The sequence below is a fragment of the Leptosomus discolor genome, chromosome 1 (assembly GCF_034619465.1).
Source record: "Leptosomus discolor isolate bLepDis1 chromosome 1, bLepDis1.hap2, whole genome shotgun sequence".
Taxonomy (NCBI): domain Eukaryota; kingdom Metazoa; phylum Chordata; class Aves; order Leptosomiformes; family Leptosomidae; genus Leptosomus; species Leptosomus discolor.
This window is the reverse complement of record NC_141391.1, coordinates 155912511-156034406: the sequence shown is the minus strand read 5'-3', so window position 1 is coordinate 156034406 and position 121896 is coordinate 155912511. Positions and strand designations below refer to the sequence as shown.

Genomic DNA, 121896 nt, shown 5'->3' with positions numbered 1-121896 from the left:
CCAAAAACTCAGTTTTCATTTAAGATGACATAAACGAAGAGTATAAACCAATAGCTGGAGCAACCATAGACAAGTACTTCTGTAACTCTGCAATCTCTTGAGGGCAGAAACAACAATATGGTTGTCAATGCTTCTGGAAAGCAGACAGAACAAAAAAAAAGTAATTTGTCCTCACCTTCTGGTGATTTTAACAGGGACAGATGAAAGGTTGAAAAGCAGTATCTTTTTTCTCCACCTCTTCAAACTTCTGTACTTCCAAGTGAATAACAATGCTGGTTGCATTCTGACAACATCATATTTAGAAATTTGGAAAATCGACAAGAGCTTGTGGACAAGAGAAAGGATGCTCTGTAAACACACACAAAGACTGACTGATAGTTGCAAGCAAACTTTTTTTTTTTTTTTTTCCTCTTGAGACTTTGTCATCAACTCCATCAAACAGAGGTACATCAAACTTGAGACACCTTTCAAAAATAGTACAGGAATACCATTGTTTCTTGCTGGTGGTGAGAAAAATGGCACAAAACAAAGTATTCTGTCCTTAAATTCCTCCATTAAAAACTCTCAAACAAATTCCTTTTTTTTTTTTTTTTTTTTTAAAGTTATTTTTAATACACTCTCCCTTACATTTTAAAATTACCAATAACTCCTCTGGGGGCAACTACACTTTCATTGTACCAGTCAGTATTGCAGGACAATAATATTACACCATCTGTTTTCATGGCTTGTGTTAAATACAGTACAAAGAAATCAAATTATGGCCAGCCACATGCCTTTGGTAAAATTAAAAGTCTGGTGAGATCACATTTTCTTCAAACTCAGAAAGCCACATGTTGAACCCCTGCAATGTTTTAAAGTTCAATTCTATACGAACTCCTTTTCTTCCTCAAAGTAACGTTAAACAGCTGTCACACCACGCAAATGGCAATTTCTGTGCTGCTCCAGAAGTACGATGAATGTTTGGAACTTGACATGCCTTGATCTCCATTAGATTTGCGTTTCAGGGAAGGGGTAGAAAGTCTAGTAAATATCCACAAACCTACAAGTCAAAGCAGTCGTGTTTTTTCCCCTTTTCACAATTAACAGTGATAAATATTCTTAGTTTTTAAAAAATGTTCCATAGTAACACATGCGGCTCATTTAAGCAACTGACGCTCTTCTCCTTTGAGGCGTTTTTTCCGGGGCTGTACAAAGTCATCATCCGAGTCATCAGTAAGTTCTGGATTATCCTTTTCACTCTGGCAGTTGGTTTGTACAGGGAACTTTCTCTCAGGATAAAGGTTCCTTAGAAGTTCTTCAAAGTACTCTTCAAGTTTCATGCCAGCATCAGCCACCTCTGAATCAGGCTGTTGGGTGAATTAACAACATCAATGCATCACGAAATGGCTTTATATTTAGATCACATTCGGTCTTTTAGGTGCTCTTACAAACTACAAAAAAACCCAATCAGCACTAAGAATGGCACCTGTGGAACACATGGTCCCAAAAAGCACAAGCCTGCAAAACAGTGGGGGACGAGGGTAGATCTTTTGGCCATCAACTTTTTTCTCTGATGGATTATCGCAGAAGCCAATTACAAAAGCCATACTGCCTGGGTTCTGAAAGCTAGATAAAGAGATTCTAAAAACTCTTAGATCCTGACTCAAAAGAAAAGAAAAGAAAAAAGACGTTGGGTCATGCTGCAAAATAGATAGGTACACCTTCAGGGGGTGAAAAGTGTTTTGGAACAACTGCTTGAAATGATAGAATTTTTCTAGCTTACAGACCTTTTTTAATTATGGTGAAAATATTATTGTGATAGATGACGATTTTAACCTGGAAGACTAGGCAATCCTAAAGTCATTCATAGCCACCATGGCTGACCAGTTTCCTGAAGCAGAGGTCACCATGTCAGGAAGTATCTTCAGCTATCAAGGGACCGGATGAGAACCCTATTGAAGCCACTTAGAGAAGACTTTATTCCCACTGTCATTCTCTCCACTCAGTACCTGCATCCCTTTTTCACCACATGTTCCCTTATGTGCAGCAAAGGATAACAACAATCACTCAACGTGCCACTAGAAATCATAAGGGTGAGTACAGACCTCCCAGAATGAAAATTCCACTGAATTTAAGATTTGAGGCAAGGAGGATTAAACCAATCTTTAAATCGAATGCTCACCATTAACCTCTGTGGTAAACTATTGTCTTATTCTTTACCTGCCATTCAGCTAGCATGTTTGTTAAAATCCTCCTTCCTTCTATGGAAGGATCTACACTGCATAGTCATCTAACACCACAGTAGTTTCAAATGTGATCTATGTTTTCACTGCAGTCTCATCATCAAAATAAGTTTAATACAATAAATTCCTGTGTTTTAAGTTCTATTCCACTACAGTTTTCCTGAAAGCAACTAAATTACAAAACCAGATAAAGTATCTACTTTTCTAACCTCATTAAATTCAGCACAGTTTTGGAAAATCAGTCTGAAATCAGCCACAAAATCTTCTGGCTTTGTGTAGAATGAATTGGTCACTTCAAGTCTTCTCTTGATGGTTGACAAGTCCATAGGCTTTTTGATTATTTTGTAGTAATCAGGAACCTAAATGGAGAATAAGACTTTTTACTGAATGCAGTCATGATCATTATCTACTGTTTTATAAACCTTTAGCTCTGAGGGAGAGGACAAGAGTTAGTCTCATCTTCAAAGTACAATTCTAAGATAGACGAATTGTACTTTTAACATATACGCATACAGTTTCTGGAGTAACAATGATGTATGGTCATTTTGCTGGCTAAAATATACTCCTGCTGCTGCCTATTTTAAAAGAAAAACAAATAAAATATCCACCGACTTTGACTGCATTTGATAGAACAAATTATTTGGACATTACTTTTGAATGTAGCTGAATGAGCCATCAAGTTTCATTCTCAAGATCATCATGTTGTAACTTGGCCAACGCACTCAAACAGAGACGGTACATGGGTTGTTCAAAATGAATTTTGGTCATGAAGTGTGTCCTTGGAAACGGTGGAAAATTTCAGAGATATCAATGATTTTAGCCTCTCAAACTATGGTCGTAGGATTAAGATTTATTATTTTTTTAGAAACAATTAGAAATCGATAAATAAGATATGAAATTCAATGATAACATTTTCATTCTTTTTTCCTAACTAGATTCACATTTTAAGAAAAATGTTATAAAACCAGAATTTAGTAATACACAACCATCATGTGATTACTCAATTAATTTCTTGTGTCATTTCTTATTATTAAACTCTATGGAATGTTATTCCGAATAAGGGTGCATAACAGCATATTACTTATTGATGAATTCTTTTCACATTGACTTGTCTTGAATAACATAAACGAGGTACTTTTCATCTGATCATGTTGGTAACTCTTCTGTGTATCCCTGGACTTCTAATGCACCCAGGTATTGTTTACCATTTTAAACTAATAAATGTCAATAATAATAATAATAATAATAATAATAATAATAATAATAATAATAATAATAATAATAATAATAATAATAATAAATTCAATGTCATATTAGTTCTACAGAGTATTCTAGTTTTCAAAACCAGGTATTTTTTAAACAAATAAACATCCCAATTCACCTTTTTACTGGTATCGCTCAGCATTGTGAACTCATTAATGTTAGACCTTACTTTTTATGTCTATTTTTGAAGTATTAAGTAAAATCAGTTCTTGGGGAATTTTACTAGTAAATCCTCTTCCAACCCAACGCGTCACCTTTTAACTCCCCTTCAGACAGTTTTAATGAAATGAAACTTGTTTAATATACTCAATGTCTGGGAAACCTGACCTCTGATAACGGACCGTGATGGAACACAAAAATGCCATTAGAGACATGTCAATCATACTGCTAACACAAAACGGAAATAGTGAGGTACATACTGTGGGAGGAACTGGATCTTGAAAAGCCAGGCTCATTTCATGACAGTAGAGGTATAGCAGCAGTCTTTCACACTTCTGAGAAAAATAGATACACGAGTAATTAGAAAATCCTACATGATCCATTCTAAAACAACAAACTACAGAAAATACCAAACAGATGCTCAGTACTCCCCCGGCCCCTAAGCAGAAAAGTGAGCACAGAAACTGTATTTGGAAGCAAGATTAACTGTCCTAACTAGTGACCTACAATATTCCTTCTCTGCAACAGATATACTGTTATCAACTCTCAAATGCATGCTATGAAACCTCATACAGTTACTAACAGTGTTATTCAGCATTTGCTTAGCCCTGGAGATATTTCAGGGAATACAAAAAGCATGTGTGCTTTACGAATATTCAGAGACAGCAGTAATATTTTTTGTGATCTGGATATAACTGGCCTGTAACTGCAAAGCCTACAGTGCTTTTTGTTAGCAGTGGGAAGGAATATCTTTTCTTTGTGTATCCAAATATATTAAACTGGATCTTGAGCGTTGAAAGAGATTCTAAAAATAGTTTTGTGTGATTTTATGCTTGCTGATTCTTTATCAGAATGTTTACAGGACTCATAACTTAGATTTTTATAACTTACATTTAAAGCAAAATACAGTTAGCTTTTTCCTTTTAGATAGCAGCACATGTAAATAATGGTTCTACAGGTAGTCTAAGACCTCAACTAAAATACAAATTTCAGTGTGTTTACACAAGTTTCCAACTGACACCAAGCAAAACCCCGCTTAAAGTTTCCAATACAGCTCAAAATTGCTTTAAAAAAGGTTTTAAATAATAATAAAACAACTACAAAGAAAGAAGAAAAATCTAAAGACGCAGAAAGACCCCAAAACCCCAAGAATCCAAAAAATTCTGTCAAGTAGTTCAACTGGCTGCTCAAAGGCACATTTTTTTTTCTTTTAACTCTGAGGTTTACAGGAAAAACAAAAGTTGGAGACCCACTGCTTGCTTTGTAACTTTTCCACCAGAACATTCAAAACTGCAGAAGGATAGCAGTTATTCCCACACTTGTGTTAATCTCTGCAGGATCAGTACTGCATCTCTGCGTATCTTCACTGTGAAAGAGCCACCCTAACTTTTAGAAGGATGTTGACAAAGTGCTTTAAAGACTAAAACCATTAGTTGATAACATCAATCTACGCCAAATTTGGAAAGCACAAAGAAAAAAAAAAATCTCAATGCAAGGTCACTGTGTACGAGAGCTCTGTTAGAAACAGCACTTGGTAATTTCTAGAACACAGTCCCAGTTCAGAGCACCAGATCACAAGCACTTCTCAGACATTCAGCATGTGTTGTTCAGCATGTTTACATGAAGGCTGCTATGATCTCAGAGCTTATTTAAGATGATAGTTCTTTTTTACCATCACTTTTTAAAAGATGCATACATTTCAGAACACAAGAAGCAGCAAGACAGTATTCATTTCATCCTTACCCTACGGTCTATTGGTGCTAAACCCACAGTGTCTTCCAATTTTCTTTTTTCAGAGTTGTGAGCGGGTTTATCACAGTCATATTCAACTTCTGGCTTGGACAAATCCCGACAGAATGTACAAATCCACTCTCCACTAAAGACGACAAATAGACACATTGACCTCAGTGATGTAGCCCACCCTTGACAAAAGGCTTTCCACATATTTCTGGCCAAGTTCCTCATTTGTGGGGTGTTTTTCTGTCCGTTGTGTGTTGTTTTGTCAATGGTGGTTTTTTAAACACTACAAAAGGCAGAGACTACTGGCAAAAATGCTTTATTAGAACTTTGTTTCCTTTTTAATGGCACTGGTGTCATTAGTGGTGTCATAACAGAAAAATAGTTTGTCATAATAGACAAATGGTGTCTACCTTTGTTAGTACTGAAATTTTTCACTTGAGCTTATACGATTCAAGCAAAGCACTATTAAGAGTTCCATTTCCTAATTACAGAGAGACTGAAGGAATCGTACAGGCCGAACAGAAGGAAAAGTGTTTGTGTTACATAGCAAGAATGGCATATTCTTTCTACAGGCTTAATCTACAACATATTACTTCTCTATAGAGTTCACCCTAGACAAGATTTTTGGAAAACTGGAAATTCTTCACTCCCTGAAACTTTCAGATGTTCCCGATCTTAGCAGTTAGTCTAGGAAAACTCTATAGATTCAAATGACAGTGTAAGATTATGGCAAAATTAGATCTGCAAGTAATGTTCACTAATTCTCCAATACAATTTGTGAACCTCAAAGTTTTAAAAAACCTATGAAAAGTCTGTATTTTTAATATAGTTCTCCACAAATGAAGAAACTTGCATGCTTGCACATAACCACAAGAGGGCTGAATTGTACTTCTCACATAGTAGACCGAATTCAGCAATAACCAGTTATGAGATCTGTATTCACTCAGAGGTATGTTATAATAATAAGATCTTCGTAAATGAGAAAGTTTCTTTCTAGTTCATTTCAATACTAAGGCAGAAGACTTCCTAAGTTAAAAAAGAAATCTTACTGGTTTTTATTCAGAGTAATCAAAAAATTTCCACCATCTGCTAGTTGTAGTGTACAGTAGTGAATAGTGGGCATTTTCCTTCAACGAGACTTTTACCTTCTTAACTTGAAAGAGTTATTTACATGACAATGCCACCTCTGGGACCAGACTAGTATCAGAGAAATGATGTGGTAGATACACAAAAATAGATACAGGCTATGATCCAAGAAAACAGGAAACACATGAAAGATGGAGGAATGATGCATTTAAATATCTAAGAATCAGGAAGAGTGTGGTGCATTGGAGTGAAGGAAAAAAAAGATGCTGTGACCTCATGAATCTACAGGGGAAATTGTTCTACCCACCTGAAGCAAGAACAAAAAGCAATCATAAAAGAAGTGGACTGACACTGATGACATAATAATAGAGGAATTATTCTGTGTGTTTGAAGGAACTAAGGCTAAGAGACCAAAGTTTGTTAAGTAGATTGTTACGGCCAAAAAAAAAAAAAAAATCCACAAAGATAAGAACGAAGAGTTGATACATCTATCTGAAGCCAGGAGGAAAATGAAGCAAACTGTGGTTCTGAAGTCCAGGAACACAGCACGCTTATATTAATATGCACCTTGACAGATTTGAACACTTGTCAGAAAAGTTCTTTTTGCTCCCTTGCTCCCAGACATCATCATCTCTGTTTCCACAGAATGATACAGTAAAAAAGAGAAATTCTAAGACTTATTCTTGATGCTTTAATTTTAATAGAAACAAAGTCGTGTAAATACTACCTGCTTCAAGGTATTTTTTTTCTTGTCATAAAGGCACAAATGTTTGTTAAAGTGCTTCCTGTAACTTTACTGAGTTTTGCTTATGGCACAAAGCTGTAACATAGCATCATTTTAGTAAAAAAACCCTCAAACTGTAATTTGAAGTTTCAAAAGGTAAAAGAACATTTTAATGTGCCACTTCTAGTTTCATTTAAAAAAGTAGATAAGCTTGCAGAAGTATGCTTGTTCAGAGTAGCACAGATTGCTATCCAAATGTTTTACACCAGCAAACTATGCTGATATTTAATAAGAAAACCTAATATTTATAAAAGCATTAAACCACGAACATGTTATGACAGATGTTTTTATCCTTTAATACTAATAAGCTTATTGCATGGCATTTCCAAGTTGGAACATTGCAAAATGTCATTTGTTTTAATCAAAGACACTAATTCCAGAAGCAAAAGCCAGTAATGCTTATAACAACCTATTTAAGACTGTATTTCGAAACTCAAGAAACTAAGTAGTTGTTTTGTAACAGCCAACCAAGAAAGCCTACTGCTTGTTTCAACACTGAATGAGATGTTACTAGATGTCAGTCACTACAACTGACGCTTGGAGCATAGCCATGTTTAGCACTATAGTAAAGTAATATATTTAACACTATATTAGCTTAGATTTTTCTTTAAGTTTCTTGTTGTTGTTACTATTAAAGAAATGTAAATCTTTTCTGTCATCCTTAAAACACTTTATGACAGACTGGCAATTCTGTGGCCCACTTGTAATAACACATGCTCTAGATGTGAGCGATCTTGTTTGATTGCCAAACAAATGAAGAGTTTTAGTACTGGGGCTGTAAAGTTAAACTGGAGTTTCAATGAAAATTCCAATTTTCACCTATTAATAAAATTCCTGAATTCAAGACTTTAAAGAAGACACTGCTTCCTTTGAGGCTGAAACTTCTTGTACTGGGTTTCGTAATACAAAGCTTATGTCTTTTAATGCAAGTTTAGATGGAATTGAAAGGGTCATAATTACCTTGGAAAGCTCATCAATGTAGGGACATGACAAGAAAGATGGAATACTTTGGGACACTTCTCACAGCAAAGGAGCTCCCCTCCATTTTGACAGACAGCACACCAATCTTCATTGGGATCATCCTCTTTTCTGCCCTCCCCACTGTGGGAGGAGCCAGTCCATCCTGTCTTCCCACTGGATGTCTTCTCCTGCGGTTTCCCTGGTTGATCATCTGTGCTGTCTGGTGCAGCTGTTCTTAAGACAGCTTCATCTGAAGTGGAATTATGATTGCTATCTAACAGCAGTGAAGTAAGTATGCTTCTTGAAAATGTGGCCTGTAAGAAGAAACAAATTAAGCCAGATTATAATATTTATGTGAATTTACATGAACCTAACAACAACTAAACTGACCAGAAAAACAAATTTATATGCAAGCAGCCATACAACTTGCAACATGCATGCAAAAATTGGTATCATACTATAGCATCAGGCAACTAAATACAAGAAATTATCTATGAAAGGCTATTAACTGCTCACTGTTCCACTATTAAAACATAAAACTAATCTTTGATGCTTCAAAAGTCTAGCAACCTTATTTATTGTATTACTGCACTCTGATCAGAAACACTTCCTAGCACACTGAAAATTTTATGTTTGCAAGCTATTTCCTGACTTCCCAAGTTTTCAATGGATAAAAGCAGTCTGATGGCACCAATTAAGTAACTGAAATCGCAGTAGAGCTACTTTGATTTTGAATTTCACCTCTTCCTCTTATTTAGCATTTTAGTTTTCCCCTCAAAAAGTTCCCAACAGACTATTAGTAAATTTATTCCACATAAATGCAAAATACCCTCCACCAAAGAGAAAGGAGATCTTTGTTAATATTACATTTCGAGGCTGTGATTCCTCATCCGTTTCTTGCTTCACTATGACAGTTGGGAAATCAAAGTTCTCATTGGGTGCACTTGACTCCTGTTTAATTCTGATCGGCTCCAACATCACAACTGGGACTTTGTGTGTAGAATCAGCTCCTGGTGGCCTGCTGGAGGAGCCAGAACTGTAAATGACAGAAAGAGGCAGGAAAAAAGGAAATGAAGAGTCAGAACTGGACGCTTTCTGAGACCTCAGGATGCAAGTCCATTTTGCTTCTTTGAATCCCGAGTACTGCAGTTATTATTTTTACAGAATACAACATCCAAGTTTATTTCCTTTCATGTATATTGAAAAGGCACTACAAAAAGGGAAATTTTTTGAGAGAATTATTCATGGTTTGACTTCGCATTAGTGCTAGATTTGCAAATAATCTCTGTTTCTTTTAGGTCATACATAGAAAAGCACTTCCGCTGAACATTATCCCACTTTGGAGGAGATGCAGTTGTATTTTGGGGAAGGCCAGTGTTTTTCCAGAGCTGAACTGATCATTGTAAACCACACAAGTGAATAAGGTGGATAAAACATATATTTATTTTATCTTGGAGGAGTCTCTTACAGCCTTGCAGCTCTACCAAAACTTACTTTTAGAACTAGATCTGCCTTTTTTCAGGTCTTTAGTCATAATACAAAGAGAATGGACAACCAAACTCAAAAATACCAGCTTATTATTTTTTTACATCATAATGGAGAATTTTAAATATAACAAAATGAATTCAAGCAGCAGCAGATAGAATCACATTTTTAAATGCAAGTAAAAAACTCTTCAGACATTCAAACAGTTCATAAGAGTCCTTCACAGAATTTACCACGTAAATGGAATAGAGTAAAAGGTATTCTATATTAAAAAGCATCTGCATTTCCAATTCAAGTAGGATGAATGTCATCTGATTTTGCTCTGCATGAAAAATTAATTTCATGTCAGATGCATGCTCTAATTTATTGGAACACATTAATGGATCTGCACTCTTCAAACAACGTTGTGTAAATCTATTTGTTCATTAATATTCCATCACTAAGAGATAAAAACATTTGTGTAGACTCTCAGTAGATACCTAGTGCTCACTTAACTAACTGTATTATGGCAGAAAACTATTAATAACCCTCTTTGTAACATCAGTTCCTTAAATCTGAAGTCATTTATAGTTTCACGAGGACTTTCAATATGCAACTTTTCCCTTTAGCTGATTTTTCTGAATTTAAAACCTGATTTAGAATTGGCCTGATTTTAATAACACCAACCTAGCCATCATTTACAGAGTTAAGATGTTTTTAGACGTGCTATTAATACATTACAAATGAAATTATTACTTTTAGAATGCAAACAGTGCTGTAATAACCATCAGGCCTGGCCTGTTAACACAGAAGGTGAGGCAAATTGACTTCTATATGCGTTACTGGGAAAAGAGACTTAAGGCGTCTTCTAGGAGGTGGAAGTTACATTTTCTTCTCTCCCACTCTTTCCTTACCTCTCTCTGCTCCCAACACTGGAGGCACTGGGTGAACGAATTGGAGGGTGTATGTTTGTCACACTGACTCCTCCTAGGATAGAATAATCAGATTAGAACAAAACACAGTCCTGTGCCAAGTTTGAGATGTGACTCAGAGATGTACACAGGTTTTGGGGAAAATTTCTCCTGCAGTGTGATTTATCTAACCTGTATCTCATTTAATACAAATTCATGAGATGATGAGAAGCACAGGATAACAGAGGGAGGGAAACAACTAAAAAGGGGCCTGCTGCATGCAAGCAGGTTGATGGGTCAGCACCTTTGTCTGTCTGACCCCTGTGCTTGATCACTGCAGTTTGTTTTGCCTCACCTGATTAAATTCTAGCAGATTTCTCAGGAGATCTGCTAGTAAACTTCAAGCCAGATGAGCTGCTGAGCAGGAAGAGGTCTGAGGGCCAGATATGAGAGAGACCAAAGGTCTGTGTACCAGACAAGCCAAAAGACTTGTGAAGGACAGTTTTGCTGAGCATTGGTCATGAGAAACCAGAGTGGGCTGTTTGTGCTGTCTGTGAATGCATTATCCACCTGTATCAGCTAACTTGCCTAAATGCCTGAACGCCATGCAAGTGCACGAACGTTGCACGAGTGCTTATAGGGAATTCACACTCACATAGAATCACAGAATGGTTTGGGTTGGAAGGGATCTCAAAGACCATCGAGTTCCAACCCCCCTGACAGGGCAGGGACACCTCCCACTTGACCGGGTTGCTCAAGGCTCCATCCAATCTGGTCTTGAACACTTCCAAGGATGGAGCATCCACAACTTCCTCAGGCAACCTGTTCCAGTGTCTGGCCACCCTCAGGGTAAAGAGCTTCTTCCTTTTATCCAGTCTAAACCTGTCCTCTCCCAGCTTTCAACCAATACCCCTCGTCCTATCACTGCAGGCGCTTGTAAAAAGTCCCTCCTCAGCCTTCTTGTAGGCCCCCTCCAGGTACTGGAAGGTCGCTATCAGGTCTCCCTGGAGCCTTCTCTTCTCCAGGCTGAATAACCCCAACTCTCAGCCTGTCCTCATAGGAAAGGTGTTCCAACTCTCTGGCCATCTTGGTAGCCCTCCTCTGGGCTTGCTCCAACAGCTCCATGTCTTTCTTGTGCTGGGGGCTCCAGAGCTGGACACAGTATTCCAGGTGGGTCTCATGATGACAGAATCACCTCCCTCTACCTACTGGCCACACATCTTTTGATGCAGCCGGGGACACAGCTGGCTTTTGGGCTGCAAGCGCACACTGTTGGCTCATGTCCATCCTATCATCCACCAGCATGCCCAAGTCCTTCTCCCCAGGACTACTCTCAATCCACTCATTGCCCAGCCTGTATCTGTGCTTGGGGTTGCCCCAACCCATGTGCAGGACCTTGCACTTGGCCTTGTTAAACTTCATGAGGTTGGCCTGAGCCCACCTCTCCAGCCTGTCAAGGTCCTTCTGGATGGCCTCCCTTCCCTCCAGCATGTCCACCACACCACACAGCTTGGTGTCATCAGCAAACTTGCTGAGGGTGCGCTCGATGATACTGTCCACGTCGTCGACAAAGACATTTAATAGCGCCAATCCCAGTCCCTGAGGAACATCACTTGTCACTGGTCTCAGACATTGAGCCATTGACAGCAACTCTCCGAGTGTGACTTTCCAGCCAATTTCTTATCCAACGAGTGGTCCATCTGTCAAATCCATGTCTTTCCAATTTGGAGACAACATAGCCTCACTACAGGCCAGACTGGGAAATGGGAGTAAAAAGTAGCTGCTGATTGCCACCAGGCAAGGTGACAGGAATCCCCTGCGTCCCTCAAGTCCACCACATTTAGCTAACCATAATAGTAACTTCTCTGGCCAACCTGTGTCAGTGCTGCACTACCCTTCTAGTGAAAAAGATTTTCTAAGATCCAAATTGAACTTCTGAGGTCACCATTTGTAGTCACTGTCTCCTGTTACATCCTATCTTGCTTTTTCAAATACTTCTCTCTTATCACAGCTTCTAGGTTTTAATTTGGTGCAGCCCTAAAAGTGCCATTTTCCTACAGGTTTCTATGAAATTTGCTAAAATCTATTAAGTTTTTCCCTCCATGTTTTTACGATCTGGCCACTTTTGTTCACAACGCTAAAATATTGTTTCAACTTTACCTCCTGCTAGGGTTTCTACACCTTTGCCTTCATTTTCATATTTTTCATCTTTGATATAAAATAGAAGTAACTAATTCCAGTATCACTGTTAACATTGCCACATTAGATTTTTTTTCAATTACATCACTTAAACAGAAAACGGCATCACATTCCAGTTACCTGAGAGGCCTGGTGATGGTACCGATGAATTTGGTGACTGCACAGTTCTGTTTGAAGGGGGTTTTGGCTGATTCTGCTCTGCAGTGCCATCCTTCTGTACAACATTATCCAATGTGATGTTTCCTGAACAATCAATCTAAAAGGTGAGGAAGAGAGGGGAAGCAGTTAGTGTTAGCAGGGGAACAAAAACGCACAACACCCCCCCCCCCCCTCCCCCCCCCAAAAAGCCTCAACAACAAAAACCAACACATTCCTCTGCCATACTCTTATTTTGAAGGTGAAGACCCAAATGCATTTCACCTAACTTTAGCCATCCAAAAAGTGAGGTTGTTACTTTAAAACAGGTCATCTTGCTTTCTCTAGAAATAAAAGAAATGGCCAAATCCAAAAAGTGCTTCATTTTAAGATCAGACGATTCTGTAAATGCCAATTTTTCTACATCAGCTACAGAGAAGGCTTACATCAGACAGGTAGCTTTCACACATTGAAGTAAGAGATGAATTTTTATCTCCACACCTTCTTTTGATATGCTCATGTTATATACTCTAGAAAAGATAATAAGCAATACACAAACTACCCATTAATCCGCTAATGTTTAACAGGACTGGAAGAACCTCAAAGGACACTCAATTCCATCTGTCCCACATACCTTCCAGGCCATGAATATTGACTCAAAATGCAAACAGCAAACAAACACTTGTCCTTTCCACCCACGGCCTAGGCCAGACAACTGAACTCTGTTTTAGGGGCTCCCAATTTACCATTCTAACTTTCTGTAAAAATTACACACTCTGGTTTGATAAAGGGAAATGACCTTTTGAAATGTTAGGGTTTTTGCAATACATAAGATCACGTTTGATAAGAAAACAGGTCACCTTCATATCAGTTTTCTCCATTATCCAGACACCTCGCAAATCTACTGGTATCAACTGCATTGACCACTGAAATTTCTATTTATAAGCTACACTTAACCGAAGTGGATGCAGAAGCCTCTGCTAGGCCAGCATATTTACAGTGATTTGGGCCATACATCTTAATAGCGCAAACTTAAACACATACAAATAGAAGAGTTCATAATACCGTGCACAAAAATCAGTATGCTAAATCATCTCATAGTCTTAGTAGTTTTACGACTGTGTTGTGTAGTTCACCTTTTAAGCCTGATAGATACTGTGATTCCCTACTCTATGTACTCTATTTAAAAAATTGAACACTTTTATCTAAGAGTTTCTTGGTGAGAACAAAAGATAGAAGTCAAAGAAACACGGAGTAACAGTGAGTTATGACTGGAAAACCACGACATTTCAGGTATCTACAAACCTTAGACCACAAAAATAGGCTTGGCAGTTATTCAAAAGAATAAAGTCAACTGACTAAAACTCAACACCTCAGACAAACACATACCAATCAGAAGAAACTATGAAAGAGAAGTTTAGAAGCTTTAGAAAAGATGATCTTATGATGCTCCATCTGCCACCTGCTCACAGACATGTTAGAGGATATGAAGAAAAGTACCAAAACAAAAAGATACAAGGAATACATCCAGTATACCAACAATTAATACCTACCTAAGATAGTCCTTTCAATGAGTTAAAAATCTATTTAAAAAGTGTTAAAAATTTACCAGAAATACAATCAGCAAACCAGTGTTATATATGGTCAACACAAGCTAAGCTAACTCATTTTCTTTAGTATTTTTATGAGGGGTGAGGGAAAAGTATGCAGCACCCAAATGAACAAATCTAATTACAATTACAACCTGCAATGTTATTTTTCTTAGTTGTCCTAACAGCTGTCTCCCAGAGCAGTTCTGAATATTGCCAGCAACATGCAGGCAATCCTGCACTGCTGTTTTCTAGAACTGTCTCGGTTTGACAAACAGAGCAAGAATTTCAGTCTAAAAGGTTTCCACTTCTCACAGACACTGAGACTTACTTCAAAATACAATCCATTAAACATTGCTCTTACGTTACACTTACATCAGGAAGAGATGGTAGATTGTAGGAGCTACCCACTGGAGAACTCAAATCTGCCACAGGGGGACCGTATGTCTTCCCATCACATCCTACAGCACTAGTGACTGTGGGGCTGGATGGAGTAGATGTTGTGCTGCTTGCAGTTGAAAGGGCAGTTGAAGTTTGCCCACTTCCGATCTGCCACTTAAGAGAAAAGACGATAATCCACAATTCAGCATTATTTTTTTTCAACCAATCACATCTACTGCATATACTGATTCTAACTCAGCAGTTAAACAAGCAGCTTAGTTCAGGAAGCTGAATTAAAACATAAAATCCTGATTTACTCTGAATTTATCTAATTTCGAGAACCAATCTTAGAAGACAAGGGAAGATGACAAGTAGTTGAAAACTATGAATAGAAGAAATTAATATGAATTCTTAAACTCAAAGCTATATCTTGATGTTAAGTATCTATTAATATTTCATGCTGCATTGACAGTGTTGTGGGAGAAATTTAACAGTTTTAGTGAAATAAAAGCATTACAGAAGATAGGCTGGATGTACAACTGCTCCAGTGCTTTATTAAGTAAACAGCTATAGTGTCACTTGGACACCATCAAGAATTTGATGATGTGCTTCCCTTAACAACTTAAAGTGATTAAGAATTCGAAAGCTGACTGGATCTCCACCCACATACACGTTTAACACCATGATATGAAGTGCACAGTCAAGTCAGACTAAATTTCTTTCTTATTTAGACACATTCAGTTTTCAATTACTTTAATGGAATTTCACAGCATCTGTAGGTGAAATCTGACTCTGCTCAATTCCTTTTCAGTCAGTCATTCTATTTACTGGTTTCTAGTTTCAGAAAGACATTACTAGATAATGAAAATACTTGAAAGGCTTGCAGACAGGCCAATCTTCTTTTCAGAGGCACAGAACAGACTACAGGTTCTCTTAGATATTGTACAGCTTTCTTCAATTTAGTTGGAATTAGTTCTCTGACATCATAACCACTACAAACATGAATGGTATTGGTCACAGATCAGAGTCATTCGATTCTTCCCTGTTTACCCCTAGTGACATGATTTTCTCTTCCCTTTCACATACCTAACAACTCATGTGTTAATATGCTTTTTAATAAAGATTTGCCTTCCTGAACATATGACGCGGTTTCTTCTGCCCCAGTTCAACTGCGAGTCGCCGGGTATTGATCAGTCTCTCAGCAGAGGTCCCACAATTGTGGATTTTCTCTTCTCTCCTCATCTGTAAAAGCTCAGATTTGGCATACTCTGGAGGATGGTGGCAGCTATAGCTTTTTAGTCAAGCTTTTATCTGGTTCTTGGTGAAGTCATTAACATCAAGCTAAATAGTGGGATTTTCTATTTTATCTATTCACTGATTGCAGAGTGCAGACCATGGCCATATTAAGTTTTGCGTAAGTGGCCAGAAATCACAGTAATAGCAAACAAGAGAGTGAAACACCTACATAGCATACACAGTGGCTCACTTCCGTAATGCTTCAGCTACTTAGAACTGTCAAAATGAAAGAAGTTTGACAGTTACCTCATTAAGAAAACTGTGGGTATCTTGTCACAGAGAAAAATGCAGTCTCTGTTCTAATTGAAAAGCACTCTAGAAACATAATATGAATGTAAGAGGATATAATGCACATTCAATGTTTTATTTCTACATGGCGAGTCAAAATGGAAAGAAACTCCTACCTGTTTCATAGCTTGCTGTGCCAGGAATGCCATTTGCAATGGGTTGGGCTTTATTGCTTGCCTTGGTAGGTTCTGGTTTTGGGGAAATCTCATCTGTTGTGCAGGAAGAGCTGAACCATTGGACTTGGCGTTATGATTCTGAAAATGAATTAAGCGTGGAGGTGCCTGCATGAAAACAGACAAACAATTCTGCAAGTTAGCTGATTTCTATTCAATGTTCCAGAAATTTTTACCAAGTGGCCTTTTTAAACTTCTGAAACTCTTAAATTAAGATGTGAACAAATAGGATCACACCATTTATCTGAATGATCACACAACACGTTGATTTTCAATGTTAAAACCAAAACCTAGTAGACTGTTTTGAATTATTCTGATATAATAAACGCAGATACATCACAAGAACCAGGGAGAGTATTTCCAACTTTGAAAGTTATATGGGAGAATCACAGAGTTTTATGCAAAAAGCCTTGGAAAAAATTAATGACATTAACTTCATATTCCTTTGACAAAAAATACAAAGTATGTAGCCAGCACTATATATGGTTGGATACCATACGATTTTTTTTTTCTTATGAATAAAAATAGGCTAAGTGCTACCACACATTTTGCCAGACAAGTTTAAAATGCCCATTCAGTTCTCAGTAAAGAAAGTATTCCCTAACCCACTTACATAGCCATGTGCTAAAGATGAAGCTATCTGAAGTTACATACCTAGACTTAATCTCCTCCTTTTTTCTTATGTTTCTTTACTTTCTCTTTCAGTGCCATGGGAAAAAAAAGAGTCTTCTCTGGAAACAGTCATTACTTACCTGATGAGGAGCAGGAGGTTGCTGCATGGCTCCTGGCATTCTTGGATGCGGTAAACTTACTGGACCTGCTCTGCGTTGAGCTTGCTGTCTCTGAGCCATGACCTGTTGCTGCATGTGCTGGAGTCGGAGCTGAGCTAAGCTTATCTGCGTTGGGAACTTAGATAGTTGGTTTGCAGGTAAGTTGCCTGGTGGCTGTAAGTTTGTTTCAGTCACTGGGCTCTTGGGCATATGTGGTGGGGATTCTTTATCTTCAATTACCAAAGAACCTAGTTTAAACAAAATAAATAAAATTAATACCAAAATACTGCCATTAGCAGAAATGCTATTTTTCACAATTAGTTCCTTTTATACCATACGGTCGTCGTTCATTACTGTAATATAAAAAATGGATAAACACGAGAGAGAACTCAATTTATTTTGTTTTCCTGAAAAAAAAAAATGGTTGCATTTTATAGCAAACTGTGTTATGCTGCAGGCCCCTCTGTATGGTCAATTCTCCTAGGAAGGTGTCTTGGCCTCTCCAGAAGAGCAAGGAAGCAAAGTGTCAATGGGAAAGAGTATGCTGATCCAATCATCTGATAAAAATATTTAACTGTATCACAAAACCTAAAGGTATTGCGATACTTTCTGGCCTCTGAGTCAACATCATGGAACACACAAATGATACTCTCAATTGCTACACACCATCAATTCTAGGATGTGATGGGCACCTCCAGGAGATGTTTTATCTCTCTCCATTGACTTAGAAGGAAATTTGACTTTTAGATTTATTTTTTTTTAGATTTAGATTACTTTAGGTAACTTTTAGAGCTTAATGCTGGGTGTGAGATTTTATCTGAAGAGATACATAGTGTGCTTACATGAAACTCATGTAAAATTCTGTCTACCTCATCCAAGAAACATGAATTCCAACTAGAACAGAGTTTAATTTGATTCAAGGGACTAGCACACTTTGTACAGGAAAGACACTTTCTCTGTTTAAAACAGAGTGAAGCAGGGAAAGCTATGGTCCAAGTTTAGAGTTAAAAAATTCCAATGAACTGTGGAAAGTTGTGCAACAGCTTTTCAATACAAGTGGGAGATAGACACCTCATACTCCTTTCTCTCCCAGAGATTTAGGGCTGCTTCCCAGGAGAGCTCACCTCATCAGGTGGGTATACACCACATTACAGTCTGACAACCTCTGTTACAGCAGGACTTGAAATCACTCTCTCCCACTTTTCTCCTCATATCCATCAGTCTCTGTGGATCCTGTGCAGTCTAGCCTGGCTCATTTTGGGGTAGATTACCTGAAGGAGGAAGAAACTTCTTGCATTTCATATCCCTCTTTTTCATCTGAAGAGCTGAGAAGCTGTGCAAGTAGCACCATTCTAGTCCCCTATCTAGACAGAGGCAGAGAGGGAGTCTAGGCAGGCCAACATACTGCAGTGCAGAGCAGGGCAGAAAGCTAACATCAATGATACTATTTTTGTATTGACCCTTGGTAATTTCCATGTTGCGTACATTTTAATTATGATTCTACCCATCAGTCATTAACAAAAATATTAAATACCTCAAACAAAATGGAAAAAACCTTACCAACCTATTGCCTAATACTCTTTATTAAGCCTGTAACAGGTCTATTCAATGTTTCCCATAAAGTGATAAAAATGAAAATGAATAATACTGTTTCCAATATATGGCTGTATGAAATATTTCACAACAGTCAAAACAGATCTGTTTTTTTTTCTTTCTCTAGGAAAGGAATTGCCTTGAGAAAGAATGGTATTGACTGTACTACAATCAACTGCCAAACCTATATCACGCTTTCATTCTGTTCTCTCCCAAGTCTAATTAACATCTTCAAAAGTCTTTCCAGACTTAACATCTGTGGTATAGCTACTAACCTGAAGGTACTACAGATAATGATTCCCCTCCATTATTCTAGAAAACCATGGTTTATCATACAATTTGTGGAATTAAAGCACTTCAAATGTGGTATTTTTTCTTAAATACATTCTGAAATCCGTAAGAGAGCTATGCTATTAGTGTACAGATGCTACCACACTATCAGCAACATGCTGCCTCACTACAATTCAAGCCATTCCCAAAGTAACTTGTTTCTTTACTCAGACTTTATTTTATTTCTCCTTCAGTGGTTCTTACACCTGGTTTATCTACAGTAACTGGACATGTCTGATCATAAATGTAACAGCTTAAAGGTTGTGATTTCTGAAACCAGACAGATAAACGTGACCTGGTTTTACTGCTTAAATAGATAAACCATTACAAGAACTCCTATGCTGATCTATACAGGTGCCATTTCTATTGTAGCACTTTTCAGAATTTAAGGGAACACATTTCAGCAGCTCATTAAATAAACAAATTAAATAAAAAAGAGCCCCAAAACCAAACACAAGAAAAAGCCCCTCTCAGTTTAGCAGCAGTTCACAGTTATCACCACACAGCTTGACAGTTGATTTCTGGAAACAAGAGATTAATTTTTGATTCCCTTCTCAAAGAAAATTATTTACTTAATAAACTTTGAGAATTTCTCTGCTACCATCCAGTGTTCTGGTGTGTGAGGAAAGCCAGATAGTGTCAAAAAGTAGTGTTCTCTTCCCTGTTCTTGGCATTCTCCCCTTCTCTTCATCTCAGTTCTCCAAGGCTTATTGTTCAGCACAACAAAGCAGCAAATGGGGGTTCTTGAACATATAATGCTGCTGCTACAGGTTTCAGCTTGGGAAGATGCGACTGAAGCAGAAGAAAGGGCTTGAAGATGCAGAATGAGACCGACTTCTGGAATCCTTTCTTGGGATGTGAAGTAGAATTATAGATTGTGTTCCTTGTTTCAGAAGACAGAAGGCATGTGTTTTGCCCAGAAAACTGAAAGCTGCTATTTTCACTATCACACATACCATTCAAGCAAGGTAAGTTTGTTAATACTTTATCATAAGCATTCATAAATAATATTTTTTCCCCATACAACACACTTTAAATGTCTTCTACAGGTAAAGAAATAAATGTAACAAAGTAAACCAAGAAATTAATAGTGCAGAGACTATATTCACAAAAAGAAAGCTGCTTTCGAAATAGGATCAAGCCGCCAAAGGACTAATAAAACTTTATCATACCTAGATTGAAAATATTTTGAGCCCAGAAGCTAGGATCACAGTGAAACTGGATGGTATTGTTAGTCACTGGTGAAGGATCACACCTTGCTCGGAGAAGATACCGTAGTCGAAATGTAATCTAGAACAGGAACAAAACACAGATTTTTTTCTCTGGGGCCAGATCCATGTACCAGAACAGCATAAAAAGTCTTTAAAACAAAACACCCCAAACAATGACAACACAAAACCCACCACACCTAAACAAGGCCCTTGAGAATTGAGGTGAAAGATATAGAAATTTGTCCAAGCTACAGATAAAAGGTGTATTCTTAACTTTCCCTTATTCCTAAAGTAGTTTTAAAAGCAAGCAAATACAGCCTAAAAACATTAATTCTCCCCTGTAGAAATATACATTCTTCCACAAACTTGGTCATTACATTCAATGACTTGAACTACTTGTAAGCAAAGTACAAATTCATATAACCATTGTTGGGGTTTTTCCACCCAAACCTGTGTTAGCCCATTCATTTTTCTTTCAAAGAAAAGTATCCATTCCTTTCGGCAACAAGTATTGTCACAGAGAGTTTTCCTTTGTAATAAATTTAAGTTTTCTTTAGAGATCCAAAGAACAGATTTTATAAACTCTGTCTTTGAAGACTTTCAGATTCACAGATATTTTCAGACTCTTCCAGCTCCTTGGGTTCCAAAGGACTGGACTATAATTACATTCCACAAGCAGAATACTCTAGCAAATGCTCAGTATCTAACTAGTTCCTAGAAAGAAAATATTTTCTTGCAGTTGTTTCACTAGAAATATTTAACACAGGCACTAACTTTAGAATAATACACAACAGATACAGAAAAAAAACCTTAAAAGAGTTCAACACTTATTTTTCTCAAACAGTAGATTATTTCCTGGAAAAGTTCAAAAGACATACTTGGCAAAACCATCTTACACGTTTAAAATTATACTAGTTATCTTTCACACAGGAACCTTACAAGAGCTTCCAGTTTATAAGTTTTTTCTTTCAATTTTAGGCAGGTCGGTTTTAGACCAGATATTAAAAAAAAAACAAAAAAACAAATGTTTAGCAAGACTTAAGTTTTTTTTTAATGACTGTGGAAAATTTTAAGTGTACTACTATTTTGAATATACATTTCCTAGGATTTCTGCATACACTACCAGAACCAAGTATACTACACTACAGAAATTCTAATCTTTTGTCCTGTCACCAATACTGGTTGCACACAGTTGTTGTCATAGTTCACTCCACATATTCCTCCTATCGTGCACACACATATGTCGTAGATAAACTCATGACTAGACAGATTAGTTACCTCCTGTCAGTAACAGTGGTAGCTACCAGTGCTTTGTTCGTGCTAGAGGACTAGGCTGGGAAACTGATGTCTTCCTGCAAACTGTTCAGTGTACTATTTCCCTGAAGTACAGACATTGCCTCCTAGCTGTAACTCTGCATTTAGGTCTGCTGGGCATTCCTCCCTCCTAGTTTCAAGTGGTTGGATATGCCAGAGCAGAAGTCTCACATGCTCCTCTACTCATCACTCATAACACCAACTTTCAGAAAAAAAAAAAAAAAATCAAGAGCCTAAAGCTCCCCTGTTCTTTTGAAAAATATTTCGTATTTCTTGGGGCTTTATGGGCTAGATGGTCTTAATCTTATAAACACACAGTTGAAGAAAAAGATGCCTGCAACATAACTTGTTTTCTTACTCACATAGCAGAAGTATTTGTGGCAATGCTAAGCAACTATAAACACCATGACTCAGTTTGATGCCCTTTTTCTCTACTCAATTAAAAAATATGACTTGCTGAGGCAGTACAAGGCAGGCCAAATAAATTTAACTACTTGAAGTTGATAAAACCAAGTAATATTCCACTATCTGCTATAGCCTGCAGCATTTTAATGGGTATCAAAAAAAAAAAAAACAACCCACAAAAAACCCACAAAAAACAAAAAAAAAACCCCACCAAAACCCAACACCACCTCCCCCCCACAAAAAATCAACCAAAAAAAGCCACAACCCCCCTGCAGGTTCTCAACTAAGCAATGAGAAAATAAAGAAAACACTTTGTGATCCAGTTACAGGAATTGGAAAAAAGGATCTAGCATCTTTCCCCAACACTGCCACAGGTTTCTGTCATCAGGCTAGTACAATCTAGTAACCCCTAGAAAATCATGGTTAGCCTTTTTTTTTATTTCAAGTCTTATTTCTGTTCATTGTGAGCAGTCAGCTTCGTGAGATCACATGCACTCAGATCTTTCAGATCTTAAGTGTCACTATAGCATTGAAATATTTAGCTTCATAGCTGTTTGCACGGACAAGCGAAACCATCAGCTTCATTTTTACCAATTTTTGAAGACTTAGTGGAAGATGAGTCTGCCAGAACAAAGCAATACATTAATTTTTATATTAAAATGCTGGATATCAGACTCTACAGTATATAAATACTATCTTTCACTGAACTCAGAAGCTGTAACAAGTACCGAAAAGAACCTCAACAATGATGTAAGACATGCAACATTTTTCCCTGTGTTTCATAACTTCATGGTTTTCACTCCAGAGAAAAGGAGTTGTTCCTACCTTTCTGCACATCTACAAGAATTCTGTGGAAGTGTAACAGGAGAGAATCATGACCAGAGACACAAATTATTAGAAACATTCTGTATTTCTGTTTAAGAGAAAACCATGAAAAATTCTATGCAACTATTCCAATTAGTAGAAAGTAATTAAAAAGTCTAATTCCCTAGTATTACTGGACAAGTGCCTGAGTGTCTGCCTTAACTATAGTCTCTAAGTAAACAGAGAGAGCTATCTTCCTAACCTTACCAAGCGTTTACTGTACAGTAATGCTGTGCTGCTCCCACTGGAAACGGCCCATTTGGAAAAATTCATGACATGTTCCAGCTGTCTAGCGAGACCTGCCATTTCCTGTTGTTGCTGCAGAAGTTTCAACCGATGCTCTTTTGCCAGAGTCTGCAAGTAGAAAAGCAGTTCCAGTCAAAGGGTTCAATTTACAGCTAAGAGGCATTAGCTCTCATATTTGTAATTCACAATGATCAAGTGGTTTCACTCAGCACTTCTAAAAAGCACTCCTGCCCCCTGACTGCAGCTATCAGACAGAAAATTCAGTATAAATTTACTCAAGATATCAGGACTTTCTGTGCAGATTCCCATTGTCTCTTATGACACATTTTCAGATATATGTGTGCCCCTCTATACACACACAGAGGCTTTTTAATTCGGAAGGAATATTTTTCCAGCTATTCATTCTAGACAATTCTCTCCTTTGATTTGTTATTGGATTGCTGAATTCATGAAAATTTCTGATGGAAAGATTTTTCATGCATGATGCATAGAATTACGACTTGCAAAAGGACGGAGGAAGAAACGGGGCTCAGAGACAGCCCTGATTCACAAAACAGGGAACACAGATAATAATTACAAACAAAACAACAACAACCCCCCCCCCCAAACCAAACCCTCCTCTCCCTGCCCCCAACCAAAACCCTACATGCTCAAGTGGCTTGTGTGGGACACATTCCCTTTGGAATGGTGATAGGACATGCACAGGTGGCTAATGCTAGGAATGGATTTTAGTTTAATGTGAATCCACACAAAAAAATATTGATTGACACTTTTGTTTCTTATGACAGAAATGAAATTACCTGCAGCTGATGCAGCAGAGCTTTTCCCTTTTTGTTTATTTCTACCATCAGTGTAAATATGGCAACTTTAATATCCTGTTCCACTTGTTTTTGATTCTGATTCACTTCAAGAATTCTGTAAGTAGATAGCACAGAAAAGCATGTTTTTAGCTCACAAACCCACCTCCAAACAGTATAAAAAAAGCCCTCCATCGCTGAGACTACAATATTTCTCGATCATATAAACCAATTAATACATATATCACCAGATACTTATAGTCAGGAAAATTACTGGGAGAAATAGAAAGAGTAAGTACCAGTGACCCATGATAAAATTAATTAACTTATGGCAAATTCTAATGCCGTAAGTCTGTACAATTACTGACATCTGCCACTGATAAAAATTAAATGCTCATTGTAATTGAAATTCTTGATTTTTAATTGTCCAGCACATTTCTGGAATGGTCCATGGCAATCAAAACTGTTTAAGTCTAATTTCCATCTAAGGTAGAATGGCACTCCAGAAACAAAAACAATAAATAGATTTTCTAATTTAGCTATTTCAACAATAGTGCTCCAACTTGTAATAGCAAAGCATAATCTTATATTTTGAAAGCATACTGCTAAGATGCAAGAGAGAATAACCACTTAGATGTAGCAAAAGAAGAGAAGGGTGTCTGCTGGGTCTTTTCCATCTCCACCATCCTCAAAGACAGGCAAAGGGAGAGGAAGAGTTCAGGTTGCACTCAGCATCCCAGACTGCGTTGAATCTTCCTGGGTACTGCCTTTGACCTCTGCTGAAGGAGCAGTTACAAAGGCCTACTGCAGCACGCATTTTACAGATTTATTTTTCTCCTACGTTTGTAGTGCCGAGTGAATAAAGCCCCAAGCATAAAATATTACATAAATCTTCAAATATGTGTCACATTATGAAAACATGAGTCATAACCTTTCACTTTCTAAGACGGATCTACACTGAGAAAGTAAGCGTGTGGATGGTGCGGAAGAATGTAAGACTGCCTTCTACAGCCTTTATTGTGCAAGTTGTTCTGTTGCACTCAAGTTACTGCTGCCCATTAAGTCCACAGGCTGAGCAGAAAAGTTACATAACGCAACCAAGCACACTAAACAGGCAACAGTCACTATGGCAAGCTGAAGATTTTAGAATTTCTCTTTCTGGAAGGATAAAGGGAGAAAGGTACAAAATGCACTAATTTAAACACTTCAAGAAATTACAGCATATATAAAACTGTCCTCTGTGTCAGTTTTAACCTCAAAATCTGATACATACCTGTTTTGGATCTGCTTCCCTGTATATTTTATGTACTTAGTCTTCTCCATCAGTTTGGTGATTAGTGTCTCAATGATCACTTTGTGGTTCTGAAAAGCCTCTTCTATAAACTGGTACCTGTAGTAAAAAACAGTGAGTATTTACACATGCAAAAAGGCGTGATATACTCGCTAAAAAGCAGAGTGCCTTACAAAAGACTTCTTTAATTGAAGAAAGATGCTGTCCAAGTCCAAAATTTAACTGTCATCATGGAAGCATATGTCAGCAAATGCTGATATATTTTATTTACAGTATATTTCCTGGAAATTTTTTTGAGAATTTATTGTTTTCATAAATATGAAGGGAAATTGCATGACTTAGCCCAATTTTAGCAAAAGGAAAATTAATGCTGTGCTGTAGTCACCACTCTGCAAGTGAAAGTGCATGTAAGCTATTACTTCATGCAAGATAAGGATGTAGAAACAGAAGAAAGAAGAATCATTGCTGAGTCATTAGAAGTCAGCAGTATTTTAAATCAAGGAACTGAAATCATTAACAATCTGAAGAAAAAAAAAAAAAAAAAAAGAGGTGGCACATTCTGAAAGGGATATAAAACCTAAGAAAAGGAGAATTGAAGAGGATGGTTGCAACTCTGCAAAAGCAAGGTTTAGCTTGTTCCAAGGAGCAACAGTGGCCAACATTTCTCCACCTACTGATGTTTGCCTGGTCAGGCAAGGAAGTTCTTTGGGTGGTTGCCTCAGGTATAGCGAGCATATTAGTATTTAACCTAGGAGTACGTCTGTCCCAGACTACTACTCTATGTGTTAGCCAGCAAGATTATTGTCTTGTACTCAGAAGTTATATATAATCCTGCTTTTCAGCTTCTGTGGTCAGTAAGAGATGATGAAAGAACAGCAACCCAAAGATCTGAGTGTTATAAATAGTGTTGTCAAAGTACAGTATAGACAAACTGCAGGTTTACTCTTCCTTTTAAAGGGCTCTTCACAGAAAAAATGCCCATTTGCTCCATTCTGATATTGTTTGGTAACGTTCCGTTATATAATCATCTTGTTGAAGGACAAATGGAGAAATTACACATAAGTGTACAGTTGCATAACACAGCCCCTGTGCTTTCTAAGGACTCTCTGAAGAGCTGCATAGCAACAAATTCTATCCAAATAACTTGACAGTAAAGAAAGGTCTTGTGCTGAAGTCACCAGATAAACAACCAGAAGAATTAGGTTTTTATTCTACACTATCACACAGTCTTTTGGATGCATGCTCTGTTTATTTGTGGGCTTCATTTCTGAGCAGAAAATTTTACTTTGCACTTTTTTCACCTGACTATTCCATACAGCTAGAGCTACAATCAACCTGAAGCTATCTTCCTGTAAGCGAGTTGCATAAAACATGTACTTTGTTTTGATACCTGTGCTCTTTGTGCTCTAGTAACTGACAGTCTCGGCAGGTCAACTTGTCACAGGTTTCACAATACAACTTCAACTGCTCCTTTTTGTGGTAAGGGCAAAACACAGGTCGCTGACTGGTCACACCAACTGCCTCTGTTGAATAAAGGAAGATGTCAGTCCAGTCTCCTGAAATTATTAAAGATTTGTATTCTGTTTTTCTTTACCGTACTCCTCACCTAGATGCCAGAAGCATGTATCAGGCCATCTAATCAAGACTGTAACAGCTGTAAAATCAACCTACAGTGTCTCACTCTTGATCAAGCATAGAGCTAACACCCCCTCTCATGGAAAATGTCTAGGACCTATATTATCATCATTTAGTATGGCCTCACAAAACTAATTACAAAAGAGTAGCCAGTACTGTTGCAGCTGCAAAAGATATTGCACAACCAGCAAGTTCCTTTCTTGAATAGAAATGAGGAGATTGCTGACTTAATTTATTGCTCTGCCTTCGTTCTCAATCAAGTGGGTGAAAGAGGGTTTGAGGACACAAAGACCCAGGCATTCAAAAGCATAAAACATAGAAAATAATAACCAGAAGTTACTAGTGTCCCACCATAACAGGTGAGAAGTCTCACTCAGTGTCTAGTAAGCAAATACCACAGAGCATAGGAAACATCACTGGATGATAGAAATGAAATCTGCTCTTTAAACAATTTGACTGACAAAGCCTAATTTCTTATGAGTTAGGTTGGACACTGAATTCATGAGGATTGTACGGCCTGTAATGACTGGCTTCACACTGCAGCCCATCCTTCACTGCAGATCAATAAGGTCTCTTTTCCATACCCATTAATTTACTTATTTTCATGAAACCTGGAAGAAGTTATTTCCTTCAGTCAAAATTCTTTGAAAATGACCAGAAGACTCAGAGAGGGGCTGAATGCACAGAAAGCATTCCTACCACCAAGTCATGTTCAGCGTAAGTCAGACACTTTTATCTACTGCTTTTGTCCTCTCCTGGAAGTACGTACACTCAGTACTCACTTTCAATTAACGACATATGAAAGTGGGATACAGAATATAGTGTCTGTCTCCAAAGTATCATACTGGAAGCTGCCCTTGGAGCCATAAAGATTACAAAACTGAAAGCCCACATTATGTGTAAAATTCACAGGACTAGACATGGTGGAATGAAAACAAATATATATTATAATACACATATTTATTATAATATATAACAGTTCAGAAAAATAATTTCTATATTTACAAGATAAATCATGCAAGTCCAATGGACTTACTAGAACTGGTAGAATGTTTGTCAGTATTCTATTATGCTTATAATTGTCCTACAATGTCACTAAAGGACAAGATACAATGGGCATAAACTGAAACGGAAGAGGTTCTCAATGAATAAAAGTACAACCTTTTTTACCATGAGAACAGTCAAACTGTTCAGAGAGGCTGTACTGTACACCACGCCCATCCTTGTTGGTTCTCAAGGCCCAAATGGATAAAGCCCTGAACAACTTGATCTGATCTCACAGCTGACTGCGTTAAGCAAGAGTCTGGACTAGTTGATCTCCTGAGGTCCCTTCCAACCTGAATTATCAATAGATCCTACTGAGGAAAAACACCCCAATTCATAACATATTTCCCTTTAATTTCTAAGGCAAAACATTTCAAACTTAAAATATACTTACCTAAATTGTGAATTCTGGCATGCTTTATTACTAACAGAGCATGCTTTATTATCAGAGTGCTGAAAAAATATAATCTTTTAGTGCTCCTTTTGCTGCAGTATACAACAACAGAGTTCATATAAACCATTTGGTAGACATCTAGAAAAGCTAGAGAATCCAAATGCATAAGTATTTTCTGCTGCTGATCTCTAAACTCTAGACAACAATTTGCAATCATTCCAGGTGAAAGATAAAATCTATGTGTATTTATTGGTTTGAAATATTTTGCATAAAAATCATATGAAATACCAATCTGCAGGGTTTCTTACCACTGTGCAGCATATCCGACATAAAAAACTGACAGGAAAACAGCTGTCATACCCCCAGCCATGACAAAGTCTCCCTTCTCAGTAGCTACGTTCTAATGCATCTAATGCTTATAATAGTTTTCTCTTCTGTTAGCTGGATCATTTAAGAGATCCACTTAGACGGACAGCAGCCAAAGAAACACCAGAATTCATTCAAACAGTTGCAGCCTTCAGCAACGAAATTGAAATAAGTGACTGGGAGGCAGGAAATTATTAAAATGTATCCATTATCAAGCAGAAAAATAACATGGCTCCATTAATTCATATGCACCATATGTAACGAATCTGTCCTTTTACATTTATTAGGATTAAGGAATACAATTTTTGAAAGTTAGCACTTTAAAAAGGAATGTGGCGGTCTAATACAGTTTTGGACACACATTCTTTGTGAAATTATAAATCAAGTGTGTTACCTGGAGATACCTCCTCTTTCTGTCTCACAGTATGATCCTTTGTGAATTTAACCCTCTGGTGAGCTCTGATGCAGGTCTTGCACAACCATTCTACACATTCCACACAAAAACCATTAGCTTCTGCATTGTCTTCACAGCTTGTGCAGACCTGACATGAGGAAGAAGGTAGCTATTAAGATAAATAAATATCAAATATATATACAAGCTATTGTTCATATATCATCAGTGCACTTTCACAGTTTTCTGGAAACAGTGAAATGAGAACAGAAAACTGCCTGAGGTACAGAACACTATAAATAACCACATAAAAGTAATTGAACAAAGGCAGTGGTCATTTTGCCAGTGTTACTCTAAAACATTTACCTGACATGATAAAAGTCAAACCACTACTTTCTGCATGACACTGTACACTTAGAAGCCATATAATGTTTACTATATACAATATGCTCTTGTGAAACACTCACTAAAGACGTAAGACGATCAGCACTGCTCTGATTTTAGAAGCCTCCCTCAGTTCACACAGAAGCTTTAATTTTAGTTTCTGATCACCTGCTTAGAGTTTCAGGAAGCACACACAGTACTGAACAGCAGGGCTCTTCTCAAGGATCTCTGCATCACCACTTAAAAGATGGCATTCCAGTTAAGCTTATCAGTAAAGCTACCCTAGAGCAGATATGCAACCAATGCATACTAATTTTCAAACCTTGGCCTGTTCATTCTTGGGGCTCTTTGGACTATACCCAAGAGATCCAGAAAAAAAAAAAAATTTAAGGAAAACAAACCTGACAGCAGACCAAAACCTCTTTGCACAGAGTCAATATACACAAAAGAAAAAAAACTTCTGTGGATCCACAATTTGAACAACCGGTTGAAAACTATGAATGATGGACAGCACTACTTCATGTGTTTGTAACATTATTTCATTTTTAACTCCTCCGTTACAATGCCTCTGTAGTCATACCTTCAAGGGGTTTTTGGTGGCAAAAATAGTGAACATGCTTATGTAGATACTTGTTCAGGTAACTACCATCCATCTCTATCAACGTTTAGCACCGCTGCAAACAAAAGCCTCAAGATGTCTGAAGATTGCCATATCCTACAGATCACAGTGATAGAATTGTGCTAGCAGGAGCAACAAGGAGAACATTTCAGATTTTAGTTTAGTTTTCAGTTCGATTAAAAAAAAAAAATCCAACTTCTGCACCAACACAAGATAAATATAGATTTAAGCTAAAGAAGCAGCAAATATTTGCATCCTATGCAGATAGATAATATATATGTAGAACTATGTCCCAGTTTCCTCTTCAAGAAAAAAAGGAAAATTAGCACAAAACTTGCCTTAGGCCACATAGAAGTTACTGACAGAACTAAAATTTGAACATAGGAGTTCCAGATTCCCAATGCTGTGCTTACTCTTCTGGATCATGCTCCCTCTCAAAGTAAGTATCTTCTGAGAAACAAAGTAACAACACAAGGGTGTTGACCCCTCTTGTCACTTGGGAGTTTGAAGCAGTTCCTTTTCATTAAAGGTGACCTGCAAAGGAGAAAAAATTGGGCTTGTGCCCGTTTTTCTGTTTCTTTACAAAATGAAGGCCTGAAAGTTTTGTTTTTAAAATCCTAAAAATTTTCTATTTTCTCCTTGGTTTTCTTTTTCTTCTCCCTCTTAACAATAAAAATTCTAGTCCTATCGAGGCTAGTTGACTTAAGGAGAAATATCAACATCAGGACATCATAAAAAAGTCAAGAATATGGAAGTAAAGCAATTAAAGTAAGTGAATTACAATCGGGAAATAGAAAAATTTTACTTGCTCTTAACCCTTAATTTCAATAACATTTTGCGGGAAAAAAAAAAAAAGTATTCTTCTCAGCACAGCTTCTTGGAAAAAAATTTAGAACCAGTAAGCATCACTGACGCATTACTTTAACGTTACATTTTCTTTGCCAGAAGCTTCCATGAAACAAATTCCCTCCCTTCTCCTTTGTCAGTTGTGTCCTCCTCAGGTATGCCAAAGCAACCCTCTGCAAGACTGTGGTTTAAAACCGGATTGATTACAACATTGTAGCCCAAGGATTAGTTACATCAGCACTGCTGACTGGGCAGTGAACTACTGCAGGACAAGAAAGAAGTTTTAAAATCAGTCTTGTTGTCAGAGAGGCAAGATTGTGCTATGTGCCCTGATACCCAGGGGTGTTTTTGCAAGTTAAGAGTGGAGAATAAGAGATTGGATATTTGTTTTTCTAGTTAAAACAAAATCAGCAAAGGAAAAAACAACAAAAAAGTCTTTCAGGCATTCTTTAAGTCAAAGAAGCAAAACAAAAAAAAAAAAAAAAAGGGGGCAAAAGGCAGGAGAACCCAATTAAAAAAAAAATAAAAAAAACCCCAACTCGTAGAACAGAAAAAAACCCAACCCCACAACAGCCTTTCCAGGTCACCTTTAGCAAATTTAGGCAGATAAACTTGCTACGTGCCAGGGCATTTAAGTTCAAAGGATTTCTGAAGTTACTCATTCCTCCTAGATTCCAAGATCTTTGTATATTTTCTTTTTTCAATACGCTTTAGGTTTTTGTTCAACTGGTTTGACCTGCTATAGTTGGAATGAGATGAAGACTCTGATTCAATATCCAATAATCAGGTGCTGCCAAATGAACTCAAACTCCTCCTTTGTAGTCCCAAAAATATACATTCCAACTTTATACTTTTCAAAGCCACCAAGTGGAAGAGAGACAGATTTCTAAAATTTTTCATAGACATCATAACTCAAGCTGTCAAAATAGCTATGCCTTCTAGGTGATTTGCTTCTACCCACTTCTTACTTGAAATATGCATTTTCAGATATAGCTTGGATTTTGCTAGAACTTATAGTTATTAGAGTAAGTCATATAGCTAAAGTACATGGAAGTACAATTACTGCAAATATTTGCCATACTCTTACAAAACCTAAAACTGATTTCACTCTCATTTTTTGTGACTCATACAAGCAGCGCTTCAGTGATTTCAAAGAAAACACTCCTTAGTTAACCTGTAAGCCTTTATTCTGGTTAGACAGATATTTATTTTTAATTGAATTTTCCTTGTAATTATATTTAATTCAGTTACTAGTTTTAGTATTTATAACCCTGGGAAGTGTTCATTCAGCCTTCATTCGAATTTAATGAAAGCTGAAATTACTCAGCATGTTGCAGGTAAGTACTATTTTTTCTGTTGTAAAAGCTTGTATATTTACTTAGAAACAGATTTACAAGCAAGATTCAAATAACAGAACTGTCTTCTCAGCTACTGTAGTAACTAACCACTCTTTCAATTAAATATGCTTTGAGTATTAAAGAGATTAAATAAGCAAGCAAAGGTTTCCGAGTTTCAAAGGAAGAGGGCAAAGTAGTCCAGAGGAATATACAGTGAACATTCCAAACTTCACCAGTGTAAATTAGATGCAATGGATTGCCCTCTTGGATCCAAAAAAACATTGACAGTGTTACATAACTATCTCTTGGCGCATACAAAATCACCAAAGACAGCACCTGTCTTTTGGGCCATTCTCACCTATTTGTAACTCTAAACATGAACCACATACTCATATCTCGAGATGCATGAACCCTGATCAACATATCCTCTTTTCCGCAACATCCCATCAACAGCTGCCGCTCATCATAGCACAACAAAACCATATTGTGATTCTTCTTGGGTCTATTACCCACTGCCCTAAACCAGTAGCTTCCAAAGACATTTTAGCCATGGGAACAGCTTTGATAAGCCATCTAGCATACTAGTTCTTCTTTGGAAGAATACATAGTGGCTACTCTGGCACATATAAAACTAGAGAAACTTCTTGTTCTAAATTGTCCTCATTAATCCTCTATTATGCCAGTCAGACTTGTTGTCTTAGTATCCTGATCCAGTATCAGATCTAAACTCTTACCTTGTTTTGTAACTACATTCCAAATATCTCACAAAGTCCAACAGTTCTTCATTCCTATTACAACACTTAAAACTCCCAGATGAGTAACTGGTAAAGGTACAGAAAATGTTCTTCCTATAAAAAAAATATTTCATGTTCTCTTTTGGACACAGAAACTACGAGATTTAGGATCTAGACTAAAATGCACTATGGGCTCGATATGCTGTGGCAACATCAATGTTATCACTATGATCTTCTCTTCTGCATCAATCCCACACTTCTCATTTTCACTTTCACGGCTTTGCACACGTGTTAAACAATTTTCTTCCGTGAAGTTCCTAAATTTCCCTCACTTGTCTACCCTTTAGTCTTAAATTTAGCATTTGCTTCAGTAACATCTCTTGAGTTTGAAGCTCCTTTCCGCTCACTCTTATGAATCAAGTATAATTAATTTTTATTTTCAAACTTCTCTTTAGCATTCAATAATTTTTCCAAGTCTTTCAATAAACCATAACGTGAAAAAATTATAAAGGATCTGCACTTTCAAAGTATTTATGTCCTAGTTGCCCACCACCTACAATGATTACTTTCAGGAAGATCACAACTGCATTTCCCATTAGTCTCTTTTCTTCTGGAAAGCTTCCTAGGCTAATAGCCAGCACAAAATCCTTAGTGTTCTCTCTAATGCTAGCCAGGAAAGCCCTTGTGGAACATATACTAGGGAGTTTTATACTTTCTTTACGCTTACCTATTTTGCTCCTGAAGCTTTCAGTAGTCATTGCTAGAAAGCACAGCTATGTAAGTAAGGTACTGAACTGCCAAAATCTGTCTCAGACAAAGTAAACATGATTTTAAGTAGATGGACAGCACTTGAATGGGTTCCAGTTATTTTTCTCACCCCACAATGCCAGGCTGCCATTCACTCCTAGTATTTAATACAATATGCTAAAAACTATTTTAGCATTATTACCATTTTAAATCTGAAACAACCAAACATGAATTCAAAAGGGTTTTCTTTCAGTCTCTCTCGATTTGAAACAAACCAGTCCTTCCTGACAACACACATATACAGGCTAGTCATAGATACGGACCAGTGGTTCTAAGACACATCATCACTTGCACAGAATCCATGGCTTGCCTCTAATTCTAATTTCTTAAACATCCTGCTAAAGCTGCCAAACTAATCATCTCAACAGAAAATTTCTATAAAATAGCCAAAGTTTTTCACAGAATTTGGATCATCTCTGATCCAATATTTCCTTCAAGTCTTGGTATCTTTTCCACGTTAATCCCTCTGACCTGTTGCCTGGCTTATACTGGCAAATTTTCTTTCTTTTCTCCTTCAAAGGCAAAACAAAACAGATTATGTGGATGTACCATCCTTAAACCTCATAATATTCCCCCTTGAACAGGACACTGATCTGTTTAACTGTTATTGAGTTAACAACAGACATCTTTGTAGAATGGTGTAGCTTTCTTCGTGGTTCCAATGTCAAAATACTAAAGAATGTCCAAAAAAGCTTCATTACCATATCAAAATAAATCTATTCAAACAAAACAGAACTGCACATCACTCATTTCCAAGAGGTAAGGTACACACTCACTTAGCAGGCATCTAACAAAACATCTAGCTCCTTTAACAAAAACAAAACCAAAAAAAAAATCAGCAGAAAAGCACATGAATGTACTACTCTGCTGGTTCAGCAAAATCTGCTGGTTTGCCTTCAACTGCTGCAGAAAGTATGCTGAGTCTAGCCAGGGAACTTAGCTGAAGAACAGACATGCTTTCTGAACTATGAGCCTGCTGGTTTTTGTTAGGGAGAGAAACAAATATGGATGGTAGAGTAAGACAGAAGCTGAGAAGGGAACTTAAGGAAACAAAAATGCTTTGAAGAACTCCGCGAAATTTGCTCACACCACTCAACAACGAATGATTCCAAACTAGCTGCTGAAATACGTGGAATTTCTCTGTATCTCTCTCCAGTAGATCAAGTTCCAAAGGTTAACAAAAAAGACATCTCCCTCAATTCCAAGGAAGTGCCTGACTTATCCTGACATCACCAAGTTTGGTGGATACTCCAACTTCTGAAACCCTACGACGCATTGAAGTACCTCAAATTTTACGCGATTATGATCAACCTCAAGAATATAAAGAACCCTTCTTGAATTTTCAATTCCCTATCCAAGTCTCAAAGGCCTCAATCCCCCACTTCACTTTCACAGAAAGCAGAAAAAAATTAAGGGGGGAGTGGGGGGGGTGGGAAGAGAAGAGAGGATACAAAAAAAAAAAAAATTTAAAAAAAGAGGACTTTGTCACTAAACCCAGGAAAAACAATTCTACTTCTATCACCACTCCCCAAAGCAGTATCTTAGAGGATGTGTTATATAACTAAGCAGAGGTTATGGCTCAGGCCCAAAACCAAATTCAGGACTGCTTCTGCATAAGAAAGTTATTCATTATCTTGCTTCTCTTCCTAATTTTAAAGTAACTAAAAAAAAGTTATGATCAAATTTTCAATGCAACAGGGACTATTCATTTTCTCAGTCTTACTGGTAAAGTATTGAGAGACTTTGAGTAAATCTCATAACCATCTCCAAAACTCAGATGTTTCCCTCCAACATCCAGGGGAAAATAAAACAACCAACCAACCAACCAAACCCCCCCTCCCCGCAAGCATAAAAAAAAGCAAACTTCAAACTGTCCTACACTAAGACTGCTTATACTTTCAGAAACTCACAACTAAATTTCAGTTTCTGCAAGGTCTATCAATTTCTCAGAAGTCCAGTTGCAAAATTCTTTATAAGCTGAACACAGTTTAATGGTTTTCATGACATAAGTTAATTCCTCTTCCTCAGAGATAATGACTACTTTTATGCCTTTAATAGTCAGTGAGCTGGTATCACAAACCTGACTGGGTACTTTCATCTGTTCCTGAGAGACATATATACCCATTCATACATGTAAGCACAAACTTCAGCTACACTTTGAAGCAGACTTACACAATAAAGGACCTCTAAGATGCTGCCCTCGAAACAAAGGGATCAAGAGGCAATGATACCTAAAATGATCCCTGAAACAGGAAAGGGAAAAAGAGGATTTTCAAAATGAAAGGAGACCACTATCCAAATGTTAGGGGATGAGTTGAAATGCCAGCCACATTGACATAGTAACCTTTTTTGTACTGTTACTATAAAGAATGCAGCAACATATAAAGATGCTGAATTATTTACAATAAGTTTCTGTAGTTTAATAAAAAGTTTATAAGTAAAGAGATACTTGATACACCCTCTTACTACCTAAAAATTAAAGAGATGCAATATTTTGATACCAGAGATCGCTAAACTGCTGTCCCACAGATATGATTATTCATTGGTATTGCTTCCACACTAGTACTTTCCTCCTGGAATAACATCATGAGGGAAAAAAATCAGTATTACTATTCTTCCAGATAAGCAGATTTTGGTTTTATGAGATGGCTGTTACTTGATTGCAAAAGGAAGAAGAGGCAGCCTACATAAGAAAAACAAACAAGAAACCCCTACAACATACTATCTTCAGCAATTGGAAGTTTGAGCCTCTTGCTTGGTAAACTCCAGCTATTTAGTGCCATGTTTTGTCACTGCTGAGATAAGAAAAATAAAGTCTATTTAACTAGAGGATTCCATTTTACATTGACACCTCTTGACATAGGGTTGTTTGGGTCTCTGCTTCAAAGAGTGCTTCAAGTGTCTGGCCACGTTCTAGAAATTCCCATTCTAATACCTATTCCTTACTTTCATGTTTTGCCATCACGACACAATTTTATATCAACAATTAAAAATAGTTTAGATAAGATAACCACCTTCTTCACATGCATTTTCATCGATCTTAACTGATTTTCTAGAGTAGCTGCTCCATGTGATGACTCAGTACTTGTCCTGCATATGAACAGCACAAAAAGGCCACACAGCAAGAAGCCAAGGATATGCATACACATCCAAAAGGTGTTAACTTGATTACATGTTAATGCACTTACCTGATTTGATTTCTCTACTGTGCTACTGGGAACCTCTGTGGTATCCTTCACAAAAAAGTTATCTATGATGTGTCTCTCTGCACATTCCTGACCACAAATTGGACAGCGGACAACACCGACTGGGGGGAAAAAAAAAATCTGATTACACTTGCACAACTTAAGATACATCAAACAACTGCAAAGACATCTTGTAAGGGTAGATACTTTGACAGGATGTTTTAATACTTTCCTGTCGATAAGGTGCGAGTAAAAAGAAGCTATTTCTCCTTTACCACTGAAGTAACCTTTACTTGTTATTTCCCTGATGACATATTCTTTCAACCAAGGTCAAGTATCTTTTTGTTTCAATCCCATAAAGAATTTGCATTAATTTTATAGAAAATTAATTCCTTTTCACTAAAGGAAATGTATTCCCATTGACAATTTGTTGTTACATAATGGATTAAAGTAAATATTTATTACTGTGGAGTATTAATTAGTGGTATTGAGTGGTATTACATACACACACACATACACGCCAGTAGCGTGACATGTCTGACTTCCAACTATGCAAACGAGAAACTGAAATGTAATAAATTCAAAATTTATGAGGCAAGGTATATAGCCCCAAGCAAGAAAAAGCAACCAAGAAGGTCCTCTCCCTCCTCTTCTCTGCAAGACACAATGGGGAACAATTCTAAGACAATAACATACTTAAATCCCTGGTTGAAGAAAGAGCCGAGAATCGATAATGCAAAGGGTTAAACAATTAATAGTTTTCTCAAGACAATAAAAAGGACAAAGTCAAGTTCAAAACTTTAACTAAATATCATTAACTAAACCAGCATGGGATTAATTCTGTTCCTGTTTCACTTTTATAATAAAATGTAGAAGTACAGCAACTATCAAATATTTAGCTTTTGCAGAACTTAATTCCTTACTGTAACTGCTTCATACAAGATATAGGTAACTTTTTCATAGAATAGTTTGGGTTGGATGGGACCTTCAAAGGTCATCTAGTCCAACCTCCTGCAGTGACCCATTTTTCATAATGTTCTTCCAATACACACCAGAGATTTAACTGGCCAACTACACTATAAAGTAGTTCCCCAATAAAAGTCCACCAGTTTGACTAAATTAGCTCTTCCTTCTGGAAATTTAGTCAGCAGTTTTCCACATTTGTGCAAGGCATTTCACTTTCATCTGAAAGGCTATGATGTTAAGCCTGGTTTTATTATAATTGCCATTTTGCCAGTCTGCATTTCAATACACATTTGTGCATCTTCCTTTGATATACAAATTCTGTATTTTGGCTAAAAGTTTTGTAATATTTTTTTATACCATCATCATGAAGAATAATTAAGAAATCCAATTCTGCTATGTCAGGTAGTTAATAGAACTCCGAGTACTGAATTTCTCCTCTTATTAAGCAAATCAATGTACCACAGTCAAGAGCGAACAAATTTCCTAAAACTCAAGCTACACACTTAAAGAAAAAGCCTAGTTTTTACATTTTTCAACAGTGCTGATGCCAAACTGCCCTCTGTTCCCTTGCTGCTCGTTCTGGACCCTGACAAAGCACAGTGCTCGGGGCCAGCACAAGGGACCTGAGTCAGTCTTTGCACATGTTTCAGAGCATGGTATAGACAGAGAGACTGGTAGAGTGATTCAGACACAGATGTATTTCTCCTGATCTCCCAAGCTTCACCTTCAGCCCCTGACCTGCCTCACTGACCAAATGCACTGCTGCTTACACTGAAGCAGCACAAGAATGGGAAGGGGCCAAAACACCTCCACTGAAGATTAAACATGGAACCACTGTCTTTGAAACAGATCGGTTGTATTAAGCTGAGTTTAAAAATCAGCTTGAATCAAAAACATGGCTGCCAAGGAAGGGGCAGAGGACAAGTTAGGAAACCCAGTAACATAAACCAAACATTTAATTTGCATTTTCACCAACAGAATACTGCTGACTACTTGTTCAAGAGATCACTTAGAACTAGACTGAGATGGGAGAAGGAGAAAAGGAAAACCGCCCAAACCTATCAAAAGCCTCTTGAAACTTTTTCTAGAATTTCTTGTGCTGCCTAGCCTTAAGGCAAGGTTTTCTTCTGCAACTGCGTGTGGGTAAATTTGCTTTGTTACAATCCTGGATTGATGACTGATACATGAACCAGTTTTAACTCAGGCTTAAACTTCAGGACTGAGGATTTAAGTGAAAATACCTAATGTCATGATCCCAATGTAACCGTTATAGCTAGGTTACACTGTTAGCACACAGTTGGCAACAGAGGCCTTTTCAGAACAAAATGTAAACCACAAATTAACCAGGCAGCATTCCTTTCAGGTCCTCATCTACCTTCTTAATGTATTCAAGGCTCTTTCAGTAACTATGCCCGGTCTTTCCATTCTCCAAGCGGGAAATGGGAGATGCAAGCAGAGTGCTCTGTAAGTGGTGTTGCATTTGAAACAAAAGGGTCATGGCAACTAACAAATTCATGCAGGTTCATTTCAGAACTTCAATCTAGCCACCTCAAAGGGACAGTCTCACACAGATATGCTGCACATCAGCACTGGAATTTCTACCCACGCTCCTTATCAATAAACAAACAGTACAGTGGAGTGTACCATATAATCACCACCCAGTCCTGCAGAACACAGTAAGGAGCTGGCAGTTCACCATATAACTAAGAGAAACACTAAGTTACTGGAAGGAAAAATATGGCTTACAATGAACCCAGATTTCAGAGCTTCCTATGCGAAAAGAGAGAGAGAGTAGGAAAGACAATTACTATTTTGGAATTAAACGGAAAACACGGATAAATACGAAGGCAATGTCTTCAAAATTAAAAAAAGAACACTGATTATATTCAAGTAAAGACACTATTTTAGCAAAGCTCATGGACAAACATACCTCTGTTTCAACATTAGCATTTCTACTAACATTATCAGGGTTACCTGTCATAATTAAGTACTAAAGTTTTATTTAGAAATAGTAATTTTCAAGTAAATTCTTACTTTGCAGTACTAGTTACAGAATGCAGCTTTTGGTATAAAATGATAAAACTACACATAGGCCAAGTAACGTTTTCAGCCTTTCATCCAATACTAATTGTACCGTTCTCAGCTATCACAGATCTGACAGGATTTAGAGTGAGTTCATGTTATTTATGTTGCTCGCAGCCCTAAACGCATCAGCACAACCCTAAGAGCGCACACCTGTAAACACCAGGCTGCAGAGAGTTATAAATAAGAAATATTGGGAACACAAGCAGGAAAGTTACTGGATTTGTTCAGTATCTGTTTCTGAAGATGACACATAATATTCAATTTTTTTTCATGTGCAGAGCCCTCTTTTAGAATAAAATTTGGTCCGGTAACATTGTGCATTTGGTTTACAGGTCCAGGTCCAGGTTTTGGTAACGGGAGGCGACGGGCAGCTGCAGGCATGTCCTCAGTGAGAAGACACTGGGGGCTGTCCCCCTGTTAGACAGAACCAATTCCAGCCAGCTTTAAGACAGACCTACCACTGGCCAAAGCTAAACCCATCAGCAATGCTGACACCCAGGTCAGTGAAGAAGGAGGGGGAGGAGGTGCTCCAGATGCTGGAGCAGAGATTCCCCTGCAGCTAATAGATAGGAACATGGTAAAACAGATTGTCCCCCTGCAGCCTGTGGAGGACTGCATTACAGCAGATATCTACACTGCAGCCTGTGGAGGACCCCATGCTGCAGCAGGTGGATATGCCCTGAAGGAAGCTGTAACCTGTAAAAAGCTGTCCTGGTTTCAGCTGAGACAGACTTAATTTTCTTCCTAGTAGCTGGTGGAGTGTTGTGTTTGGGATTTAGTATGAGAATAATGTTGATAACACACTCATGTTTTCAGTTTCTACCCAATCAAGGATTTTTCATCTTTTCATGCCCTGCCAGCAAGAAGGCTTGAGGGGCACAAAAAGCTGGGAGGGGACACAGCCAGGACAGCCAACCCAAACTGGCCAAAGGAATATTCCATATCATGTATCACAACCAGTTTATAAACTAGGGGCAGTTGTCTGGGATGGGCAGACCACTGCTTGGGGAGTGGCTGAGCACCACACAGCAAGTGGTGAGCAAGTGCATTCTGCATCACTTGTCTTAGTTGGGTTCCATATCACCCTCTTTTTGTTATCTTCCTTTTCATTACTATTATTATATTTTAATTTCCATTTTTAAGCTGTTCTTATCTCAACTCATGGGTTTTACTTGTTTTAGATTTTCTTCCCCATCCCACCAGGGGGGAAGGGAGGAGTGAGCAAGCAGCTGTGTGGTGCTTCGTTGGTGGCTGGGGTTAAACCACAGCAAAAGCTCATGTCAAGAGCAGGCTCCTGGCAGGAGCTGCATCCCACGGAGAGATGCCCATGCAGGGCAGGTCTTCTGGCAGGAACTGTGTCCTGTGGGGCACCCACAGTGGAGCAGCCTGTTCCTGAAGTACTGTATGCCACGGAGAGGACCCACATTGAGGCAGGTTTGAAGGACTGTATCCCATGGGAGGGACCACACACCTGAGCAGGGAACAAGTGGGTGGAGAATGAAGCAGCAGAGAGGAACTGTTAAAAACTGACTACAACACCCATTCCCCATCCCTACTTCACCACTTGAGGAGGGGAAGAGGTAAAGTCAGGAATGAAGGAGAGAGGTTGAAGAGCGGTGTGAGAGGGAAGGGTTTGGAGTTGTTCTCTTTGTTTCTCACCATCCAAATCTATTTAATTTGCAATAAATTAATTTTCCTTGCATTGAATCTGTTTTGCCCGTGATGATAATTGATAAGCAATCTCCCTGTCTTTATCTGTCCTGTGGAGGGGAAGGACAGAGCAGCTTGGTGGGCACCTGGCAGCCAGACAATGCTAACCTTAAAGACAGACCTTAATGGTCCTCAGGGTTTTTTTGTTTGGTTGGTTTTGGGGTTTTGTTTTTGTTTAAAAAAAAAAAAAAAAAGCTAAATGCTTTCAACTAGAATTCTATCTTAGTTGATAAGAGAAGTGGATCTGAAAGAGATGCTGCTTTGTATGTGACTTTGCAGGTTTTAATAGGAAAAGACAGTGCTTTCATATTGCAACCTTAGAGAGATGCAGAGAATACATAACCTCATGCCAGTTACGATATCTGTAGCACTTCGGAGGTCTAATCTGGTTTAGAATATTGCTAACCATAGAGATCTTATGCTTTGCTTTTTCCCAAGCAAAAAGGACTGGGAAAAGTACTGAGACTGTGTCATTGTCCTCCAACTAGTCTACTAGATGACAACATACAATACAGTAGCTTAAGAGAAATTTTATTTAAAAGATACAAGGAAAACTCAGACAGATGCATGCTAGAGTCATCTGGTATCAACAGTAAAAATGGAAACAGTGTACAATAAATATCAGCAGATTAATGACTTGACAGTTTTAATAGATTTTTCCTACTGTCTCAAACCATAGTACAAAGGCTTAACTCGGACCACGGACAAGTATCCCCTTCTAGGTCCTGTTGCAGTAACAAAACACAGCACTAAGTATTATTCCTCTCCCTCAGCCTACTAATAGACCTGATAGAGGAGTTTGACTTCTTCTGATGCATAAAGAGTCCGGCTGGGTTAATGTCATAACTGACAATAGTATTAAGACAGATGGCTGAAGCAAACATAGGAGCACACACACAAGCCAACAGGTGCTGTGAGAAGCAATTAACTTTAACTTTTTTGAACAATCAAAAGGACAACGGTATTTTCCAAAGACATTTCTGCTCATATTTCATCAAAGACTTACAATAACATACAGGAAGAAGGAATGCAATACAAAGGCAATTTAATAGAGCCCCAGCACTTTCTTACTACATTGAATGTATATATTTGCTTTAAATGTTCATTGGTACACTTTTTTTCCTCATAAACATTTAATAACATTTTAAACTGTTCCTTAAGCATGCATAGAATGCAATTCCTAAATTAATCTCTGAATTAATATTTCCTCCATCAAGTCCCTCTGCAAGACACTTTCCTAGTGCTACAACAAATCAAACTTTTTTAAGTGTTAAGGTTTGGAAGCAATCGTGCAATAGCTTTCTAACCATGCATAATCTTATTGCCAACACTTCCTTCCTCTTGTTTCAAGACACCTGCTTCCTGAATTGTGCCACAACTTACTTCAGCGTTTTCAAGGTTAGGAGCCCTTGCTATTATGCTATGGTCTGCTCAAGAAGATTCAAATTCTGAGTAGCAAGATATTAAAAGCCATTCAGTTGATTTCCTTCTATGACTTGGTAAGCAAAATAATTCATCCTCTAATGAAACTACAGTAGAAGCATATTATGTCATCAAAACAAGAACTATCATTGCTTTAAAGGAAAGAAAAAATCCCCAAACTATTTTGCTGTTCATCACCCCCAACCCTCCAAATACCCAGTTTTGTTAAAAGGAATAATAGCAAACGAGAAGAAAAATCTGGAAAGCTGCAGCACAGAACATTATTAACCCACACACTGTGGTATAAAATACAATGAAATTTCACTAATCCAAAAATTATTTCTGCAACTGATATTTGCTATACCAAGTATGTATTCTTCAATACCATGTCAGTCCAAACCTAGTATTTTCACAAAAGACAAAAAAACCCAGTATCTTTAAACAAGCATTGTCAGAGCAATTATAATGCAGGAGCATCAGAAACAGCATCGGATCCAGGTTAGCGTTTTGGCTAAGGCTGCTCAGGTTAAGCACATTCCTGGACGTTCTGATGCTCAACTAATTATTGATGAAATCAACCCTAAAGAGCTTTGAAATATTTGCATGTGAATTGAACAATATAGTTTGGAGGTTTCCAAGACCAAGTTATTTTTTTTTTTTTTTAGCGAACAAGTAATTTTCCTTCCTGAAGATTCTCTGAAAGAAGACTTGCTACGATAGCAAATTGCCAGAAATAAAGGGTTGACACTTGGTATTTTTAAGGTAATTTCCCTTCAGAATGCCTGATGTTGCACTACACTCTAAAGACATGGGGAATTTCTAAGAAAACCAGATGTAGTACAACTCAGAAGATGAAACAAGTTGAGATCAAGCTACCTTTCCTATTCCTCCTTAGAGCATGGGGGGATGGGGAATTAGCCAAGAGTGACCTCACATTTGCCTGAAGTAGCATCATCTACCATCATCTACATCCTGCACTTTAAAATAAACAAACACCAAAGAACATCCAGCGGTGACTCCAGCACACCAGAATAGCTAGCTAGAGTAGTTAACCAGGGACCTTCAGCTAGTTGTTCCATTTCTGACTGGACTTATCCTTCCCCAATTGCCTGTTTGTTTCAAACCCTGTTTCCCTCTCAACCTTTTGTCAAGCTTCAGTTGCCAGCTAATTTCCCATCCTTCCTTCCAATTTAGACTATGCACACTTACAGAACCTTGTTTTCTCTAGTGGTAACAAGAAACCTGTTTTCTGGTTCCAACAGTCATGCATATTATTCATAACAAATGCAATCTATTACTTTCAATCCTGTAGTGACCATTACAATGGGGCAAATGCAGGGGGAAGAGAACCAAGAAAAACCCACAGGATTCATCTGTAAAATAACTGAAATTTTCAGTGTGTTTGGGCCCGAAGCACTGCAAGGTTTAGTGGATACAAACCAAAAAGGAAAAAAAATGTGAGAAGTAGAGAGCACAAACACCCCCCCGCCATGTACGGGGTAAGGTTCCTCTGTGGTGTTAGCAATTACTGAATTTTCAAAAGGGCAACACTGTAAGGGATAAGATAACACACATTAGAATGCTTTTCACTGAGAACAGTCCCATTTTACATGGGCTTAAATTTTCAAATTTAAGAATCCTAACAAGAATTTCATAGTTTGCTCTTTTAATAACCAATTATTACATTAGTATCTTCATTCAAAGGTATAAAACAAAGAAATCCATTGTCTATCAAGAAGGAAGAGAGTCTTGAAACTGTTTCTCCTCCTACCGCTGTGCACTGATGCAAGCTCAGGGAGAACCTAAGTCTAGGTAGACAGTCCACTGAGCTTTGAGAGTAGGTAAGTATTTCTAGTGTGTCAATTTGTAACTGTTAGTACCCAACATAAAATCACTGCAGAAAGGAAGACTTTAAAAGCATACTTACCTTCTTGCTCAGAAGAATGAAGCTCTCAAGTGTCAGGGCTTGTTATTGTCAAAATAATCCTATAAGGTTTTTACGTTTTAGAAATGTTGACTCCATTACAAGAGTGCTCCCGTGGGCAGGTGAAAACCTATTATTTAACTTGGGGGGAGTTCCATAATCACCATCACTATTATCATGAGGATGGTAAGTGATAAGATCCCACATTTTCGTCTGCTCTTTTGTGCCAGGATAGCCGTTTATGCAGCTGTACAGGGACATGGATCAAGAGCACATGGCTCTTGAGCAGGAGGAATAGAGGGGAAGACTCCACCCAAAGCTTTTAGCAGCAGCATCCTATCGTATAAAAATTAAGCAGCTGTGGAACCTTACATTGGACTTTGTTTGAACCAGGCCCAGACACTCCATCGCCAACAGAAGTAACAACGTTGGCTCTCCTGCCCATTCATCTCTATCCCATGACAACACAAAGACTTACACTGCCACACAATGAGAGCTGGATTAGGGAACACGACGCGGATTAAATGGGGTTGTGCCAGAAGAGTTGGTTTCCACTGTAACAGTTCGCACTGGCTACAGCCTCACAATGCGTATGCCTCTTCAAGACATGCCAGCCTGCATTTTAGACATGTAGGGGAAAGCCCAGCACATTGTTACTCGTCTTCCCAAATTACATGCTGCATCCACAGCAATGCCATCTCAAGCCATTCAGGAGAATGGATTTAAGGCATATATTGTGTTATTTCCAACTCAGTTCTCAGTTTCCTGGGAGCACATTCCAGACTACTGAAGCATTCTGAGACAATAGGAGGAGACTGCTCTGGTCTGCCCCAGTTTCAGCTTGTTCGCTTCTTCACTGTAGCAAACAGGTTTGAGAGCTAATTTAATACAGCCACTGGATAATCATTTGTAGACATAAAAGGGTATTTTTGTTTGTAGATGCAAAGTACTTTACAAAAAAAGGAGGGCTTAAGGGTTCCCTTTCTTCGGTACAGATCAGCCAAAAAAACAATAGTTTTGTGAAAGACAGCTTTATTAAATAGTGCTTCCAACCAGCTGGTAACTAATTTTACCTAAAATGATAAGTGTCATTACAGAATAAATTAATTAGGCTTGTGTAAGAATTTTCCTCAGTTTTATAGAAGTCTTGTTTGAAATTTCAACTATACAGATAGATTTCAGAACAGAAAATACTAACACCAAGTTAATTTTTTTAAAAAAAACAGACAGGCTAGTTAACATTAACAGAAGGTATATGAGACACCGAATACAGTGTCAGCTATAAGACTTTTAGCACAACTACACAGAAAATTAGGGCATTTCAACTATGACCTACAGAATCTTTCCTCCTCTTGCTGTGTACATAGACATCATTAATATTTGCAAGGTTTTTCATTCAAATGCATGGGGTTGAGGGTAAACTGGTTATATTTACACGTCATGTTTTTCTGTTAAAAACAAACACTTAGAAGACTTAATTCGAGAGATGATATCATGTGCAATAACGTCTGAATCAATTTTAAAAATAATTACTGCTTTCCTCTTGTTTCTCATTAAGTCAATACTGGTGCTGCAAAATTGGCAACTTCTTCAAACCAGTTTGTTCCAGAAAAAGCTGCTCCTATCTAGTTCTGACAGCCTGCTGCTGCTAGTGGAAGGGAGATAGGTTAAACCAACAAGCAAGATATCTCAAGGGGAAACTGGCACCTACTGCCAAAATATAAACATTCAAAGCAACCATGAATCTAGCTGGTAAGTTTATTAAAATCTGAATGCTTTATTTACTACCCTTTAAAATGTAAATAGACAAAAACCAGACAAAGACTACTAGCTGTAATCCCCCCTCTGGAAGAGTGTTACAGGCCAGTTTTTATGCTGCAGTGCATTGACTTTCTTGGAAAGCACTGCAGAGCTGAATTAAAATATTTCAGCCGCTCTGTGAAATGGTTCATTGTTTTTGCTATACGTGCCCAATCTTCAAACACTCCAAATATCACATACAAGACTTCATAAATTGTAAATTTTGCAAGGGCTGACTCTTCAGCCACTTATGAATACCTTAAGAAATTCTGAAGGGAGAGTTTATGTTCACATCCAAGGCTGCCCAATGCATTTCCTTCAACAACACAATTATAAGAAGTGTCATAATGGTAACAAAGGGAAATACTACTATTGTGGCATAGACAATATTTAAGTACAAGAAGATGAATTAGAAAACCTCACTGCCTTGCAATGAATGTGCTTAAACAACGACGCAGAAGCTGCCAACAATTACACCAATTGTCACTGCTGACTGTGATGAGCATTTCTTTCATCAAAATACAGTCTTTCAAGTCCTGAAATTGTCAAGTATTTCCAACTTACACGTAATGAATTCAAGCATACAAGATGCAAGGATTTTTAACATTCAGTGATATTCTTGCATCGCCTTCTCTGAGCAGCCTAGAATTTAATTTTTCAAGTTGCTAATATTTTGAAAGTGGGTTTAATGCTGTCTAGATTCATACAATCTACTGAAATAGCATTTTGCAGACACTTTAGGATCCTGCCAACAGTGCTCAAGTCCATTGTACCCATGTGCTTCTGGAACAAGGAAATTAACACCTTTCTCCCTGAATATCAGCATGTTAGCATATTGTTATTACTATTTAAAAAAATATCACTATGGTAAAAAAAATTTCTGTTGCCAGAATCTCTGGAAAGGAGATGGGCCCCGCCTTAGGGCTGTGAGTACGACACACCTAGCAGCCATTTCTTTGTAGCAAGAAATTTCATACTCTGATCTTCATCTTTTAGAGTTCTCATCTACTACCAGCTGACAGTTCAGTAGTTGCAGTACAATGCATCTATTGCAAGAAACGACAGTTATAAAAATGTGGGTAAGCAGATTATCATTTGGGCAGTTGGAGCCAGTCACAAGGCAAAGCACCAAGCCTTTCTGGAGTTGGTTCTTTTTAACCGTCTGTTGAAAAGATGAAAACTGTACTCCAACATAGGACACTCTTCACTGTTTGACCCACTTCCTCTGTTTAGCCCTGATACCATAACGTTCCCATCAACACTGAGCAGATGTGAAGGTAAAAAAAGCCTCAAAAATAACTTCTAAGAATCTGGACCACATTAAGGGAATCAAGTTGGAAGCAGTAGTGGGAACAACAGCAGGTAACAGGCTTTAGTCAGAGTCTTTCAGGAGAAATGCTAATGCAATTCAAGACCTTTGGCTAGCTCATGTTACTCCCTCATTTCGAGCGCTCAGATGCACCCGTGCAATCTGTTCTTTCAGAATTCTCCTCCCTTTCTCAATACAATCACCACTCAACAACTGGAAACTACCTATCAGAACTTGGGAAACTAGCCTCTTGGCCCTCATTTTTCAAGCCACTAGCCTCAGGGGAGCAATTCAGGTGCCTAAACAGACATACCTAATTTGAGGAGAATATCCTGCCTGGCTTCCATCTACTGTTCCAGAAGGATATAGGTCTCCTGTGGATTGTGCAGTACATCTGCCAGCCCTTTTTTTGAATATCACAGGCATCCCAGAAACTTAGAAGTGGCAGAAGATATTCTAGTTTGGTGAGCTGAATCTCAACTTACATGTCTACTCTGTTCCATGTATCTTTGCTATTGTGATTTCAAATTCCTGGTGGAAAATACATCCGAGGCATACAGAAGATCTCTTATGTAGTACCCAAACAAACCGCAGTCCGTAGCTCCAAAGGAAAACTTGGTTAAAATCACTTAAATGTCAATATTCAGAGCCATCAACTTGTTAACTGCAGTGTTTGCTGTATCCATCTGTATTCTGCTATATCACAGAATGGTAGGGGTAGGGAGGGACCTCTGGAGATCATCATATAGATATCTATTTTGAAGTTCTCCTCAAGGACAGACTTAGAGTTCAGAAGTCATCAATACCTCTATTGTGTTTCCTTCAAACCATCTCAAAATATAGATTACAGTGGTGTAACATATTTAATGGAAGGCACCATCAACTCTGTAAATGCAGAGAATGGATGTTCAAAAGTACATAGAAATAACATGCTAACTTAGAATAATAGGTTCTACCTTTGTTTAGGTCATTTTGTTTGGTGGGGGGCTGGAGAGAAGAAGAAGAAAGGGCAAGCTGATATTAAAAAAAAACAGATTTTTTTTTGCTAATTAGTGTCTCTTCGCCATATTCTTCAATGACAATATGATAACAGCACATTTACCACACAAGTACAATGCCCAGGATGTAGATTCCCAACAGCGAGAAAGAGGAATATGAATTTATCAATAAAATCTGAATAAATATTCAGAATAAATAAAGATACACTTTTAAAATGTGATGAAATTAAGTCGGTTATATAGAAAACACTTTCATCATTAACCTGGTAATACTTTAAGGTTTTCTAGATTTTTTTTTTTTTAAAAAAAAAAAAAGCTTGCTTTTGCAGGGACAGAGACAATGAAAGGCACAAATAATACTCGATGAAAATTCCCACTCTGATAAATGTAGTCAACAAGACCAAGAAATAAAGATACTTCTTAGTTCCTGCAGTTTCGATCAGATAGGTCTGAGTGCTCTGCAAGACATTATTATTGGAATAAAAAAGTAAAGACTCAAGCCATTTAATTTATTTGAGCAAAACAACCCCAAGATTCCCAAATCCAGTCTACTCTGACTACTTGTTTTATTCAAAAGCTGTTTAATACTAAAGCTTGTCACATGCAGAATTTTTGCATCTATGAAAAAGTAACTCTTAATGGCAGCAGAGAAATAATACCAATTTATTATGTCAAAGTGACTCCATAAAGTTAAACATTGCACTTGAAAGACAGATGAGGTTTCTTTGCAATGTTGCCACATTTTAATACCTTCAGTGGGATTCCTCTAAGTGTTGATTTACATGAAGTTCCCTTCACAGTTAATGCAGATCTCGGTAATACAGTTAGGTCATGAGTCATCTCAACCTAAAAGCAGATGTCTACACTTGGTCAGAAGAATCATACCTTAAAAACATCCACTTCTTTCCAGTATCTACACTAATACTCTTATCCACTATTGGGCATCCAGTTCAAGAACCCCTCTAGTATTCTAAAACCAGTAATTAGAGAGGAAAATATCCTCCAAGTTATCTGCAAGTTATAAACACTGCACTTTTGGGTATAGATGTAGAGGAGCAAAAAGCAAACCAACTCACTTTATATTCTGCTCTTATATGTGCACAGTACCCCACAGCACTGCTGTAAAGGTTCAACAAGCAAGGGGACCAGCTTTTTCCAGTTCCCACATAATTCTAAGACTAAAAAGCTGGAGCAACATATGCATTGAGATCCACACAGACTATACAGCCTCCAAGAACCAGCATTAATTAAGCAGCAGCATTGGTCCTTCTACTCTGACATTGCATTAATACAAAAATTACTGAATGTAAGTAATAAAATGTATTCCTTCTGGGTTGAAGAGATGCACTGACTGATCAAGAATGACAGTGATTACAAATAGCTGCCCTACAGCTCTCAGAAAACAGCAATTTACCAAGGCAGCATTGATACTACTTGTGTTCCCATTGCGTATCTCCTGATATCCCTTGCTGTAATCTGCAGTAGATAACTGAGCTAGACCCTGCTGGCCGATGTGAACATCCACTCAAGAAATCTAGTCTTCCTATGGTTTCCCCTATTTTCCCAAAACCAGAGAAGGGCTCCTTCAAAGGTGCTTTGCGAGCATGACACTCTCTGTACTAAGAATGAAGCTTAGGGAAATAAATGTTTTACCAAAACTGGTCTTCCTAAGTGCCATTTACCTGATCATTCACTTGATCTATTTCCACCTTCTTGTGGTTCCTGGTTCCTAATGCACTTGGCTGGCAGAATGACAAACGAAAAAGAAAAAACAAACAACTACAACTTTAAGGCAGAACAGCAGCTGTTCTGGCAAAGGTTTGAAGTCAGCCGTCCTGCAGCTCATAGCACCTACACTATATTCTCAATAATTTGAATCAGTCAAAAAGCAGCCAAAGAAAACCCTATTAAATCTGATCTCATCCCAATGGAACTGGGAGCATGGAAAAAGAAAAAAAAAACCCACACAATAAATACAATCAGATTGGATCACAATACAATAATACTGTTGCTAAATGGACTTTAAAAGGATGCAAGATTAACATTTAGCTCCTTAAAGAATCCAGGCTACACTGAGCTCTTACACAAAGGATGGAAAGGAGCGAAGAAGACTGTCAGTTCAATCCATTTGGGATTCCCATATATAAAGTCTCCTTCATTTTGCGAAAACAGCTTCTAGAATGATTATTTGGAGAAGAGATCGTTGGCCCCATTGAGTTTAGACAGCAGTGATACTCATCTAGAAGGAATATGAGCTATCAACTGTGTCTTTGCTTCTAAATTGTACCTGGTCTCAGTTATAAGGCCATTTCTAAGAAGAAAAAGGCAACAAGAGGAGTATCTCCCAATCTACAGTTGAATCTGCTCAGTCCATCAAGATACACACAATTTTACTGATGGTACCAGTCCCAAGAGCCTATAACAAGAAATACTTATTTACTGAGTAATCAGACCAATTATTCCAGGTCATTCTTATGATACCGATAAGAGTGAAGACAAATGTAAAATAAGACCCTACTACTAGGCATTTTTTTTTGTTTAATCTTCACTGCTAGATGTGGTCAGACCACAGCCCCCCCCATACACTCCATCCCAGGATCTTTTAAACACTTTCACAACATCGGACTTTGTCGTTGCTATAAAGCAGGGAATAACTATTCTATGGTACAACTTGGAGCATAATATTTGAAGAAAGAGCTGCTAGCACCTCTGGAGTCACATTCAGGTAGACTATGGGAGGCAAACTACACCTATGTTTATCCCAGGAAAGAATGCTTTGTATCTATATTTTGAGATAATACTCAGGCAAGATTTAAAAGCATGAGCTCTGAATCCACAGTTGAGTTTCTTGCATAGAGAAACGACTAAGGAAAAGTTAAGTAGAGCTTCTCAAAGGAGATCAAGTTCCTTTAACATTTGATTAAACTAAACAACACATTATTTTGGTGGTTTCAGAAATTTGCTAGCCAGCGAGTTATACCCTCATAGTCCCCTCTCACTAGTAGCAATTGGAAGAGAAAACAGAACTATTGAAGGCCAAGTAGTCTGTAGTCAGTAAGCTCAGCAGTTCACAGGCTAAAACAACTGAGAACAATAGCTGTTAATGTGTGATGAAAGACCCCCAAACAAGACAAAAGCAAGTAAGGAACAGAACTACTACTGAGGGCTGAAAATCAACTACTGAAAACCAACTGCTTAAGCAAGCAAAGGTAATACTGTAAACTGGGAATCTGTAAATACTCAAAAGAGCTAAATCTAACCCTGAAGTATGTTACCTCCAGGATTTCAAAGATCCCAGAACGTTTAGCCATTATGGAGGTCCTACACTACATATCATTACACAGCTCTATATTCATTGAACAAAGCTTGTCTGCTGAACAGACTGTCTTTATCTCCGCTTCTGACTGATCAGGTGCCCACTAACCTCATTTATCACTTTGGTGCTGGGCAATGCTATGAATTGCAACTTTTACTTGAAAACTGTTGAAACAATAGTTACAAGTCACAGAATTTTTCCAAAAGGAGAAGGTGATTCAAAGCTACTTCCACTTCTCTTAAAACCAACTAGGAGGGCACGTAATTTACACTGCTACATTACTTCAGCAAGTAGTTTACTCATTTTAAAGCAGAGTCCAGGTTGAAAAAGAAAAAAGGTATGTTTCAATTCACACTTTTGCTGTCCAGGCCAATCTTGCATACTGCTCATTCTTGTTGGTGCTGGGCTGTTTTATCCAGCCACTGTACCTCACATTTAAAATCAGAACCTCGCTCCCTCTTTAAAATGTCTTATTCTCCAGCCCCAGAAGAGTGCTGCAGCTCTACCTCTCTCTTTATTCCCACCTACTCACTCCCTGAACAGCTGCCAGTGTTCCCTCCCCTAACCAACAGCAGTGATGCAATTATCCTGACATCACAAGTTCAGCACTACCCTAAACTTAACACGAACTTCTGTTAAGCTGGCTTAGAGCACTAGTTCAACAAACTTCAGCTCCACACATCCTTAACCATGTTGTGACTCCACAACAGATGCCTAGAAATGAATGAAGCAGATTAAGCGAACTTTTATTACATGCTTTCTGAACTCAAGCAGACATCCTAGAAAATACACGGGGTTTTTCCGAGTCAACATTTATGCAGTCCTGTTTCTTTTTTACTACGTACAGTACAGACAGATGTGTCAGCTCACTGGGAAAATAATACAGTCACTTTGCAAATTAGGTAATCATTTTAGTTCAAAGGGTATTTCAGCTACAGTCTTGTTTTATTCAAACTGCACTATATTCACTTGAGGGACTACAGTAGGAAACTCACAATTTTAAAAAAAGCTGCCTGTGGCAACTTACTTATTAATCAGAGACAGGAGTCTTTCTACAGTCAGAAAGTAAATGGCTCAGTTCTCTTGTCCATGTACTCCAACTTACGGAGGGTTTAGCACTGGAGTTGCAGATTTCTTTTTTGAAATGAGGATGTGCACATGACCTAAATCCACATTAGAAAGAAGGGCCCTCAAAACCCCTGAGCACAGTTGAAACAGCTGAGCCTTGCTCACTGTCTTCCTTTTTTCCACAGCCCACTGATAAACCTCAAAAATAACTAGAAAGCTTGTTTAACATCGGTCCTCTACAATAAGTTAGTACTGTATGCAAGGTAATACGCAATCTTCTCCCACATAAAAGCTTCAAATAAGCATTTACTTGAAGCACTGGAGAGACAGTATCAAGTAATTAGGAACATTCTTTTGCTCAACCTTCCATTTCATACCTGACTTTAGAAGCCTGTTTCTCATTAAGAATAGTGTAGCTTTCTTAGCTACTTCACACAACTGTTTCATGCTTTCATTGCTGGTAAACATTTATATTTCTATACACTCCCTCTGGTCACTAGCAAAAAAAAGTAGGCATTTAGTCAGTTCAACTATGACACTGACATCTTCAAAGCACATTTGCGCTGCAAGTACATCGTTTATACAGTAAGTGGCTCCATAGCTACCTAATTGCTGAGTAAATTTTAACAGCATCACTAGAATTTCTCTATGAAAACAATTTTTCTGGGACCTTTAAATTAGCCAAAAAAGAATGCATCATTAAACTGTTACAGCAGATTAAAGTTAAATAAGAAATAGTAAGTTCAGTAGGAAATTTTGCTACTATTCACAGTTCAGTTCTACAATCTGCATAGGTCCTCAAGGCAAGCTACAGGGCCATACTCACCTGAAGAACCCTGCCTGACCGGCATATTATTGTTAGGAAATCGGTGAAAACCTACTGTATTGAAGTATTTCATCTTATTGTAAAAATATTTTAAAAGTCTAAATTTCCAATTTCAGAAAAAAGATTTTTCGTAAGCAGTCAGTTATTCATACTGAAATACAGTCACATTAAAAATCACTTCAAATTCTTTTTGGTTTTCCCCTGTCTTGTTTTTAGATTAGATATAATGGGCAAAATACCAGTTTCACAAGTTCACTGTTACAGGGAAATTCCACTAATTAGTATGGAAATTCCACCTACAGCTTCTTAACACAAACTGACACAACCCTGGCATGAAGCTTCTTCTGTACAGAAGACCAGCTTCTTGAACAACACTACATTCAGAATAAAGAGTTTCAACAAAATTCTTTTCTTAAACTGGGTAAATTTGAGCGAACATGACCACTTTGTAGTACTCACATAAGTCAGCAGGCCAACCTAAAAGCCTGCTGCATGGCCTACTAGCTCTTCAGTACATTTCTCCTATGAATGGGCTAGTCCACAAACAGCACACTCTCCTTCCTCAATTTGCCTCTTAATGATCATATGCACCATTTTTTTCCCTTGGTCTTCAGGCAAGTCATTTTCTTAAGAGATATTTCTATCATATGCATTAAAACAACCCAATATATTTTCAACTAGATACACATCTGGAAATTTTTTATATACTACTATGTATTTCCTCTCCTGTTGCCTTATGATCTAGGATTCCTTTCCATTATTAAAAGTACTAATTGCTTACCAGAGACATTATAAGCCAATTTTGTATCGGAACAGAGCTAAGGTTGGCCTTGGAGGATTTAAATCTTCACTTAAAGAGTTTCACACGACAGTTCAGCTATTTTGGTAACTTCTACAGCCCAAGTTCTAAAAGGATTCTAACTCAAATGAACATGGCTACACCACTGCAGTTTTAACACTCATCTGACATTTCTGATGGCTTCAGCTTTTCAATCCATCACTTTCTACTGGTGAAAGAAGCAAAAATGTAATCACATCTAACCTACCCTCAAAAAACTATTCTGTAGATATGCGTAACATAATGAGCATATATTATATGCTTATATTAATCATATATTAATATGATTAATATTAATAGCAAGAATGATTAAAGCTTCTTTCAGTATTATGTTGTTGTCCACCTTAAAGGATGCATAGGTACATCTACAGATTTTTGTGTAACTCCTCACAGAAAAGAATGCAGGAATTTTTGGCAAATACATCCTCTACTTGAAATCACACTTGTACAATTAGTATCGTATCCCATCATATACAGCTTGAGAGTATACCTTTTTCTACAAAAAAGGGCATTACAATTAGAAAAAAAAAGAACCTTCTCTAGATAGTTTACTGATTAATATTTTAAGTTTTTACTAGTTTCATGACTTTTTAGCCAAGATGTTTGTCCATTACAGGCTATCAAAACAATAATATTATTTCACCTGTAACAAAGCTAAACACTTTGCACATGTGCAATATCTGGGGCCCTGGGAATTTTCAGTTCAAAAGTAAACATAAATCAAAACCAGTATGAAAACAAGGTGTATCTTTCCTATACATATTCCTATAACATATATAATTTTCAAATATCAGCACTCCCAAATCTCATGTTTGTTACAGGTTAAACAATTCAGTTCTTGATGGTACTACAGCAGAAGACAGACTTGTGAAAGGATGCATAGATGCAACCACATATGTGCAAGTGTGAGTGTATCCCCACACAAATAAAATTTGGACTCTTTGTAATGGTGAAGATGGAGAGAATTCACTTTAAGCAAGTGGTAATACTAAAGATGAAATGGAAATAATCGTATGTAGCAGGCAGATTAAAAAAAAAATCCTAAGTCCTCTTAGATTATCAAGACCCGGAAGAAAAACTGATCTTCACCATAAGAAAGCTCAAATGAAGCTGTTACATCTTTTAAACTAATTAATAAGGATCCTAATCATTATCAAGCTGAAAAGGGAAAAGAACATGTGACATACAAATAAGGAAATTTAAGTTAATTTCAAAAGCTGTATTTTCAAGGTCAAATGAAGTGATGCCATCCGAAAGTCCAACTATCAAGATCAGATGAGAGTCTGAAAGAATTTAAAGCTCTCTGGACAAGGACTGACTGTGGGACATAATAAAAAGAGCAGATGGCATGCACATACATGAGGGGCTATCAAGGCTTGAGTCTTCATTCCATGCGTTATAGACCTCCAAATTGTACTGGTAAACAAACCTTTCTGGACATTAATAAGCTGAAATACGAAACATGAACATCACCGAAATCCTTGTTTAGTAACTCTGAAGTATTTATTCCTTAATTAACAGCAAGTATCAAACATATTTGAGTTGTTAGTCTGGACACTCCCCAAGAATTTAAACCCTGGGCGTGTCCAAACATGACACGCTTTTAACAGCTTCATACAGATTTGTTTGCTAGTAAGTTTGTCTACAAATAAAACAGAAAAAAACCCACTCTACTATCTTTTGGTATTGACACTAGTAAGATTTAATCATGATACCTGCATAAAACTTTGCTACATGTTTCACTCAAGTTTTTCACCACACCAGTTCCCAATCTATTTTGTGTACAGACTGATGACAAACAAGGATGTTTGCTACTTAAATAAATAGTTCTGAAAAGAAACAGAAACTCAATCTATAACTTTGCAGTTTTCACATACCTCTTTCAAGTTTCAAAATTCCCCAAGAGCACTATGACTTCCAGATACTCCCCATGTTACGAACACTGTCCTTTGAGAACAGGCTACTATTCAACTAGTTATGGAAGCACCACCCGGCACAAAATTTGGGCAAATGGCGGATTTCTAATAACAGCCTTCTCATATGCACCAGTTATAACTTGCACAAGCAAATAGTAAAGAACGGCCACTTGGAAAACAAAAAACACACACATGAAGTTAGCCAAGATACTGAAAGCAGCAGTGCCTGTAGACACTTGCTTACAAGCTACATTTACAGGCCCACTGTTGCAGCATTCCCCACAGTTCACAACGTTCTGTGCCTGGCAACCCATTTTTCAGCAATGCAACAAAAATATCACCTACGTCAAAAAAGTTGTCATTGAGCATTCAGAAAACAAGCTAGTTTTCCAGGGCGAAGACCACTGAAGTCTGACACACAGCTGATTCTGTAACACCTTAAATTTCAGGAATGGTACAGAGATCAGAACCCCCAGGTTTTATTCTCTATAGAAATGATTTTATTTCAAAACTGAATGCGTGTGGCAGTATAGAGTATATCCATGCCAACTGGCCTTGCCATCAGTCTACCTTTGCAGGAGGAATACTGATTAACATCCATCACAAGAATCTCCTTCATATGCCTTCTCACACTTGTCTTTGCCATTGTCCATGCTGAACCTCACTTTCAAGTGAGCAACACTGGAATTCTTAACTCACTCTAGATCCTTAAGTTTGAAAAAAATTTTCACAGCACTCTTATTAGTTGTTAGTGTCTTTACAGAAAGAGACAACATTCTCCCAAGTAACTTTGTCTGTATGTTGGAAATTGAAGGTACACGTTACTCTAGTAAAATGAAGGACTGTGTCTGCTTGGAAACAGTTTACTGAAGACTAAAAGCAAATCCAGATTATACTTAAAACTCAGTTCCTCTTTAGCTACCTGTTTCTCAGCTAATTTGGATATTAGCACAACACTCCGTCTCAAGACTAGCCATGCGAAGCACTTCTCAAATCACATCCTCTCCTTTGTTTAAGACAGACTCCTACCAATCTTTCCTCAGGCTTCTTTTTGCGCTACATCTTACTGCTCAGCACATGTGCATAAGCACTCTGTCTGCTTATCTTTCAGAAGCTTTTCATAGTTTGTAATTCTCTTGTGTTCCTTACCTAGGACATTTCTTCCAGCACAAATAGCTGCCTTGCTGTTTATTTCTTCAGTTTAGTCACAGTAATCTCATAATTTACAACACAAGAGGCATTTACTACCCAATTTTCTAAGCTTATGCTCTTCAGTTTATTTCTTCAAGTCACTCCTCAAACACTTTGCACATTTTACCAGAACAGGTGACAGATTTGCACTGTTTTGTCCTTCCTTCCATCTTCTGAGATTTTAAGAACTCCTCCAACCATAACATTTTTCTTGAATATAATCACCTTTAGACACTGACACTTTTTTTTTTTTTTTTTTTACAATTGTAACTCAAGTTTACAACTTTTTTGTATCAGTTGGAAAACAGAAAGCAGCCAATGCACATCATCAAGTCAGGCCTTAGCTAGCTAGGATACTGTCGTCATTTTAACTGGGCCAAAACCATGACGAGATGTAAAGAATGAGTCAAGGAGAGCGTGATATCTACAAAGCTTTCTTCTTCATATTGGACAATGAATGGCAGTATGGAAGCATGAAAATAACTTGAAAGAAAAGTCCACAGAGTAAAAATAATGTCACCAAAAAATAGTATGTCCGTAAATTTGTAGAACAAGAAGGAATACATACTGTATCATTCATTCATACAGAACCAACTCACATAGCCAAAAGGAAGGAAGAGGTACAAGTTCACTGTTGCTACAATTCATTATTTCATCTATCATTTGTCCTCTCAAGCAGATGTTTCAGTAGAACTAATCTGTTCATTCTATGATGCATCTCATTTCTTAACTACAGACCCCTATTTCTGCTATATTTAAATGGAACATCTGGGAATTGAGCTATGCTGTTCATGACCTCAAAACTCATACAATGATGATTATATTGTCTCTCAGCCTATGTTGCAAACCCTGAGCTAGCTGCATCTCTGCCCTTTCTCATTTCCAAGTATCTCATCTTGAAATCTCATCATACAGCAAAGTTTGTGCTTTTTCTGTTCCTCCCATGCAGAACTTCACAGTTCTACACACAGACGTATGAGCAATAACACCTCCTGGATCAACTAAGCTTAAATATACCGGCTTTGGGTCTCACAGATTTTCCCATTCTGGAACTTCTGACTCGGCAGTCTGACTACTACATAAATTACATACTAAAATTAAAGACTGAATGAATACACCAACACAGACATCCATGTATATGAAGAGGCTCAGCATATCCTGTTAATAACATACTCAGGATTTTCTCACATATTCTGAAGCAAGGGTGTCTCCAATTGTCTAAAATATTCCTTTCTCTGAAGAGGCCATTCCTTTACAAATTGCTATAACATTTTGCATAGTCAAGTTGTACTCCTGGTCAGAAAAGCTGTGGAATCTCCTTCTCTGCAGATATTCAAAACCCACCTGGACACGATCCCGGGCAACCTGCTCTAGGCGAACCTGCTTTAGCAGGGGGGTTGGACTAATTGAGCTCCAGAGGTCCCTTCCAAACCCTGTTCTGTGATTCTGTGGTCAGAACTGCTGACAGAATGGTGAAGGATTTCTAAACGCACTTTAAAAGATAATAGCCAATAATCGCTTAAGAATGGCCAATCTGGAGTTACCACTTCTTTCTTCATGCAGACCTTTTCATTCGAGCCCCTGCTACACATCCCAATAAGCACAACTGCCACTAATACCTATGGAGAAGCTCAATTTCCATCACACTTCCTCTTTTCTATTCAAGTTTCTCCAGGATCTTCACCTATTTCCACTAGAGGATTCCTGTTTGCACCTTTGTCTAAGATGCAGTTGCCTTTCACAAAATGAAGTGACCCACTAAGAGTTACAGGGGCTAGGAAAACAGAAAAACATTTCCAAAGTACTTTCAGATAGTTTATTGCACAGCTTCTACGGCAAGCTGTATTTTTTAAACACATCGGCATAAGCTACCATGTCGGTACAGGAGCTTACCAAAACTTCCTCGCAGCACTCTCCCTTCAGCGCAACAACGAAACAAGCGATTTCCCACTATCGCAACTGCCAGATCCATCCAGGCTATCCATCACGTGTGTCCCCCTGTCCCCGCCCGGGGCCGCCCAGGCACCGCCCCCCCCCCCCCCCCTCGGCCCAAGGCCGCGTAAAGGGGACGGCACCTGCGGGGCTCCCCTCCGGGTCAACTCCGACCCGCCAGCCTACAAACTAAATTACTCCAAAAAGTCTGTTTTCTCGCTACGGTTTGCTACCTTTATATCCGTCCCCGGATTAAGGATTTCCCCCGGGAGCAGGCGAAAGCAAGCCCCTCCGGGCGCAGAGCCCCCCCGGCGCTCACCGAAGGCAGCCGCGGCCCCCGAGGCGGGCCCGGCCCCGCACCCGCGGCCCGGCGGGGGGAGGAGGGGGCCGGCTCCCGCCGCTCCTCTCTAGCCACGCAGAGAGATCCTGGGAAAGTACAGTCGCTGCCTTCCCTTCCGAGGTGGGAAATTTAAAAAATAATAATTAAAAAACCCAAAACAAAACAACAAAACACAGCTTCCCGCCCCCCCCCCCCCCCCCAGCCCTGGTGCTGGCGAGCAGCGAGCACAGCCCGCCCTGAGCCGTCCGTACCGTGCCCTCGGCAGACCCGCGGCCGGGCACCTGCACCCCGCCCACGGGCACCCGGTGCTTCGCAAGTTCCCGTCGCGACAGCTCCCCACCCCCCACGTCTGTCGCGACACACAGGCCTCCGGGAGGGGGGCTGCACCCACCCGACCGCAGGGGCCGCGGGGCAGGCAGAGGGAAGGGGTCGGCGGCAGAAGGGACACTTACCGGGCATGCATTGCACGGGTGAGGCCGTCGAAGAGGCGGGCGAGGAGGTGGGCGCCGGCGGCTGCGGCTCCTTGGGGGTGCCGGCGGCCGGGGAGGGGACGGCGGGGGGCAGCATGAGGTAGCGCTCGGGCTGCGGCATGCAGCGGAGGCAGACCGAGTGGAGGCAGGGCAGCAGCTTGGGCCGCCGGCTCTGGATGGGCTGCCCGCACACGCCGCAAGTGTCCAACAGGTTGAGCGGGGCCACCTCTCCGCCGCGCTCCGCCGGGCCCTGCCGGCTCTCGGCCTCGTTCTCCCCGCTCACCGCCGCCGCCCCCGTTCGATCCGCCGGGGAGGGGCCCCCCGCCGCCGCTACTACTGCCGCTGCCGCCTCTTCCATTGTCCTGCGCCGACCGCCGCCGGAGCGCCGAAGGGAGGCGGGGCGGCCCCGCTGCCCCCGCCGCTTCCCGCCCGCGTCGCTGCTGCCGCTGCCGCTGCCGCCGCCGCCGCGCCGACCCCCGCCCCGCGCGGCCCGCGGTGTTTGCGTGCCTGCCCTGGGAGGAGGCTGCCCCGCTGCGCGACACGGCCAACGACCGTCCGCGCCCCGCCCCTCGCCACGCTGCGCCCCGCCCCGCCCGCCGCCTCGGCCCTGGTGCCCCGCCCCGCCCCGCCGCGCCACTCCCCCTTCGGGGCCCCGCCCCGCCACCGCCTACGTGCGGCGAGCGCTTCTCCCGCCCCGCCCCCACAGGAACCGGCCCGGCCGTCGGAGGAAGCCCCGCCCCGAGAGGCCCCGCCCCGGCGGAGCCCCACCCCCGCCCCGCCTTCTCCCTAGGCGGTTGGCGGGGCCGTTCCCGCCGCCGCTCCCCTCGGCGGCCCCTGGGGCTGCTTCGGGGCGGCCATGTTGCAGCTGGCGGTGGCGCCGGTCACCCACGGGCACACACCCACCGCCTGCCCACACACGCTGCATTAAAGGCTTCCTGCCGGCCCCGCTGGAGCCCATGGTCCTCTTAACCTCTGCCCAAATGGCTGCCCTCTCGCCTGGGTAGAAGGCCTGGCCTGTGGGCAGCCTGGCGCTAGCCGGGCGAGAGGCCTTCGCCCCTTTGAGAGGTCAAAAAGGTTGTCCTTCTCCCCCAGTTTACGTGTGGGTGTCTGTTAAGTTTTGGCCCGCGTTCGGTTTGGTGGATCACATCTACACTGCCATGCTGAAGCTAATCTGTGATCAGTAAAATTAACGTATGATGGAAAAGTACAATTCTGGTTCGGACATAACTTTTTATTGAATCCAATGCTTTAGGTACACATGCAGACATAAAGTACTGCTTATGCATTGGTCACAGGTCAACAGTAAACCAATCCAAGCTCCTCAGAATGTTACAGATGTTGGTGCTTAAAATCCCAGAGTGGCCAGCGCACTTCCCTCTTCCTTGAAGTCACATCGAGACCCTAACATCGGACCCATAATAAATAGGAGCATAAAAAAGCTGTACATGACAAGAGACGAATTTCTTGAGCGCATAGAACAACGGCATACAGGAGCATTGTCATGATTCAGCATGTCTCACATCCATAATTTACCATGATAACAGGAGAACAATACTACAGGTTGTCTCAGGGGAGAAAAAAGAAAAAGAAAAAAAAAAAAAAAAAGAAAGAAAAAAAAACCCCAGGTTTGGCTTTACAATGAGGAACTGTGAAGAGATAAATGTCGTTCCCTGCTAATATCAAGAGAGGGGACAAGCTGTACCTTCTCAACTCTTGACCTGCCAACGCATAGGGAAAAAATGTCACCAGCAGCAGTTTACTGAAGCACATCTTCTGCCTCCCAGTCCAGCTGCCTCTCTCCCTTTGCTGAGACTCAACAAGTGGTAGGGTAGAGCCCCGTTGTCCTCTTCCTCTGATTCTACACACATGGCTTGGCTATCCAATACCCTACAATGATGTTATAACAATTCCATATGATGGGAGCTGGCACACTGAGATCATGTAAGTGTTAATGTTGAAAGGGTTCAGGAATTAAGGCTAAGGATGATGGTAGAGGTTCTGTAAGGTGTAAAAGTATCAAGAATGCCATTAGAATGGGTCTGTCAGGAAGCAGGGGATAACTGAAGTATGTTTCATTAATTTTAATAGCAAACACGATCGGAAAGTCAATTAATAATATATTTGTGAGGGATGATAGCAAATCATGAGATTGTCACACTGGATGTTTATTATAACAAGTATAAGCTGTTTCTCCGATAGGTGTCAACGCAGGAAAACAGAGATGTTATCAAATGGTACAAAGATCACTCTGCCAAGGAGCTGAAGAGACACTGTTGTAAATTATGATCCCCATGAGCCAGTATCCCAGAGATTAGTAAAATGATACGATTATGTTTTCTGCAAAGTTTGTTTGATCAGGACATTTACAAAGCGCACACAAACTGTGCCGTAAAATCTGTAGTCGCGTGGCATCTGAACAGCATCTGATTTAAAATAAATGTTTGAACTTGTATGATTTGAATTTGAATGTAGAGCCCTGCTCTCCTTACTGTTGGTGGTGACATCATATTAGGAGTTCTGAGGGCAGGAGCAAAAAGCGTTAGGGAGGAACAGAAATAACCATCTCAAGATAACCAGCCATGCAATATAGGAAGATGAGAATGAAAAAGCTTGTAAGTATAACTGCATTGCTCGGGCAAAATGTGGAAACAATTAATGAAAGATTTTACACCCCATTATGTTCACCTGGGTGTACTGCTTTTGGACCACAGCTACACTGCATCTGGCCAACAGGGACCCCAGGCAGAGCTGGCTTGGGGTTGCTTGGAAAAGGTGATGTAGACAAACCCACCATGGGGCAACACGCGCTGTGCTGTCTTCAGTCTGAAAACAGATGCTGGTTTTGTCTGATTTCAGTCAGAAGCAGGCTATGACTTGTTGGGTTCTCCAGTGTTTCACTGGGATGAGACAAACTGATGGAGAAAAAATGAAGATGGTGACAAGCCGATAGTCAGCTTAGAAAGCATGGAAATCATATTGACTAGCTGCAGGAAACAATGGGAAGCTGAGATTATTTCATGTTTCCTTCTCTCTTCTACACTCACAGAAATGTTGAAGACCTCACTATGCTACTTGTTACTTCTGTTCACAATATGTGAGTTTTATTAAATCCTCTACTTCTTCTGGACATCCCAATTGACGCAAATTCCAGAAGCAGTATTATTCCTCCAGCATTTTGCCTTCTGTTTAGGTAAATGCTTTGTGATCACAATCTAGACCTTTGCCATTTGTAATCTAGATTCCTGCACAACATACTCCACAAAGGTTACCAGTCAGAAACTTCAGCTGCAGAAGGAAATGGCTGCCAACTACCCAGCAGAACTTCTTAACGGAGGGCTGAAATAAAGAATGGCTAACTAGCCTTTAGAAAACCAGCTTTTAGAAAAGAACTGCTGACCAGCCTTTAGAGATAGGGAGGAAGGCTGATTTGTACTAACCCTTTTGCATATATCCATTGCCAACTAACAAACACTTTAAAGATAAGAATGAAGCAGAATCCGCCAAGCGAAGGACACCAGGTGGAATCCTCCAATCAGGCTGTGGGGCTCAAGGAACACAAAGGACTGAGCAGGAGAGATAGGGAGGGCAGCTAGCAAGAGCTGGTTCTGCAAATTGGAAAAGACCCAGGATGGTACAGGGCACGCGCCACAGGACAAGTTCAAAAGTTCAACCCTGAGGAAGACTCAGACCTTCATCCCCAACGACCACCAAGGACCCCCGATGGGGGCGTAACTTGGGCGGACTGAGGCAGGACTATGGGAGGAACTTATGTTAATAAATTCCTGGAAATAATTAGAATAACCGAACATTTTCTTAGAAAAGTAATGAATAAGCATGAAAGCTGTAAATATAAGGCAAGAATCCTAACGCTTGGGCGCGCACGTATGGAAGGAGCTATCCCCTGTGCTGCCCAGCACCGCAATAAAGAATATCTGCTTAGTAACTGCTTGGTTGTTTTGGGTTTTCTCGGATTCAGGGCTCGTAACTAGGAGCTCCTTGCACTCAGAATTTACTTGCTGGCTCTAATTTCTTCCTTTTATCTCTGGTTCATTTTGTCTCCTCCCTGTATTTCTAGATTTTATAGTAGTCAGTCACTCGGCCTTACAAAATGTAACTCTTCCCAAATTATCCCTAAACGTCGGCATGTACATTTCCTCCTCCTCAGACAGCCATGTGACACTAAACAGTCTCTTCCCAAAGTTATTTAATAGACCAAAATAAAGCCATGGGGCTTGCAGTGTGATCCAGACAGCTCAGTTTTACCCTTTATGTGGCAACAGTGAAGGAAGTGGCAGAGGAGACTCAGCACTCCATCCGTATCATTAAAAAATGCTTTTGCCACTGTGGTCATCCAAGAGGTGGGTATAGCAGCTTTTTGGCCAGACAGCACTACCAGCAACATGAAGCAGTCACTGGGGGGATCTGCTCCAGAATATACAGCATTTTCTAGTCTGGCTTCTCGTGACAAATGGATATCTTAATATACGGTTGATTTTGCTGTTGAGTGAAATCCATAAAATATAAAAGATGTTCGCCGGGGACAAGATGAGTGCATTAGAAATTCACAGTTAGGGAGATGTAATATATTAACCTTTCCAGCAACACTGAAGAAGGAGAGCTGTACATACCATAACAGCTGGAAGAAGCAGTGAATGAACATAGTGCCTCCCTAGCTATGATGGCTGAATTAGAAATTAATCTAGAATATGGTTTAGGCCTGTAGGCTGCCTGTTTGAACTCTGCAATCAGGAACCCGTGAAGCTATAGGAAATTACCTACTTGTACTCTCAGCCAGGAGGGACTGAGAGAAACCTGGTTCGGGTAATTTTCTTAGGATTTTCAACTTTCTGTTTTCTGTACTTCCCTTACCCAACATACACACATGCACAAAAAAAATCTTTTCTTCCAAGTTGAGGGGTGGTTTCTTATAAACCTTCTTTGTCTCCTATTATGTATGCTATTCACACAAGTAAAATATTTCTTCAGCACCTGGCAAATAACCACTGGCACTCTTCTTTCACAATCGAGAAGAGATTCACTTGACCAGCTTGGGCTCATCTGGAAGCTCACCACAGATGAGGCTGGGTCCAACACCCTGGAGTGGGCCAGCCACCCTGTAATGTTTACAGTGCTCCACCCAGCGTGCCTCCACCATAAGCTGTGGAATAACACCAGCACTGCGCAGCTTCCCATTGGTTTCATGCTCGGAGAAGTCACTGTAAATTAACTCTGGGGTCATCCGGTTAGGTTCCCTTTCATGGAAAAGAGGCTTGCCTAAGGGGAGATGTCGGTTCTGAATGCCCAGTATTAGATAAAAACTGCTGAAAATTACTATGGTATTCACAAACCCTTTTTCTTCCAAAACGTATTTTTTAGGGTTAACCTTCACTTCTGCAGAAAATTCTACAAACACATGGAATCAGCATGGCTAAACGTGAACACATCCCAGTTAATGTCCCCTAACAATGTTCCATCCAATTGTTTTATCAAGCAGTTACAAGTCCCGTCTCTAATCCCCAATGGACCTTTGGACCTACATCTTTGCTATTCTCCCTTCCAAGTCCCCATGCTCCCCAGCTGTGCAGCCTCAATGGAAGTGGGGCATCCCAGGGTTGCAAGTACAGACCAGCCCAGTGATAATTTAAGAGTGCAGTTGCAAGCCAACCCCTGATGAGTTAAACTCAGACATTCATCCAAATAATCAGGCCAACAGACCATATTCCTAAATTATCACAGGGCAGCTCCAAATCCGTCACATCCAGTTTCTCTTCTGACACGTAAAAGGCCAGAAATATCTTTCCGCAGCAGCACAAGTAACCCTGTTGGGTATTAGACTCATTTCAAGGAACTCGGGAATTATCCAGTGGGGGCCACAGCTTCTGTTGATAAATCTCAGTAATCTTGGGAATTATAAGGTAGGGGGTATAGCTGTAGTGCCTGTGCATTTGAAATTCAGTAATAATTGAGTGCTTAGCTCCCTACATGCCTAAGCACTTCCCTTGCCCCTGTCTCTGTATCTCATGAGGGTTTCCTACTCGGGTTCTTGTTAGCGTTAGTGCTGCTGTTAGAAAAAATGAAGCATTGCAAATTCCTGTTAATGTATGTTTCTGGGAAGGTCCAAAGAGAATTTGGACCTACAGAACAGTGTTTCTCAAGTCACCTGGCTCCACAGGGAGACTGTAACCCACGAGGATCAGATTCTGCCCTGACTTCGTTCCTGAAAACGGACTTCCTAAACTTCTCTTTCAGGGAGGGTGGTGGAACAAAAAAATGTAGCTTTAACAGTCACTTTCAGCATCAATAATGATGGTAGTAGGTGAGCACACATGGAAAGGAAACCCCGTATGACATCTTTTTTCGCTTCCCTAGTGTGAGTCCTTAGCTGTAAGAAGAATCAAAATTTCATTTAACAAGATTCCCAGGTTTCAGAATGTGCTTCCATTCAGATTAGGAAAAAGTTTTCCCAATTCTAAAACACTTTGTAAAGAAAAGCTTTTGAGACATAGTCTGGATTTGATTAAAAGCTGTGTTTTCAATAAAAATATTTCGTTTGGATTTTGGTCTTTCACTTATTGCTATGTTAAATAAATGTTATACTGCAACATAAACTATTTGGAATCTTTTTTTTTTTTTTCCCCAAAAAATATCTAAAAGACCTTTACCAAATTACCGGAACATTTACTGCAAGTTCACAATTTTCCAAAGCATTTTTATTAAAAAAACAAAACCAAAAATAAAATTAAAAAACCCCCAAACAAACAAAACAAAACCTCTGCAGACTGCAAAGGAAAATGGTCATTATCTCATTACTGGTGTTCCTACTGTCACCTCACTTGCTGACCCCACCTGTTTTTCAGTAACGCCTTCACAGGCTGTGCCATTTTTACCCATAGATCTTTGGCTGAATACCCACAGTAAGGTACATTTTGTTCTCTTCTTATTGAGTGTCAGAGGTTTGTTTTCCCTCTTGTTGACAACGGATCACATTAAATTACTGAGAACAGCCCAGGACAAAAAATACATTCATTTTCACTTCTGTTCTGAAAAGGAACCATAAAATAGAGTTATGCAATCACATATTTATTTTCCCAATGATTTTAAGGTCAAATATGCTCAATTTAAATGTAAAGGGTGTTTTTTAAAGTGTTAATCTTTCTGTTAGGCCACTTCAGCTTGCAATCTAAAGGTCATGATATTCCTTCACGGTCAATGGTGCTCTTAATGAACACTTATTTTTGACCAGAAAGTCCCTTTCTTTCAGCTTAGCCTTTCAGGGGCATCTATATGAATCACATTAAGGAATCAGCTGGGAAGAATAGAATCTCTCTCTTTCACTTCATTTTAAATATTGTGTATATTCAAAAGTGCCCTACTTTGCACACAGGCATTACATCTGTATGAGGGATTTGCATCAGTGTGACTAAATTGATTTTGCTGCATCATTGCACATTTGCTTAATGTAAACAAGGACTTTACTGTCGGCTATGCTGAACTAACAAGAAAAAAAATAGCAATGAAAACTTTCTCTAAGGTTGTTTGGAGATGAGATTCTGAATACACATACAGGGAAAATAAGAAGGGCTGGTTTGCTTTGACATGTTGCTACTTTTACAGGATTGGTTTTCAATGAAGCCAAGCTGATTAGAAAATTCAGAATCCATCAATTTGAGCCCAAGGAGCATGCTACAAATCTCCTAGCAGAAAGCTATAACTAAGGTTATCTTGGTTATGGAATGTTTTATTTGCAGTAGCAATTAGCTAGTAAATAAAATGTTCACATTTTAAAAACCCTCTGAGCTATTTAGAGTTTCCCCCTTGTTGTGTCCCTAGTCTCATCCACACAACTAAACTGAACCCACAGTGAACAACAGGCAGCACTACCAGCTGGAGCCAAACCAACTCCTCTGTTATGCAACTTCTCTGAACAGCCATGAATAGAGGGTGGGACAATGAAATAGAGAATGAACAAGTCACAATCCTGGCTAAAAGCTGCAGTGGACAGACACAGGACCGCATTACCTGGCATAACACTTTCCAAGCCCTCTGGCCATCTGTGTCTGGACAGAGGTCAAGGCTGTTGCACACAAAGTTCAAGGCTCTCACCTGGCCTCTCGTCTCTGAAAGCCATCTTTGCAATGGGAGACATGGCACTCTGACTGGTTTGAGCTCCAAGACTTGAGGGATGAGATAGCCCAAGCCTCTCTCCAATTTTTTCATCCTGTCATCGCTATTTATGGTATTAATTCTTAGGGGCTTATATGATAATGAAATTAAAGGGAATAGATTATATATACAGGAACTTTGGATAGGCAGTATCTAAATGCCACACATTTTACTCTCAGTCAGCACAAGGCATTTATGGATGTCATGGCTTAGGTTTGTCCTAGCTCAAACCAGAACATTAGATCTAGCAAATACTGAACGTTTAAGAGCATTTCCTTCTCAAAGTCTTTGTGTTTGATTAGCATCTGGGGGAAAAGGGGTGGGAGATAGATAGGCAAAGTTAATCTTACCTTTGCTTTTACACTTGTGATTTCCATCTGTAGAGAAATTCCTTCCTGGGATTATGATTTGAGTAGGAGTCTTCATCCTCCAGTATTTTTTCCTGAATGTATTTATTGTTAATATCCTGTTTCAGTCTTTCCATTTCTTTACTCACGTTTTGCCACACTTCCTCTTTTGGCAACAGTGCCGTTGATAAAGTGGTGCCACCTCAGCTGCTCAACTGTTCAGTCATGGCCTACAGGAACACAGCATTTCTAAATGACAAATAAGACATTTTTTGTGTTCCAGTTTTTTGGTGAGACAGGGAGTTATCATCCTTCAGTTCATTGCTGGAAAGAAAATATTTAAAAACCAATGGCTATGCCAGTGGCAACTCTACTGTCCCATCACAATGGAGTTATAGTGCATTGATGATACTCTGATGCCTGTGTTTCAACTTCCCAGGTATACTCTCCTCTTCCTTTAAATTAAAGGGATGATTCTTAATTACATTTATGAGCAGAAACAGTATTTTACAAACTAAAAAAGAATACATAAGGTGACAGGAATATTCCTTTAATTATTACGACCTGAGATGCACACCTGTGATTGTTGGTTCCATCCAGTCTCTCTCTTATTAAATACACCAACAGGGCGGCCACTGCTGGAAGAACCCTGTGGTATCCCAACCAACTCCTTCCATACCAACGCCCTAAAGAAGGATTAGCCATAAGATCAGAGACAGAATCCATGGTTCACACGGACCAATGGATGACTATTGATTTAGGGTGTTACATGACTTTGGGGCAGGCCATTCTCTATATCCCTCTGGCAGATTTGAGAGGAATGTTTGCATGCTAAAATTTTTACATTCTGCTCCTTTACACTGGTGTAGTGAACAGTAAGACTTCAGGTTTGCATGATCCAAAATCCCACGTGCAGGCAAAATTGAAGAGGTTAAGACTGATACCAGCTTTTGTATCTGCTGTCTTGCTTTATTTTAAATGTGTAATATTAGCAGAGAGGTCAAAATGAGGCTTCAGCTGCATTGGTATGAACCTTCAGAAGTACTGGTAGGGAGAGAAAAACAGCTGTATATCAGGATTCAGTTATATTTCCTATGAAACTGTGCAAGCGTTGTTGCACCTCTTAGAAATGTTCCTAGCAAAGGTTGTCATAATCTGCCCCTCTTAGATTAGTACCTTATTATATATTTTTGTTTATATTTGGAGCAGTGTCAGCACTGTGTAGCCATATAATTCTGTGACAAAACCTGCTCCTTCACTCACGTGTGTATTTCCATCCTAAATCAAACGTGAGTAAAGCAAGCGGAGTTTGACCCTAAGTTGGAGAGCTTCGTAAGCACAAGCTGTGTATTACAGACAGGAAATCTGACCTCCAGATCTGTGGAGCTGCATATTTATGATTTTTTAATGCTTGGATAGGTTTTAAAATAAACCAGTCTGTAAATACAAGGGAAAATCTAACTGCAGGATTATGAAGTTGTGCAATGCAGCACTCCAGATTTGTTTTCTTCACAACTCTGTAGAACTGTGGGCAATTTGGAACTAACTAAATGCCTAATTTATTTTCTTTTACTTCTCAAACAAGCCATATCCCAAAGGAATATCTTAGTGATCTACAGTATCGTGAATTCTAATGTATTTTTTTGAAGGATCAAGGGTGATGGTTCATCTATTAGAGACATACTCTGGGATTAAAGACAACTAGATTGATGTTTTTTGCATGTATCACATACTTCCCTGGGCAAATTAGTGAGTCTATAGTTCTGTTTGCATTTGCACAAAAATAGCATTTTCCTGTCCCACAAGCATGTTGTGAGGGACCCCAAAGACTGAAATGTCTCACATATTGTTGTAATTGGGAGTCATATAAAATATGCAGCAGGCAGATATCCTAAAAGTTAAAATGAAGTTGGAACTCAGAAGTAATTTCTAATTTGTCATTATTGTCATCCGGTAGAAGATTAAAATAAGGAGAATATTGCAATTTTTTTCTTGGTCTCAAGTAATAGCTGGGTGCATTTTTGTCTTGGGAGACAACTCACAGCTAGTGACGTAATTTTCATTTCAGATATCAACCAAAACAAAGTTATTCCAAGTTATTACTCTTACAGAGATTATACTGTATTAAAAAGAACATAATAAGGCTACTCAAAGTTCAGATTATCAGCAAATATGGCTCAGCATAACTCCACTGAAGTAGCTAGAAGCAGAGCAAGTTGGACTTCCTGTCAGTCTGTCCTAGTGTCACTACTCTCAGTTTTGCCATGACTGAAATCTTAGTTCACCTTTACAAGATACATAATTTTATTTCTTAGTTTCTGCTTGATTAATCACAGGTGAGTGACAAACTGAGAAGGATTCATGTAAAACCAGGCCTGAACAGTATCAGTATCGAGTGATCAATGTGACAACTCTTTTTCCTTTAAGAAAATGAAACAACCAAAATAGAAGTCGTTAAAAAAATGTACATTAAGCCCCACCATTTTCTGGTAACAGGAGATAGCTATGGTAAAAGTACATAACAGCATAGTCAGTTGTCCACTGAATTGTAGAAGACAAGATAGACATTACTTTAAATTATTTATGGTTATTCAGTAGGCCAGAGCAGAATTTTTACATTCTGTTTTTGTACAGATTTGCCCAGATATGAATGCTAAATAGCTCAAGTTAATGATTCACATTTTTGCCACTGGAATATGATGCCACAGTCCAACACCTTTTACAGTTTCAGGTGCATTTGTTCATGTTTTCCTTTTATTTTCCTACCTCATTTTTCCTACATACATTCTTCTCAATCAAAAAAGAAAAAAAAAAATCATCTCTTCTCGTCATTATCTGCATTTCCAGTATCTGCAGACAGTAGGAGTCTTCACCCTCCAATATTTTTTCCTGGATGTATTTACTGTTAATATTCCATTTCAGTCTTTCCATTGCTTTACTCACATTTTGCCACACTTGACTGCCTTCTTCCCAATTTTGCTGTGCGTCTGTTGCAGCCTGTATGTTTTCCCACCAGCACTGTGCCAGCTCCATGCTGACTGCAATGTAGCAGTCACATCCCAACAGCATTATGACTAGATCGTGTCAGATCAGAGTCATGAAGTAGTCATATCAGATATACCACACTCTTCTTATATGATTGCCTATGAAGCACAGTAGCTGAGACACAGGGTTATATTAAGAAAAACACCTAAGGACTTCTAGAGGAAATACAGGGACCTGAAGAAAAACAATGTTTCAAATAAAAGGAAAGGGCCTTTTCCACTTCAGCAAGGTAGAGGGGAAAAGAAACTCTGTAGTGATATTGCAAGCCACTAAAAATCGAGTGATTCAGACTTACAAGCCAACAATGATTACCTCTCATACGTCAGTCTTGATGAAAGCAGTATTTCAGTCCTTCCCTCTTCAGGCTGCAGTCCTGTGGCCATCACAAGCTTGGCAGAGCCTGGAAGTGCTGTAATCAGGCAGCCTGAGGGAAGCAAAGCAGGTGTACCCCTACGCTTTGGGTACGTTAAGAGCTGGTGTGTTGGAACTGAAGAGTACTGAGAGCTTTGGGGCTCTCTCTGTAATCTGCTCAGCCAAGGGCGTTGCTGTATGTTGGGTTAGAAGTCCTTCCTCTCAGGTTGCCTGGGAAGCATGGTTTAGCTCAATGGAGAGAAGAGGAAAAGAAAATAGTAGCCCAGGTAGAAACATCACAATGTGTTTGGCTAGACCAGGAACCTGGAGATCAAAATGGTTGGACATGCTTCAAGCAGATTTCAAGGAAAGCAAAGGAAAAGGAAAAGGAAAAGGAAAAGGAAAGCAAAGGAAAAGGAAAGCAAAGGAAAAGGAAAAGGAAAGCAAAGGAAAAGGAAAGCAAAGGAAAAGGAAAAGGCAAGGCAAGGCAAGGCAAGGCAAGGCAATAAAAAACCTTATTCGACTGACTCGTGATTCTTTTCCAATGGACTTTACAATATTTAGGTGAAAAGAGGTGTCACCTGGCTAACCTTCCATAGCCTGAACATGGATATAAATACAATTTTCCTATAGTCGTTCACTCCAGCACATCCTTAAACAGCTGATTTATCTGTTTTACTTGTTAATAAATATCTATAAATATAAAAAAATAGAACAAAGACACAATAAAAGCTGCACATGAGGGTGTACAGCAAGAGGGAAGAGTAAACAATGTTGACTGGACGACATGGAGTAATTGGAGAATAAGATGTTTCCATAGTTTTCTTATTTGCAATTGTATGAAGGAACCTTTCAAACATGGAAAATACCCTGTCTTTTAGGTTTTGTTCCAGAGCATGTCGTTACAAAACAGTTTTCCAAATATCAAGTAAAAACAAGGTTAAAAAAAGGGGTTACTCCATTCAAGAATTTGCTTAATACACTGAGAATAGGCTGCCATCCTCTTGCATAAAAATATTACCAAAGCCAAGGAAAAAGGGTGTTGGTAGACATAGTAGTTAATACACTGTCTATTGTTCTGATACTCACTGAGCATTCCATAGAATTTAGGTGCATTTCTATAAAGCCATCACCATTTTTTTTTCCATTCAGCCGCGCTAGTGCTAACTGGCATGTTAGGGCGGGAGCTGATTATGCGGCTTAGGAGGTGAATTGGTTTGTATCCAGACATAAAATGAGTTGTCTTGCAGAATGATATAAAGGGATTTAACTTTGCTGAGTCAAATTTCAGTAAAATAAATAGACCCAGAGGGTCAAATATATTAAAGGTACTGTGTCACTGTAACAAAACTATATTGCTAAACACATTTTGGGATAGGGTTTGAGGTTTCAAATGCATAAATCTTAGCTTGTTTATTCCTGTGGCAACATGAACCACACCGAATCTTTTAAAGCCTTTATTAAAGACAGAAAAAATTAGGGGAAGAAAGAACAAAAAATATTTGGAATGCAGAAAAGTACGGCTTTCATTTTAAAAAATTAAAATTTCTGTTTTCTGTTAAGAATCTATATGAGGAAAACAGCATTGTTTAACAGGCTTAAAGAGAGAGTAAGAAAGATCATTTATTGTTGGTTTTATTCTAGAAAAGAGAGTTATTCGGTTCACTGAGATGGGCTGGAACTGCTACTGGAGCTGTTGTCAGAGCCGAGTCCTTCCCTGGAGAGGCAGGCAAAATGAACAAGGGACAAAGACAGCACAAGAGCTGCAAGGGAAGGGAACTCAGCATCTCACTCTGGTATTGGCTCTGAATAACAAGTTCATTGCTAGAAAAATTCCAGCACAGCATATTGTCTGTTGGTCACATGGAAACATGGAAATTGCAGCAATGCCCTGCTGTCTCTAACACAGCTTTTTGGAAGCTGTCTATTAACAGCATCACGGCAGCTCTCCAAAGGACATAGTTTTAACATCTCAAGCAGATTCTTCTTAAACAGAAAACAAAGGGAAACACACATAAAAGAGGAAAGAACAAGGGAGGGAAGGAATAGCACAAACCAGGGTGCTATAGCAGTCTAATTCCAGGTGTAGTTCAGGATTTAGCGAATGCAAGTGGAGATGTGAGGCCACTTGGATTCCTCTTTCTGGCCCAATCCTGAATGTACGTCTTTCATGTTGATAATGCCCAGTGCAAAGGAGCTGTGGTGGACTGGCTGCAGGGGATGGGGCAAATGACTGCAACAATGCCTGGCTGTAGTCCCACTGTCTACCTATCTTCCTGCAGTTCGGGTCAAATTAAGCATCCTTGAAGCTGACTAACAAGGTTAGGTGCACCAGAGAGATGGAGTAGCCCATCCACTCACGATTTTGCTAATCAGCGAGGCTTACTCTACAGTATATCAATTTTGTCCCACTAAATCTAGTCTCACACTTTTCTTCTTTACTGGACGTGATTTCAGCATAGTCCTTGGGGCCTATCACTGGGTCTTTTTTTCTTGAAAATACTGTCATTTTGTCTTTCATTTTTACTGACCTTTGCAAATTATTTTATGTAACAGGCTGAGCTGTACACTGGTCACCTTGAACTATTTAGAGCATAGGCCTTGGCACAGCAGGATCTAATTTTTCTTATTTGTAAGGACATTCCTTATCTTTTCTAAGGAATGAAAGTCTGTGTAGTTGTCATTAAAGATATTAGAATGCTTTTTATGAGATTAAATGTATCTACCCCGCTGTCCTGTCTAAACAATATGAAATTGTATAATACAGGACTTTTTACTTGACACACATTCTCAAGGGGAACTAGTGTAGAACAACTCAGACATGTCTGACGTGTCTGACAGGCTGTGGGGGAAAATATGCTGCACTTAAAAATTCTGGTGTCTTCTGTGACAAAGTCTACAGCTCACAAGTTTGGTGCAAGGACTTAAAATCTAATAGAAGATGGCATTTGTGCCAGGGACATGTTGTTTTTATCCTAATGAAATCAGTGTATGAAAAGTCAGGGTGCACGTTTAATAAAGATGACTTTGATTTTAACAGCAAACTTTCCTAGAGGTCCCATCTGCTGTGGACAGGCGTCTGCTACCGTGAGCCATAAGAGGTCTAGGCACCCAAACGGAAAGCAGGGGTCTGCCTTTCTCTGGTCCCAGCAGCCCCGTTGTTCAGATCAGGAGTACAGAGCATGGAGTTGTTCAAATGCACCATGGAGAAAATCTTAGACAGATGTACTGGGTCCCACAGCTGTGCTAGATGAGGAATGGGGGCATGAGGAGGGATTGGGGAGTTAGGGCAGTTCAGCCAAGTAGACTGGGAGCAAAGAACGTCATACTGGGAGTGAGCAAATCAGATTGTGAGATCAGGAGCTGGAATCCGCTATGACTTGCTGTAGGAGGAGACCAGGTCTGGGATGAAGGAGGGAGGGTAAAGGACAAGGATGGTGAAAGGCCAGAGGAGAAGCAGTAGGTTAGCTTACGTCTGGAATATACATCTACCTGATTACTTGTCACCCCAGCTGAGAAGCAAATCCTCTGTTCATGTTTCTCACCAGTGCCCATCAGCGATCCTCTTCTGGGAGTGCTTTACTCGGAGAGTGACAACCCGTGACTGGTAGTGGCACTCCATTAGCTCAAGTAGCAGAAATCTGTGCTAATCCTGCAGTTCTCAGTCTGCTGAAGAAAATGAGTACCATGATGGAATTCATCTCTTTCCAGCTTGTTTTCATTTTCCTATCTTTTTTTCAGTTTAAGAAAATAAATAAAGAGTTTGTTAAGAACATTACCAAAATTGCTGAGTCAAGCAATTGAAATAGGAAATAGCAGAATCAAATAAATTATGTTTATTCTGTTTAATTAATTTTTCCTAATGTGATATTAGGAGTTTATCTTCCCCTCTTATCCCTATGTGGCCTGATAAGTAATTAGCTCAAGCTCATTTAGAGAAGAGAATATGCTAATACAACATGCATATTTTTTCCAGTATGTCTTTTTTCATATGTCTTTGCTACACAGGCTTGTTTTGTGCTCTCTGTGAGTTAGTACAGTGGAAAAACAAGAATGCAACTATGCAGTCATCCTGATTTATCTGTTTTGTACCTTGTGCCTGCTGCCCTCGCATTTAATCTCAGTTGTTTCTAGGCTGTGCGCTCTGGTCACAGACTGTCTTTCCATCCCTGTGTGATATCTAGAATATTTTGAAAGTGACTTATGGAACAATAACGCCAAGGTAATTTCCCCAAATATCTACAAAGTATAAAGGACCCTTTGCTCACTCAGGGGAGTAGCCTTACGCTGCCTAAGAGGAAAATGAAAAACTAATCATATTTTTCAAGGGAAAATAGGGGCCCATGTTTGTGCCTTGGCTCACATTCCCTCTCTCTCCACAACAAGCCTTAATGTTCCAGCTTATGTGAGCTATGGCTGAACCTGCCAGATCCGCCTAGAGAGCCAAGGTCTCGTATCAAAAGTCACTGTTTTCACAGAGATGAAATTAATCCAGTATTAATCCAAGAAAATTGTTGAAGAGTCTTAGCTGTTCCTAAGGCTTGTACCTGCTCCACCCAACCGATAGCCTGCACAAGAGTAGCGCTGCAGCAGGGCTCTGAAGGAGAACTCATTTATTAGCAGATAATAACAAAAAGTGTATGTCACCTGGTTGTTCTCTGCTGCGGGGGCTCAGTGCAGAGCCAGCTGTTGTGGCCATAGGATCAGGGTGCAGGAGCTGGCAGGGCAGGTGTGACAGATGCACACACACCCCCACTTAACCAAATTCACAGTAGTTTCGTACAGGCTCCAAAGAAGGTAAAGACCTGAGTCATAGCTGGGGCAAGAACTCCTGGAGAAAACCCACAAAGGAGCAGATTGACCCAGTGAGCACCGATGCATATGGGCTTGGATCACCGATCATGCGATTAGCACATGAATAGCGTGTGGTTTTTCCAAGACTCATTTATCAAGGAACAAAGAAAGTTATGGGTACAAGGAGCCTTGTGCATACCTCTCCCATTGTATGCAATTTGAGTACAAGCCAACCACCTTATCCCATAAATATGACAGCCTGAGTAAGCCTTCTTTGAGCTCTCTCTGCTAGGCAGTGTGGCTGCATGATGGTGATCTCCCCTTGAGCTGGGATAACTCTCAAGGTTGCTCCTCGAGGCAGAGAGACCTTTTACCAACAACGGATCTTTGGTAAATGAGCCAAATTTGAGTGTTCCCTAGACTGCATGCCAGATGACTATCCCCTTGAGCAGGAACGCCACTCAATGTTTGAGATTCCTTACCTGAGACTAAGACATCTTTCCTTAACCAAGGCGGAAAGACCCCTTATTTGCAACAGATCCTTGGTAAGTGGTTGATAGAATGCTGGATTAATACTAATGAAATCCATGTAACTAATTCCATTAGACATAAACTGTTGTCCAAGTCTGGGACTAAGTCTGGATCCAGCTGCACCTTGACTCCTCTCTGAGAAGTTTAGAAAGCAAGGGAGTGCACTCTGAACCTCGTGACTCAACGGGAGGTTTTCCTTACCCTTTGTATCTCTTCCATTAGTCATAAACCATGGTTCAAGTCTGAGACTAGGATTGGACCTAGCCGCACCTGAGGTCCATCAGGAGTTTAGAAAGCAAGAGTGTCCGCTGTGAACCTCATGACTCAACAGGAGGATCTCCCTTACCCTTCTGTGTCTCTGGTCTCTGTGTAAATCATTCTAAAACAATTCTAATTCAATTTTCCTTTGTATGTTTCTTCCATGAACCTTGCCATCAAACTCTGCTAAGTGTCAGTTTTACAAATTCACATTAAAATCACTTTTGCTAATACCTTTGACAGTGATTCTTTAAGTGGTCTAAATCACTCATCTGTGATGGCAGGGCAGGGCAGGGAAGCAAGTAAGCATGCCACTTGTTTAATTTTGTCCCCAGTCAGTGCTGGGAGCTTATCTCCACCTCTTATCACTGCCCAGCCTGTTAGGGAATTAGCTCAACCTCATTTACAACAGACAATATTCTAATACGGTGTAAGTATGTCTTCCAGTCTATAATTGAGTGGTCTAATTAAACAACAAAATTGAATGTCATAATGTAGATATTGCTTCATCATGGCTGTGTTTTGGGACCCATGGCCTTCATCTTGATGCTTCCACTGCATAAAGGCAGGGTACTTTACAGCATGATCTCACCGGAGGAACTGTTGTATGGTTACATGCAGCGTGTACAATGCATGCTTATATGACTGGTGAGGCAAGTGTGAGCTATGGTTTATATCCCCTTGCCACTGTCAGCCTTGCAAGCAGCAAGTGATCCAGGAAGTGACATTTCAGTCAAGGTTTTGATTCCAGAAAACAAGCCTGTTCTTCAGTGCACGTCCATTCAGAAAAGGGGGTATGTGCACACCAAACTTATCTTCAGTAGGTGCTTAAAAAGAAGGCACACATTTAAGAGCCTCTCCTGAATAAGGCTCTTTACTTCAGCTGCTATGTACATATAAATACATATGGGCTTTGGTGGGCAGACACTCAAATTAAAAAAAAAAAAAAAAAAAAATCAGTTGTTTAACTTGGAGAACAAGAACAGCCTCATTTTGGAAATGAGGTTAAACCTCTGTGAAAAAAGTGAGTAAATTCTCATTACGAATACATGTAAGAAACACTGATGCTCCTTTATGGAGGCAGATACCTAAAATAACAGCAATCTGTACTCAAAACACAGACACATGCTGCTGCTCAGGACATAGGAATATATATAGCACAAGAAGGTGGAAAAATTTCATCAGATACCATTGAGGAATCTGGGCTATGTGTGGATCTGATTTTTATGAGAAAAGTAGAAGAAAGCTGAGAACAGACTGCAGAGTTTTACTTTTTAAAAAAGCATAGAAATAGTGGTTTGTGTTAAAACTTGGGTAAGAAAATGGCTGGGAATTGTAGCAGAGATGGTATATTCTGAATGTATTCAATGTAACAGGAGTCCGTGTGCCCTCTTACATCAACAGCATTACCTCAGAAAGCATGCTCAGATCTAAGTTCAAGCTTAACAAGCTGAAGCTGAAACAACTTGATAGGTCACTTAAAGAACTACTTATTTTATAGATACTAGTAACCTTACAGGTCAACACCAGATTGCACACCCAAATATTTACAGTTAAACAGCAGAACTGTCTCTAATGCAACACAGTTTGGTTAAATATCTCTCATTCAGTCTAGATAATAAAAAATAAACCATCATTGCTTATGACACCAGTAGGCTCCAGATACCTTTGAAGATACATGAAAGGCAAGCCTTCTTTAATCAGGGATCATGTAATTTCCACTGTGGCATGACTACCTGAGTTCCACACCTGCCAACACTTTTTGGCATGGACTTTCTCCCCAGTCTGTCATGACTGCAGCAATCACATAGCAGTGCTTTGGCCACAGGCCCCCGGCTCCTTGAAGCATTTGGCAGAATGCTTTAGTCTGGACATCAGCTACTCTCTGCGTCTCTGGAGCAAGAATTTTATTTTCCTCCCCCTTCAGTAAGGTTCACAACTATTGCCTCCAGCTAGCTAATGCAAGTTTTGCTTCACAGAGAAAAGAAAGCAATTGTGGGGAATATATTTGATTGTCTAGTAGTCCTTACATTATTCTTACTGTCTTCTTCCTATAGCAAGACTGGGACATAGAGTGGAAGGTAGTGTCTTCTATTCCTCTCTGTCATGCATTGGTGTTTCTAGTGGACACAGTTGAGATTGACCATTGTCATTCCCGTGAGGCAAGCCTTCTTAAGATCTCTAATGGGTGTCCTCTTCTCCACACATGCTGGCCTCCATCATTTTGTGGGGGATCCTCGGAGGCTGTCATTCAGAGAACGCACACCAAATACATCCTGTGCTCCCTGCTGACGCTGCTGAAAGATGAGCTGGTGGGCTGTTCAGCTCTATGCTGAGTATAGAGCCCAACATTCACACTTTTTCACTGTCACTTTTTTCCCAAGGAATCTAGTTTTCTAGCACCTTTGATGTCTCTACTTTCCAGGGTCTATTTTGGCATTGTGATTACATGTAAATAATAATTTTTAAAATCTTGTTTTCATTCTGGGACTGACTATCTTGGATTTCCATATGCTGAAATGAGTATAAATGGTGAAAGACTCTCTTATCCTTGCTGTCAGTTCCTTCCTAATTACTCAGAAGTGGGATATGGACAGGACAGGCAAGCTGTTCTACTTCCCAGAATTTGTGTTTTCTAACATGACTTTCATGCTTGTATGAAGCTTTCAGGGACGTCTGCTTTGATAGCTGATTTTGAATCCTGTTTGGCTTAGTTTTTTCGATAGGTTCTGTATCTTCACAGCTTTTTTCAGGTCTATGGCTCAGTAACACAGTGCTACTAGCACAATTTATGCTTCCAAGATGAGTGTATCCACCCCATGGTATGCTGCTACTTGTGCTGCCTACACAGTAGCTGCATGTGATAATGCAAAGCAGCAACAGAAAGCAAGCATACCCTTGTTTTGCACCAGTGTTCAAAGTGAGCCAGTCTATTACTTAGATGCACTCCCAGATGCAGTCATCCATCCCTCTCTGCAAGGCCATGATGATGAAGGGTGAGCTGAGTGCTATAGTTCCATGAGGCGTTCCTGAGGCTGCTGTCAAGTAACCTTAAAAAAAATCAATGAAACTGGTGGTGAGCAAAGCCTGTCATTGCATGTGTTCTTTCAGGATGCTCTTTTGTGTGAATATCCAGTTTTCTGGGCCTGAGTCCAGAGGCTGTTCTCCAATGCTGCATCCATCATCTGTGCCATCTTGTGCGGCATTCCACTGCAAATGACCTCCCCTATAGCGTAGGGCGGAGAAACACTTTCCCAGTCTCATTTTAAAATATTTTAACAACTCCATATTGCTCTTCATCAAAAGTCATTTTTTTCTCAGATTTTATTTGGCAACTTTTTGAATTTTACTTCTGCAGTGACATTGTGGTCCCTTTGCATTTCTGCTCTGATCAATTCGTCTTTCATTGTATTGTTGCTGCTACCTACCGGACTACGGCTTGCTTTTCTGATATCGTTACTGAGGCAGTGGCAACCTCCTCCTGTTGTTTGAAGTTACATCATCTCATGTCACAGAATCTCATGTCAAGGTAGGGCTGAGCTTTTGCTGCTGACTTCTTTAAAATGCTTTGCCCATCTATTTTATCTCTATTGTATGCATTTCCCTGTCTTTACTTTTGATCAGCCCATTTCCTGTTTAAACTAGCCACACAGGATTTCTGTAACTCGGTAAACAAGATCTGTGGTTTCCTACCATGGCAGGAGTTTCAGTTTCAAGTGTCAGGTCTTTAACATATCTCTATTCATCTTTCCTTGAACATTATTTTTCACTGATTTGACTGCTTTCGTGTTCCTTTTTCTAATTTCACACTTCTAATCAGTCTTAGTATTAAATAATTTTTATTTCTGAGTTTTTATTTTCTTTATGATGCATCCTTTTTGGGCTTACCCAATTTGTTGTTATGCCCATATCGAAGCTGCTGCAGATGTATCACATTGTTTCATGATGCAGCAAGGCAAATATAATGGCTCAGTCCTACGGAGAGGGCCCTGCCCAACCTTAACTCCTTCCAATCTTAACCACATGTTCCCACCTCCTCCTCATGCTGTGGTGCTCATCTGTCTCTAAGTGAAATAGTTCAGCTAACTAAATCAGCAGAAAGCCACTCAGTTTGAAAAAACTAATCAGCTTTTGCCAGGTCCATGAGCTGAAACAGCTCACAGAGATGTTGGACAAGGGCCAGTGCTAGCTCCAAAGAGAGACTAGGAACACCGGGACGGGACCTGGACAGAGAGAGTAACACCTTGGATGACAGCAGCTAAGTCTTACAGAAACTCTGTCATACTGGGAAATGTCAAGCTGAGCATTCTTCCTTTGTAACACCATTTCTCCACCTCGCCTACCCTTGGCTCCAACAGTAACTTAAATCACAGAATGACCAAATGATCCAAGCCGGAAGGTGGTTCAGGAGGTCCCTAGTCCATCTACCTCACTCAATGCAGGGTCAATGCTGAGCTCGGATCAGGCTGCTCAGGGTTTCATCCAGTCATGTCTGGAAAACCTCCAAGGATGGAGACTGCCAAACCTCTCTGTGCAACCTGTGCCAGCGATTAATTATTCTCACAGTGATGGGGTTTTTTTCTTATAAATCTGTGCATGGTCAAAGTCAGAATATCATGCAGCACTGTTTCATTTTCAGCTTCATATCACTGATTTCTAAGCAATTTTCCCTTTGAAGTACATCCTTCACAGATTTTTCTGCTTGGCATTACTGACAGACCATCATGGATACCACCAGTTGTATAGCACATCTGACCCCAGGTGGTATTCGTGTCAGTACCTATTTCTCAGAGTCTTTTTGCCATCTGGCAAGGTCCACATTACTAAGCCAGCAAAGTGCTTAGAAATATGCCGGACAACAAGCACAGATCAGTCTCTCTCCCACCATTTTGGTAGATCTTTCACACACTCTTACTATTTTAACACAAGCCTAGGGCGGCCATATGACCCCAGCTCTGCTTTGCTAAAAAAAAAGTTGCTAAGCTATGAGTGGCAGCACATAAACTTAAGGCGAACAAGATATATAAAAAAAGCAGAAACGAGGACAGAGGTGAAATTGTTGAGTTGGTAGCAATCACCCAAAGACTGAAGGAAAAAACTCTAAAACCCTAAGAAAAAAAATCAAAATACAAGGTAGGAACTCAGCAAAGCTGAGGATCAGCCTATTGCAAGGAGCAATGGAGACAGGCACTTCCCCAGGTGATTACCATCTGCCTGACCAGCAGAAACACAGCGTGTACCTGCATCAGAGGAGGTGAGGACATTTGTGCTTTAGGATAATAGCATGTTTGTCCCAGCCATTTATTGCATGTACAATCCAACAAATAGCATAATTGTTGCATACTCATAAATTGTGTTTGTGATCCTGCTCTTGAGCCTCCATATATAGGAAATGACACCCAAATAAAAGTGACCAAAAATGCTGAGAGGATTACACTATACCACCACCACTCTATCCATTTCTTGATTCACCTTTGGTATTATGGTGGCCCATGAAAAGAAATAAGCTGAGTTTTGGTGTATCTTTAATTCCTACTTTGAAGGCCATTTTGGAAATGCACTCCTATGCTCTTCTCCACATTTCTGTGTCATAGCACAGCATTGTGCAATATCCATTTTGGCACGTGGGGTACAATGCATTGCTCAGACCACCTGTTTTGCTGGCACGCTTCCTTCTTCTCCATCCTAATTGCCAGATGACCATCCTGGAATGACTCAGCCTGCAGGCTGGCTGGCTCACCCATCATTCCCCCTGTCACCCGCACACGGATGTGTGTCAAGGCAGGATATGGGTGGAGATGGGAGCGCAGCCCAATTACAGAATCAAGAATGCAGGAGGGAATGCGTGAAATTAATATTCGTAGAGTGTAAACACTGTCTTCCTAAAATCTTGGACTCTACCCACCTCTTAGGGTAGCTTCCAGCAGAGCCAAAGAATTGGTCTGGTGTTGCAATCTAGGGAAATGGTATTCACAGACATGTAATAGATTCAGGTAATTCACTGTATCGTCCATTAGCCAAAGAAGCTAGCCAATGATGCTGAAAAAAAAGAGGAAAAAAAAGAACCAGGAACAAATGAAAAGTTATTTTTTGAAGCTGAAATGAATTATCAGTTTATTTCAGATAAACAAGATCATTTAAAAAAAAAATTTAAACAGTGGTGGGAATGTCAAGGTTTGGGAGAAAATGCTGAAGAAGACAGAGGGCTGAGAAAAAGTGGCAATTTGGCTTATGAAGCTACATGCTATCCTGTAGCAAGGACATCTGTAATCCTACAGACTCATCAAAGAGATAGTTGTCTTGCGTTTGGGGAAGGAAGGAAGGGTGAGTCTGCTGTCCTGTATGTTTTTACTGTGTGAGCAGCTCCTAATTGGAGCAGTAGCCCTCAATGAAGGGCCGACACCTGGTTGTCTGCCCAGCAACAGGACCCCAGCAGCTTACCAGTACTTTCTGATTTAGTCCAACAGCAGCTCTGAAAAATTTCTTTTTCCGTTGGTGGATCAGTACAGATGCGTGGCCTCAATGTGCTTTATGCAGTCAACATAATTTTTTTGATGCCTGCACAGTTGTTTATCAAGTCATGGAAACGTGCAGTGCTGTTGTTGCCTCAAGTCAGCAGAGTTAATTTTTACATACACTGAAGTTTCCTGGAAGCCAAAGGAAACAGAGTTCAAGCTGAAAATTTGGCATATGCATAAATGTCTGCCAAACCGCGGCCTGTATACATGACCTGATGCCTGGTGTTATGTGTCTTCTGGTTTACATATGTTAAAAAAATCCTTCAGATCTGAAACTACCCAAACTCTCGAGTAACACGAATGGGACCTTTCTCTTCTCAGATGTAAAGAACAATATTTGAAAGAAAATGCACAAGTTATGAATAGATGACTACATATAGCTTTTCGGAGTTCAAAAAAGATGACTTTTCCATGCTCATTATTAACCTTAATTAACCTTGTTAATTCCCATCATTAATCATTGATGCAAATGAGCAGCTGCCTAGGGGAGAGCAAGACCCAAATCGCTATCGGAGCTGAGGGAGTGGCAGATGCAGCTCACCTTCTTCTCCAGCCTGAGAGCTGCCTGGACACTGAGCAGCTAACACTGTTCCACTGACCATGAAGCCCACAGGCAGCCCCAACAACCTGCCCTTTCTCCTGCTGAATTGGCTGGAGCTTGAGAAGGAGCTGGGGCTACCAGGAGCATGTTGTAGACACAAGGCATGAACCCAAGGAAGCCATGCTCCAATGGTTCCGATACTCCACTATGAATAAATCTGTTAACTACCAGTGGTGTCACCTGATGGGAGCATATCAAATCGATATTTAAGAAACAAAAATAATTCAATCTCCTACAAGCTAGCGAATCCTACTTATGTACAGTTTTAGAACACATTTTGAAGGAAGTGTCCTGGGTTACAGTGTAAAATGTGCCAAAAGGAAAAAAAAAATATTCTATTACCATCTTCAGGAGCTGTTGAGACCAGGTGGGGCGGTGCTCCCAGCCTCCCCCCTCTGGACTATCTCCTGTCAATGGGCACAACAATGCCTTATCGCCTGACCCATCGATAGCTCGCTCCTGGGCTATCTCCTGTTAATGGCCCATCAAGGAACTGCCTCACGACTCCCCATCCCATTGTGAGATGCTCCACCCGGGGGGGAAGGAGCCAAGCAGTCCATGCCAAATAAAAACGGAGATTTTGAACACCCTAGCAGCCTTCTTCCACTGGATTCCCAGAGGAGCTTTCCCCCCACTGGAGTTCCAGAGGACAAGAGCTACCTACCTACCACTGGACCTTCGGAGGAAGACCAGACTCTTTTCCCTGACAGCTACTTCAACAGAACTACATCCATCGCTTCAGGAGGACTGCAGCCATCATCTTATCGGACTGCTACTGCCATCCTAACAGGGTGTCAGGTTGTATTTTCTGACTCTGTCAGTGTAAACCAGTGGGTTGTTTGTTTTTCCTGCCTTGTGTTATATATATATATATTAATAAAGAACTGTTATTCCTGTTCCCCATATCTTTGCCTGAAGGCCCGTTAATTTCAAAACTATAATAATTTGGAGGGAAGGGGGTTGCACTTTCCATTTCAAGGGAGGCTTCTGCCTTCCTCCACAGACACCTGTCTTTTCAAACTGAGACAGATGTAATACTCGATAGCTGGATAAATGGAAAAAGGGATTAAAATGCGTTGATGACTTGAAAAGACTAGATCATGCTAGAAATCATTTTCTTCAATAAAAATGGAGACAAACATGCTTTCAGGCTGCTGGAAAAAAGTAGCATTTGGTATAAATCAAGCCTCAATGAAAGTGTTAAGTGATGCTTGTATAGATATTGAACATGCTGTGCATTCAGTACACACTATGGTGATATGCAACATCATTTAGAAATGTGTAACACAGATAATTGGCAAAAAAATAGAGCAGTGAGTAAGGTTAACCGTGATCCCTCTTCCTGGTAACACCCTCAAGTCTTTAGAACACATTGTTTGAGTATGGTAAGTTTTATAGTTATATTTCGCAGCTAAATTGTGATTAAGATGTGTGATATATAAAAAATTGCATGTGATGGGATTCCATAAGCCTGTGAAAAATATGGGGCCAGTTAAGTTGAGGACTCTGGAGAGAGAACACCAGGAACGATGGGCTGAGGCCAATTGTATGAGGTTTAACCAGGCCAAGTGCCGGGTCCTGCACGTGGGTCACAGCAACCCCATGCAGCGCTACAGGCTTGGGTTGAGTGGCTGGAGAGCTGCCTGGTGGAAAAGGACCTGAGGGTGCTGATCGACAGCCGGCTGAACATGAGCCAGCAGTGTGCCCAGGTGGCCAAGAAGGCCAACAGCACCCTGGCCTGTATCAGCAATGGTGTGGTCAGCAGGAGTAGGGAAGTGATCGTGCCCCTGTACTCAGCACTGGTGAGGCCGCACCTTGAATACTGTGTGCAGTTTTGGGCCCCTCACTACATAGAGACATTGAGGCGCTGGAGTGTGTCCAGAGAAGGGCAATGAAGCTGGTGAAGGGCCTAGAGAACAGGTCTGGTGAGGAGCGGCTGAGGGAACGGGGGTTGTTTAGTCTGGAGAAGAGGAGGCTGAGAGGAGACCTTATCACTTTCTACAACTACCTGAAAGGAGGTTGTAGCAAAGTGGGGGTCGACCTCTTCTCCCAAGTAACAAGTGATAGGACAAGAGGAAATGGCCTCAAGTTGCACTACGGGAGGTTTAGATCAGACATTAGGAAAAATTCCTTTACCGGAAGGGTAGTCAAACATTGGAACAGGCTGCCCAGGGAAGTGATGGAGTCACCGTCCCTGGAGGTGTTCAAAAAACGTGTTGATTGAGCGCTTGTAGACATGGTGGTATTTTAGTGGGCATGGTGGTATTAGGTCAATAGTTGGACTTGATGATCTTAGAGGTCTATTCCAACCTAATGATTCTATGACCCCAGGAAACAAGAGAAGGATATGAAAGAGAAGAGCAGAATGTTCTTACTAAAGAAACTGGAAAGAAAATTCAAACATAAGAAAAATGCCATGATGTAGGCCTCAGCAGCAAGGACATCACATCCAGCTCAAGTGCTCTAGTATGTCATCATCACAGCCCTAGTTATTAACATGGCTGTTCAAAGTGGGCTGTCACTAAACGGTGACAATTGACACTGAATGGAGCAGCCACTCAGTTGCATGCTTTTGTCTTGTATGTAAGGGGGGGGCGGTGTTACAATCTTTTGTAAGAACAAAATGACTCATGGTTTGTGCAGCACACCCCAAATTCAGAGAGATGGAGCGAAAACTGAAAACAGAGTCCTTTCAGCCCTAAGGGATTACCAATGTAGGAAGACACATTTACTCATTTTTTCGGACAGCTGTCCCCAGACTTTCACCTCCTACATCCTTTCTGAAACCTCAAAAATGCCGGGAAATTTGATGCAGATTTAATGCATTGTATTTCTTCTTCTGAACAGTGCTAGCGCATCCAGTTAACTGCTTTTGTAGGTGATAATCTAATGGCTGCCACTGGTACTTTCTGGGATTATGTGGTTGGGTTTTTCCACAATGTTTCTGTCAACACATGCCCTTCTCTTGGGAAAGAAAGTTCTAGATTTAGGTTAAGCATAATGATACAAATGAACAGTTGCCTCCAGCACAGTTCTGTGGACTGAATAAGCTGAATTGAGACATGTTTTCTTCGTGAAAGTATATCACGTCAGTAAGAGCACTCCACTGATCTCTTTAGAAAGAACTCACTAGAGAGGAAACAGACATGGAAAGAGCCTGAGCAAAATGGATGAAAATAGGAAAAAGAGAAGGAGGTGGCTGGGGAAGGGAAAGAGCTACGAAAGAGGAAGAAACAGTGAGCTTACCAAGTGGAGAGAGTATACTTTTCATTGTTTTATACAACATCATTGACAAAATATGTCAATACCAGTTGTTCATATTTGCTCAGACTCCTGGCTGGATCTGTGGCAATGCTGTAGCTCCTTCCTTCCAGCCAAAGACAAGGGAGCCGCAGCATACAGCCAGCTTCGTTTCACTCGCCTGGCAAGGAGCAGCGTCGTGGGGCCCTTGTTAAAGTCCTAGAGCAGTTTAAGCAGCTTAAACTGCTTTATAAGCTTAAAGTGTCTAAGTCTTCAAAGCTGCTTAAAGCTATTTAAGCTGCTTAAGACACTTCAGGCTGTTGGTGTATGCCATGGGGCCGTATGCAACATCCTGGCCTACAAACCAAACAGTCCACCTTTGGGTTTACGGGTCCCAGCAACGAAACCACCTCACTAGGGCTGCCCTAAGCAAGCTCCGCTGAGTTGAGATTTGTTCACTTGAATATAACTGTCCCTCTGCAGTTTGGGATTAAGGCTGTCCTTGACACCTGACAGGTTTGTCCCGGGACCTTTGAACTTCTGCATTTTTTTACTGTTGTTCATCAAGGGCAGGGTGTCTAATGGTAGACCTGAAGCTAGCCAGATTCATTAGGTCAGTATTCATCCATTTGCACAGCAAAATTCAAGAGCTCTGGTGTTTGTTTGTGAGAGAGAAGTTTCTTGTGCAGTATGAAATCATTATTGTGGTGTCTAAAAGTCCTGTATATTTTTTCAGAGAACAAAAGGACCAGCAGACGTTCACTGAAGTGTGGCCTAATCAATAAACACCAAACCTAAATATTTCTGAATTTCTGGAAAGTCGTATTTGGTCTAGACCCTGATCTTATCTTGGAGACTTATGACCATCATTTACTAGACTAAAATAACAATGGTGACTACAAGCACTTCCAGTGTTTACAGTCGTATTTGGGTCGACACCATGGTGCACTGTGACGAGCGCAGGTTTCTCTAGAAAACATTTTTCAGACAGGGTTTTTTAATATTAAATAGTGGCTAGAGTTTGTCAGAAGTGTTACATGGGTTTGAATTTCTAACAGAGCGCATTTTCTGAAAAACTTAAGTTTTGCTCAGTTTTCCTTTGGGAGTATGATTTTAAAAAGATTTATTTTGAGCTAACACAAAACATATCATATTGCAGAATGCTTCTTTATTTGCACTGTAATTCTGGTTGGCATTTTCTTGTGTATACTAGGGTCCTTGGAGGACTGTAGCTCCTATAATGTTCACTGTGCTCCCCTATGTAAGATATATATGTGGTACAGCATGACTGTAACATTTTGGTTTTTGAATGTTGAAATGTTCAGTTTCAATTCAAGCCCTCAAAACTTTCCAATATTTCCAAAACATTTACATTTTTTCTCAATCCTATCTCCTATTCCCATTTTTCTAATTTTCCAAATTAGAAAAAAAATACTAAAATTTTTAATAAAAACTATTACTAAAATTTGTAATTTCTCACAGATTGGGAGGTCCTGACTTGTTAGTTTTACTGACGTCTGTATCTGTGCTGTTGTTTTGCAGACTCACTGGCATGAAAACAAGATTTTGTCCTTTTCCATTGGCAAAGATGATTTGATCTGTGTTTATTTTGGATATGTTTGTTTAATTCCTCATTTGAGCACTATCATAAATGATTAGGTCATTACTGCCCTGGGAAAAGAACTAGTTTAATAATTAACTTGTGCTTGCGAAGCTCTTCAACAACTCAGAAAAAATACTGTAGATTGCACGTGAATCATAGAAATGTAGACTTGGATGGGGTCTCAAGGGGTCATGTTATTCCTCAATATTTTAATCAAAGCTGTACCTAACCTTCCTGAGGTAAAATAAAAATGAACCCATAAAACCCACACCACAAAATCAAAGGAAACAAGTTTTTTTAAAAAAAAAAATCAAGAGAACAACCTATGCAATCTTCTATAATGTCTAATGAATATGCCCAGGACCACACGTGGAATTTTCATATACTTTCTTACAAAAAACCTGTTATGGATTACCTTGTAATAACTTGTACACTCTGTCATGGTTCCAGGGATCTCAGCCACCTACTACAAAACATTTATCTGGTCCGTATCCTAACTTTGAAGAAAGACCATGATTGTCTTGATAATTGTAGATGGCAGTCCCTCTGATTTCTATCTAAAAACATCAATGGCAGGGATTACACAACTTTCTTGGGTAATATGTTCCAGTGATAATCTTTTCTTCTAGTTACAACATGTGACTGTAATACCTATTATAGTATAGCTAAAAAAGTTCCTTTCACATTCTGCCCATATCTTTAGTAAGCATGAAAAAACATCACTCCTCTCTTTATAATAACTTTTAATGTACTTGAAGACTGTCGAACCCCATACATACATGTATTTTCTAGATTTAAAAAAAGAAAAACTTGCAACCTTGCTTTATGGATCCTATTTTCCAAGCTTTTTGTCCTTTTTGATCTTCTCTGGGTTGTTTCCAGTTTATCTACGTCTTAAATTATGGTGCTTCAGAATAAGATACAGTATTTTAGCCGAGGCCTCACCAGTGCCAAGAAGAGCATGCTAATTATCTAGTCTTACATATACTGTTTTGAGCAGACAATTCAAAAGAATCTAGAATTACATTTATCTCTTTTCCTCAACAGCATCACACTGGTGACTCATTCATGGCCCTCATTAATCACTAGATCTTTATCTGCAGTGGCATTCTGTGGTTGCGCTTTTGATTTCGTCCTCCCAAATGTAGTTCTCTGCGATTGTCTTTGTTCAAATTTTTAATGCTGGATTTCAGAACCTACTGAGATACTTTTGAATTCTAATTCTGTCCTTGAACGCATTTTGCAATCTTTACATGGTGTCATCTACCAAGCTTATAAGAATATAATTATCTCTAATTCTGTCATCTAAGTCTTTATTGAAACATTGAACAGAAGCCTAACCGTTAGCAGCAGTGTGAGACTCCTCTTCAACATTCTCCTAGTGCAACTGCCAACAATCATGTGTTAGGTTTACATTTAGTAGTGGACTGAATTTGGAGTGATTTCAAATGGACAGCTTTTCCCAGTTCATTTATGAGCATACAGGACAGTGTCAAAAGCTTTACGTAGATCAAGATACATCTTGGGTCAATATACAGTCATTTCTAGTGCTTCTCCTTATCTATTGGACCAGTTGCCTTATTCAAGAAGAAAATTAGATTAGTTTGACAAAGTCACGTTGTCTGTTTCTTGTCACCTTAGTCTCACAACATGTATGCATTTACTTCTCAATAATTTCTCTCACTATTCTTCTCAGTATTGAAGTTAGGCACAGTACTCTGTAATTCCCTAGGTTCTTCATTTCCCATTTTTAAAACCAGAAATTGTTATAACCCTGCAAACCAGGGCTGCAGTCAATGACTTAATAGTGCCCAAATCTGAGCCTGCTGTGAATGCCATGTTTGAGAAACCTTATTAAACTTAACTTTTCTCCTCTCATCTCACCATGTGCATGATGGCAAGAATTAAGGAAGAGCAAGTCTTTAGACTAACTGTGTGTTTTGTTTAAAATAATTTGCAAAATGTATATTGTAAAGCCAGATCTCTGATCATACCAAAAATGGGAAGTGTGATCCTGACTTTATTTCCGTCTTAAGCTACATAGTGGCTGCAGGCCCTGGTGACTTATCCACGCTTCTAGGAACTGTCAAAGTTGAGAGCCCAGTGTGTATTAAGTGAATTTCAGTAAGCTCTAGAAACTTGCATATGTCTAATTTATTCAAACATTCTTTTGCTTGTTTTTTTTTCCCCTATTCTGGCATACATCCCTCCCCTTGTTAAAAAAACAATGTTGTTAAGTACCTATTATTTAATGTTTATGTGCACGTGAAGAATGTAGCAAAATTAATAATAAAACATTTCACTCTAATCTGAGTATCTGTTATTTGTTCCTCTGCCCTTCTCTTCCTCTAACTTCTTGGTATTTATAGAACCTCTTTTTCTTTCATTTTATGCTCCGAGAAAGTTGTAACTCATTTTGTGACTTAGTCTTCCTAGTTTTATCCCTAGATGTTTATGCTACTGCTTTATTACTCATCTCACTTATATAACCTTGCTTTCACCCTTTGTAGGATTTACGTTTTGATATTCAGGTCACTGGAGAATTCCTGATGCAGCTATACTGGTCTTTTACTTATCTGTCTTCCACATCAGGATGGCTTGCTGGTGCACCAACAGTACTGTTTCATTTACTCAAAGGTATATTTTCCTTATAATTTCTTCACATGTGACAATTCCTAGCAGCACCCTGAATTCCTGTGGCATATAGTATTTATTTTTTTAACTATCTTCATATGAAAACAAAACAAAATGGTATGTTTCATCTGACATTTTTCACATGAGACAAATAACAGGTTTAAAATAGATAATATGTGGCTCTAAGCAACTTAATTATCTCCCAGTTTAAAGAACTACTTTGCCAATGAAAAAAAAAGACATGTCAGGATTTCAGAGTGATGATTTATGATTCTGTCATAGTGACAGATGTTCTTCATGTATCTCTGACATCGTAATCTGGAATCAATGTGCTTTTTTTCATGTTTGCTGGTAAAAAGAAATGCACTATATAAATACATTGTTATTTGTCTTCAAGGCCTTGCCCTGCCTTAGCTTGGAAAACTGGTCTGTTTTTGAGATGAGTTCTGTAGTAAAACCACTTTAGTAGTGACACTGTACCACAAAACCAGCACTGCAGACCCAGTTGGGCCCCCTTACTGAACGCTTACCAGGCTGATACACCCAAATCTGGCGAGGATCTGGCACGCTGCTGTGCTTCTCTGAATCCTGGCAGACTTAAGCCCATTTTCAGCGTCTCAGTTCATCCTCCAGGCTGGGATTCTTGATCTTAAGCACCCCTTGCCTGCATTCAGGATTTATTACCCATACCTCTTGGATGCTGAGGTGAAGAAATTAAGCCTAGTGGGAGAGAGAGTTACTGAAGCATGAACAGAAAAAGGCATTGGCCCGTGCAGGAAAAGAAGCATTGAAGTATACCAGTAAGGAGCGACTTTCTGCCCCTCACCACCTCACTCACTTCAGTTCAATAGCCCTCTATCTCTAGCCCTTTCCTAGGTACAAGAATTGTTCTTGGCACCCATGTTTCTGCTTAAAGGACTGCTGAGAGAAGGTGAAGAACCAAGACTTTTGTTCAATAAAGTGGTGGAGTGACACAGACACATGAATATCTACATATATCCTTCTTGATGTTTTGCTGATGCAGTGGAATGGCACTAAAGGTTCCTACCAGCACAGTTCTATCAACCAGGTATTGAACTTCTTCACAGCACAGCCACTTTGGTGATAGCTTGTGGGATAAACAGAGCCAAGGCTCAAAGGTTCCCCAAAACACATCTCATCTTGCTGTAACAGGGAGCTTCCTTACAAAACTTCTGCTCCTATCAATTTCTTATTATGAGGGCATTGCTCTGCAGTCCATATCTCTGCTACAGTTATGTTTACTCGTTAGTCCTGTTCAGCTCTGAGTTCTCAGAAAAAGGCGCAGAAAACCATCATACCACAAAAGGAAGAAGCTATAGGAATACCATTTTTGCCAGATATGACTTCATAACCTATCTTCACTAGGGAAAAAAATGTGTGACCAGCTATAGATTCACCCACAAAAATGTGTGCAACAAGGATACTTGTTAACAGTGAACCCTCCAGACTGATGCTTTGTTTATGAACATTTTGATAAACTAGGCTAGGGTAAGATTCATATAGAGAGAGCAGTTCTGCACTGAGGAATCAAAAGATGTTAATACATCTTTCTTGTCTCTAGTTTCTATGAGTGAGCTGGCAAATAGGTGCAATCATCAATAGGCAATCCAAATTCCGAATTTAAAGACTGACTTTCTGATTACTATCGACAGAGGATGACATTGCCACATTTCAGGGTTTCCTGAATACTGCATCACAGATTGAACTAAACCAAGTCTGTCCTGCTTATTTCTACCACATGACTAATAGTAAAATTCCTGAGAAGTAAAAGGAGATCTTCTACTGTACATGTCTGAAGCCTTCACGAAGATTGAGTTTCATTAACAAAAGGCAGAGCTACATGGCTAGGGGCCCAATGGATACAAACTCAACAGTGTGTGTTCAGGGATGCTGAGATTCAGGCCAGTCTGTGAGCAAGAGGCACAAGAGTGGCTCTCTACCAGTGCTGCTAATCCCTAACCCTCACCTAAAACAGTCAGAGGGCTTCCAGAGCACAGCTGGTGCACAGGACACAGGTGCAGAGCAAGGGCAGAGAAGGTTGGTTCTAGCTGTAACTGCCCATGACCACATGGTGTCAGATACTCAGCCACAAGCTAAACTTAGCAAAACTAGGACATGAGAGAAAATTACTTATATGAAAGCTACAAAAGGGCTTATTTTCAAGATGGTAGAGCTTATCAATGTCATTTTGCAGAGCGTCAAACATCTGCAAAGTTGAAGGCTCAGACTCTATTTTTTAGTGTTTAGGAAATCAACAGAAGTTAACCTCTAGGTGATAGACATGCAAATAATTCACTATTGTGGTGCAAATACAGAAATCAAGTTTCACAGATGGTTATTGTTTCCTCCCTTCCTCGGGGCTGCAGATCTTTCTATTTATCTGGTCTTTTTTAAAAAAAAATGCAAGTGACATTATTCAAAGATTTATACTTGTAAAATCAATATATCTGTCAGCTACTACACAAACTTATTTGGGTTGGAAATATTTACAACATGGCAGAAAAGCAAAGCACAAGTGGAATTATCACAAAACCATCCTGTTCAGAAAATGTTCCTTTTAGTTTTCTCCATTTTGCAGAAAGCCAGAAACAATAAGAAATGCTAATATTATTTCTTGTTAAATATATACCTTTAAAAAGAACACTTAAGGAAAAAAATACTAACAATACAGCATCTGATAAAAATTCTTGATCATGGTCATGAGCAGACATACACACATACTTTTAAGTCACAGCCATTCTGTCTACCTTAGCAATTTGGTTCCTAGCAACAGGGTAGCTTTGAAAAAAATCCCCAGACTGTCCGCACTTGGCACATGTTAGTTGGTTCTCAAAGTGGTGCTGGTGTGCACAAGATAGATACCTGTTGGATGAAACCGAACCACGAGCTCTGCTCCACAGCACTTCAACACTCAGTGGAGTAAGGGATCCTAAATCCTTTTGTGGACTTTCCACAACAAGGACCTACAGCATGTAGCTAAGGTACATGCATTCCCAGAAGGCTCTCAGACCCTGGAGACTGGTGGTCTCAAAGCCTGAAGGACCTTGCAAGTTCAAGTACTGCATATATTTGCTGTCCTATTTGCTAATAACTGCCAGTCCTCAACCGCTTTAGTGGTCTCTGCTTATCTGATGCTTTATCCTCATTCATCCAGACTTCAGATCTGAAACCATTCCCTTCTCATTTTTTTTCTGCCTTCTGTTATTGAACTACCTTGCTGAACCCATCTTTCATTATCCTCCGTTTTGTATTATCTCTTCTCCACACTTGTACTCTCCTCTACCACACTGGAATCTCCCTTTTCCACCCACCAAAAAATTCAGTTAACTGCAGCCTGCAGCCCTGAAGATACAACATTTCCCATGAACATGTGTCATGAGAGAAAGAGGAGTTTCTCAAGGGGCAAGATAACCCAGTGGTGATCTCCGAAGGTTGAGTAACTCCCATCAGCTGTCACCTACAAGAGAATTGGTGAACAAGGCTGCCTTAAAAAGTCAAAGATGAAGATAGTCTTCTTGAAGGCCAGTAACTATAATCAGCAGTCAGTCCTGTGCCCGGTACAGGGAGCTTGAGAAAGTCTTTGGGAGGGAGCACGCAACTGAGCCAGCATCTGCCTTGGATTTCCAAACCATGAATCTAGTGTCCACATGTAGGACAGTCAGGAGGAATGTGAGCCCTTGGACATCACTCTTGGCACTCTGGCCCTGAGTCCCACAGCAGACTCCTAGGAGGGCACATCCACAGACAATTCATCGGCCTCCTCCCCTACAGAGCTGATGCCAGCCACCTCCTCTGCCATCAGCCCCAGCTGCCCACCTCCTCAGCCATCAGCCCCAGTTCTGACTCCAGCAGCTGTGTCCCCCTTTTCTACAACATCTCTGAAGTAAAGAGATGGGGACAGGGGACCTGTAAGATTTCTGGTGGGATTACAGCACTGGTATCAAAGCTGTGGAGAAGGGATGGATTTTGCCAAGCTGCCCATGGGGACTATTGTGTTTTGAAATGCACTGGAGCCATAAGCCGTAGGAAAGGTAGGAAAGGTCTCCTGCATGCATCAGAAACCTCATGCCCCATCCCCATCCTGTACAAGTGTCTGGCTCGTTGCTGCACATGGGGACATGTCATGATAATGCAGTTATCTGAGGCCAGACAGTGAGCCCCTGCCCGGCTCCTCCTCCTCCTCATTGAGCAGAGCCAGCTGCAGGCTTGTGACAGTCACACGTTTTATCGTTTTAGTGCTTTTGACGATAGGTTTCTGTTAGCTGCACCTCTTCTTCACTTACCTGTCCGGGGCCTTTCCCTCATGTCTTGCCTAGTGTCTGCTTTGCATCTGCCCCCTTTGTAGGGAGGGGGAGCATGGCAGAAGTGGGGCCCATGGATGCCGATGGCCTATTGCAAGGGGGGAGCAGGGGAGAAGCTCTTGCCTCCCACAAGGGAAATGGTGGGGAGGGAAGGTAACCTTGCTGAAAGACTCCTTTCCCTTCCTCTAGGAGCTAATCAGCCCAGCCCTCTGTTTCCTTATCAAGCATAGCTCTGCCTTCACAGCTCTTACTGAGCTTCCCCACCTCTGCCACTTTTTCTCCCCACTGCTTCTTGCAGATGTGATAGCAGGCAAACCCTCTTCCACCCCACCACCCTTCCTGCTGGTCTGGGACTGCTGCCTCACTCTTCCCAGTGTGGGATGTCTGTGGCAGCGATGGCACGGGAGGCAGCGCGATGACTTCCTGAGAGCCACAGAGGTCCATGCCACTGGAGGAGGGGCGAAAAGTATAGAGGAGGTCAGAGACCACATAATAAGAGTAAACTAAAGGGATGGCAGATCGCATGTCCCTGAGGAGTGGATGAAGCAGGTCAGCCTTATGGGATGCACCAGGGTGTGAAGAAACTCTCCATCCCTTCCCCCAGAAGGGGGATGTCAACATCTCAGAAAGCTTTTCTTTTTAGTCTTTTCATTACAGGCATTTCAAGAAGGCATTACTGTTTAATCACCCTACCTTGTTCTGCTCCATGTGCCCCTATGTACAGTGCAGAGGGTGTCCAGGACACCACTGCTTTCCTGGTCCCCAGTGACCCCAGAGAGGAGGAGGGGGCCATGCATGCAGCCACCAGGGAACTGGTCCCCATTGGCCAACCTTGATGGAAGAGCTTACCTGTATTCCCACGGAGTTTGTGCAGGTCAGGAAACACCCATAACTTGGAATCATTGGGAATGCTGGAGCAAAGTCTGTATGCTGCGCAAAGCTCATCATCTGGTAGCAAGATGACCAAAAGCTCATCCTACTTCGGGCCTACATGCAGAAAAGGCATGGTTAAACCTTGCAGGTGCACTCTTGCTGTCAGGGTATGGCCTTATGATCAAACAATGTAGGGTATATGGCATTTCCCACAAAGCATAAACACCGTGAACCTTTCCCTTCTTGGAATGGAGGTATTCCCCCTAAGCCCAAGGCTGGAATTGTTGAAAATGCCACATCATGAGTCCCTGCACCAAAATTGCTAAGAAATCCATAAATCTCCTTTAAAGGTTGATCAAAGCCTTACAATGTCTGTAGTTGTAGCTGCAGTAGTAGACTGGGAACAGAAGGAGAATATGAATCTTGTCAAAGCTCCTCCCTCCCCAGTTTAGAAATTCATGGAGAACAAAGGTTTGGAGAGCTTCTCAGATGTCATGCACAGCACTACTGGAATAAAAAAGTTTGAAGGATGAAATCTCCATAAACTCTTTGCCCATGGTGGACCTGCCAACCCAAAAGGGATTAGTGACCAAAGAGTAACGGTCAGAGGCTGCGAGACTCTAAATGATGTCAGACACTCACTTGGATATGGCTATAGATTCTGAAATCTCGTGTGAGGATGGTGAAACTATTGGCACCAACTCACAGAAGAGGGCCTTGATGATGTCTTCATCATCCAAAAGTCTTGCACCTGCCAGTGCTTACCCTATCTATCTGCCACCACCATAGTCTCATTTGCCAAATTTATTTTAAGATTCATATCTCATATTCATTCGGAAAACACTGCAATGTTTGAGCCTCAACAATGTATTATTGAAGGACAGTGGCATTTTTATACTCTTCCAGACCAAGGATATCCAACTGCTTAAACAAGATTTTCTCAGTGCGTTGCAAACTCTCCTAGAAAAAACAGAGCTCAAAACATTGCCATTAACAGTACCAGTTCAGACCCTGGACTGATCTAGTCCAATAGGTAATCTCAGATAGAGAGTAATACCAAATATCCATGAGTAAGTCTTGTGACTCAACTGCTACTTGAATAATTGGAGGTGACTTAATATACATTATTGGAAATTTATCAGGTACATCTCCATAAAGTTGTTAGCTTTGGCGCAATTAAATGTTACATCAAATCATTCTTTCAGCTACAACAGCTCAAATCTGTTACTTCACTGAAGTCCTGCTGTCTTCCTTTTTAATTAAGTGTTTAACCTACCAACAGCTTACTGATAACAAAAACTGATAAAAAGGCTAAAAATATTTTTTTTTTTTTTAAGTCTTTTGAACTCAGAGGATGCTAACTTAAGAAGACAGCAGCCAGCAGCTTACCTGCCATCTTCTTTGATCACTTTTATGTTTGCTTGTTGTTTGGAGAGGTGGATGTAAACACTTACTGGAAATGCCACAGCCTACTCTAGTCCTGCTTTAGGAGAATCTTCTAGTGTGACTTTGTAACAGTGCAAACAACCCAAACAGAAGATGAGTAACTGTGAGGCAATATTATGATTTTTATTTCAGTCTGGATTGATGAGAAATCAAGTGCCTTTTATTTTCAGTTAGATCTAAATCTGAGATATGGAAAAAGGGAAAAGAGTCATTACCATTTCTGTCATTTTAAGAACATTAATATGGGCCTCAGCTCTCTTTTTCCTCACCTTCATCATTTTGTGATTGTGAAGCATAGCTCATCGTATATAGTGGAAATATAAACTCTTCATTTTCAGATAATTGGTATAATTTTCTAGACTGGCTTCCTTTTCAGGTCTCTTCGTTCCCCCATTAGCCACAGCCAGCCTCTGCACATCCTGTGCCCCTCATTAAAATGCATTTTTTTTTGCCTACAACCCCACACCTACAGTGCATTCACCCTTAGATCAGGCTATTATGCATTGCCTCAGCAACCTTTTCTGTATGCACTGCCCATATCTACGCCAAGTCTGCCGCTCCGTCTGTACCCTTTTCTTTCTCATCTTTTGTTGAAGCCTGCATTTATTTTCAAAGACTCCTCTACTCAGCCTTTTATGTGCCCTGCTTCAAACCCTTTTATTCCCCTGAGAATTCCCAGCTATCCATTCTTTCCCTGAGAGGGAGGTGGATCTTCCTTGAAGTCATTATTCAGGGAAAGGAGACTAGGCCCCATTGATTGATTTCACGAGTCATTTAAATGAATGGTATGTATGCGCAACTAGCAAATGCTTGTTAAAATGGTTAATTTGATCATTTCTTTTCAGTGATAGTGGGATAACATAAAAATCACAAAATGAGTAATTGAGCAAAATGGCAAGAATTTTGTTTTGTCCTGCTTTCTTTGAAATAATATTAAATGACAACATAAAGCCAATAGAAATACTTATGGGATATTACTATATCTACCAAGAGTTCATTAAGTCTTACATTATTAGAATGAAAGGCAAAGAAATGAGCGATTAGATTATGATGTTAAAGCTGTATCATTTTTATTTAAGCAATTGCATTACTTGCAGTGTGGCATGCCAGAAAAATGACTGGTTTGGTGACAGATCTCCTTTTCTATTATAAAGCCCCTTTTCAAATAATTAGCAATAGGACAGAAAGTAAGATACAAAATACCTTTAAATGTAGTAAACCCAAGAAATTATTCTGATGATATGAATTAGCCTAAAGCACTTGCTTGTATGACAAAATCACAGCAATAATTTGTCTAACTTATTGGTCTTCACGCAGGGGAGGTTGAACACTTAAATAGGATTGCGGTTAGGACAGGAAGGACAGTGACAAAGCTCTACAAACAAAATCTTGCCACAATCTGCCTCACTTATGCATTGCTTCAGTCAATACTAGAAATTTTGCACTTTAAAAAAAAAAGAAGAGTTTTTCTTAAAAATAAAACTGTCTACCATCAACTTATTAAAAACAACTTCCTGATTATAGTTAATTAAAAGACCTTGGGAAAATGCTACATTGACTTCAAGTGAACAGGCTAAGTTTCTGTTGCCAAACATTTGGGTATGATTTCCACTGTCTTTATCAGGAATTGCACCTGCAGTCAGTTAATGAAGAGAAAAATATGGCCACGGACATAAAGATTTCAAAGTCATGTTGGACAGTGTCTCCCAATAAGCTTGTGACAATTGCTGGAAGTATGGTTGGAAACCACATCACTAAATTTTGCCAGGAAAGTGTGCTGATGACAGACATCCTATGTTTGGAGATATTTATCCCTCATTTAGGCATAAACATATTCCTTGATAGCAGAGCCTTAGTCTTAATGCTGGAATTTCCTATGGGCTCAGCATTTGTTAACTTGCAGCCCTGGTCCCAAGCTTGCCTCCCAGCGCTCAAATAGAGGAAAGGAGCTGCAGTAACTCACCACTTCTCCCTGGCCAAGGACTTGCCACCACCTTTCGCAGCTCTGGTCCTCAGGGGTGTCTCAGGGATGGCTTCTGTGCAGAAATCCGCAGCTGCCAAAAGGCCCCAGAAGGCACAGGCAGGAGGTACTGTCGTGTTAAGAGTATGGATTAGATGTTTGCCGGTCAGAGCCCTCACAGGGACTTTCACTGAAACAGTTTCACGAAGTTGCAAAAGTTACTACCTGTATAGGTAATTTATTAAGGTGACAGATATAACAAGTACAGAATTACTGTTGATAAATACACTTACTGCGACAGCACTAATATATAATAATAGTTCTAGCCAAGTTTTCCTGAGCATTATTTGGCATAGGGTGAAGGTGCAATTCTTACCAAGAAAGTGTCCCTGTCTTGGGTGGAGGAATTGGAACACAGCCCGTTGACTGTCCCTTCTAAGTCTTTGGTCCCTTTCTCCCAATTTTTACCCCGTATTTTCCTCTTTTTATTCTCTCATTCTTTGTCTCTGCTCCCATGGGTTACATATAGCATGACTTAGGCAGAGAGTTGAGTAACATGGTCATATATGTATAGCATGATCTCTATAATTCTCATTAACATCTGCAGGGGTGTTAACTGTAATATTAATTTTCTAGAAAATTAAGCAAAGGTTTCACTCCAGGGCATCGGAGCCTTCAAAGTTTTGTGCTGAAACAGTTTTTCTGCTTGTTTCCTCACTGTTTAGCCAAAACAGAGCCGTCTTGCCACCACAAGGCTCCCACTTTCAGTTGTTGTCTCCCCTCACAAGGTTTGTAGAAGGGATAAGCTGATACCAGCATTCTTAATCTTTTGCCGTTTTTTGCCAGATAAGCAAGTTGCTCGGCTCTCGTCCTTGCTCTATCCAGGGTATGATAAACACGTTGCTTTACTTTGCTTAAGTCGACACTTACAAGCCTGGCAGTTCTGTTAGATTAAGGACTAAATTAAAATGTTTCTGCAGTCATATTGCAGTTGGCCATCGGATTAAATTGCCATAAGGCACTCCCTTTACTAGTGTAAGCTTGATTCCCGTGAGGGACTGTTTCTCCTTGGTGGTTAATCCTTCAACTGTGTATGTCAATTCTCTATGTCAATAACTTTATTACACTCTTAAGAAGAGCAGAGTCATGTTTCATACGTCTCTTTCTAACAGTGATTGGGAAGCACCTTGAAGCTAGTTATTATTAAGCTTGCCTATGCTTATGTGCAGTTTGCTAACTTCCCAGTCCAGGCAGCAACGACCCTTTGTTCCATGTTAAGCCTTGAGCTTCCCAGAGCTGTGGCAGTGGGTCCATCTTTATCAGAGATGTGCTTATTTCTTCGTTGAAATTCCTCAGCTCTTTCTGAAGTCAGCTGGAAATAGTGTCTGAAATGAAAGGTCACTCTTACTGAAGTCTACGCAAAGAAGTGATTCCAGCAAAGCAAGTATCCTTCAGGTTGTATAGTGCCTTCCACACACTGAAAAACACCAGTCTCTCATATGCATGCAGAGATATGCTTGCATAACTTGTATTATTTATGCTCTAGACTTCATCAGTTTTCCATATTAAAATATGATGATTTCGTATTCACTCTGTGGCAGCATATGCTGATCATTCTGGAAAATATTAATCATTTTTCTACGGTATCAATTCTACAGAGTCATTGTTCTGCCATTTCTGTCTTCGTACTGGATGAAGGCTTACCCACTGGTGTCATTGTAAGATGATAGACTGTTACCCGATCCTTACTAGAGGCATAAAGCATGTGTTTAAATAATTAAGTTAATAAAGAAATAGGAACTCAGTGGCAGGAAATAGCATTATAAACTTTAGAACACCAGGAGTGTGATTAGTACTGTGGCATAGTGATGAAAGAAGGCAATAAAATAATTTTACTTCATTCTGTAATTCTTAGAGCAATGCAAATTAGCTTGTTAGCAGGGAAGAGTTGGTTTCTTTTCTTTAAATTTCATCTGTGTGCTGTCTTAATGTTATTTTCTTTCAAAAAGATCTTGCAGAACACAGGGAATACTGTACAAGTGAATTTTGAGTTCACATGGTATATGAATGATTGCCCTTTTTCACGTTGAGACTGTCATCTACAACACAATTAGGAGGGTTTGTAGTGGCTGTAGAATCAGTGGTTCTTTGGTCCCAAGAAAAAACACAGGATGTGAGCATTTGATCTGTAATCTCTGCATGGAGGGTTGGGAGAGCAGACATAATAGCATCACGGTACCAGCTGTATCAAAGCAAATAGAAATCATATTGGTGGCAATTTGAAAAATTCAGAGTGATGAGAAGGACCAACATGCTTGATTATTTAAATTTTGTGGAAAACAAAACGAGATATTATCTCATAAAATACTGGTGGACAAAAGCTTTAAAGTGATAAATCACTAGCACAATTAGAGTAAAAGCATATTAGAAGTAGAAGCACAAGGCAAATAACACCAAGTGCCATCTCCACTTCCTGTTGATGCCCATGTCAAAAAGCCCCCTGCGCTACTTATTATTTCTACCATATATTAAAATATTATTTAAAATACTGATCAGAGAGAACATTGTGTGACTGTTTTATTCCAAATCCTTACATTTTTTGTTTCACAAACAGAACGTGTTGGGCCAAATTCAGCTGGTACACATTGAACAACTGCCAAGGCACTGAAGTCAATGCTCTTCCAGTATCAGTACTGCATTTGCTCTGTAACCATTTTACTGTTGGATATTTGTTTCCTGTTGACTGTATTTATAATACATTTGCAATACAAAACTAAAACATGTTAATTTGCTTTTTATTTCTGGATGATAATTGAATATGATCCAACTCTCTGCTTTTTATTTACCTTTACTATTTTCAGCAGGGTACTGGAATTCAGATTTCTTTAGAAAGAGAACAGTCAGTCTGAGTTTCCATATATAGTAAGTCAGTTTGCTGCTATTTCATTAAAACCTAATTTGGAGTGAACTAAACACTTCTCTGAACTAATTAATCTGACATGGAAAACTTCAGAATACTAAATCACTAATGGTCTCATTTTGTATTAATAGATGTAGGCAGATGTGTTGGCATCTTATAGATTCATGTCTGTATGGTATAAAAACACAGAAGAAAAGAGAAGGAAAGGCAAGACTTGTCAGGGACTTAAGTTTAATGAAGCCAAGCTTGGTCAAGAAGTGAGACTGGGGTCTTTTATGAGAAAGGTGGACAGGACTTGTAGGCCCAGAAGATGGGATTTGGTGACGGGATTTAAGGCAACTCAGGAAACTGTTTAATCTGTTCCAGATGGTGAAGGCAGCATGGGAGAAAGAGCTCTCACTGCCAGCTGTGGCGAGACAAGCAGAGGAAACACAATATTTAAATTATTTCTATTGAATTACATAAAAAGCCTACATTCAAAGAGTGTTAGAGTTGCAAACTTGGGTACTCAGAGGATAGGAAATGCCTGATTTAAAGTTTCCCAGGAAAATTAAACTTGTAACTCTTACATGCATTGTAAAATCTTTAATTACAGGACAACATATACCTTTTTACACAGGACATTTGGCCTTTTTATGCACATGAGGGCATACATTTAATGAGCAACTATTCATTAGCTTGTGTTATCCTCATTGTTAAGTGCATGACCTCATGCCTTATTTACTGTATTCTGTTCAAACTCTGCCCTGAATACACAATCCTCATAGGATCTCCATGTAATTTATTGCTGTAGTACTTAGTGCTTCACAAACATTAATTAATGTCTCCAACCTCCTTGTAAGGATAGGTAATTTTTCTTATTTTTATGGTTGGGGATAGTGTGAGATGACAAAGGACTGATTTTTTTCAGGAAAAATGCATCCCTATGTCTTTTCTTGAAGAAACAATCACCATTTTCTTTTTCCATTGTGGCGTGAAGCCAGGGCCCCTTCCCCTCCTCCTGCAGTACTACTGTGCCAGCCGTTTGGCAAGACAGTGAATCTTTGCACTTGATTGTTTTGAGGCAAGTCTATCTCACTGGGCCATCTGCAGCCTGAGTGAGCTCTGACCAGACATTTCCTTGGGCAGCAGGAGGAGAAAGTGAACAACTGCCTGTCCAAACCTACTGCTTGAAGGGGAGAAGACCACTGTGTGACCAGAGTCAGGGAAGCAGTCCTTCAAAACAAACAAGCAGTCCTGCGGGAGATGCTGCTCCCACAGCTCCTCATGTGTTAGAGCTGGTGGTGTATGATGAGGGTTTGAGTGGCTGCTCCACTTGAATGCAGCACACAACAGAGGAGCAATGCCACTGGCCAGAGCTGGCAGGTGCCACCAGAAGATACCTGACTTCCTACTTTGCCCCATGCAGTGACAGAAGTACAGCCATTACATAAAGGTCCAGCACTTCCAGTCTGTCATGCTATGGTTTTAACTGCATGGAGCATTTGGCCATCCCATGCAGCCAAGCTGGTATTCCTTCTCCTCCCATAGCCATAGCTATGGCATCCCGTTGGGCCCTGTCTCCTCACTGGTAGGGAGAGAGCCTCTACTCTGTGCCAGCCAAAATGTGTCCCTTGAGCAGAGCCTGTTTACTGTAGCTTTCCTGGTTTCATAGCCCATCACCAATCTCCTGACAAAGTGAGCTTCCACACCAATACATTCACTGGGACATTGCTCCTAGCTTGGGGGCGATACAGGTGATCCAGATGATTCTCCCACACTACTAGAATGATGGGTAGGTGTACAGCAGGCAAAGTTCGACCTCATCCATGGCTCCCTCCTTAACACCCATGGCCACCCCAGTGCTGGTAGACATTAGCCCGTGGGAGTTATAAAACTGCCCTGGATCTTACAGAAGTGCACACCTCTAAAGTTGCTCTGGTGGACTCCTCAGTACAAATCCCAGGGAAATCACCCTAAATGACACAGATGTACTGAGCTTCTCCTGTCATGGTCCTGCACATTCACATGAGCTGCCTTTAATTTTAGAAGTTTATATTTGCATTGCTCCCTGTGCAGTTGAAACAAGCCTGAGTTACTGCCATAACCGTCAGGAAATTTTTCCAGTAGGAAATGGCATCAAGCACATTCCTCAGTCCTCTCCCTTCCCAGACCCATTAGATCCCAGTCTAGCAGAAGTAGAAGTGCTGCACATAATTCTGTGAAGAGCTGTAGTAGAAGTGTCAGCCTTGGTATGGATGGAGCATAAGGGGGAAATGTCTGGGTGTGGAAGAACAGGAAGTGTAAGAAGGGATGAAAGAAAAGCATGTGTTAATTATTGATAGCACCTAAATTAGTTGGTCATCAAGTACGCACACAGCCCTTCCCTCCTCCCCACCCCAACTATCTGCAGTTTCTCTGAACACCCAGATTGAAAAACCAAAGGGCAACATAAACGCAACAGCCTGCACCCGGAAAGGTAGACAAAAGAACAATTAGTTAATCAGCAATTTTGCCTAATGACTCACAGAGATGGGACAGTGGGAGAGACAAACGATTCACAGTCACTGTCAACTTTTAAAAGGTGTGAAAGACACGTTCAAAAACCAACCACATGGTTGTCAATAATAAGAAACCCAGAAGACATGATGAGAACTAAGTAACTAACTTCCCTCATCCTCTGTCACTGCAAATAATCCTAGACAGACCATGTGCAGACACATCTCCAAGCTTCTGAGTATGAAAGAAAATCTATGAGAGAATGACTGTGCACGAGTGATACGTGGATCGTACAAAATAAAAAGACCTTTCCTTCTTACGCTGTCTTTTGTTGAGGGTTGCTCCATTAGTTGAGCTTGAACAATTCTGGATGCCGGACACCACTCCATGGCTCCTCTCCCACCAAGCAAGTGAAGCTACTCCTGCCAGGACTCTGCATCGGCTTGGCCTCAACATGCAAATCGGTGGCGCTGGCTAAGAAGCAGCACATGCTCCCAGGTGTGGTTTTCTGGTGGAAACCAGATTTTATTTGAGCCCCAGGTCAGATGATGAGGGAGAACCTGCACGCAGCGAAGGGCTTCCTGTAGGCACAGGCATATGGCTCTGGCTCTCAGGCAGGGACAGAGCATACTTCATTTCCCTCAAGCTAGCATCAGTGTTGCACTGGGAATGCTATGCAGATTGCAAAAGAAGATCTTTGCCATCCACCATCACATCACTCCCTGGCCCTCTGTTAGGTCCTCTCTAAACCACTGACAAGCTGTGTCAGTCACCTCTACTGTCTGCAGAAAGACAACATCCATCTCCACTCCCAAATGCCCACCTATTGCAATGGTTTTAGGTCACCAGTCTACTGAGGCACCCACTAAACTTCACAGATTGGTGAGGGGACCTTAAATACCAAAGCCCACACAGTCTTTACAAGCACGTTGCTCCTCCCTTGCCTATTAATGGCTTTGCAAACTCCTGTAGCACGTAGCTAGCCTACGCATCTTTAAATGTTTTACAAGCTTGTAATAGGTACTCATTCATCATTTATGGTCGAGCACTAAAATACTTTGCAGGCAACTGCATCTAACACTAGAAAGCGTTAATAAATATCAGTTACATAGTGAGCGTTAAATGTAAGGAAGTTGTGACATCAGCATAATTAGCATTTTAACTTTCAAAGCACTTTAAACAAGAGTGAATCCATATAGGATCTTCATGACAGAGGAAGGTGCTGAAGAGAATTTCAAACTAATTTCCATGCAGCACTGGGAAAGTGAGCCTGGGTTACAGTCTTATGCCATCAGGGCTGGAAGCTCTGCTTGCATATGAATAAGTAATACATACTGTAGTTGTGTTCTCTTGTATAGCATACACTGCTTTCCTTACAGGTGAGCTTTTAGTCTGGGCTCCATGAAGTTACTGCTGAACAGGCTGCATCCAGATACGGTGGCATTTTGGTTTTTGCCAAGCAAAATAAACTGCTTCAGTGTGTAGCTATCTACAAATCTCATGCTCAGTCATAGTCAACATTCACATAGAATTAAGTTACTTTCTCTATCTAAAAGCTAATCCTTTATTGTAAAACAGATCCACGCCATCATAAGCAAACAGAAAATAATGGTAAAGTAAATAATAAAGGACTAGTTTGTGTTCTCTGCATCACTTCAGCAATGTAAAGGGATGCCAATGAGAATTATAATCATGGCCAAAGCCATTACACAGCACAGCTGTAGAATTAGTCTAACAGTCTGAGGCAACAGCTACACATTAGGTTCAGCACTCCTTAAACAGTTATTTTCCAGACCAGTCAACTCCCTGATCCAGTTCATCTCACGAATAACCATGCTGGCACAGAGAGCAGAGAAGAGTGGCGGAAAAGAGGGTGGCAAAAGAGCTGAAGGGTAAAGCACTTCTTAAGCCCTCACCACCAGCAGGTGAGGACGCTCAACACTACGGTCTTATGCAAGCAGTCCCATGGAGCTCATCATTATGTCTTTTAGAAATGTGGTTTAGTGGTGGATTTGTCAGTGTTAGGTTTACGGTTGGACTCGATGATCTTAAAGGTCTCTTCCAACATAAATTATTTTATGATTCTGTGATCTTTCCATAGCAGTTTGTGATGTCCTTCCTCGTGGTCATTAGGATGCAATATTTTTAGAACTGTGGTAGTATGTTCAGGAGAAAGTCCAACGTTATGAAACGATCGACAAACATTAGGTGACAGCTGATCAAATAATGAGTCTACACAAATCTAGCGGCAATTTAGCTGCGATGTGATAAAATAATACAGAAACACCTTTATAGCAGTATATAGCCACAGATAGCAATTAATTTCTACAGGTGTATAATAAATGCATACAAAACCCCCAAACTGCTCATGTTATTCAGACTTGAAGTGAAAACTCAGAGATGGTTTTTCCAATTCTGGATGTGCCTATGGTAACAACGACTTCAAAAAGGACTTTGGTCTAATCAGGTATTGCAAAATGGTAGCTGTCATTATCCCAAACAGAATTTTGGTTTGGCTGCAAGAGAGGGAATTATCGTGTTTGCTTCCAAAACCAGCTGAAACCCAGTTGATGGTTTTCTCAGAGTTTGGGACTCACCAACCTGATGATTCCTCCAAAGTTTAATATTAACAGTTCTGACCATTCGCTCAACTCCTCCTCAGATTTTTGGCTGACACAGCTCATGCTAAGGCCTGATGCATATTGGGAGCTACACCATTAGGTCAAAGGAAGAGCACCACATAGGCAGGACAGGAGGGGCAGGAAGAGATAAAGCACCATTATGCAGCCATTACCACCTGCAGACTGCTGTCTCCTGCGGCCATCATCTTTGCATGTGTCATCAGAATCTGCTAACTCATGGAAAGGGCACAAACGAAAATTCCAAGCTGGAAGATATAAAACCATCAGCTTAACCAAAAAAGTTTGGAAGCTGATCCAACAGCAGCCGAACTGCTGAGGCTTTTGTGCTTCACAGTGTGATACAGGGGATGCTCACAGCGTGAAGAAGGAGGAAGAATGAGCACTCCCACCCTCGGCTAGGTAACTATTTTGCTCATAGGTGCATGAGTTGAGTTACAAGTTGTGAGTTGCAAGTTACGAATTAGAGAACTTGCAAGGGAGAAACTGCATGACTTACGTGATGAATTAGTGAAGTCACGTGATAATTAATTAGTCTGTGCAAAGGGAATTGAGCCCTTGTTTGCTGTGTTTGTTTATTTCTTAATGAGCTCATAAGATAAGCTTTAATTTACGGAGTACATTGTCCTGTAAATTTGAGAGATCCAAATGGACCATGACAACAGTCTTCAAAAGTTCAGTTTATTTCAACATGGCTTGGTCTATTTCAGCACAGAAGAGTAAATGAAAAGATGAATTAATTTACTCCAACTTATTTTGAAAAAGTAAGTAACTAAAAAAACCCCCACAGCTGAGGCCTGATACATAAGAAAGTTTGCCCACAGCTAGCCAGGGGGGTGAGCCTAGGAAGCCATATTCATATTTTGATTACTTAAGATGCCTGTGAAGCCAGAGAGATACTGTTGTGTTGGAAATTTAGTTTGCATGCAGGGATATGGTTAATGAGATTCAGCTTGGTTGCAGTGATTTAGCTTGAACATTTAGATCATGTACTGTTAGTACACAGGTGACAGAGGCTTGGCTGACTGTACCTAAAAAGTAAGTACAGTTTATCGTGTCCATCAAACCACAACTCCCTCATCAAGGACCAAAGCAAGAAACAAAGAGAAGAAAGAAAGGAGTTATGAAGTTCTGGAAGACATCCCAAGATAAGGGCAGATTGGTGGGAACACGATAGGCTGGACCATACCCACAGTGCCCTTAAAAGGCTCTTGACAATACATGATCAATTTGAGGAGTGGTTGGGACCCCCAAACGACCACCAGAGACTGTATGAGACCCCCAAGCATGCACACATCAAGCCTTGACCATGATTCAGCATAATGCAAATTAGTTTTGGATGTGTATTAGCTAGATGATGAATAATGTGTATTTTTTTCGTGAATAATGTATGTTTTGGAATATAAATGTGACCAGCAGGTGTGCCCAGGTGTGCTTGATTTGTGGGTTGATTCCACTGAGCACTCAGGCCTCAATAGAAGCAATATCTCTCCTGAGTGGGTGGAACTGGCTTATTGCACACCGGGTAAAGAATCTGCTTTTAGGACAACAATACAAATCCAAGTAAGTTTATTTGAAACCAGATTGGAATAGCTCTTTTGTTTTCTCCCAATCTACTACACATCTGCCTCCGAAGTCTGGAATTTAATGATTTCTGCTCTAAGTTTCACTATCCAGTTTCCTACGTGACATTAGCAAACTTGTAATACTTTACGTATTTCTAGAGATGCCAAAACTTCATATAACATAGTGCTGATGCTTGTAGAGACTTTGAATTTAATTATACCACTTTGCACTTTATATGATTTCACCAGGGTGAACCATCTCCATTAACCTCTTCACCAGCCTTTCTAGACTGCTGTCATTTGTCTGTAACAGCTTCCCTTATGATCACAATAATTATCATTGCAACACCCTAGGAGTGCTTTTTTAAGGAGGCTCAGTACCTTATTTGTGATTTATTTACAAGCATGGTCTCATGCCAAGAATTTGTAGATAATTGTGTGGTCTCTATTCAGGCATATAGCCTGTGAGTATTACTAATTCACTGTAAAATGCTTAAGAAAAAAAAAAAAAAAACAACTGACTTTGAGACAGTTCAGTGAATTTTTACTGACATGGCAAAGAAAAGAGAGGAAACAGAACCGGGGTCTGCCTCACTGGTACTCTGCCATAGAACAGACAACTTTTACATCAAATGGTCCCTGAGAGCTGCCAGAGAGTGTGCAGGTGCTGGGTTGGGATGCTTTTCGTTTCAACGCTGTGTCAATATCCCTGATTGTTTATGACACACCTTGTGACAGTTCTCGACAGTGGACCAAGACAGTAGGTGCTCTGCTGTCAGAGGAGAAAAAAGTCCTGGCCCTCAAAGCTCCCTGTATCCCTAAGCAATGCAGACAGGGCAAGACAGAAATCCTGGCCAGGCACGCGAGTGCCAATAGCCATAGCTACAGATGTGGATCCATGGCTTGAACATCGGTGGTTTGCTCTGCACCTGGTCTGCCTTGGGGTGGAAGAGGAGCGTTGTTAGGCCTGATGAGTTAAGACAGCCAAGAAAGTGGTAGCTAATGTGGTATTGTATGGCATAGGTGACAGCTCTTCTACCCTGGTTGAGGGACGGAGCTGTGGCACAGAGGCGGTTGCTCGCACAGAAGGTGCTGGGAATGGCAACCGCACTGTTTGCAGACACTCTGCCTGGTTGCACATAAATGGAGCCAAAGAAATGTGGCAAGAGAAAACTGAACGGAAGGTCTGTCATATGACTTGTTACAGTAAATACTGTCTTGTATAACCCCATCCCAAGTCTCCTTTTTTTGGGCCACAGAAGCAAATAGTCACTGGCAAGGTAAGGCAGACACCAACAGACAGACACACCAAAGAGAGAGCAGAAGCAGCTCCCTGTCTATGGCTAGTAATGACCTTTTCCCTGGATGGACAAGGAACAAATCTGTACATATTCACACACACACATTCATATTACTGTGCCCACACTCTTACGATGCTCCATCTCTGAAAACAACTTCGTTGTTGTGCGAACTTTTGTTTAAAATGACCAGAACAGGAAACGCAAACACAGCCTGCTGACCAAGCATGCACACTCTTGTTTAGATAAGACACGCCATGCCACTCACCCAGAGAAGCACGCAGAGATGGGACCTATGGGTTTCCCAGCACTGCCACAGCAGAGGTTGGCCACCACTTCTCGTACCTCTCATGTAGTATTGCCTGCTCTACAGAATAATACAAGTTCTCCCCTAATTTATTAGCATTTTTATAGAGGTTCTGCTGCTAAATTTCCTGTCTGGGAGGGTATGGCTGTTCTTGTATTTCCTAGACAGCAAGTCAACAGCCAACATTGCCTCCTCAGACAAAAGTCATTCACCATGCATCTCTAGCTCTCAGTTGCTATTGTGTTTTTGCTCGAACCGTAGTATTCTTTCCTCTGTTGCAGCATTTATTATTACATTCCCCACTATAGGTACCTTAGATACCCATAGCAGCCAAAAATCAAAGGATGCATTTCCCAAACTGGTGGCAGGCCTCGTGCATCTGTTGAGACTGACTCCATTCCTCATCAGAGAAAATCAGTCCAAATTTATGTTCTTTGAACAAAGTCTCACATCACCACATAATCCCAAAGCAGTTTGTCTAACAACTGTCTGCTACATTCAGCTTTTATTACTGGCAGGCTTGCAGCCCTTAAAGGAAGAGGTCTCTGAATCATGTGGTAGGAGGGCTCTTTCCACATTCCCCCAGGCAACACAAGACCTTTACCACTGACTCAGCTGGGACCCCTTTCTCTGCAGTGGGCCTCTGGCAACTCAAGGGCCAGAATTTACTGACCAGCAAAAGTCCGTAACATGGTTCCACCTAATTTCAGCTCTAATCTGCATGCAGTCCTGGTCAAAATGTCCCAGCTTCCAAAATTTCCCACTGCCCAAAGCATTTTCAAATTTAATGTAATCCTCAGTAATCCGTGTCAAACCTTGGTTAGGGCACTTCTCTGATCCTTCTGACCAAAAAAGCTGCACAACTCATCCTAACACCCTCAGTTGCAGAGGAGCAGCCACTGCTGTTCCCATGAAAGCCCTGCTTCACCCAGCTGGCACTTTCCCTGCCTCCTGCAGCCTTCTAATTGCAGTCATCCCTCCCTCCTTGAGTTGCCGCTTCTGAGCTTCCCAGCTCAGGATCTGCCACTTTCCAACTATAGATTTGTTCTGGTTGATGTCCAGCGCAACGTTCTGCACTGCTGATATGCAGACAGCTCTGTGTAGCCAGGGGGCTCAGCCAGCTTGTCACATATGGCTGTTTATATCCCTGAACAGGCTTTTGCTGCTAATCAGGCTGACCTGATTCTCATAGTCTCTGCTTCTCCAGTGGTGTTTCTGCCCAAGGCCAATTGCCAAGGCCAGGAGAGCTCACACTGCAGCTCCAGTGCACCTGTTGGGTCACTCTAATCCTTTGGTAGCAGGCAAGCACACACAAGCCCGAAATCCCTCCTGTTGAAGGGCAATAGCCCAAAATCTGCCATCTGTCCTTCAAAGAAGACTCTTTCTTGCAGCTTAATAATAGTGCATTATCTAGGAGCTTTTACTCCCCCAAGCACTAAAAGCACTTCAGGTGTAGAAAGCGAGCAGAGATATTTGCAGCTTCCCCATCCCTGGACCTTGTAGCAGGTCGGCTCATGCAGACACAGGTCCATGCTTGGCCCAGGATGTAGAGAGCACTACTGGAAGTGCAAGCAAAGGTGGCCAAGGCAGCTGACTCCCAGGGACCCTGGCTTTCTCCGGGTGTGAAACGTTTTTCTGGGCCCAGGCAAAGACTGAGATCTCTCTGGCTGTAGGAACACTATCTGTCAAATCTGAAGTCTACAGAAGTAGCCAAGTGGAAATAATTATTTTTAAGGAAAACAAGAAAATAAGAGGGTTTTGATCACCTAAGATCCCAGGAGGCAACTTGTTGCCTGGCTCACTCTTTGTCGCCTTCTTGCAACATCATCCCACCTGCTTTGAATTAAAAGTTCAAAGATTCTTTGGGATTTTGGGTTTTAAAGATTCCTGAGAAGCCTGCAACAGGTTGTTCAGCAAGAGGATCTGCAAGAGGTGGCTCTGCCAAGTCCATCCTGAGGGACCAGGCTGAGCTCTGCAGGAGGCCTGCTGAGGGATGCAGATATGTTTATCCTGGACATAAACAGAGATGGAAAGAAAATGCTGTAAAAAACCCCAAAACATCAAAATCCATAAAGGATGTAGCTACACCTAAAACATGTCAGAGATGAGGCAACTTTTAAGCTTGTTAAGCTACAGAGGAGGTTTTCCTCCAACCAAAAGCCTGCTGTACTATTACCAACCTAGTACCAAGTGACAGAGTACAGAGAGGTCCAGCAGGCTGCCCCAGGTCAGCCACATGGGACAGCCCATCCTGGCCCCCTTTCTCTTCTGCTGAGCCACCAGGGAGGGGCCCAGCCACCAGGCACGAGTGGAGATCCTCGGTCCAGTGGGAGGTTTCATCCTCAGCAGCAGTGAGGATTGGGAGGTGGGCTCAAGTCTCAGTGTCACATCAATACCCAGGGGTGGCCACCAGAATGACATGCCAGCTATGACTTGTATTCCTGCTGCCTCTGAGAATGGCAGTGCAACCAGAAATAGGATTGGTGGGGAAAATTTCCCTATTAAGAGGAAAGCATTAGCCAAATGAGGAATGAGCCTATAAAAGAATCTTGCTATCGAGGGACCCATCTGGCTCTTACCAATGAGCATTTGCATGGCTCCCAAGCATTTAAAAGTAGAATTAATAAGAATCTTTTTCTTTCATCAGTTCTAGGCAGTAGGAGGAACAGCTGATTAGTTCGCTTGTTGAAGTATTACTGACATACCATACTGTAGTTTTTAAACAATCAGATCTTGATTAACTTTGGTCATGTAAATAAAATTCTTACAAGGATTATTTTCAAGCCTATTTAACTCTATATATAAATGTAGCATTATTTTCAAACCTCAACTTCCCTTGCCCCGACAAATGAAAGAGTGTGTTTTTGTGCATGTGGCACAGGAAATGAAGAGTTTTTTATAGGAATATTTAAAACTCACTTTTGCAGACAAAGCAGACTTAGAAAACCTCATTCGAAAGTGTAACTTTTTCAGGGTTGGAAGGGGCAAATTATGAGCCTTGGAAACAGCATTCATCCTCTCAGAATAATTTCATTTTAATCACACTGTTTACTGGATAGTTATATTGCACATACAGAAGATTAAAGGGGGATGGATGAAAGGGTATCAGTTGTGAAGAGCTTGGGAAATAACCCCAGATTCCGGCTTTGGAGAGAAGTTCATTGGAAATTCTTGGTGAGAATTCTTATTTCCATAATAAAACCAGAAAACAGAGATCTTTCAAATGCATTGGATGCATTACAGTGGCCTATGTCCACAAGTACATGTACTTTGGGAAAAGACCAGATTACCAAGCTTCTGGGCCAAGGAACAAACAAACAGCAACAGAAATGTTTCTGGGCAGAAATGGACTCCTGCCTGGAGGACTGCGGGCTTCCCTGTCAGAGCCAAGCATCCTCGAGGCAAGAATGTGTTTCAAGAGCATGTGACATGCCAATCTAAATACAAATCTTTGGTTCATCTCTTCTTGCACAGTTTCACACTTGTGCTTTAACTGAATATTCCCTAATGAAAAGTGAAAGGTTCTTGGCTATTTTGGGTTTGGGTTTTTTTTGGAGGGTGGGGGGATCAAAGCAAGTCTATGAGGAAAGTGTGTTGACAGCAACATCTACTCCACAAAGGCACAGACAGAATTTGCCTCACTCCTTGTTAGCTTGTAACTCTATTGCAGAATAAGCAGGGGAGGGCCAAGGCACAGCTAATGAAGGGTCTTAACAGTGACATACAGCAAATGGCAGGAACTTTTAGATCATTAAGGAACAAAACTGAAATGTTCTTCATCAGAAAAAAAAACAAAGTCAAAAGAAAACCTGTAAAAGTAGCAGAATATCTCACTGATAAGGCAGGAAAAGGAATTCAAGAATCAGTTCAATAGCAAGAGGAAAAGTTCTGGGGGAGGTTTTTCCACAAGCAGTGAATTTGACCAAAAAAAATGGAAACAATGAGTAAATTCAGGTTGAACTCAGCTAAATTCTTGGCTGAAAGGAGAGTACAGGAATAGATTTTTGAAGATGGCAAATCCTTCCATTCTAACGGTTTGCAAATAAAAGTTTGCAACTTATTCAGTGTCATTCAATTAGAAAAAAAGGACAAGAATAACCAGAACAGAAAACATTCCATTTTGGTGGAATGAAACATTTTGGTTCATTCAAGGTTTTGGCATGATGAATTTTTTGGTTTCATTTTGCCAAAGAAAACTTTGGAAAATTCTAACCCAAGACTTTTTTCCCTGCTTTTTCGGTTTGGCCTCTAATCAAAAAAAAAAAAAAAACCAAAAAAAACCCAAAGCAGTATTTGCCCAGATCTATTAAAGTCATTGAACGAAATAATGCCAAGGTAACATCATTTTATCATAACAAAATGAAGACACTAAAGCATCAGATTAATCCAAAGCAGCTGTGTGCTCTTTTATGCTTACTGACTGCTGAAGGAAATACAAAAGGAACGATGCAATGCTGTGATGAATTCTGGAATACGATCTATGTGTCTATCACCCAAAGATGGTAGAGGCTTTCTTTCCCTCTGTCCTTTGCTTTTTCTCCCTAGGCTTCTGGCCACACATACCAATGATATACCACTATCGAGGCAGACACATGCTCCCCAAAACTTTTTAAAAAATGAACTTCACTGATAAACAGTGGCTGCCTTTTGCTAGCACAAGTACTGTCTTGGCCTTCACAGGTTATTTATCGGTGCAGTGCTGCAACATACTTCATTTCAAAAGACATAAGTCATATTAGCTGTAAAGTTATCTGAAGTCCTTTCAATTTATGTGTGCCCTCACTTTTAATGCTGAATGTTCTCCGGTAGGCAAGACGTTATGTTTCATGAGACAGGCATAGCCTCCTGCTGCTCTCTCTGCTCCCATTTGTGCAGATGCTATGGCCATTTTTGCCACCACTGAGGCCACCGCTGGGATTCAGTGAGCTGCTGCCAGCATCAGAAAGAGCAGCAGGTGTGGAAACAAGCTTCACTCCCTTTGGCAAACCTAAGGTTTCAGAGCTAATTTTCAGAGAAAAAAAAATCCTATATTGTCTTCCTCAGAAAATGTATGTACACAGAGAACCGATAAAGAATAATGAATGGGAGCTAATAGAGCAGTTACTAATGAAGGAGTCATCCTCACAGCACTCTGCTTCTAGCAGCAATGATTTGTCCGCATATTGATGATGGTCCATGTTTGGGGCTTAGGGTACTGAGAGCAGTGTTTGCTGCCAGGTAAACAGCTGTTTCGTGCCCCCTTCATGCTCCCTGCTACGGCTCCATCAGAGAATAGCTCTATCTTATGTAGAAATAAATTAATTAATAAAGCAAGCACCAATAAAAGAGATCTCTTTGAAAAGCACCCAGTCAAACCTGCCAGTTAAGTGTTTAATGAAAACATCAGTAAAATGCAGCATGTACTACAGCCAAAACAGAAATAGTCTTCCTGACACAACAGTAAACAAGAGAAACAATGGAGCAATAACAGAAATGATGAATTAAAGACAAGGAGTGTAGCATTTTGATACTCATGCAGGAGCTTAAGAACATTATTTTTGTACTAGCATGAAAATTGTAAGTACAGTAATATAATAAGGTGTAATATTTTCAGCAGTTATTAGCCCACTGGACAGCACATGTGACAGCCAAGCCTTTGACAATGATATTAAGACTTGTTTAAGACCACCTGGGAGGTGATGAAGTGATTTAGAAAAAAGTTTTATGGTCTGTTGAAGCTCAAATTAGTATGCTACAGTTTACTAGGAAGGTCCAAAGATGAAGCAGACAGAAAGAAGGCCTAATAGGGAAACATCTGCTTTTTCATATTCAGGATGGTGGCAGAATAACTTCCAAATATGTAACGGTACATATTGTAAATATGTTTAGTCATACTTTATAAAAATATTCAATGTGGTACATAGTAAGGCAGTATTGAAACAGAAATACTCCTGTCAAAAGGTAAAGACATTTTAGCCATTGACTAAAACATGGAGGTCAAGTTACTGGAAAGAAGATTTTATGGAAGCTAAGTAACGTGTGCACACTGCCGTTCTCGCGCCCATTCCAACACCACTGTAAGCAGTTGTTCCCCAAAATAACAAATTCAGGTTTAGAAATATGGTGTTATGTCAGTTTATTATTCATGGCACACTCAAGAGGTGAGGGTTTCGCTTCATGTATTTCAGGTTTATAATGGAAGCATAAGTCAAAACCCTATAGCCAGGCTGCATCTCAGATTCACCCACTGGGTCTGGTACCCTGGGCATATGCATTGCAACAGACCCTAAATAAAGGACAGAAAACTGGTTTTATATTTATTGATCTTTTCTCTTTTGAAACTAAGGAGTCACAGATAACATCCTTGATATAGTACTGAAAGAGGAAGACAATTTGTCTTGTTCAGAGAACGCAATATCTGAATATCTATTTTTGAAGACACTTACATTCTTTGGTAATTAACATAGATTAAAGTCTTAAGGACCTTCTCACCAGCACTAGCATCTATTCCCAGTGTTGCCATAAGTGAAACAGCAGGAGATCTGAGTTTGGAGACCCTCCCTTTAGACAGTGGGCTTGCTGAGACTGAATTGCCTCTGTGCCCTTCCATCCAGAATCAAAGGGGGTTTTGTCTCCTGGATACACTGTGTCCGTGGTATTTGTTCTACATAGCTTACACGATGACACTGCAATGAGAGTGCCACTGTCTAGTGTATAGAGGATGCAGCTTCACCCCAGGGACTTGTCTCCTTATCTGACTATGCTTGCTATGAGGAGCCCGTTTTGAAGTGCTATGGCAATGGGCTGCATTTAAACTGCTACTTACAGAAGTTTTGAAAATAGGCACGAAGGCAATTTATATTCTCATTCATGTTACTGGTTACTTGTATCAGGTAGACCAGACTGCCAAGAGGTCTCCTCACTGCATCCCATAAGGGCAGGTGAGACCTGCAGGCTTAGGCTTAATTTAGGTAGGCAAGAAGTCAAGCATGCATTGCTGGAGCTACAGAGTGACATGGCCTTCAAGGCACCGCCTGACCAGCGTACCAGGAACAGAGCAGATGTTGCCCAAGTTAAGCATATAAATTGATATCTGCAGTACTAAGACTAGATTTTAGGCTCTTTGGTCCAGGAAAAGCATCTTCCCCTTTGTAGAGCTGAGGTAAAAAATCTACAGTTTCCAAACATGACAAAAATCTCTACTATAAATTATGCATTAGCTTTCTGTACAAAGTCTTTCAGGTGACAGAGAAGCAGATGGTTTTTGAGTCATGTGTACATATGTTTCTCAGCGCAAGAGGTTCCTGTGGAAGCTTCTAGGCACAAAGAACACAGAAAAGATCAGATAAAATCCTTTCAAAGAGGAAGAGGAAAAAATGTCATTCCAGTGACAACTTAAAAAAATCAAATATTGAAAAAGACAGCTCAGCATATATTTAAAGCTGAGTAGAATTTTCCTGCATTGAAACACAAATGAATATATGAACCTCTGTGTCTTTTTTTTCTCTCTAGTGTTTTCTGAGCAGGTTGTCACAGGGGCCCGTGAGAATACACCCATAGGATGACAGCAGAGGCCTTGAAAGTACAGGCACAGGACTACTCCAGAGGTAAAAGCACAAATACAAATGGTTAAGGATGATCAGTAAAGGAATTCAACCCTGAGAGCTGGACAGGGCTTGCTTTAGGACATCACAAAGAAGCCATAAAAAAGGGAACAAAGAACTTATATTGAATAGATATAAAACATCTCCTGTATAGTGAAAGTGCAAAGGAGGAAAAAAAAAAGTAGGAATTAAAAAAAACCCCTGCAAGTTGGGGAACACAAGAAGAGCAGAGCAAGAGAAGGTGCCCCGGCACTGTGCTATCCCCTCACCCAGGCAGTAACAACATCATGCTCAGCCAACAGTTATCCACAGTGGGTCCTCACTCCCCTTCTGCAGAGAAGGAGGGCTATCCTATTGAAACTCAGCAACTACCCATCAAGAGTTATCTTTTTGTCCTTGTTTTAAATAAACTAGAATTAAAGAGAGTTGTGTACACATACATGTGTGTGCATGTGTTAATACACGTGTGTGTTTTCTGCTCCAGCCTTCCCACACAAGATGATTGAGACCACAGCACCAAGTCGAACTAGAGGTAGACACAACCCGTTTTTTAAAAAAAAAAAAAAAAGTTAAAAATGTGGAACAATTAAAAAAATCCACAAAACCTCTAAGTAATTCCAGATTTATAAAATGGTGTAAGACTTCAGAGAATGAGTAAATAATTCATTACACAAATACTTCCTAAAGATGCATTTCCTTGCTTGAGGAATTCCTGAAATGAAGCTTGGCAAACGCATTGAACCTGTGAAAAGAATGGCATTAATTCCAGAAGGTTCTGAATTTAACAGGTTTCTACCTTAACATGAGATGGGAATTATTATTCTGTCACTCTTTCTGGAATGATATTAAGATTCAGACGCTGAGCATGGCAATGGAGTGCAAAGGCTTGCGGTACGCCGAGCAGCTCCTCGCTGCACCTGTTTACAATCGATTGCCTCATTATCATTTCTCACAGCGGGAGAGAACACAGCTAAACTCGCCTTTGGAGAAAACTGAAAATTCATTGGGCTTATTAATGTCCCTTTCATCTGCAGCCCCACATGTTGCTTCCTGGGGGCCAGGCAGCGCTGCACAGGAGCTTTATTGCCTAGTGCTG

At 40.2% G+C, this 121896-nt stretch overlaps 1 protein-coding gene across 1 annotated transcript; it reads right to left on the bottom strand.

Annotated features, from left to right (window-relative positions):
* Positions 1-372: 372 nt before the first annotated feature.
* On the bottom strand, positions 373-61682 carry TRIM24 (tripartite motif containing 24). Its single transcript, XM_086479493.1, has 19 exons — positions 61307-61682; positions 37217-37335; positions 29305-29452; positions 26862-26994; positions 25454-25570; positions 24184-24298; positions 23345-23491; positions 20516-20633; positions 17403-17668; positions 16594-16758; positions 14888-15067; positions 12909-13044; positions 10593-10665; positions 9082-9250; positions 8215-8528; positions 5388-5520; positions 3905-3979; positions 2432-2581; positions 373-1346 (listed from the first exon to the last, which is right to left on the bottom strand). The coding sequence occupies exons 1-19, from the start codon at positions 61680-61682 to the stop codon at positions 1137-1139; spliced, it is 3144 nt and encodes a 1047-aa protein (XP_086335619.1). The 3' UTR covers positions 373-1136.
* Between the last annotated feature and the right edge of the window lie 60214 nt (positions 61683-121896).

Excerpts from the sequence above, each read along its gene's own strand:
- TRIM24 (XM_086479493.1), bottom strand. The coding sequence starts at position 61,682 with ATGGAAGAGGCGGCAGCGGCAGTAGTAGCGGCGGCGGGGGGCCCCTCC. Across the intron at positions 15,068-16,593 it reads CACAGCAAGCTATGAAACAG|TGGCAGATCGGAAGTGGGCA; the intron begins GTAGGAGTTTCT and ends TTTTCTCTTAAG. Across the intron at positions 2,582-3,904 it reads AAGATCCAGTTCCTCCCACA|GTTCCTGATTACTACAAAAT; the intron begins GTATGTACCTCA and ends TTCTCCATTTAG.